Below are 144,179 nucleotides of genomic sequence, written 5' to 3'. Positions count from 1 at the left end.
GGCATTTGTTGGTTTTCTGGAAATCTTTGGCATTGAATCAGCACTTCAATTTCAGCCTTCATTGTTAAGTGGCATTTTCTCTGTCCACATATCTCTATGTCTAGATTTACCATTTTTATTAGGACACAGATTATATTACGGTTCATCCTAATGACCACATTTTAACTTGATCATTGGGAAAGACCCTATTTCCCAGTAAGGTCACATTTACAGGTGTGTTTGGGGTTACTAATACATCTTTTGGGGGGACCCAATTAAACCAGTAGTACCGTGCATACATTCTCTCTGCTTCTATCTAAGATCAAACTCTCTGCATAGAACTTGATCTTAACCCCTCTTGACTACTCAAGAGACTCACTTCAACAAATTTCTCTGTTTTATACTTTTGATTTTCTTTCTCACATGCATTCCCATAAATATGCAAACATGCTATAATGTTTGATACTTTTTAAAAATCACTCTTTAGACTTCTGGTTTTAGACTTACATGTAAAAGCTTGGAAGTTATCATTTCTATCCTGACAATAAGAAAAATGGTGGACAAAATGAAAAACAATAACAACACATAATGGAACATTTAATTGGTAATTCTGATAGATTTCTAGAGACTAAGGGTGAACAAGTATAAGAGTAAGAAATTCCTAGGGCCAGCAAACTTAAAAAGCCCTCAAACTTTCATGAGCCTCACATCAAGGAAATTCATCAGGTTCTCAAGATGAAGCTCTTAGAAATGTCCCCTCATGAATTTGGCAGAGAAAATTTAAATATAATTTATCGAAATTTGTGGGATGCATCTGCTGCAGTGCTTAATGGAAAGTTTATTAGGAAAAGAAAAGATCTACAAGCAATAATCTAAATTTCTCCTGAGAAAGAAGAGCAATGTAAGCTCAAAACAAAAAAGAAAAATAATAATAAAAACTGGCACAAAAATAAATAAATTGAAACCCAGACCAAAAAAAAAAAAAAAAAAAGAAATAGAGAAAATTAACTAAAAGCTTGTTATTGGAAAGATCATCAAAATTAATAAACTGCTAGCCAGACTAATGAAAAGTGAAGGGGAAAAGACACAGATTACCAGTATCAGAAATATCACAATTGATCCCATGCATATGGATATCCAACAAAAGTATGAACAAATATATGCTCACAAATTCGACAAACAAGTTGTTGTAAGACACAAACTGCCACAATTCTCACAGGAGAAATAGATAGCCTGAATAGCCCTATAACTATTTTAAAAATTGAACCAATAATTAACAATCTTCCAAAAAAAGAAAACATTCATCCCATTTGGTTTCACCAAAGAAATAATACAAATTTCCAGAAAATAGAAACAAAGGGAATATTTTATAAGTCATGCTATAAGGCCAATATTACTCTCTTAACAAAACAAGATAAGAACATTACAGGAAAGAAAAACTATAGGCCAAGGTCATAAAAAATAAAAAAGTCGGAGAAACTGTCACAGTCGACAGGAGACATGATAATTAAGTAAAATGTTGTATCTTGGAGGGGAGCTTGGAACTAAAAAAAGAGCATTTGGTAAAAACTGAGGAATCTAGCATTTAGACTTTAGTTATTAATAATGTATCACTGATTGTGACAAATATACCACATTAACATACAATGTTAATAATAGGAGAGATGGGTTTAGGGTACAGGAGAACTCTGTACTAAAAACGTAGATCTGCTGCCTCCTCTCGTACACATCATTTATGTTTAATATTTCCAAATACTCTTTTTTTTTTCTCTTACATCCTCTCCAATCAAGTTTACACACTCTCTCCTTGATAAAAATATTCTTTAGGGACACTGACTATTCTTAAATTGCAAAATCCGGTGGCCAAATCTTGTACTCATGATTGGCTAATCATTAGCATTTGATACAAATTGTAACTCTGTGCTTCACTTTTTTTTCTTTGTTTGTTTCTGTTTTTTATTGAATCGTAATTGATTATACATATTTGTGGCATATAGAGCTGAATATCAATACCAGTGTACAAAGATCAGATCAGGGTAATCAACATATTCATCATTACAAAACATGATCATTTCTTTGTGTTAAGGACATTCAATTTCCACTCCTCTAGCCATTTGATAACGTGCAGTAAATTAGTGTTAATTGTAGATGCCTAACTAGACTGTACAGCAATAGAACTTATTTTTCCTAACTAGCCATTTGGTGTCAATTAATCAATTTCTCACTTTTCCCCCTCCCCCTCCCTTGTTCATGCCTCTGTTAACCATAGCCCTATTCTCTTCTTCTGAAAGATCAACTTTCTTTCTTTCCACTTTTTTCTTTCTTTCTTTCTTTCTTTCTTTCTTTCTTTCTTTCTTTCTTTCTTTCTTTCTTTCTTTCTTTCTTTCTTTCTTTCTTTCTGTCTTTCTTTCTGTCTGTCTGTCTTTCTTTCTGTCTTTCTTTCTTTCTTTCTGTCTTTCTGTCTTTCTGTCTTTCTCTCTCTCTCTCTTTCCTGCCTGCCTTCTTTTTTTTTTTTCTTTTTTTTAATTGGAACATAATTGATTATACATACATATCTGTAGGGAACAACATTGACTATCAATACCTGTATGCAATATGTGATGTTCAAATAAAGATAATTGGTATATTCAACATTATCCAGTGTAATCAATTTTCATGGCCCTTTATCAATTCTTCCCTTACCCTTTATTTCTTAGTTCCCACTTATGAGTGAACATGTGGTATTTTTCTTTTTATGACTGCCTTATTTCACTTAACATCATTTTCTCCAAGCTTCACCATGCTGCTGTGAATGGCAGAATTTCTTTTTTCTTTCTTTTTTTTTTTTTTATGGCTGAGTAGTATTCCACTGTGTGTATAAACCACATTTTTCTTATCCAGTCCTCCACTGATGAAAATTTAGGTTGGTTCCATATCTGCAATAAACATGGGAGTGCAGGTATCGCTTCAACATCAAGATTCCCATTCCTTTGGGTATATATTCAGCAGTGAGATTGCTGGATCATATGGCAGTTCTATCTGTAGTTGTTTGTAAGATTTTCTTTACCTGATTTCTGGAACATTACACTCATTCGATTTTCATCCAACCCTACTGATTGTTACTTCTTGCTGTTCTTTGCTGGTTTCTTCTTATCACTCTGACTTGTTAAATGTGGAGTGATTTAGGCCTCTGTCTTTGGACCTCATTCCTGCCTATCTTCACCCACTTGACGACCTTATCAGGTCTCATGATACATTTCAAATTCAGCATATTATCAAAAACGCTCCTGATTTCTCCTTTCCTTACTATTTCCTTTTTACACTTTATGTGTTTAATAGCAATTCTTTCTTTCTAGTTGTTCAAACCAAAATCCCTGTAGCATCTTTAATGTTTCTCAATCTTTCATCATCTATGTCCATTCATAGGGAATCCTGTTCACTCTACTTCCAAATTTATTAATTAATCGATCAGATATGACCATCTTCACAATAGCTCTCTCGTTGAAGCCACCACCATCTTTCATCTGGGTTTTGCCAAAGCCTTCCACTGGTCTCCTTTTCATTTCTGTTCCCTCAGTTCCTCATTGTTTTTGGTATAGTCACTAGAGAGACTACCTATTCCTGTTCAAACTCTAAACTGTCTCCCCATCCCTCTCAAAGGAAAAGCAAAAGTCCTATAAGGTCCCATTACTTTCTGATCATCACACTGTTCCCCACATAAAATGAGTTTGATGAATATCTGTTGAATCACTAAGGAAATTAAGAGAGTGACAGGTGACTTAAATAATCTTTGTGACTCATTCAAATCCATCCTACATTTCTGATCTTACCGCTGTCTTCTGAAAAATTCTTCAATATGTTTCCTTTGCTTTTCAACTAAAGTCCAAAATCCGTATATGACTTTCCGCTCTCTCTACAGACTTATCTCTCCTCATCTCTCCACTCATATTTTAGATCCTAACTATATTAAACTCTTTCGGTTCTTTGAATTCAACACCACTCTCATCTGTAGATCTTTCCACTTGCTTTTGCCCATAACTGGAATAATTCCCAATATCCTCCCAGTCCCATTCACCAAAGTTAAATCCAAATTAGATTTAAACATCCTGTCAATGAATTTTACAGTACCGTGTTTCAGAGAATTGCATTATGATGAATTGTTTATATTTTTATGCTCACATCATAGAAATTAGCTCATTAGTGCAAGTATTACATCCATAGTTGGACTTAGTACAGTGCCTAATACATAGTAAAAATCATTTTCAAGAAAGAAGCAAATGTATGAAATATGCATTTAAAAGTCATTAAGTTCTCTATTTAGTTACTTTTATAATGTTTTTGAATTATATTTTGTTTTATACATGCACGCTTCACCAATACTCACAATACATGCTTAATAAATATTTGTTGAACAAATCTAACATTAAACCTAGATAAAGCCTGTGTGTACACATTTTTCAAAATAGATTTTTAAACATTGAATTCCTCTGTTTTTCCTTTAATTTAAATGACATTGAATTCCACCTTGATGTTAAGTTATTTTATCAATGGATTCATGTAAGTACAATCACAGAATCCATCACTTCTCTCAGTTCTATCACTAGTTTACTAACTTCCTTTTTGGTTTGGAGAAGTACCTCTTTTACAGCTTAGTTTCCTTGCCAAAGTTTTATTTCAATGATGTTGCTCTTGACACTGCTTTAAGTGAAAATGCTACTATACTACTTCATAGATATTCAGAACCTTTCTGATTTTGGATGAAGAGGTCTGATTGAAAATCAGATACAGACACATATGGAGAATTCCAAGTTCCCAGTTGCCTTGAAGTTAAGTGGAGTGGGCACTTGATTATTATGAAGGCTACAATTGGATTGAAGAATCATACTTAAAGGTGTAATAGAGCTCAGAAAGTGCCAGACCTCAGAAGTACCTGGCCCTTGATTGTAGCAGCTGGAAGTGATTTAACAAGCACTTGAGGTGACAGAATCAAATACTTTCTATGATGAATGGGCTGTTTCAATATAGTAAATTATTTTGCTCTTTAAAAATCAGAATTAAATAGTTTATATTTTGTGGAGAATAAAATGGAGCCCTAATAAAAGGACACATGTTCACCTACATAACAAATGGGAGCTCAAATCAAAGACACATTATCATATTTTTCTTTTGCCCACTACACCCAGTTTTATGCATGAACATCCTATATGCTCCTGTATTAACTAAAAGAAATTATATCTCAGTGGTTATCTCATTGCAGCATTTGTTAAATCTCTGTCCTTCAAAGAAATAATATACAATGACTAATATTATAAAGCAAGTCGAGACTACTTAGAACTTGCTGGTATACTAAACAATTCAATTATTTTATTTGCTATATTAATGTATCAATTTCTTTCATTCTTTTCTCTGATTCAGAGAGTAAATAGGGTTATTTATTTGCATCTTTTATTCATTGATTCATATGTTTATTGAGGGTTATCCATTTTCTAGGCATTTATGACTAGGCCCTAGGAATACAATAGTAAATAAGAGAGTCTTTGCCCTTTATCATATATAGGTGTCAATAATTTTAAATGAGAATCTTATGATTATCAAAGAAATTTGTCTGTCTGGATTATGATCTACTGCCAAAACTTCTTTTTTGTTACTTGAAAACTTTACTAAACTTTGAGTAGTATTTTTCTTTCATTTTACTAACGATATGCCGTCTAAATTTCTACTCTGATAGCCTCATTTGCATGTTCTAAAATAATAAAATAAAAATTATGAAATGCCACAAACAGCTAACTTCCTCTCTGTGTGCATATATGTGGATGTGTATGAAGATATACTCATGTAAGTGATAAAATTTGGAAATGCGATTCAAATAGGTATAATTGGTTTTAATCTTTACTGAGTTAGAAAATATCTTGCCTTAATAGTATCTCTTTGCCCTTACTGTCAAAACAAACAAACAAAAAACAAATTTTGGAAAATCAGTTTTTATTAAGTATTTTAATTGAATAATAATATCAATGAAGAACTATAAAAGATATAACAGTAGTAATTACAGGAGTAACTTTCCCAAATAATTAATTTTAATCTGAGAATCTAAAATTAAAAATTGAAGTAATTATCCAAGAAAATTAGGTGATCCTAAACAAAATAAAACACAAAATTCAGCAGCAACCACATTTTTAAAAATAAAATTTAAAAAAAAAAAGTTGAGGCAGGTGAGGGGATTTTTGTTAGGTTATCCCATTATACTACTTAGTCTGATTAAATTAATTGAATCTACAAGTATATTTGCTCTGTAAAAGAGGTCATAACTTTATTCTACATTTGGAGTTCCAATGCTGCTCTACTCAAGTTTCTCTAACCTTTCATTTTGTTTTTTTTAAATTTCTTTTACTTGCATTTATTTATTTTATACCCCATACCATAGAACCTCAAACCTAGTATTATACAGTTTTTTTATTAAATAAGTGAAATCCACATCAGTTCTAAAAATAATGAAATATCGAAATAGAGAAAAATCAGAAAATAAACTTATTTGTTGATTATTCATTCCCCGCCACACATATTTTTTATTTATCACTTAATAATTTTGCATTAATCTTGACAGTTATTTGCATATATGTCTTTCTCACTCAATTTTAAGCTGCCTTAGAGAAGTTTTAAATTTCGCATATCTCTTTAACGCCATAATGTCATCCAAATTAATCGTACAAAGTAAATAGTCAAAATGTACCTCTTGAATTGATGAACAAAAATATAAAACTTTAAAAATACAACCTAGATATATATTTATTACATACTACGATATTCTAGGAGGAAAACTATTTTTTCAGAAATAATTTTATAATAAACTTTAATAAAGTTTTATGAATGACTTCTATTCATAGAATCAAAAGCTTAAAAAGACATATTCATTCTTTTCCCTGAAACTTTGCTTATCCATCATCATTTTATAATAGTAACTTCAAACTTTGGTTATAAATTTCTGAATATGAAGTTTAAAATTTTATAGTCCAGTTTAGAATTTTATTCATAATATCTTCCTAAGTTCTTAATAAAAATTTTCACAAGTAAAAAAATGTTTGCCCTCTGATATGTGATGTTTTGTTTATCACATATTAAATGATTTTATGCATTAGGCCTAAATTAATGGAAATTCATTATAATTATGGATTTAACCAATATATGTTTTTACACAGCCCGTTACGAAACAGTATTATATTCTAAGTGGCTACACCCACACTTCTCTGACTCTTGGTTTTCAGAATTATCCTAGAGGTTCTTAAATTTATACTCAACAGGTAAACTTTCAGTACTTCTGCGCATGTTGAAATTATGTTAAATATATAATTCTAGAAGCACCAACATTTTTATAAACTTTCAGTCCTCCATCATAGAAACTACAAAAGATCTCTCTCCATTTTCCAAGACTTCTCATATATCTTTAAATAAGCTTAAGTATATGCCATCATTAAGTTTCCATTCATTCCTGTTAACAGATTATATCTTATTTCACATTTTTATTGCAAACAGCTTTCCCCATTATACTTTCTCTCTGATTATTTTAGTATGTAGAAAAACTTCTGAATTTTTATATTTTGATCTAGTTATATTAATCCACATAGTATATTTTAGTTGATTCTCTTGTTTTCTAGACAATCATATTTGTGCTAATGGAAGTTTGGTTTCTCTCCTCCCAGTAATAGTAACTATTATTTCACTTTCATGTGTTTGATTGGCTAGAAGAATGGTCAAGTAACAATTTTTATCACTAAAAAAGTTGTTCTTTAATCCGTTTCTTAACCACCTTAAAAATAAAACTGCAAGATTAATTTATAGACACCAGATCTTCATGATATTTAATATCTAATGCCATAATCCAGATTATGAGGTATAGTCTTCTTCCCCTAGAGATTTCATTGTGCTGTTTATTCAAGCCCCACTGATTATTTTTTACTAAACATATTATTCATTTCAATAACTTGATATGCAGTATTAGACAACAAAATTTTTAAAGACAAATAAGATGCTGCTAATTACCTGTTTGATTTCTATCCTTTTTTGCATGCTTACTAGCAGAATCCCAGTTGGGAGTATGCATGTTTATTGACATTTGTCTCTCCAGACACTGTTACAGCTCTGAAACTCTACTGCTTTATATCCTGTTACAAAGTTAAAGATTCAGCTGGCACATATTTTACCCTTTGTACAAGTCCCCAACACCCCCATTTTTTCTATATAAAACATGTGTCTAGTGCTAGAGCTCTTGCAACAAGGGTGAGGAGGAGAGTCGTGATAAACTTAGCAGACAAGAAAGGTAGAATGAGCCTAGGTCTTCCAAGCACTGGAAACACGGTATCTGATGATTGCAGAAAATTCGTATTACCATAAAATTGGTTAATTAAGTCATTCTAGTCAAGTTCCTGTCACGTAGATTTGAATGCAATTCTGGACATGTTTAAATACCTTTTAAAAGAATGGATTCACTACAGTAAAATTAGGCGGTATTCAAAACATCCTTCAAAGGCTTGTTCTTTATGTTTGTTATGTATAGATATATAACACATATACATATATACACATACATATACTTACACACACGCATAGAAGATGGCCCTCAAATGTCATGCTCTTTGGCACGAAAGCACTCAACTGTTTACCATTTAGACCAATCATGTTTCTCAGTCTCAAAAAATTATCAGCTTCCTGATTAGAAGATTAAATGATCTTTTCTCTCCTTTATTCATAAAGGTTATTATTCTACACACAGAAATATATTGCCACATTAATTCCAGGTGTATTAAGGTGTATCCAAAACACCTTAATAACCCCAGCTACATCCTGAGCTAGTAACTTCAGTGAAAACCACCTGTGAGTGAGAGGATCAATTTCCCCTTTCACAGGATCTATTGTTTGAAAGTAGATTTTTTGATTTCTTTAAATCAAATCCCTTGGCCTTTTTACTCTCCAAGTGAAATGAAAATTTCAGAAAAATTGGTCTTTGAATGATTTGGCTTCTGTCTGCAATATGGCTTTGCAGATGTTAATAAAAGCTGAAATGTCCTATGAGCTATAAGAAATAAACTCTTTGAACTCAAAATGAAGCTTGATTTTTTTATTTAAATGAAAAAATGGGCTTAGAAAAATCTTTTAAAGTATGTAGCTCAAAAGAGTACAATTTAAATAAATGACCATTTTATAATAAACTAATATTAAAAATATAAAAGATTTAATTATCTATTAAAAGGTTTAAAATATTCTAATCAGTGTAATAAAAAGTGGAGTTAATTAATTTATATTGCTGAACATCTGTTCCTACTTATAATAAAGTTGGAGTGGTTGCAGAGTGTATGTTCACTTTTAGATCATCTAAAATCAGAGGCTTTGAAAAATTTCAAGCACATTCAACTTGATGATAGATACCACAGTTGAGAAAAAATAGCAGTTAGTATTATTTGTGCTGTTAAAAATAGATGTTCTTTAAAGATGAAATCAGTACTGAGAAAAATTGAAATAAGGTTGGAAGATGCTAAGACATATAACAGTAATAGCAATGAAATATTTTGCAATATCATATCAAATTTCATGCATGTAAGCTTTCAAACTTCTCAAGCTTTATCTCCTACCTACCAGATGTTAGTGGGGTTTCCACTTATCAACTCTGTAGAACTCTCCAAGATACAGTGAGTTATGTGAGTTTTCCTTTTTTTTAAAAATCTGTTAAGCAACATCTAAAATATCTCTATATTAAGATAAACTATTTAAATCTTTCTTTGAAGAACAAAGGTGTTTAATTATACAATATAGGTTTATTGAATGTCAACAATGTGCTGAGCATTGTTCTTGGTGCTGGGGATATGGTAGTGAACAAAGTATTTCTCATGTTACTATGCATTCTAATGTAAATAAAAGGGCCAAGCAATTAATTTGATTTTTAGTACATTATACCCAGCTGTACACATCTCTTGCTTTGGCTCATCTTGTTTCTCTACTTAGATTTATCTCTTTTTTCCTCATTTTTCTGTCTAGTGGAACATACCCCACCTTTAAATCCCAGTTCAAATTTACTTCTTTGCCGCATCTCTTACACTGCTTTCATCAGTTCACCCCTGCCTACAACCAACTACATATGGCTCTGAGTTCTTGTAATACCAATTGCACATATATACATTTGCCATATGCTTTATTATTAATCACATGTTTGAATGTGAAGTTTTTTTATTATTATGAATATTCATGAATACAATGCTGATTGTCACCCCTCTTGCCCATGATGTGAGGGCCAGATTCATACTGGCGGCATACCCATTACCAGAAATTGCATTTGTACCCTGTGTCCCCACCCAATTATCCCAAACCTCCCTCCTCCTTCTCCTGCCCCCCCCACTCTACTTTGTAGCCAAAGGAATGTTCTTTCCCTCTGCAAGAACAACGCACTTCTGTGGTCTTTCTTTCCTTCCTTCTTTCCCCCTTAGCGCCCACATATGAGTGAGCACATGTGGTATTTATCCCTCTGTGATTTGCTTATTTCACTCAACATAAGTGTCTCCAGTTTCATCCATGTTGTGGCAAATGGGAGTATTTCATTCTTTTTTATGGCAGACTAGTATTCCATGGTGTATATATACCACAGTTTCCTTATCCAATCGTCCATCAATGGACATTTAGGTTGGTTCCATGTCCTGACTGTGGTAAACAGAGCTACAATGAACATGGGAGGGCAGGTATCACTTTGACATGATGATATCCATTCCTCTGGGTATATACCCAGAAGAGGGATTGCTGGATTATATGGAAGATCTATCTTTAGTTGTTTGAGAAACCTCCACACTGTTTTCCATAGTGGTTGTACTAATTTACAGTCCCACCGACAGTGTAGGATTGTTCCCTTCTCTCCGCACCCTCGCCAGCATTTGTTATTCACTGTCGTTTTGATTATAGCCAGTCTAACTGGGGTAAGGTGCTATTTCAGTGTAGTTTTAATTTGCATTTCCCTGATGACTACTGATGTTGAGCATTTATTCATGTACCTGTTGGCCATTTGCATGTCTTCCTTTGAAAAATGTGTACTCGGAACTTTTGCCTATTTTTTAATTGGGTTATCTGGTTGTTGTTGTTGTTTTTACTGTAAATTCCTTGAGTTCCTTGTATATTATGGATATTAAAACCTCGTCAGATGCATAGTTAGCAAAAATTTTCTCCCACTCTGTAGGTTGTCATTTCACTTTGTTGATTGTTTCCTTTGCTGTGCAGAAACTTTTTAGTTTGATATAGTCCCATTTATTCATTTTTTCTTTTGCAGCTTGTGCTTTTTGGCTCATGTTCATAAAGTCTGTGCCCTAATCTAAATGCTGAAGTGCTTCACCTATATTTTCTCCTAATAATTTTACAGTTTCAGTTCTCATACTTAAGCCTTTAATCCATTTTGAGTTGATTTTAGTGTATGGTGAGAGATGCATATCTAGTTTCATTCTTCTGCATATGGATATCCAGTTTACCCAGCACCACTTGTTGAAGAGGCAGTCTTTTCCCCAATGTAGATTTTTGTTGCTTTTGTCCAATATCAGATGGCTATAAGCCTGAGAGGTGATTTCAGGGTTCTCAGTTCTACTCCACTGGTCTGAGTGTCTATTTTTATAACACTACTGTGCTGTTCTGGTTACAATAGCTTTGTAGTATAATTTGAAATCAGGTAGTGTTATGCTCCAGCTTTATGTTCTTTGCTCAGGATTGCTTTGGCTATTCAGAGTCTTTTGTTGTTCCATATAAAAGGTAAGATTGTTTTTGCCATTTCTGTGAAGAATGTCATTGGTATGTTGATGGGGATTGCATTGAATCTGTAGACCACTTTGGGGAATATAGACATTTTCTTAATTTTAATTCTTCCAGTCCAAGAGCATGGAATATCTTTCCATTTTTTTGTGTGTCTTCTTTAATTTCTTTCAGAAGTGGTTTGTAGTTCTCATTGTAGAGGTCTTTCACCTTCTTGGTTAAACTGATCCCTAGGTTTTTTAATTTTTTTCATGACAATTGTAAATGGGCTTACTTTTTTTATTTCTCTTTCTGTTAGTTCATTATTTGAGTATATAAATGCAACTGATTTGGGGGCATTTATTTTGTAGTCCGTAATATTACTGAAGTTATTAACCAGCTCTAGGGGGTTTTTGATAGAGTCCTCAGGTTTTTCTATATATGGCATCATGTCATCTGCAAATAGAGAAAGTTTGACTTCATCTTTTGTACTCTGGATTCCCTTTATTCCTTTCTCTTGCCTGATTGCTCTGGCTTGTACCTCCAGTACTATGTTAAATGAAAGTGGTGAGAGTGGGCATCCTTGTCTTGTTCCTGTTCTTAAGGGAAAGGCCCTCAGTTTTTCCACATTCAGAATGATACTGGCTGTGGGCTTGTCATAATTGGCTTTTATTCTGTTGAGATATTTTCCTTCTATACCTAATTTGTTGAGAGTCTTTATCATGAAGGGATAATGAATTTTGTCAAATGTTTTTTCATCATCTATTGAGATAATCATATGGTCTTTGTCCTTGAGTTTGTTGATGTGAAGTACCACATTTATTGACTTTCATATGTTGAACCATCCTTGCATCCATGGGATGAATCCTACTTGATCATAGTGCATACTTTTTTAATATATTGCTGTATTCTGATTGCTAACACTTTGCTGAGGATTTTTGAATCTAGGTTCGTCAAGGATATCAGTCTGTAATTTCTTTTTTTGTTGTGTCTTTATCTGTTTTTGTATCAGAGTTATGTTGGCCTCATAGAATGAGTTTGAGAGAGTAGCTTCTGTTTTAATTGTTTGGAATAGTTTCAGGAGAATTAGTATTAACGCCTCTTTAAAAGTTTGATAGAATTCAGCTATAAAGGCATCTGGACCCAGACATTTCTTTGTTGGAAGATTGCTAATTACCGCTTAAATCTCCTTGCTTATTATTGGTCTGTTCAGGTTTTCTATCCCTTCTTGGTTCAGTCTTGGTAGTTTGTATGTGTCTAGAAACTTATCCATATCTTCCAGATTTTCATATTTATTGTCATTCAGTTGTTTATAATAGACTCTAATGATTCTTTGTATTTCTGTTGTATCAGTCATAATGTTTCCTTTTTCATTTCTGATTTTTGTTATTTTGATCTTCTCTCTCTCTCTCTTTCTTTTTCTTTTTTTTTTTTTTTTTTTTTTTTTTGTTAACCTAGCTAATGGTTTGTCTATTTTATTTAACTTCTCAACAAATCAACTTTTTGCTTTGTTGATCTTTTCTATTATTTTGGGGGTGTCTATTTTATTTAGCTCTGCTCTGTTCTATATTTCTTTCTATCTACTACCTCTAGGTTTGGATAGTTGTTGTTTTTCAAGTTCTTTGAGGTGTAGTGTTAGGTAGTTTATTAGAAATTTTTCTGTTCTTTGATGTAAGTATTCATTGCAATAAATTTGCCTCTTAGTACTCCTTTTGCAGTATCCCACAGGTTTGGGTATGATGCATCTTTATTTTCATTAGTTTCTAGAAATTTTCTGATTTCCTGTTTAATTTCTTCTTGGACCCATAGGTCATTCAGGAGCCTATTGTTTGGTTGCCATGTATTTGTATAGTTTCCAGAGTTTTACTTATTATTAATTCCTTATTTTAGTCCTTTGTGATCTGTAAAGACACTTAGAATGATTTTAATTTTTTTTTTTAATTTGCAGACACTAGATTTATGGCCTAATATGCAGTCTATCCTGGAGAATGTTCCATGAGCAGATGAGAAGAAAGTATATTCTTTAGTTGTTGGGTGAAATGTTTTGTATATATATGCCATGTGCAGTTGGTCTAAGGTGCAGAATAAATCCTGTGTCTCTTTGTTGACTTGTTGCCTGGAAGATCTGTCCCATATTGAGAGAGGGATATTCAGATCACCCACTATTAATGTATTAGGGCCTATCTCTTTCTTCAGGTGTAAGAGTGTTTGCTTTATATATCTGGGTGCTCCAGTATTGGGTTCATACATGTTTATGATTGTTATGTCTTCTAGCTGGATAGATCCCTTTATTATTACATAGTGGCCTTCTTTGACTCTTTTTATGATTTTTGGTTTAAAGTCTATTTTTTCTAACATAAGATTAGCTACTCCTGCTCTTTTTTGGTTTCCCTTTGCATGGCAAATCTTTTTCCATTCCTTCACTTTTAGTCTATGTGTGTCTTTTGAAGACAGCATATACTTGCATCTAGCTTTTTAATCCAGTCAGTCTGTTTCTTTTGAATGGGGAATTTAATCTATTCACATTTAGGGTAGTCATTGACAAGTGTTGCTTAATTCCTTTCATGTAATTGCTTCCTGTTTAGATCGTTTAAAAATCTTTTAATCATTATTTCTTTTATTTTTCTTCTTCAATGTTAGTTGGAAATTTAAGGTGGCATGATTTAGCTCCTTTCTCTTTCTTGCTGGCATTTTTGTTTTAACAGTGTGTTTTTTCTCCTTCTTGTGTATTTGTGATATTGGTCACCATTATTCAGATTCCAGATAAATGACTCCCTTGAGAATTTCTTGTAGGGCTGGTCATGCAGTGGTGAACTCCCACAATTTTTGTTTGACTGGGAAATACACTATTTCTCCCTTATTTCTGAAGGAGAGCCATTCTGGGTAAAGATTTCTTGGCTGGCAATTTTTTCCTTTTAGTATTTAGAATATATCATTCCACTTTCTCCTGGCTTGTAGGGTTTCAGTTGAGAAGTCTGCTGTTATTCTGATGAGGGTACCCCTATAAGTGACCTGACACTTCTCTCTTGCTGCTTTTGGAATTCTCTCTGTCTTTGAGCCTTGCAAATTTAACTGTAATGTGTCTTGGGGAGGATCTTTTTGGATTGAATATGTTTAGGGACCTTTGAGCTTACTGGATATGAAGATCTGTATCTTGCCCTACACATGTAAAGTTTTTGTTACTATTTCCTTGAATAGGTTTTCAATACCTTTTCCTTTCTCCTCCCCTTCTAGAACACCCACAATTCGATGTTAGAGCACTTGAGATTGTCTGATATCTCTCTTAGGTTTTCCTCATTATGTTTAATTATCTTTTCCTTTTTTTTTTAATCTGCCTGAGTTATTTCAAAAAGACCATCTTCAAGCTCTGAAATTCTTTCTTCTGTTTGCTTTACCTTGCAGCTCAAGCTCTCAGTTGTGTTTTTTATTTCACTGAGTGAATCTTTCATTTCTAGAAGTTCTACTACACTCTTTTTTAACGTACTAATCTCTTTATAAATTTCCTCCTTCATATTCTGGATATTTTTTCTCATTTCATTGTGTTCTCTAATTGAGTCTTCCTTTATTTCTTCAAGTTTTCTTAAGATCATTGCTCAGAATTCTTTTAAAGACATTTCAAGGATTCCCTGTTCTATGCAGTCTTACATTGGAGCATTACTGTATTCCTTCAGTGGTGTCATTTATTCTTGTTTATTTGTAGTTCTAGTATTTTTTCATTGGCATTTGGTACAGGGTTTGCTTCTTCTATTACACTGAGGTTGGCTGTGGAGTGGCCCTGGTTGCTACTGTGGTGGTGAATTGTCTTCGTTTGACAGTAGGTGTGGTGGTGGTTATATTAAATCACCTTGGGTCCTGTTCTGGAATCTGTGGTTGTAGAATGATCCCCCAGTGCCACACAGGTCTGCTGGGCTCACCACAGTGGGTCAGGCCACGGGGGCTGGCGCTCCCCTCTGGGTCCAAGGAGGGGGGAAGGGTCGCATCTGCGATGTGGCCCTGCTTAAATGTGAGATTTTTTAATGAGACATACCTTATTTGTTTTCATGGCTTCCACTCCTGATACAATGCTGAATGCCTGAGGCCACCAAAAAAGGATCATATGAAAAATGAATGAATGAATGAAAAGAACAATTGTGAGATGTTTTCATAGATGGCATACCAAAAGAATAAGGTGTTTCTATAAAAGAACTGATATTTATTAGTTTTTATTGCTGCCATAGCAAATTTTCACAATCTTACTAGCTTAAAACAATTTCGGCTCTGTAGGTTAGAAGTCTGACATGAGTATCACTGGGCTAAAATTAAGGCATCTGCAGGACTGCATTGCTTTAGAAAGGAATGCACTAAAAGAATCTGTCCCCTTGCCTTTTCCACCTTCCTGAAGCTTCCTGCACTCCTTGGCTCATGGTACCCTTCCTCAGTCTTCAAAGCTAGTAATGTCTAGCCTCTTTAACCTTCTCTCTTTTACCACAGCTAGGAAAGATTTCTGCTTTTAAGGATTTAAATGATCAGATTGTGCATAGTGAGATAATCCAGGAGAATTTCCCCATCTCAAAATCCTTAACATTGATCATATCTGTAAAGTCCCTTTTGCCATGTAAGGTAACTTACACGTTCCAAGTATCAGTAACTGGAGAGATTTGGTAGTGGAAGGAGTGGGACATGATTCTTCCTACCAGAATAAGGTCATACCTATGTTTTTTACACACCTTTAGTGACTGCTAGTAGTATGTAAAAATGAAAACGACAAGTAGCGTACCAACTTATAACAGTCAAGTTAAGACATTACCGAATGTATCCGGTGAAGATGTGTTCCTCGTAGTTGATGAAGCAGTGAGTGAATGAATGAATGAAAAATAAATAAATAAATAAATAGATGAAATAAATAATAAGGAAAGTTACATAAATAAGTAAACAAGCAAAAATTTTGGCAGACTAAATATAAGGATAAAAGCCATTGAGGTCAACACCAAGGTTTTTTTCTAAAAAATTAGTTTCAGAATTATAACTATTTTAATTGAGGAGTAGTGAATACAAGGCGGAATTCATGTCTGTTTTCACCATCCAAATTTCAGTTCCCAAATATCTTATAAGTTTTGAATGTACTGAAAAAAAGAAATAGATCTCTTGCAATTTCCCCAAAGAGGTCAAAGCACTGTTAAAGCATTTGTCCTCATATCCAGGCTGATTCTACTGGCGATGTTTCATCCCATCACTCCTACTTTTATTACCATGAGCCACCCACAATAATACCCCACAATCTTGATAAATGCATCTTTCAAATACTACTACTTGTCAATGATACCAATTTAATTTTATTAGAGGTAAGGGAAAAAGCAAATATCCAATAGACTGTCCTCTAAATCAGATCTAAAAATATTCACATTTGTTGTTGTCACCATTTATTTCAAAGAGAGAAAGAAAAAAAATTACCCTTGTAAATGTCAGCAAGGAACAAAAGAGTGAAGAAACGTAGAGCAGTGAATGCTCAGTGAATGCTTGATTTTTTTTTTTTTTTTTTTGTGAACAATTTTGAGTTTCTAGTCTTATGTAAGCTTAAAGAGGTTCTTATAACTCAGGTTTTGAGACTACTTATTTGGATTTTAAACACATTAAGAAATTGCCATTTAGACAATATGCTTATCTCCGTAAATCAAATAATCAGTCCATTTGTGAATTGCCATATATAAGCAAAGTTATGTTATTTTCTGTGATGATTAATTTTAGGTGTCAACTTGACTAGATTAAGGAATACCTAGAAACCCGGGAAAGCATTATTTTTGGATGTTTCTGTGAGGTAGTTTCTAGAAAGATCAGCATGTGAGCCTGAATGGACTAGTGGGAAAGATCCAGCCTCCACATGGGTGTGCACGCTCTAATCTGCTGGGGCCCAAAAAGGACAAAAACAGAGAAAAAGATGAATCTCTCACTCTATCTGTTAGAGCTGGGTCACACTCTTCTCTCCTACCCATGGAAATCAGAATTCAAGACTCTTCAGCTTTTGGTTCCAGGACTTGCACCAGCCCCACCTCTGGCTCTGAGGACTTTGGCCTCCACTTGAGAACCACACCGCCAACTTCCCTGGTTCTGAGGCTTCCAGACTTGGACTGAGCCACGCTATCATCATCCAGTTTGCAGACGTCCACAGTGAGACTTCTCAGCCTTCATAATCACATGAGACAATTCCCCCAGTACATCTCCTCTCATATATTTATATACATATCCTATTGGTTCTGTCTCTCTGCAGAATCCTGACTAGTACATTTTCTTTAAGTTATTTTAAAATATAATCATAATTTTAAGGTAATATCATCTTTTAGAAGTTAGTTCAGTTCAGTATACACTATAAAGATGAGCAAACGGAAAAATTTAATGATTTATCCTAGATCACATAGCTAGTTAGTGGCAAAATAGGAAGTTACACTCAGTTTAAATGTCAATACTCTTCCTTACCACCAAGCTTACCTTCAGAATTTCTTCCTTCTCCCAACATGAACATTTGCATTCATGGTGTTCTATAATATACTGGTTGCCCCCACCTAATTAATGGGAACAGGCCAGAGTGTTACTCTCAGGTAACAAACATCATGATGATATATGCATTATTAAAAGATCACTGTGACTTTGGGGTGGGGGTAAGGATTGGAAGTGAGAAAAGAGCTACACAAAGGGTGAACTGTTAAGAACAGATTGTAGTAGACATAGGTGAGAGAAAATAATTTTTTTTTCTGGGGGTGTGTCAATGTAGACTTAGAGAAGATGGTTCCAAATTAGAAAAAATTAATAAGCATTGTGATGGATAGGTAAGGAAGAAGAGGGATAAGGAGGTGACAAAAGTGATTCCCAGATTTCTGGATCACACAATTAGACACATAATGGTATTATTCACTGAGACAGAAATTGTTAGAGGAGACCAAAGTATTAATCAGCTTTTGCTAGTTTATGATGCAATAACAAACAGTTCCCCAGTTTGAGTAACTTTAATAAGAACAAAGTGTAGTTTTTGTTTCATGGTTAAAAATATAGATTCTGGAGTCTGGCTGTCTGACTATGAATCATAGTTACTACATTTACTAAATGAATGTCCATGGGAAAATCACTTAACTACTCTTGGTCTCAGTTTTCTCACCTGTCAAATGAGGATTGTCAAAATGAATATGACAGTTGTAGGTTCTTATCACGTTGTCACTTACAATATACTCATATCTAGTACTTCAAACAGTACCTGACACATAGTAAGCTCCCGATAAATGTTAACTAATATGAGTATTACTATCTCCATTCCAATGAAGAGAAAATTGAGGCGCAAGAAGCTTAAATAAATTGCCCCGAATCACACAGATAGTTCATGGCAAAGGTAGAATTTGATGCCAATCTTACTGATTTCAGATCCTATGTTCTTAATCATTATATAAAAATTCTTTCTTTTTCATGCATCTAATCAATGCAGACACACTAAGGGGTCCTGTAATACTGGCATTCCAAAAACAGTCTTTGGTTGGAGCCGCACATAAATATCCTGCTTATGGCATTAATTTTGAAGTAACCCAGGAGTATATAGACACTTGATATATGACATAGCAACATTGGTTATCAGTGGAGAAATGATAGCTATTTCAATTAGTAGCTTGGGTAATTATATTTCATAGGAAAAATAAGTTAAATTTGGATCATTACCTCCTACAAAGTACAAAAGTCTATTTCAAATTGTGAAATGACTTTATGAACTAAGGTTAGGGAAGAACTTCAATATGGCACAAAGTCAATAATGGAGAAATAGATCTATAAATTGGACTAAGAAAAGTCAGTCTGTTAATAGACTAAATTAAGAGAATGAAAGGCAAATATAGAATTTAAAAAAAGACTTCCAACACAAATAATTGGCATAATGATGATGTGTTTTTCAAATATATTTTAGAAACTACAGATCAATCCATAAAAATACAGCCCAACAGAAATATGAATGAAATAATTTCACAGAAATTTCACAAATAAGGCTAACCAAACGACCAAACTAATATATGAAAATTTGCCTATTACCCACCTTCATTAGTGATCAGGAAAAATCAAAATTAATAAAATTGACAAAGTTTATAAAGTTTAACAATACCAAATGTTGGCAATAATGTGGAGCAATTGGAGCATTTATACACTCTGATAGTGTTAAACATAATTCTATTTTGACTTGTTAAAATATCATCAATCAATTTTAAGAAGCACACACTTTATAACCCAGTATTTTCACTAATAGAGCTATACACTAAGCAAAATTTCCCATGTATGCATCAGAGTGAAAGTACAAGAATAAGAGCATTGTTGCAAAAGGCCAAAATTGACTTGATATTGTCAATTGAATGAATTAAATAACATACCATGATATATTTTTACCATGGGCTCCATACAACGTACATATGCACAATTCTTTATACTAAATATGTTTGATTCAAAACCTTTGAATAAACTTACAACCAAATGGGCATTTGTAGTATAAACATGAAAACCTGCCACAATGTCATATACATGAACATAAAAATTTTAATATTTCTGTTCAAACTTTTAAAACCTTTGTTGCTAAAATAAATTTTAATTATATTACCATAATTTTTTTTCTTAGCTTGGTTCTGAGATTCTCATAGATTTTCTACTAACATTCAGGGATATTATTTCTAAATGTCCCTTTAACTATTCCCACGATTCTCTAACTGATCATGTGAAACACCCTGTCAAAAAAGACAGATAATGATTCTTGCTGCAGCAAAAGGGACTTATGACATCACACTTTGGAGATACGACAAATCTGTAACCTTATGTAGTGTGACATTTATAAAGGGCATTTCAAAAACTGATTGTATTTTCTTTGATTTTAAGAGGGTTAGCATATAACTACAGAAAAAATTTCTTAAAACCTCTTCCCCGAGGGAGGCACTCTAAAAGATTTTTATTCTTAATTCACGAATACTGTCATCCTTTTCTTTAAATTCAATAGAGATTATTATGAAATATGCCATTGTCTACCACTCTAAGATGAAATATCTTGTGTTACACATGTAGGTTTGTCTATTTTTCACTATATTATATAAAGTAAACATTGATCTAATTTCTTCAGTTTCAATATCTTTATTTTTTATTCTACTTTAAACATTTAAACATTCTTGATTTTCATAGTTTCTAGCAATAATACTTAATGTTAGGGTATAAAATTTCAATGAGAATTCAGGTTTACTGACATTTCTTGATTAAGTGAATTGACTCCTCTCTACGTAGAAAGTATATTTACTTCAGCCACATATTTCTTTATTTTACTTACTCTGAATCTATGTGTCATAGCTCAACTCTCAAAAACACAATTTATATAATAAAAATACTATTTTGAAATAAATAATAAAATATAATAAATAAAATAAATTTCTTACTATTGGCATTTTTGCTTTTAGTACCAGAGACACTGATCTTTTGCAAATAGAATTAAGGCTTTGATGATTACAGTGCCTCCAGTGAAAAAAGAAATATCACTTTTCAAGTTAGGGGAGTATCAGATTTGCAACTGGACTAAAATATTAAATAACCATGCTTTGAAAAAAAATCATTTGTTTTTTGGGGTTAAAAATTCATGGAATCTTAATTTTTGTTAATGTCCTCTTTTGTGAATTCCCCTTACACACGTCTTTGTTCAGTATCCTTAAATCTTAGAGATGGGGGTAATGACTTTAATCTTTCTTTTTTTTTTTGTCTTTTTCGTGACCGGCACTCAGCCAGTGAGTGCACCGGCCATTCCTATATAGGATCCGAACCCGCGACGGGAGCGTCGCGGCACTCCCAGCGCGGCACTCTCCTGAGTGTGCCACGGGCTCGGCCCAATGACTTTAATCTTTCTAACACCCAGTTTCCTAAATTATGGTGTAGACTTCATGACTGTGAGATTACTGCAGCCATGAAGCAGAACAGGATGTAGCTTTATTTGGTCAGGCCACAGAACGGTTGGAAAATAACATTGCTTAAATTGAATAAAAAATAGTAATATTCTACATGCACGCACAGTGTAACTGTTAGGTATGCTCATTGCTACTGTGGTATCAATGTTTCTAGACACTCTCAGCCAACAGAGCAAGGATTGCATGTGTATATACAATTCCTATGTGTGTATATATATACCTATTTTTTGCCATCTGCATCTAGACTACACATGAGGTGATAATGTCTTCAACCATAATTCATTACTGCATAGATCATTCTAGCCTCTTCCCCCTGGTTGTCTGTAATTTTCCACTCCAGAAGTGAGAAACCTAGTGCCTACCATCTGTCACCCATTAGCTTAATTGTTCAATTCCAGCGTACATACAGTACAGTAGTACAGAACTTTTAACCCATACCCCTGTTGGAAAGAGCTTTATTAACTAGAGTATGGTGTTTCCATACAGTTGATGTGTCCTTTAGTCATATGGATTCCACTTATTTTTAAAGTTATTTGGGTCAACATCACCTTACATGAGGTTATTTTTTTTTTTGCCCGTTTTTAATTGGGTTATTTATCATTCTTACATGAGGTTATATAATACATCTGAAATAACGTTAGATTCTTTTGTCACAGTCAACATTCTCTCCTGAGAACCACCAACCTCCTAAATGATTTTTTTTTTCTGGTAATTTTCAGACATTAATGTCACTCTTTATGCTGTAAAGTTCTACAGGTTTTGACAAATACATAGTGTCATTTGTACACATTTACAGTATCATACCAAATTGTTTCATAGTCATTAAAAAAAATCTGTTTCTCTTAATCTGCTCCTATTGTTGAATTCCTGGCAACTTTCCTATTTGCCTTTTCCTTGTTTCATAAATAGAATTATACATTATGTAGTTTTTCAGACTGACTTCCTTCAACTAGAAATATAAATTTAAACTTTAGTCTTGTTTTTAATGACTTAATAGTTCATTAAGTTCTAAGGCTGAATAATATTCCATTATATAGATTAACCAGTTTATCCATTCAACTACTGAATGATATTTTGGTTTATTGAAATTGCTAGTAATTATAAATAAAACTTCTATGTAGAGAAAATAGAATAGGAGTTACCACAGTCAGGGAAAGAGGAGGAAGGGGTGGGGGGCAAAGAAAGTCTGGTAGACCAGCATAAAGTGACAAAGTTACAGTTAGATAGGAAGGGTAAGTTCTGATGCTGTAGGGTGACAACAGCTAATAATATTGTATTATATATTTCAAGATAGAGAGAAAAGAAGATCTTGAATGTTATCACCACAAAGAAATAATGAATGTTTAGGTGATAGACATGCTAATTATTCTCAGTAGATCATTATACAATATATGCATGTATTGAAACAACAAATTGCACTGCATAAACATGTACAATGGAAAAAAAACACGTAATTTCGCTTTACAACATAAAAATAAATAAATAAAACTGCTATATATATATTTATATGCAGGCTTGTGTGAGCATAAGTTTTCAAATAGGTTGGGCAAGTACCTACAAGTGAAATTGCTGGATCATGTGATAAACATTCTTCTAAAGTGGCTGTACCATTCTGTTTCCACCAGCAGGGAAAGAGAGAGTTCCCCTTGCTCTGCATCTTCACCAGCAAATGACATTGTTTGTTTGTTTGCCATTCTAGTAGATGTAGTGGTATCTCATCTGTTGCTATAATCAAAATTTTTATAATGAAAAATGATGTTGAACATCTATTTATATGATTATTTTCTTTTTTTCTCTTCCGAATTTTATTTTACTTTGTCAATATACAATGTCGTTGATTACTGTGGCCTGTTACCAAAGGCCCCTCATCCTCCCTCTCCCCGCTCTCTCCCAACAATGTCCTTTCTGTTCACTTGTCCTAACAACTTCAAGGAATTGTAATTGTTGTGTCTTCTTCTCTCCCCCGACCGGTTTTTTTGTGTGTGTGTGTGTGTATTTATTTACTTATTTTTAGCTCCCACAAATAAGTGAGAACATGTGATATTTCTCTTTCTGTGACTGACTTGTTTCACATAATAAAATTCTCTCAAGGTCCATCCATGTTGCTGCAAATGGCAGTATTTCATTCTTTTTTATAGCAGAGTAGTATTCCATTGTGTAGGTATACCACATTTTCCATATCTACTCATCTGATGATGGACATTTGGGCTGGTTCCAACTCTTGGCTATTGTAAAGAGTGCTGCGATGAACATTGGGGAACAGGTATACCTTTCACATGATGATTTACATTCCTCTAGGTATATTCCCAGCAGTGGGATAGCTGGGTCATACGGTAGATCTGTCTGCAGTTGTTTGAGGAGCCTCCATACCATTTTCCATAGAGGCTGCACCATTTTGCGGTCCCACCAACAATGTGTGAGGGTTCCTTATTCTCTGCAACCTCGCCAGCATTTATCATTCACAGTTTTTTGGATATTAGTCATCCTAACTGGGGTGAGATGGTATCTCAGTGTGGTTTTGATTTGCATTTCCTGAATGCTGAGTGATGTTGAGCATTTTTCATGTGTCTATTGGCCATTTGTATGTTTTCCTTTGAGAAATGCCTATTTAGCTCTTTTGCCCATTTTTTCATTGGGTTCCTTGGTTTTTTGCTGTGAAGTTGTTTCAGTTCCTTGTATATTCTGGATATTAATCCTTTGTCAGATGTATACTTCGCAAATCTTTTCTCCCACTCTGTTGGTTGTCTTTTAACTCTATTAATTGTTTCTTTTCAGTGCAGAAGCTCTTTAGTTTGATAAAATCCCATTTGTTATTTTTCCTTTGGTTACCTGTGCTTTTGGGGTTGTATTCATGAAGACTGTGTCCAGTCCTACTTCCTAAAGTGTTTCTTCTATGTTTTCTTTAAGAAGTTTTATTCTTTCAGGATGTATATTTAATTCTTTAATCCATTTTGAGTTGACTTTAGTATATGGTGAGAAATATGGGTCTAGATTCACTCACCTGCATATTGATATCCAGTTATCCTGGCACCATTTGCTGAAGAGGCAGTCCCTTCCCCAGTGAATAGGCTTGGTGCCTTTGTCAAAGATCAGATAGCAGTAAGTGTGTGGGTTGATTTCTGGATTCTCCATTCTATTCCATTGATCAGTGTGTCTGTTTTTATGCCAGTACCATGCTGTTTTGGTTATTATAGCTTTGTAGTATAGTTTAAAGTCAGGTAGTGTTATGCCTCCAGCTTATTTTTTTGCTCAGCATTGCTTTGGCTATGCATGGTCTTTGGTTATTTCATATAAATGTCTGGATAGTTTTTCCATTTCTGATAAAAATGTCATTGGAATTTTGATGGGGATTGCATTGAATTTGTATATGACTTTGGGTAATATGGACATTTTCACAATGTTGATTCTTCCAATCCAAGAGCATGGGATATCTTTCCATCTTCTTGTATCCTCTCTAATTTCTCTCAGGAGTGGTTTGTAGTTCTCATTATAGAGATTTTTCACATCCTTGGTAAACTCTATTCCTAAGTATTTTGGTTTCTTGGTGGGTATTGTAAATGGGCAATCTTTCTTGATTTCTCTTTCTGCATGTTCACTATTGGAGAATAGAACTGCTACTGATTTTTGTGTGTTGATTTTGTATCCTGCTACTTTGCTGAAATCGTTTATCTACTCCAAGAGTTTTTTTGTAGAGGCTTTAGGCTGTTTGATATATAGGATCATGACATCTGCAAACAGGGACAGTTTGACTTCATCTTTTCCAATCTGGATGCCCTTTATTTACTTCTCTTCCCTGATTGCTCTGGCTAGTACTTCCAACACTATGTTGAATAGGACTGGTGAGACTGGGCATCCTTGTCTAGTTCCTGCTCTTAAAGGAAAAGCTTTCAGCTTTTCCCCATTCAGGATGATATTGGCAGTGGGTTTATCATATATGGCTTTAATTATGTTGAGATAATTTCCGTCTATACCTAACTTATAGAGGGTCTTTGTCATGAACGAATGTTGAATTTCATCAAATGCTTTTTCACCATCTGTAGAGAAGATCATATGGTCCTTCTGTTTGATTTTATTAATATGGTGTATCACACTTATTGATTTGCATATGTTGAACCAACCTTGCATCCCTGGGATGAATCCCACTTGATCATAGTGAATAATTTTACATATGTGTTGCTGTATTCTGTTAGCTAGTATTTTATTGAGGATTTTTGCATCTGTATTCATCAAGGATATCGGCCTGTAGTTTTCTTTTTTAGTTGTATCTTTACCTGGTTTTGGTATCAGGGTGATGTTTGCCTCACAAAATGAGTTTGGGAGATTTGCCTCTGTTTCAATATTTCGGAATAGTTTGTAAAGAATTGGTGTCAATTCCTCTTAGAATTTTTGGTAAAATTCTGCTATGAATCCATCTGGTCCTGGGATTTGCTTTGTTGGGAGCCTTCTGATAACAGCTTCAGTCTCCTTTATTGTTATTGGTCTGTTCAAATTTTCTACATCTTCTTGGCTCAGTTTTTGGAGCTTGTGTGTGTCCAGAAATTTATCCATTTCCTCCAGATTTTCAAATTCGTTGGCATATAGTTGTTTATAGTAGTCTTGAATGATTCCTTGTATTTCAGATGTATCAATTGTAATATCACCTTTTTCATTTCTAATTTTTGTTATTTGAGTCTTCTCTCTTCTTTTTTTAGTTAGCCATGCTAATGGTTTGTCAATTTTATTTATCTTTTCAAAAAACCGACTTTTTGATTCGTTGATCTTTTGTATTGTTTTTGGGGATTCGATTTCATTAAATTCTTCTCTGATCATAATGATTTCCTTCTGTCTGGTAACTTTGTGTTGGGATTGTTCTTGTTTTTCTAGTTCTTTAAGGTGAAGTGTTAGGTTGTTCACTTGCGATCTTTCCATTCTTCTGAAGTAAGCATTTAATGTGATAGATTTCCCCCTTAGTACTGCTTTTGCAGTATCCCACAGGTTTTGCTATGATGTATCATTGTTTTCATTAGTTTCAATAATTTTTTTGATTTCCTGTCTGATTTCTTCTTGGTATAATGCTGTTTAATTTCCATGTGTTTGTATAGTTTCCAGAATTTCATTTGTTACTGATTTCTAATTTTAATCCATTGTGGTCTGAGAAAATACATGGGATAATTCCAATTTTTTTGAATTTGTTGAGACTTGATTTGTGATCTAATATGTGATCTCTCCTGATCCATGTGCTCATGAGAAGAATTAATATTCTGAGGTTGTTGGATGGAATGTTCTGTAGATATCTGCCAATTCCAATTGGTCTAGAGTATTGTTTAGATCTTGTGTTTCTCTACTGATTCTTTGCCTAGATGATCTGTCTTATATTGACAGTGGGGTGTTCAGGTCCCCTGCTATTACGATATTAGTGTCCATTTCCTTCTTTAGGTCTAATAGAGTTTGTTTTATAAATCTGGCTGCTCCGACATTTGGTGTGTTTATATTTATGATTGTCATGTCTTCTTGATGGATCAATCTTTTTATCATTATGTAGTGGCCCTCATTATCTCTTTTTATGGTTTTTAGTTTAAAGTCTATTTTATCAGATAAAAGAATAGCTACTCCAGCTCGTTTTTCATTTCTGTTTGCATGGTAAATCTTTTTCCATCCTTTCACTCTTAGTCTATGTTATTCTTTATGGGTGTGGTGGGTCTCTTGAAGGCAACATATAGTTGGGTCCTCCTTTTAAATTCAGTCAGACAGTTGTGTCTTTGATAGGGGAATTTAAGCCGTTTACATTGAGTTGTTAATGAAAAGTGTTGATTTAATCCTAGCATTTTATTGATTATTGTTTGGATGTCTTAGGTGTCTTTTGTTCCTTTCTTTTTGATTTACTGCTTGTTTTCAGTATTTGTTGGTTCCTTGGGTTGTAGATAGACTTTTTGTTTGTTTGTTTTCTCTTCATGAATGCCAGTTTTATTATCCTAGTGGTTTTTGATTTTTCTTGGGTTTTTATGGCAGTGGTAGTTATTTTTCAGGTACCAAACCCAGTACTCCCTTGAGAATTTATTGTAAGAGTGGCTGTGTGGTAGTGAACTCACACAGTTTTTGTTTGTCTGAGAAATATACTTTTTGCCCTTCATTGGAAGGATAGCCTTGCAGGGTAGAGTATTCTTGGCTGGCAATCTCTGTCTTTTAGTATTTTGAATATATCATCCCATTCCTTTCTGGCTTTTAGGGTTTGTGATGAGAAGTCTGATGTTAGCCTGATTGGGGATCCCTTATAGGTGATTTGACGCTTCTCTCTTGCAGCTTTTAAGATTCTCTCTTTGTCTTTGAGTTTTGCCAGTTTGACTATAACATGTCTTGGAGAAGATCTTTTTGGGTTGAATAGTTTTGGGGATCTTTGAGCTTCCTGAATCTGAAGATCTGTGTTTTTTCCAATAACTGGGAAGTTTTCTGCCACTATTTTGTTGAATATGTTTTCCATTCAATCTCCTTTTTCCTCCCCTGCTGGAATACCCATGACTCAGATATTTGAGCACTTAAGGTTGTCTGATATCTCTCTCAGATTTTCTTCAATGCCTTTAATTCTTTTTTCTTTCTTTTCCTTTTCTTTTTTTTTTTTTTTTTTTTTTGTCTGTCTGAGTTATTTCAAACAGCCCATCTTCAAAGTCAGAAGTTCTCTCTTCTGCTTCTGCAAGCCTGCTGGTTAAACTCTCTGTTGTGTTTTTTATTTCAATGAATGAATTCTTCAGCTTGGCAAGTTCGGCTACATTCTTTTTCAGGGCATTGATTTCCTTGTACATTTCTTCTTTCAGGTCCTGTATACTTTTCCTCATTTCATCATGTTGTCTAGCTGAGTTTTCTTGTATCTTATTCAGTTTCCTTAGAATTATCACTCAAAATTCGTTGTCAAACATTTCAAGGGCTTCTTGTTCTATAGGATCTAGAACTTGAGAGTTATTACCCTTCGGTGGTGTACTTTCTTGATTTTTCATATTTCTGGTATCTTTCCTTTGATGTTTAGTCATTGTGGCAGGGGGCTTCACAGTTCACAGATTTGACACTATTGTCTGGCCAGGATATTGCTGGGGTTGCCAATTTGGTATGGCTACCTCAGTGTCTGCTCAGTTGGCCACTAGTGCCTTGCATGTGTGGTTGCCTCAGGTCTTGGGCCTCTCTGGGGAGCCACCTCTCTGGTCAGCATGCACTCAACTGGGTTGCTGGATCACGCAGCAGCACTGCAGGGTATGTCATCTCTGCAGAGCTTCTGCCTCCCCTGCTGGACATCTCACTGCTCCTTGTGCACTGGGCCGGGCTGGGGATGGAGACAGGTGGTGGCAGTGAGGCCTACCTGCTGGATCATGCAGTGGAACACCGCAGAGCATGTGGTCTTTGCGGATCTTCCACTTCCCCTGTTAGATGTCTCCCTGCTCTATGCACACTGGGCCAGGCTGGAGATGGAGACAGTTGGCAGCGGTGAGGCCTTATATGATTATTTTCATTATGTATATTACTAATAAGATATCTTTTCAATTTTTTTGCACATTTTTAGTTGGATTGTTCATTCTTGCATCATTGAGTTTTACGTGTTCTTTTTATTCTGGATTAAGGTCTTTTGCAGATATGTTTGTTTCCAATATTTTCTACCACTTTGTGGCTTATATGTTCAGTCACTTATTGTATTTTGCAGAGCAGAGTCCTTTGGCTTTAATAAATTATACCTATCTATTTTTTCTTCCTTGGATCATGTTTTCGGTGTTGAATCTAAAAATCCGTCACAGCATCTAAGGTAATGTAGAGTTTCTCTTATGATTGTTTCTAAAAGTTTTGTTGCTTTTAATTTTACGTTCAGGTCTATGGTTTACTTTCAGTTAATTTTTGAAGTGTATGGACTTTGTCTAGATTCAATTTTTCGGTATATGGATATCCGGTTTTTCCAGCACCATTTGTTGAAAAAAACTATTCTCTTTCCTTTGAATTGCTTTTGATTTTTGTCAGTTACAGCTTTAGAATATTTATGTGAGTCTATTTTGGGGATCTCCATTATATTTTCTTGATATGTAAATCTCTTCTTTCACCAATACTATGCTGTCTTGATTACTGTAGATTTATGGTGTTTGGAAATCAGTTAATGTCTGTCCTCCAAATTTGTTCTTCTTCATCAGTATTGTGTGCCTGTTCTAGGTCTTTTTGCCCATCTATATAAATTTTAGAGTCATTTTTTTCAATATCTAGCAAATAACTTCCTAGAATTTTGAATAGAATTCTGTTTAATAAATAGATGAACTTCGGAAGAATTGACATCTTAGCAGTATTGAACCTTCCAATCTATGAACAGGATTTATCTCTCCATTTATTTAGATCTTTTATTTATTTCATCAGTGTTTTGTAGTGTCTGCTGAAAAATCTTGCAGATATTTTGTTTTATTTAATCCTAAGTACTTTTTTATTATAAATGACATTTTGTTAAATTCCAAGTTCCATTTGTTTATTTATGTTGCAAAGAAAGGAAATTGACATGTAAAATGACTTTTTATCTTGTCAACATTATTATACTTATTTGTTTCATAAGTTTTCTGTAGATTCCTTGGGGTTTTCTATATAGACAATCACGTCATATCTGAATAAAGATTTTAATTTCCTCTTTTCAATCTGTGAACATTTTTCAAATTTTCTTTTTGCACTAGCTAGAATTTCTGGTACCATGTTAGTACACATATTTATTTTTCTCATTACTTCTCTTTTGAAATTTTTCTATTTCGTTGATTTCTGATCTTATTTTTTTATCATTTCTTTCCTCTGCTTATTAAGTGTTTAACTCACTTTTCTTCTTTTAGTCTTTTAAGGTGAAAGCTTAGATCATCAATTTTAGATTTTTTTATATAAGCATTTAATGCTGTGTATTTTCCTCTAGATACTACATTAGCTACAATTCACAAACTTTAATAGGTTGTATTTACCATTTTTGTTCAGTTCAAGATATTTTCTAAAGTCCCTGTGATTTTTTTAACACATTAATTATTTTATGGTATCTTTTTAAATTTCCACACATTTGATAGTTGTTCCCCATATTTTTTTAATTTATTTTTTTTATTTATCATTATACAATGTAATTGATTTTTGTGGCTCTTTACCAATTCTTCCTTTTCTCCCTTTCCTGTCTCCCTTTCCCACTCTAGTTTAATTTTGTTATGGTAAGAGAACACACTTTGATGAATTGAATCATTCTAAATTTATTAAGACTTGTCTTATGACCCAGAATATTGTCTATCTCAATTACATTGTCTATAATTTATTAAATGATTAAAACACACTAAAAAGAATATGTATTCAGTTAGAACAGCAAGGTGATTAATCTTGATGTTTTTGGAAATGAATGTTTGGGTTTGCACCTATGCTACTATCTACTCTGTGATCAGGGAAAATTAGTTAACCTCACTCAGTTTTTCTATTTGTGAAATGGGAACAAAATGAAGATATCTACTTCATAGTGTTATTATAAAGGTTAAATTTGTTAATACATATAAACACCTCAATAAATTTTATGCAATGAACAATCCACATCCATAAGATGCTATTATTTGTATTATGATTATCATGACACTTGCCTTTGTCACTCTTATCATCACTGCAGCAGCAGTTGCATCAAATAAACTTGAAAAACAGATTGAGAAGCAGTAGCCTGAAATGTGATGGAAAATCAGAAGAGTATAATGTCATGAAGAAAGGAAATGAGTGACTGGATTTTCCTTCTCACTCTACTCATTTACTTTCTTTATAGCCAATCTTTCCCACTTACATTCACACGGAACGTCATGAGCTATATACTCATTTTCTTATGGTTCCCAAATTCATACTTCTGAGTCAGATCTTTCTGAACTCCAGCTGTCTTAAGCCATTGCTTACCCAACAGCATTTCTTAGGTCTTTCAAAGCCTCTCCAGGCTTAACAAGTCCAGTTCTAAATTCGTTAACTTTGCCCCAAACATTATCATATTACAGTTTCACATAGTATTGAGCAACTCATCTTCTTCCACAGACTAATACCTACTATTTTAAATCTATCAGGAAGTTCTATTAGCTTTTCCTTCTAACTATTCTTAAATTTCACATTACTCTCTTTCCTTAGCATCGTTTTAGACCAAGAAATCATTTCTCATCTGGACTGCAATGGCCTTTTAACCAATCTGTCATTCTATCTCATTGCCTTCAGTCACATATCTACATTTTAGCCAAAATGGTTATTGTGAAATACAAACCTGACTATCTTACACCAACATATTCCTCTCCATTACTTAAAAATTGTTTAACTTTCAATTTTTTGAAAGGTCTTGGTCTGTTCCCCTATTCATATTTGTTACCATGCACCCCTTTTCCTTCCCATCCCACTCAGTCAGGCCTCTGGCACTTAAGCGTTTTCTCCTTCTTTCAGCCAAAGCATCTTTGCACATACTTCGTATTCCTGGGATCTACTCTTATTAAAGTTAGCAAATTCTATTCATCGCCCAAGCTTCAGTTCATACGGTACTTCCTCTAAAAGCTTACCTGAAACCTGTGGCTAGATTTGAAAAAATAATGAAAAGAAAGATAAATGAAGAATAATCTAAAAGAAAAATAAATGAAGTTCCATATTAAAGTGACACAACTTAGAAGAATCAAAGGAGAAAATTAGTAAAAATTTTAACATTGCAAAAATATTGAGTGAGGTCTTTATCATATAATTTTATTTTTGGATTGATATTTTGGGGTATAAACACAAATTACTTTTCTTTAGCTTACCAAAAAAGAAACCATTGTATTATGGTGAAAAGAGCTCTACACTAAAAAATTAGAAAAATTGGGTCTTGGCTCTTTTACCAAAGGAATCACATATATTGTTGCTCAAAACTCTTATAAACTAAAAAGAAGCTCTTCTGGAATATTGTTCCTGTCCCAGGACCAGTTTCCCATTAACTTGTAACAAATCATTTCAAATAATTAAGCAAATTTTCTTAGTCTGTGTTCCACTAGAAGCCAACTTAGAAACAATAATTTGACAGTAAGAAAATTAATTGGAGGGCTGGCCCATGGCTCACTCAGGAGAGTGTGGTGCTGTTAACACCAAGGCCACGGGTTCGGATCCTAAATAGGGATGGCCGGTTCGCTCACTGGCTGAGTGTGGTGCTGACAACACCAAGTCAAGGGTTAAGATCCCCTTACCGCTCATCTTTAAAAAAAAAAAAGGAAAAGAAAATTTATTAGGAACTAAAACCAGGGAATACCAGTGGAAAATGAGAGGGTAATATAGGGGAAATTTGGTAGTTATCACAGACTATGAACTGCAGAATTATGTCTTCCACAGATTGAGGTACCTGCTGTAATTATGCACCAATTCTTTTCAGTTATTGGCTGAAGGTTACTCCTGGACTGGATGTTAATTTCCAGCATGTTTTCCCTCTCTAGCATGTGGACAGAGTGAGGTCTAATCACAAAGAAACTCAGCCAGTTGGAAGACAGGCCATTGTGTTACCACACTGGTAAGTTCCAAAGGGATACAGGTGGGATATTAAAACTGTCTGCTACAGTCTACCCCTTGCACTGCACAGACTCATTCATGTCCTGCAAGAACATATTCTTATTACTCTCATACCACTTATTCAAAATGTTCCTCATCCTTGGCCAGCATTTCTATTCTCCTAAATTGATTGCCCAATGGAATAACTGAGACCTTAATTTTCAAAGGATCTGATCCATTGTTATCATGCTCTTTTCAACAATTGTTGCTGTAATCTCCCATTACAATTATAACTGGGAATGGAAAAGGAGAATCCATAGTGAATTCTCTGATATCTAGATATACTCTTACTTATCTCCTTTAGGTAGCAACCATCCTGTCTCTTATAATAACAAAGGTAATCTTCTCTCTCAGTATAGCATACAAGGATAGTGTTAATTTCTTTACCACCTAGTCTCCTATGAAACAGCATCTGTATCCCCTAACACATGCATACATACATATGCATATAGGGCCTCTATAAAGACCCAGTTGCATGCCATAAGTTGTTTTTTGAATGATAAATAGTTCTCTGCTACAAAGGACATGGCCTTGGACTAGCAATCTAGGGTGCTACATTCTTAGACTTTTCCTTGGTACTTGCCAGAACTGACACTCAGTGTTCTTATTTTATCACAGATACTATTTGTTCTAAAGCTTGATTCTGTATAGTTCTTCCTCCTCTGTACCCTACCCTGTGCCAGTGATTTTCTTAATCACTAAGTGTGTGATGGATATCTTCAAAATCCTGAGGCCCACCAAGAACTGTGCATCTTTCTTAGAGATAGGAGTTACAAGGAGCAATAACTTGTCCTTTACCTTGGATGGGATATACTAGGTCAACGTGCTTCTACAATATTTGCTGGTAAGGCAGGCCCCTGTATCTTTGTAAGGTTAATTTTGAACTGTATGTTACTCACTTCTCTTATTTTCCAGAGTTCTTTACACTTTGTGCTTTTCATATATGATTAAAATGATATCATTAATGCAAGAGAACAGTTTAAGGTTTGATGGAATATACAGATGATCAGATTTTCTTTGGACTATTTTGAAACAAAGAGCAAGAATATATGCAAAATAATAAAGGTGTCTTGCTGTTCATTCCAAGACAAATTCAAATGTATCTTCTCTTCTCTATAGTGTTGAAAAGAACACATTCACTAGATCAATAGCCGCACGTTAGTACCAGAGGCTTGGTTGACTTGTTCTAGTACCAAATTCATATTCATCATGTCAGCTGTAGTTGGGGCTATCGATTAGTTACATTAAATTAGAGACTTCTGTTATTTGCTGATCCAGATGACATATTAGTGAATTAAACAGTGATACGGTGAGACTGCCACACCTAATTTCTTTAAGTCTTTGAGAATAATACTAATCGCTGCCATTCAAATTGAAATATTGTATTGCTTGTGATTTTCTATTTGGGCCACAGATATGGGTGCAGTTCAAAGCCTTCCACCTGGCCTTTCCTACAGTGAAGACTTAGCTCTTACTCCATAGAAGCCAGTGTGAGAGTCTGACAGCTGTAAAGTGTATTTATCCTTATTATAAACCCATGACTAGAGAAATGGCCACTGATTGGTCCTCAGACCCATCAGACTCTCTGCGAGGCAAACTTAGGGCAGAATCCCTTTAACACCTAACCTTCTCTCTAATGGAGCACCATTTTTGTTCCTTTAGCAGCTTAAGTTCCTGGCATGTTCAATAGCCTTTGTAAGATCTATTGCAAGTCTAAAAACTAGATCATGATTCTCCACTGTGGTGATTGACATCAGCCTTATGCTCATCTCCCGTTTATCATTTCTGATGCATAATCAAATAATACCCTCACTGACTGCCCATCTCTCTTGCCTCTAATAATGAAATGGCTTATTAGCCCTCGTCGTACATTCTTTTGTGTCAGGGTCCCTGCTGGCCATTCCTGGATTGCTGCTCATTAAAGTAATCACATCCACCTCGCTGATGATGATTATGTGCAACTATCTGGCCTCTGCTGTTCTTGAATCCTATTGCCTGCATTAACTCTAAAGTTCAAATTGCTATATATCTGCCTGGAATGACCTCTTTTGAACTCCTACCCTTTTCTCTTCTAAAGCCCCTCTTAAGCACCTACCCTTCTAGGCCCATCTTAAATTCACTTATTTGTCATAAAGCTTTCTCAGATTCCCCAAGCAGAATTAATCTTTCATGTGCTTTCCTCATTTTTAGTTTGAACTAGATTATTACATCTTCTCTTGGTCTGTATTAGAAGTGGTTGGGTTTTTCATCATAACGTAGGATCACTGGGTGCAGAAACATTTTCTAGTTTATCATTGTATCTCTTGAAGCATTTTTCCTAATATGCATATCCTTTTTTTTGAATATATGACATCATATGAATAAAATTAATTTATAATCTGAGAAAACATAGTGTGTAGTACAAAGATTCTGGGTGTTTATGTACTTAAATTCTTAATATTTAGTTCATTTAAAAATACTGGAAATCAAAAATTAAGAACAACTCAGAGTCGTGATTATATCTATGTAAGGCAGGTACTAATGTACATTCTATACATGTGTATTTGTTGTACATGAGCATCTCATCCCTAAATAATGGCAGGTAAAAAGGAAGTTTATTTATTTAATGGAGCAATTGATAAGTATTACACCAAAATTTACATCTACTATATTATATCTTCTCATGACTAATTTAAATAAAGTAACATTAATGAAGTATTTGTAATTATCCATTTCCATGTATCTTAGAAATGATTAGAAAAAGGAATGTAACAATGATGATTTCTTTATGTTAGCAATTCACTGCTCGTTTACTTTATCTAAAGATCTCTAAGCCTTTAAAAACATTAGCATCTCCCTCTTATCCAGGGAGATAAGTATCATTATCCAAGTTTTACAGTGAAGTGATGGAGGCACAAAGAGATTAAGTGATTTCCTCAAGGTTACTGTCAGTTGTGACAAATAAAAGGATAGAAGTTAGATTTATGAATCTCAGTCTTATTCTTTAACTATCCTTGGGCTCAGTGTAGTTGTCACCCAAAGTATACAGATGAAAAATAGAGAACACAGTAAACAAAGACCACGTAGGTAAAAACCAAATGTTTAGATATTTGGCATCATATCATTAAATAGGTAGAAGCATTAAACACAAATCTGGAGTCCTAGTTATATTGAAAGGGAAGTGGTCAATAGTTTGTACTAAAATAAGAATGGAATAGATTGTGTTAACTTACCTGCCAATCAATTTGTATGTAAGAGGCATATGACTGTGCTTTGAGAAAATTCTAAAAATATATATCAAGGAAAACATAGCTACATCACTTGAAATTTATTAACATGACCTATGGCAATCTATAGTACTGAAAAACACATTTTATTAAAAATAAACAGAAAATCTTCATTAAGTGACATGTTTTCTTTCCTCTTTGTTTTAACAATCCATCCTGTAAGATTATAAAGGTTAAAAATCACTTTTCTAAGTGACCTCTATGTAAAACAAGACTTCTAGTGTGAAAGCAGAAATGAATTTCTTATTGTATTCTTGTAAGTCAAGCAAAATAATCATCTTTGTACAGATTGTCTAAGTCATCATAAATCTGTACCTATAATATACACTTGTTTATCTAATGACTTTTTTTAAGACATAAAATTGGCCAAGGCAACTACTATAAAGTTCTCGACATTCTTTTTGTTTCAACAGTATATTTCTGAGTCCGTCAAAGACAATTTGGTAATGGCAGAAAATGAGTCAGTCATCTGACATTTCTTCACATGAGCCAGGCTTCCACTTTTGCAGTTAGAGAATGTCCACAGGTCCTTTGACATCTGCAGTAGAAGTTCTTCCATGTTCCCGAATGTGTTGTTTTCCCACTGGTATACGTATAGAGTCATCACAGTCAAATGTGAAATGACAATGAGAAGGACAAAGATCATTTTCACCATGGCCTTTGGATTACCCAGTCTCTGGTGGGCTGCTGTTTTCCTTTAATCCCTTTGACACATATCCCTCTATATGTAACATACCATAAACCGGATATACTTAAGGTGTATATTTTGATAGATTTTAGCATATGTATACCCTTTGAAACCATAATCACTGTTACAATAATGAAATTGTCCATCATCTCCCAATTCGATACTTTGTAATCTTTTCTTCACACTCCTTCCTACCCTCCCCCTCCCATCCCCGAGCACCACCTATCTGCTTTCTCTCATTATGGTCTAGTTTTCATTCTGTAGAATTTTGTACAAATGGAATCGTTCAACATGCACTCTTTTTCTTGACTTAGTTTACTCTACATGATTATTTAGCTATTCACCCATGTTGAAATGTATATAAATAGTTTATTTTTTTATTACTTAGCAGTATTTCATTGTATGGTTATACCACTTTTTTTTTTTTTTAATTCACTCACCTGATGATGGCCATTTGGGTTGTTTTCAGTTTCTGACTATTATAAATAAAGCTATTATGAACATTTGTATACAAGTGTTTGTACATACATACACTTTCACTTCTCTTAAATAAATATCTAGGAGTGGAAATGCCACATCTTATGGTGGGTCTATGTTTGATGTTTTAAGAAACTACCAAATTGTTTGCCAAAGTGATCGTACAATTTTATAATTCACCCAACTGTGTATAAGAGTTGCACTTTCTCTACATTTTTGCTAATTCTTGGTGTGGAAGTTCTTTTTAATTTTAGACATTATAATAAGTGTGTAGTAATATATAATTGTGGTTCTAATTTGAACTTCCCTAATGATTAATAATGCTCAGCATCTGTTCATGTATTTTTTGCCATTTATATGTGTTCTTTGGTGAAATGTCTGGTAAAATATTTTTCTCCATTTTTAATTTTTTTTTCCAAATTAACATCCATGCTAAGCAAATCTGAAAGATACTGCAACTGAAATCTGCTTGAATAGAGATTGTGAATCAGATCTTTAAAACATGATATGCTTACACCATCTAATCAGTTTGCAATCATCAGGTTTGGTAATAGTATAAACAGAAGAATGCCTCTCTGCATTTTTATTGAGGCTATTGTACAAGGTAGTTAACTTAATTTTGTTTATTCTAAGCTTTGTACATTGTTAGCCCCTTCAGTGCGGAAGCCAGCAGCCCCATATATATATTCTTCTAGCAACTAAGAGAAGAGCTAGTATAATTTTTTAGATTAAAAAATAGCTTATGTAATTAGTAAGGTAATGAGCTAAACATTTTTTAGATTCACAAGATCATCTACAATTCACAAAGTATTGTTTTTGCTATGATAAAATGTAGGAATAAGAACGTATTATCTGAATGACTACCCAACTCACAAAAGCCAGGTTACCAAAATATTTTTGTATCAAAAGTATTTCTATTAAGTTTTTCTTAATGTTTATAAAATGTCATGTTTGTGCTAATTCAACTAAAAAATTTGGTGCATTACTTTTGGATAGACATTTTGTGCGTATTTTCTATTTCAGGAATTATGCCTGTCACAAATGTCAAGCGTTTTATAAATGGTGAGTGAATTCCTTTCTTTTAATGCTCTCTAAATCAAGGCTGTGTCTTTTCTAGTGCTTGATTCTTTCTATAAATTTCTACTAAATTGATAAAACTTCATTGCTCTGTACTTATTTACAGTATATAAATCGTATAATTTTAATAGAAACAGCAATAGACACAGCAGTTAAGATCTGTGTTTCAGAGTCTAGTGTTACATGATTGTACTGATGCCCCCAAAAAAATCACAACAGAGAAAAAACTAGAAACATTTTATATATCTTATACCTAATCACATTATATGTTCAATTGATATGCACGATACAATTTGAAGTTGTCTTCGACACATGACTAATTATGTGCAGACCAAACTTCCAGTTTTGACGTGCAGACCAAACTTCCAAGTTTGACAAGCCAAGTTTGGTTTTAAAATGCAAATATCAGAGCATGTATATGTTTCTCTGTGTACACTTGCTTATGATGGATGCAAACAGACATATGGGAAACATTTTCTTATTCTTTCCCTACAACTCTTCTTTTTCTTTCCTTTTTCTTAAGAGAAGAATTGTAGTACATCTGAAATGCAAAAGTTTCAACAAGCTTTTTGTGAATCAATAATTCGTCCCATTGATATTTTTGACAAGTCATTCTTTTCAACAAGTTACTCTTGTGGGAGGAGAGGGTGTTACTATTCACATAGAATTAAATCTGACTAGGGTAACCGCATTGATAACCAGGATTGATTCTGATGCTTTCACTAAGTGGAGGTCCTTTTCATCCCTTGAGTAAAGGACATAAATTGATGCCTTCTACTTTGTTCAATACCAAACACCTTCTCAACCTCAAGGTAAGGTTCAGATTCCATCTTTTTTCTTACACCTTCCCTGATTTCTTTCCAATATGCTCTCTCTTAACACATACTGCCTTATTATCTGTTTGTTCAATTAACTGCGAATTTTCTGACTTTAAACATAGTATCATTTTCCTATATATATATATATAATTATCATATATGTTATTTATAATTACTACTACTACATCATTATTCTAAGTCTGCAGAAATGAAAAATAAAAATAAAGCCTTTTCCCTTAGGTAGACGGAAACCTCAAAGTTTAGCAAAAAAGACAGAAAAAAAAATTATTAAACGGCAGGGTAATAAGCACTCTGGCAGAAATGGTACAAGACAATCTTTGAAACCACAGCCTGAAGAAATTAGGGAAAGCTTTCTAGGGGAGGGAAACCTAACCTGAGTGCTAAAGAATAATTAGGTATTCACCAGGTAAAGGATGGGGGGAGGGAGGTAATCCAAGCAGCTGGGTTAGTTTGAGAGCCTTCAAGATGTGGACTAGCAGAGGAAGATATAGAACTTGAATGCAAATTTTGAGACTGACATAAGGAAACTTGAAGATGGGGTAAAAGAAAGATACGAGACCATAGAAAGCATTTTATCCAGGGTAGTCATGTGTTTTCCTTTGACCAGGTCTGTGCCTGCTTGTGCTGGCACAACAATTAATAGCATTCTCCTTAACTCAAATGAATGTCCTAATCTGTACACTAAATTGTTAAGTCACTCTAATTTAAGACTATCTCCTCATTTTTTTTTTAAATTTTTTTTTCCTGCAAGTAGTGAGAAGCTTTTAAAAGATGTTAAGGAAGATATTGATAAGGTCAAGTAACCATTTAGAAAGACTAATCTGACAACTGGTTGGAACATGACTTTTAAAGAGGCCAAGAAAACTGGTAAGGACACCCCTGGGTCCCTCCAAATGAAAAATGATAAGGCCCTGAATGGCAGCAATGGTAACAGAGCTGCAGAGAAGATCATTTCAAGAAGTATTTAGGAAGTAAAATAACCATTGATTGAAGATGGTGGAGAAAAAGAGGGAGGAAACTATCAGACAATAACTAAACGCTAGGCAGAAGAATAAATGAGAGTAAGTGAGGCCGTAGAAAGAAATGGAGAAAACTAAAGCACATGATGTGTGTTGAAGTTACTCTAAGATTGTTCTGGCACAGTCTCTTGGGTACAGATACCAGGTGACTTTAATGTCAGCACCGTGAAGCATTTCACAGTGTGAACCAAGAGGGCAGAAGAGAAGACTCAGAGAAGCAGGAGCCCGTCTGGACAGAACACGTGGTGGGTGGTGGGTGCAGGCTGCAGGCTTTTCAGGCCAGGGATGTGCTGCCCAGTGAGTCAGGTGTCAGAGCCCATAAATCAGAGCTAGAATCTGGGAAACAACTCATCACTGAGGCTAAAGGTTGAGAACAAGATTAATGAGCTGAGGGTGCAATAGGTGATCAGGTGGAAGCGCAGGTGGGAACAAAGTCAAAGACTCCTTACTGGGGCAGGGAACCCGTGGCAAAGTTAAAGAGAAAGAATGATGATTTGTGGAAACAGCTGACAAACAGGTGGTTGAAAAACTACTTCCTGACCAGAGAAGCTGAATGAGTGGCAAAGCAAGAAGCGGCATAGGTACAATAAAAGTAACTGTTTGTTATGCTTTGCTTTTGTTGTTGAGTTTTTTGAGTTCTTTGTATAGTCTAGTTATTAATCCCTTGCCAGATGGGCAGTTTGCAAATATTTCTCCCTATTCTGCGTGTTGTCTCTTTGCTCTGTTGATTGTTTCTTTTGCTGTGCAGTAGTTTTTAGTTTGTTGTAATCCCATTTGTCTATTTCTGCATTTGTTGCTTGTGTTATTAAAGCCTTACCCCAAAATCTTTGCCCAGACCAATATCCTAGAATGCCTCCCCAATGTTTTCTTATACAGTAGTTTCACAGTTTTAGGTTTTACATTCAGGTCTTAAATCCATTTTTAGTTTACTTCAGTACATGGTGAAAGATAGGTGTCTAGTTTTATTCTTCTGCCTATGGACATCCAATTATCCCAGCACCATTTATTGAAAAGACTGACCTTTCCTCAACATATATTCTTGGCTCCTTTGTCAAAAAATGATTGGCTGTAGTTTCATAGGTTTATTTCTAAGTTCTCTATTCTGTTCCATTGGCATTAATCTGAATAGACATTTCTCAATAGAAGACAGACAAATGGCCAACAAGCATATGAAAAAAATGTTCAACATCACTAATTATCAGGGAAATGCAAGTCAAACCCATAATGAGATATCACCTCTCCCCAGTCAAAATGGCTATTAAAAAGACAATAACAAATTCTGGCAAGGGTATGGAGAACAGGGAACTCTGGTGCACTGGTGGTGGGAATGTAAATTAGTACAGCCATTCTAAAAAACAGTATGGAGATTCCTCAAAAAACTAAAAATAGAAATACCATATTATCCAGCAATTCCACTGCTGGGATTTATTCAAAGGAAAGTAAATAGTATATTGAAGAGATATCTGCAGCTCTACATTTATTGAAGCACTTTTCACATTAGCCAAGGTGTGGAATCAACGTAGGTGCCCACTGATGGATGGATGGATAAAAACATGTGGTACACGTACACAATGGAATATTATTCATCCATACAGATAATGAAATTCTGTCATTTTCAGCAACATAGTTAAACCTGGAGGTCATTCTGTTAAGTGAAATAAGCCAGGGAAAAAAAGGAAAATACCACATATTCTCATTCATATGTGGGAATTTTAAAAAATAATAAGTTGACCTTGTTGGGCTGGATCACAGACCCTTCTACTCTGTACCGTGCAGGTCTTGAGTCAGTTAGTCAAAAGAAAAAACCAAGCAGGCCCAGCAAAGTAGACATACTTTATTTTTAGAAGCGAGCTCTGCCAACCAGTGTTCAGATTGCACAAAAAATGGCAACAATCCAAGGGGTACACAGGCACTCATGCACACTAACTCCACTTCCACACAACTTGTTTACAGTGCATGTGCTGAATCACGCCCAGCTGGATATGAGGTGAGGGGGCCTGACCAAACCAACTCCACTTTCCTCACAGGGCCTTGTTGGGAAAATGGAACAATTTGGTCAGGCTCCCCTTGCCTCAGAGCCAGTTCAGGGTGGTTCCATAAACATTCTGTGTGGGTGGAGTAATTGTGCCTGTATGGCAGCACCACTTTGGCTGGTTTTTACTGCCTCCAGCGCCTGCCCTGCATGGCCATGTTTTTCCAGACCTGCAGCTTCTGGTTACCTAGCTTATAGACCTGTGTGACGGGGTCTGGTGACCCAGCCTGGCATGTGAAGGGTTTGTGACCCAGTCTGTGAATGGGCTTGAGGGGTCTGGGAGCTCCAGACCTAGCTCTAGCTCAACCATCGGCCCAGTCAGTGCAGGATTACCAGCAGGTAAAAGAGCCGTGACAACTAGCATGGTCGCCTAGCTTTACAGTTGGTGTCACGAACAGGATTAAGAGCTAGACAATTGGTGCTGTGACAGGATTCAAGAAATTAGTTTTAGCCAGACAGTAGCCTTTGTCATAGCCAGACAGACCTCATAGAAGTTGAGAGTAGCATAGTGATTACTAGAGGCTGGGAAGAGTGGGGGAAGGAGAGATGAAGAAATGTTGGTTTGCACAGAAGGAATAAGTTCTAGTGTTTGAGAGCATAGTAGGGTGACAATAGTTAATATCATTGTATATTTCAAAATAGCTAGAAACAAAGGTTTGGAATGTTCCAAATCTTTAACACAAAGAAATTATAAATGTGTAGGTAATAGATATCTCAATTACCCTTATTTGATCATTACACATTATATGCATGTTTCAAATTATCACTTACACCCCATAAATATGTACAATTATTATATAACAATAAAAAATACAAAAACAAAAACAAAACTCAGTGAGGTTAAATTTAACCCCCCAGAAGAAAGCTGTTAAAAGCTACTGCTTAATAGATCAGCTGGTAGACTCACAAGCAACTACATCTAAGATCCATCTATTCAAAGAGAAAGAGTTTTGCTAGAGCCATGATCATTTAAATTTTTATATACAATGAGCACAATTGAAATATACAATGACAAAAAAATGAAACAATAAAATAAGTGTTGGTGGATATAAGATCTATGTGCTTTTATAAGATATATGTTAGTCTCTTACTGCAATTACTTTTTATTTTACATAAGTATGTGTAAAATGTTAAACAGCACTACTTATTGTAGCAATGACTAATAGTTTAGTGAAATAAGTACATTGTAGTAAAATTTCTCTTCAAAATTGTTGTATCTCGTAGATATCCTTATTAATTTTTCCCACCAACAACCCTCATGTTTCTCAGTAAATTAGTAATTTTCTCCTCCCTAAAAAATCCTCTCTTTAAAGTAGTATGTTCTGTTAAGTTACAGGCATAGTTAATAATCAACAGGAAGCAAATTGGGTGCTAAAAGCTATAATAACACAAAGATTTGAGAAATTAATAAGTAAGCAGTTTGAAATCTAAAGTTAAGAACAATTTCCTAGTAATATCTCTCAGAGTGAAGCTAATATATCTAATCTTAGAAATCTCCTTAAAACTAGTGAGTTCCATCACTTTTTTTTTTTTTACTTATTCATGTGCTTAAAATGTTTTCGTATATTTGATGTCATACCCAAATGAATGCTAATGCAGTGGAACCTATCCTCTTACTAAAATATACTGTTAAAACAAACAAAACAAAATGCAACATCCCCTCTGTACCACATTTGGTGTAATCTGGAGATCAATTGTTTCAGAAATAACTATTGGAACATTTACGGTGAGGGAAGATTACACGTAATAAATTGATATGTGAATAAGACATAAAGACAATAACTATGAATATAATCCGTAAAGAGTCAATATAATTAGTATTCACAAAAAAGCAAATAAAATTACTACATAATCCTGAGCTTCTATAAGTAAGATAATTAATATGTCATTAAAGCCCATTGTTAGTTTGAATGGGAAATTATCTTGACATTCTATCCATCCAGCCTGGATACAATTCATTTTATTGTCTCTCATAACTCACTTCTTGTGGTTTTATGAAAGCGTATGTAGTAGTTTCACCTCTGGCTTTACCCTGTGTTAAATACACCGCAAACCCATTTAAATAGTGATATTAATGATTTTAGAAATCACTACAAATGGATGGCAGGATCGTTGTCATTAATGTTTCAAGGGAGCTATACGAGGGAGTTTTATCAGCTTGAGGCTGAGGTATTTGATGAAGTAATAACAAACTAGCTCTGAATTGTCTTTCATTACCCTTTATCTCTCCTAGGGAGAATATAATCTTATTCAAATTATAATGGTCTCTGTTATCAATGAGCTTTACTATTTATTTACCTACATCCAGACATGCAAATGTACATGCGTTCTGCTTTTTCCACCTACCTGTAATGAAATTTCTTCACTATCAGAATCCTGCACAATCACAAATTACAAACTAGTTACTAGTATAATTTTCTTAGCATAAAAAAACCTTATTCATTTATTGAATGTACTATCTTGATTAAAGGAGTAAAATCCAATCATTAGGGTTGAAATACAGTATACGCCAAGCAACTTTTAAAATAAGATCACTATTTCAATTAGAAAGTATTTGTGGGTTTTTTTGTTGTTGTGTTTTGTTTTTCTCTTAAGCAAACTAAAGTTAAATTGTGCTGAGGGTAACTCAGGTTAAACACAGAATTGTTAAAGACTATGATACTTCTGCTCAAAGCAGAGCACTTCATATCTAGGTATCTACTTTGAGTTTTAGCTTACTTATCTTTTACTTATAACAATATTTTTTATATTTGTATAAGCTGGGTGATTTTAAAGAGCTTCCATATCCCTTGCCAATTATATTCTTTTAACCAATCTATTAAGTAGAGTAAGGAACTATAATTATGTATACTTTAGAAAGAGGGGAACTACAGTTTGGAGAAGTACTTTGATGTTGTGCAAAGAGAATCAAGACTATTGTTTTTATCTCCCAGACCAGTCCTCCTCCCTGTCTGCCAAGTCTGCTTTTGATCTTTAGTGTAAGTCTGTCTTCTTCGTTTCTTTTAACATATCGTAACTAAAAATGCAAAAAAAAAAAAAAAATTCTTATAATGCAGTTAATAGTGATTAGTAACTTAAATGTTTTTCTACTGATTCATTCATATGACAAATATTTATTGACTAGCTGCTTTGTGCCAGGTAGTGCTATTTTAGATACAGTGGAAAAGGCAGTGAATGTATAGACAAGAATCCTTACCTTCATTCAATTAGATAGGAAGTTATACATGTGTAAATGATAAGGAAAATATATATATATACATATAAACATATAACATGGGTGAAGACTGCTAGGCGTGGTTTTTAACATGAAAAAGTATGATGGGGTAAGCCTAAATGAGATAGTAATAGAAGGAGACTGGTGTTCAACAAGTCTCATAGGATTCCCTTCACCATCAGCCTATATGTGAGAGGCCGACAGTCAGAAAAATCCCTGACCCATGTGGGCCTGAGTGCTCTCTGATAGAGGATCACCAATCACACCCGACAGACAGAACTTTTATTTCTGAAGATAACAAACAGGAGTCAGAGGGTAAAGTCCCAACTGCCTCCCTGATCGACTAAGGGCTAGGGCTTATATAGGTAGATGTACTGGGGAGACAGGATGTGGAGTCTTCAAGAACCATGGACAGGTGCTTCCTGACATTATCTACAGCATCGAGATTTCTTCTGGTCTCCAATCCATGATGCTATCTTTGAGAGATGTATTGGGCTAGACAGGATGTAGGGTCTTCAAGCGTGATGGGCAGCTACTTTCATAAAATCTTAATTAATCATTAAGGGATATCTACAAAGGGAAATCAAAGTTAGTTCAAAGCGTGTACATGAGTGTGGGGGTTTTTCTACATTTACAAGATGAAGCAGTAAACCACCTTATAGAAAAAAATCAGGTATCTGTAATTATAATTTCCAATGGCTGTCCATTTTCTATTTTGAAAAATGTTCTCTGTGTATCACTGGATTTGACCCTCCTAATAACCTTATGAAGTTGGCAGGACAATTGTGACTATCTCCGTCTTATGGATGAGAAAACACCTTTGACTGTTATAAGCAGCACCTGTATTAATTTTTCCCCATCAGGCCGTGATTTAATTTCCTTAATTTAATATTCTGCAAGCCAATGCACTAGCTTCATTTCAGATTCTTTCAAATTAATGAGCCTTCCTAAAATTAAGACATTTTTACACTAGTCAATGACATCTACAAAGGATTATGTCTGTTTTATTCGCTAATGATTTCATTTCATTAAGTTCACTAATGTCCAGCTATACTGGCCTTTCTGGTTCTCAAATATAACCCTTACTTCTACTCTCATCTGCTTTCTTTGACTGGTAGGTAGTTAAATATTTGTCCACCCAGTGACTCTTTTTCTCCATCTTTTCAATCTCAGATCAAACTTTTCTTTACAGTTGCTGTTTCTCAGATTCTCAGATGATAGACATCATATTATTTGGGTCTCAATTATGTTATCACATTTGGGTTATTTAATGTCAATCTTTTTCTAACACTAGCATGGATTTCCTGAGAACAGAGACTTTGGCATCATAATCACAGTGGTGTTTTCAACTGCTAAAACTTTCCAGAGCACATTTTAAGCACTTTGTAGATGTTGTGCTCATGAGTGAATAACAGCTATCGAGTCATCTCACAATTACAAAATATGTTCTAAGTACCAAGAACAGCATAAGACATTTGGAATTAATAAAAATAATACTCATTGTATCAGATTCATTTTTTAGCACTAAGATATTTAAACACCTTTACTATTCTGCTTAGAATTAGTAATTGTTTGTGTATCATTGAATTTAAAAGATTTATAAAAATTCATTATTGATTGCAGAAGGGAAGTGTATTTATTTTTATAGGTTCTATCTTCCGCTAAATGAGAAATTTAGCTTTTTATACCTAAGATAATTCTAAGAACAGATACCATTTTAACAAGTTGAAATTTTTTCTCAAATGTAAGTATCAGTACCTAGGAAGAAGTAACATCTGAAGTTCTAATCTTACAAACTCAGTCTACAAAATAGTAGAAAATATCACCGTAAAATTTGCTAGATAAATCTCTTCTTGTATCGGGGATATGCGACAAAATTCCAAAGAGATAAGTATGAAACCAGCATTTTATAGAGTTTAATAAGTCTTGGAATTTATGAGAATGATACCAAATAAATGAAAGATCAAATGACAAATAAATGAAACATCAAATAAGTGAGAAGTCAATTGAGAACACTGTTACCTCGCCCTTTCTACCTGGCCTGCAAGCAAGCCCATCAGCTTACTTAAATAAATGCTCAGAGCAAATATCTTAAGGGACTTCTTTCCTTCAAATACTGGTTATGACCTCAAAAGTAAAGATAAATGGTCATGCCTGGAAGAATATTAGAGGAGTTTAAGGTAGGAAGGGAAATATGGTGAAAGAAAGGGAAATCCACAGAGCTTGACCACGTCGTTAACGTAAATGTAGTGTCTGGTGAAATTTTTGGAGCATCTAAATAATAAGATGTGACATTCTTATTTAGGAATTTGTAAAATATGTCTTATTGAAATCTAACTCAAATTTTAGAAAGTGTATAAAATCATCAGTGTGCAGTGAAATGAATCATCATAAAGAAAAAGCCAAATAACCAACAACCAGGTAAAGATAAAAACATTACTGATGCCAGAGAAGCTTCCTTGAACCCCTGCCAAATATGACCAGCCTTCTCCATCCCAAAAGAAACATCATACGCTTGTTGGCTTCCTTTTGAAATTTGTATAAATGGAATCGCATACTCTGTACTGCGCTTTTATTCAACATTATGAGATCCATCCATGTGATGCCATCATGCGACAACTGTATTGAATTGACTTCCATAAAAGTAATTAGTTAGTTATTGCAAATCATAGACAATAATTCTATAACTTTCCAGAACTTTAAGACATATTATCATTTGAGTAAATCACTGACATTTTTTTTCTTTATTTCATATATAATCCTAATGTTTTGCAACTAAATGTAAGCCTTTGGCCTCCTGCATTAAACTGGACATAGAACAGGGATAAAATATTTATTTGCACAGTCAGGCAATTATCAAGAGCCAAAGAGTTATCCTAAATGCTTTACACAAAATTATGATACAATAAATGCAATATCACATGAACACAGAAATTTTCACAAGTACATAGAAGTATGACTATAACGTAGAAACAATGATTTGCATGAAATATCTACAGAATCCTCTTTGGTTCTTGGCCTTCTGAAGATCATGGGATTTTTTTTTTTTGCGAGTCTGGAGATCACCCACAATAGGATATCTGTCACCCACTTGAAAATTTTTCGTACTTACTTAATCTCAGAGTATCAGAGACCACCTGAAGTAATTCTCAAAACTATGACCTTAAGATGAAGAACATTAACTTTTAAATCATGTTTTTGCAGAGGTTTCTTATTAACAAAAGATACTGTCATTTTTTTGTGGAAAGGAAAATCACAGAGGCTTTCATCACCTTTAAAAACATAGGGACAAGTCAGCAGAGAGTTTGTTTTTCTGTGTAACTGAAATTAGGCCATGGAGGCTCAATTCCTGCCTGTTGGTAGACTCGGATTTACTTCATACATTCTTTAAAATTTCCCACTCTACTCTAGTTCCCAGACGCAGCATCTTGGGACTATCTCTCTGTCTGTCTTTCTACCTATCTATTATTTTTCACTGATACTCTATTCTGACAGTGTTAAAGACTTCAGAAATTCTTAGGTTTTCTCATTTTCTCATTCAATTGCTTTATAAAAATGCCAATATCAGTCAGGGTCCTTTTGAAGCTAACAGGAATTGCTCTAGCTATTACATGCAGAAACATCTTTAATAGAAGGAATGAAGTGCCTACAAAATTATTGGAAGCTCTGGAACAGGAGACTGTTGCTTGAGCCTCCTTGAATAATTTCAAATTAACATCACAGAATTGACCACTCATCTGCCTCTGACAAAATCAAGAAACTAAAACAAGACATTGCTCTCTCAAATTCTGAATTTTGATCACACAATGTTAGCTGGAATGTGGAGATCAGAGGGCCAGTTGCTGGTTTAGGGAACACACTGCCTGCTGTGGTCCAGGAATAAAGATGCCCCACCAGAGTAGCTGGCTCCAGAGCCTCATTTCACCAGCCAAGTAGAAGCTAGATTCCTGTCTCCACTTACGTTAATTCTGAATTCAAGTCCTATATGAGTACCCATGATTAGTAGAACCTAAATTACATCCAGAACTCTTGCTGAAAGGTAGTCCTAGAAATGCAGTCTTTAGCTTTTTATCTCTGCAGAACATAAGTAGAGCACAAGGAACAGATGCTGAGCAAGATAATCTACCTTATTTGCCACAGGCATCTAACAGGATTCAATCATGACTCTGTGATTATCGGGATGTGACTATCACAATAACATTTATAAACCTCCAAATTAAAAAGACAAAAAGGTTATACTATATTTAAGCATCAGGGCTATTATACAACAACAAATGGACAAAGAATACAGAACTGAAGCTATGCCTATTGACTCCTTTACAGTGAATAATAGAAATTGCTTGCAATATCTCAGTGTACTTAAATTATTTTTGTATTAAATATTGTTTAAAATAAGGGAGCCTGAAATCAGTTGGGACTTACCTTTTGTTTTTTCTTTTTCTTTCTTTTTTTTTTTTTTTTAATTTGTGTGTGTGTTCTGCTTACAGAGAAATTTTTCACTTCATTAGCATTCTTTGTAATAGAATTTGATCTGTAACATTCCAGATGTCTAGAAAGACAACAAGAGAATAGCAAAACATTCTTTTTTCTTGTATTTAACTAAACTTCTCTCACACAAGTTAAGAAGAATATTGTATCACAAATGCTACATATTTTTTCAAACCTTGCTTTTATAATACTCTATAATAGTAATGTTACATATGCATTCTCTAAAAGCAGATGTTCTGTTTTTAATATATAAAAACAAGACATCAGTATTTTTTAAATCTTTCTTTGAACTTCCAGGTGGCTGATCTGTCAGGATGCTTTTAAACTCTAAAGGAATTATACTCAAATTGGTCCTTTTAAAAAAATATGCATAATAAAAAATAATCTCAGTTATAATTAATAGCTGGAGAATTCTTTGTAATCTGGCATGGCACAATATAGGGGAAAACTAAGTAAGCTGTTGGAGCACTTATTATATTCCAAATAAAAAGTGTCAGATATATTCTTATCTCTTTCATACATGAAGACTAAAAGAAAATCTGTTTGGTATTCTAATACATAAAAATTTTAAGACAGTTCTCTGCCAAATTGGCCTTTATCCATTTAAAATCTGTTACCAGGTGTCAATAGTATTTGATATATCACCTCACTTAATTTTGAATTTCACCCAACAAAACTAGAAAAACTTGCCATTTTGGACAGCCCCAAACTACACATTTGTAGGCATCATTAAAGCAAGAGTACCGAACTATAGAAACGATCCCTGAAAGTTTAGTTGAGGGAAATAAGCAAAGCAGAGAGGGATAAATACCACGTGTGCTCACTCATATGTGGGAGCTAGGAGAGAAAGCAAGGAAGGAAAGAAAGACCACGGTGGTGGTGCGCTGGTCTTACAGAGCGAAGGAACATTCCTAGGGCTACAAAGTGGAGTTGGGGTGGGGGGGAGAAGGGGAGGGGGAGGAAGGTTGGTGGATAACTGGGTGGGGACACAGGGTTCAAAAGCAATGGGTAACTTGTATCTCATGAATATTCATAATAATTTTTTTTTAAAGCGTATAGACAATATAACAAATATAAAAAAGGTCGAGGTGTAATGGAAGGGAAATTTGTCCAGACTATCGCCTCCAATTTGTCTATGCCTTTCTCACAGCTGCTAAAATGAAAGTGTGTCTTTCACTCCGTCTCTGCTCCTCTCTACTCTGGCTTTCAGTGTTGACTCCGTTTCCACCAGGAGATCACCCAGGGTGGACCTCTGGCCCGTGGCTAGCGGGCTAGTGCTCCTGATCCTCCCTCTGGCAATTTCCTCTCTGCCCATTTCTCCTCTGCCTCACACTGAGAATCATTGGTTTTAGTGTGTGTGTGTGGTCTGTGTGTGTGTGTATGAGTGTGTGCAGTAAGGGTGGGAGTGTCAGAAAGCAGTGGGAATAATAAACACTCTTTCGTTCCAGTGTTGTCATCATTTTTCTCGATCTTTCCCTGCTTCTATCAGAAAATACCAGCTACTCCAGCTGAGGCATAGAATATAATCCTGCATTGAAATTTAAGCTCCAACACTTTCTAACTCTAACTTCTGGACCAATCGCAATATATCTGAGGATCAGAAAGGCTATTTATCCTTGAATAGGATAAATGACTCTTACCTTCAAAGCTATTGTGAGAATTACATAATTGCTAATAACATAGGTAAAGATGCCAAGCCTCCAGGCCCACTGAAAGTAGACTCTCAATAGTTAGTTCCCTTCCTTTCTTTCTCCAGCCCGCACAAACTGCATTTGCTCTCCCCCTCTTGGCAGACCTCCCACATCCCTCATTATTTGCATAAATTACCCATATCAAACACTGGCTTGACTTGCAACAATCCACCCACAAAGGTCAAAAGATAAGACAATATTGTGTCCAAATTACATACTATGGAAAACAAAGTGCAAATTTACAGTAATAAAAAGAATATGAATACTAAATGGAATATTTCCTTTAGCCAGCAAAGAATATAAAAATGAGAAAATAAACAGCATAATTACAGAGAAGGACAAACACGTGCTGCTTGCCCAGCATGGATATAATTTTTGGTTTTGATTGTCACAATTACAAGTTAAATAGCGTTATGTTGTTCATGCTTAATTTGCTTCTGAGCTGTTGAGAAGGACCAGCTCTTAGTGTTTGTGTTCTGCAGACACCTCTGTTGACACTGCCTCCATCTTGCAGTCAAACTGCAGAAGTTGGTGATGATTACAGCTTCAATTTTCTGGTTGGAAATAAAACCTTGATTTCTATGAAATGTTTCTTTACTTCAAAAATCTTTTCTGTAATTTCAAATGTTGCTAACCACTTTGTTATAGCCAGATTTATTCTTAATGTACTTTTTTTGAGCAGGTTTTAAGGGTTGGCCACAAGGTGGCTCCCTTGTTCTTACTGCATACACAGGTGACAGTGTTATCTGTCCAGTTCCCCTATGCTTTTCATTTTCACTTTTTCCCTTCTTTGACAAACACCCCCCCCCCAATTTTTAATATTCAGCTGGGTACAAATGGGTTAAATTTTTCATTTACTTGTGACTAAAATGTTGGATTCTATTAAGGAGACAAAATCTTTTACTAGAACATCTTTTTGAAAGATACTAGAGATTTTTGTAGCACATTTTATATTGATTGATATTCAAATATCTCTTGAACACTGTAAAATATTTATATTGATTAATTGAACTAATATTTATTAAATAAAGGGGTCTTGAAAAAATTATAGAGGGGTAATCAATGCAAGAGTTCCAGAACTAGCTATTTGGTAGTGACATTTTTCCCATTTCCCATTTTCTTCCTTTTAAACTTTGCTTATCTTCATTTGTTGTCTACTGCAGATAAGAAACATTCAGGTCAGCAACATCAATAGGTTTTATTACAAAAAAAAAAATAACCCAGATGTTATCATCACCTACTCTGTTAGTTTAATTAGAAATATTGAAATGTGCTATATCCCTGTTAAGACTAAGACTGTGGAAAATAACTTGTTTTCCAAGTTCTTCAAATTCTCCAAGCTACTGCTTCAAAAAATGAATCATTTTTCACATTTTAATAGGATCAGAGAAGAAGCAAAATTTTGGCAGTTTTAAAATGTCTTTCTTGGAGATTAATTCATTATGGAAATAAAACATTGCCTTGAAAAAAATAAAAATAAAAATAAAATAAAACTGGAGTGTTTTAATGAGGTCTGATCACATTTGACATTGGTTTTAATCCTACAGATCATGGTACTATATTAAAGGGATAAGCTCCATTTTTTGCCAACAAAACAGGACAATAAGCTCTCCATATGTTACAATAGCAAGTGGACTGTAAAATTACAGGTGATTAAAGACCAAACAGTTCATTCTCTTCCTTAAGTAAAACTTCAGGGCAGGTGGTCTCCTCTACACAGTCATTCAGGGACCCAGACTAATGCGTTGTCTGCATCTTCAACATGTGACTTCCAAGTTTCCCTGGACATTCTCATTAAAATCAACCAGAAAAGAAAAAAGAAGGTTAGGCCTGCAAGTGGTGCGGCACTTCCACTAGAATTGAGCCAGAACTCGGTCCCATGGCTACAGCTCTATGTAAGGGAACAGGGAACAAAGGCTAGATATATGCCCATGAAGAAAAAACAAATATGGCGAACAGCTAACAATCTCTGCCATGGCTTGACCATTACTAATCAAATATCTCCTTGCACCTTTCTTCCCGCATTTAGAATACGTTGACTCTCCTTTACGAAAAGAAAACCTAAAGTCCTCTTTTATTAGTCTGTTTCTGCTGCTTATGACAAAATACTTGGAACTGAGTAGTTTGTAAGAAAATGAAATTGATTGCTTACAGTTTCTGAGGCTGGGAAGCCCAAAGTCCAGGAAACAGAGCTGGTGACGGCCTTGGTGGGGGTGACAGTGATGGCAGGGTATCACGTTGTAGAAAATGGTGGAGCAGAGAGAGACAGACTCTTTTCTCTCTTCTTTTAAAGCCCTCAGAACCATGCCCCCGACCACCATTTTTAATCCTTTCACTACTGCATGGTACCACAATCCAATCCCCTCTTCAAGGCTCCACCCTTCAACCACCATAACAGGACTTTCCACCCTCCTAACAGTCACAGTGGGGGCCAAGTTTCTAACACAAAAAAAGTTGGGGGACACAATTCAAGCTTCAGTGAGTTTTGGGGGCACATAATTCAATCCACCTCACCTATCCAGCTCAAAGTCCATAATCAGTTGGTGATGTGTAGATTTCTCCATTATGTTCAGAAGCAAGCCCAATTACCAATACATTAAAAAGACAAATTATCTCTTTTTCCAACATACAGTAATTAGGTCTTCTTTCCTTATATTGGAGAAGGCTGTTTAATTAGACATGAATCTGGTCTCTGGTAAAAATTTCTTGAGACCCCATCTCCTCCTCCTCTGGCTCTTTCTGGTTCTTTGTTGTCTTCTTCGCCACATCTGAAAAAGATGTTTAGTTGTATACCTGCTTTTGTGATTGCTCAGATTTTGCAGCCTGATTCTAACTTATATGCAAGGGTACTTCAAAACTTTCATGGAAAAATAGAATTAAAAGATACTAAGAATATTTCCATGAACTTTTTGAATGAAGAACCCTCTTAAATTTGGAAGCCTGAGTTGATTTTAAGGCTTACACCATCTGCACCTGTTTCAGAACACAACAGTTGTTTCCTTGGCTTAACTAATGGTTTTCTTGGCTTAGCTAGTTGTTATCTCTTAACTAGTTGTTATCTCTAATAGTGATTATACTTTCGATCTATTGGTGTCCAGTCACTTTAATGTGCACAAATCACAGGAAAAAAAATCATTCCTACAGTTTCCAACTATGCTGATTTCTTGCCATCTCCTCAGTGTACCTGTTCTTCAACTAAAGTCAGCTTCCCAGCTACACTAAAGTCCTCTAAGGAACAGGCTTGAGTGGGAAGACAATGAGCACACTCTTCCGTTCATGAATTTGTGACTCTTTTTGCATATTTGAAAGATTTCTTTATTGAATCTCTGATTCTCAACTATATTTTGAATTAGCAATGTTGTTAAATAGAAAAACTCTGGGTTTTTAAAATGTTATTTAGAATGTATAGTTCAAATAGACAAATAATCATATATTTGCATGTACAGAACAACCATTTTATTTAATTTTATTTAGATGTAAGTGCAGATACACAATTTTTAGAATATCTCCATATTTCTCCTGATTAAAGTTACATCCTGTTCTCTGGGTAAGATGTATTATTTTGGGGTGGTGCATGAGGAGAAGGGGGATATCTGAGATTGGGGCTAGGAGACGGATGGCTGAACGTTGCCTGGAAACCAGACAGTACAGAATTTTAAAAAGAGAAAAAGAGAAATGTATATCCTTCCATTTAAGGGCAAAGCATATTAGTGAAAAATTATGCATTCATATTTATAGTTACCACATTCAACATTGCTAGACAGGTAAGTAGGTAAGTAGGTAGATAGATCCATTCTTAATGGTGAAGATTTTAAATTTTGCACATCTTGAGTATAGTAACATTTAAAGGCGACTCTTCCAGAAGAGCATAATGGAAGAAATAAAGGGTTAGAAAACAAAAGATTTGGCTATGTCTTGACTCTTTAACGTCACTTTAATCAAGACGCTTCATCTCTGGCACTCGGTTTGCCTCTCCATAAATGAGATTCAGTTATATGTTTTCTCAGGCTGAAAGTCTCCTCCCATCAGGGACTGGACAAGCTAGTTGGTTTGCTTTGTAGTACAGGCCAGTGAGTTGATGTCCCAAGAATTGGATTAAGACAAACACATTATGAAGAAAATTAAATGAGATCTTGAAATCAGAAGCTGGAGTGTCAAGAACGAAGTCTGAATTTGAGATAATCATAAATGGACAGGATCAAATGAAAGATAAGAGCAAGAACTGGGAAGGGAATGGGACTGAATGAAAAAAGAGAGAAGGCAATTCATGGGTGAGAAGAATTAGTAAGTTTTTGGAAAGTCAATTTGCATAAGTATTTTCCTTATATACTAGCACCTATGCGTGTGAGGCTAGATTCAAGGTGAAGGAGACCAGTTCATTCAATTTCAAATATTCTCTAATTCTCTAGTGCTTAAATTGGGAAACAAGTAATCTAGTGAAAGAGGCCATTGAAGCTACAAGAGTGATAAAGAACACATGGGTAAGTAAGGAAAATACTACCAAATTGGGTCAGAATATGTCTCACAGGCTTGGTTTCCAAGGTCTAATAAATGAGAAATTGTTTGAGATAATCAGGAATATGAAATTTATGAAATGATAAAATCCTGATATAGACACAAAAATAGAGGCTCACATACACCTGCCCACACCACCATTCATGCACAAATAGAATTATCATATACAAAATTGGCACAAACAAAACCACATAAAATCTATTTCTACCTTATAGAATGTATTTCCAAATGTGTCTCCTGACTTCTCCACAAGAAAAGGCAGCCTAACAAAATAGTTGATAATGAGAGCATCTCCATTGTTGGCACAATCTGGAAGTATTTGAAGGTACAGAAATACTTTCCTAAAAGGTAAATGTAGAGGCTAAAGTAAGACAACAGTTGACTATAAATAAAATTGCACTGATGAAACATGACAAAAGGGGACAGCAAAGAGTCAAAAATTCCCCTGAAACAAACAACATGGGGATTTGAAAATCATAAAGACTTAAGTTCTTATTGCTGCTTTACTTATTGCAGCTTAAATATTATAGTAGAGTTTAACTCTGAGCTTCAGTGTCTTAATCTATAAAATGAGAATAGTAACACTAAAACATGTTTAGCATGTATTATTTATTAATCTAATTAAAAATAAGAACAAATAATAAGGGCAACACAAAGAAAACAGTAACAAATGTTTTCCAAAGATCAGGCTAAAGATGAAAAATCACATGAACATATCAATAGATGCATAAAAAAACATTTGACAAAATCCAACAGCTGTATAAGATAAAAACTCTCAGCAAACCATAAATAGAGCAGAATTATTTCAAATTGATTAGGGCTTATTCTTTCTTTTGCTTTACATGTACAAAATCATTTAATCAGAACAACAAGCCTATGAAGTAGGTGCTCTTATTACCTGTCTTTTGCAGAAGAGGAAGATGAAATAATTTTCCAAGACCACATAACTAGGAGGTCATTCAGCTATACCACCTCTTGAGAAAGAGATAGTGAAGATGATCTCCAAAGATGCTTCATACTGAAATCATTTCTATTCCAGATTCAGTCCATGTGATTCCTAATTATAAATCATGTTTATTAAGGAAGCTTGAATGAACCTGTTCCTTACAGCCAGATGACCCTACCACAGCTCAAATGGCTGGTAGGAAGAGGGTACACTGGAACAAGTTAGAAGCTGAGTGCTCAGAACAGAAGCTTGGGATCAGAGTCAGATTATCAGCAAAGGAAAGTTGATACCGAGTATAAATATGAGAGGCTCAAGAGAAATGGAATCTGGCAAAGGCAGGTGGTCAGAATCAAATTATTTCTGTTATGACAAGGAGAAAATAGTAATAGCTTGAAATCAAGGTCAGCCTGATAGTCAAATTGAAATCTCAAAAATTCTAGCTGGAACTCTCACCAGCTAACTAGTTCCTGAAACCAGATTAAATGAATTTTGCCTTAAATTGCATGTGCAAAGTGATCATACTGCTGATGTAGGAATACTACTGCATTGGCTGTGCTATTTCTTTGCAGTGTTATTTGTTATAGGTCTGTGACCTGTCAACAGTTTCTAAATGTGAGGTCTTTGGAATTAGAATAGTTTGAATCCCAATTTGCCACTTATTAGCTGAACTATTTGGACATGTCACTGAGTAGCAGTTTCTTCATATATAAAACGGAGACAAACGTACATTCCTTGACACATGTAGAAAAGTACAAAATGGAAAATGTGTAAATTAACTACCCCAGTGTCTCACTGTTCATTCTAAGTGGTTCATTATTATATTACTATAATAACTATGATTATTATTGCATATGCAAAGTATCCAACCATACAGAAAAATTCCTAAAACATGTCACAGCAAATTATAATTTTTCCACATATAATATCTTAAATAAGCTTTCTCATGGAGAACTTTCAGAGAGAGAGATTTTTCAGGATCTCTGAATTTTAGAACTAAGGGGCTTCTCTACATCCATAGATTTAGTTTAAACATTTAAAGTTTACTGTGACTTAGATTCGTCTCTTTATTAATATCCAAAGCATAATTCTGTTGATTATACTTTTGCATCAGAATAAGCTTCCTTTTAATTACTTGTTATTCTTTTACTGTTCCTTTCATCACTTTAATATTTTAATTGTAGCTCTCAAGGGGCCACCTCTTTCTTACAAAACTGCAATTAGCTTTTAGCTCACCCCTCATTGCTGTGTCAGTACACCTACCTCCCTCTTCCATCAAAACTATAGCTGCTCAGCCAGTCTGTGTCTTATGATTGGGGAATTTAATCCTTTTACATTAAGAGTTGTTATTTACTCCTAGCACTTTATTGATTTTTGTTTGGATGTCTTATGTGTCTTTTGTTCCTTTCTTTCTGATTTACTGTTTATCTTCTATATTTGTTGATCTCTTGGGGTGAAGATAAACTTCTATTTTTCTCTTCATTGCTGCCATTTTTATTTTACTAGTGGGTTTTGATTTTTCTTGAGTTCTTATGGCAGTGGTAGTTATTTTTCAGGTACCAAACCCAGTACTCCCTTGAGAATTTATTGTAAGGGTGGTCGTGTGGTGGTGAACTCCCGCAGTTTTTGTTTGTCTGAGAAATATACTATTTGCCGTTCATTTTGGAAGGATAGCCTTGCGGGGTTGAGTATTCTTGGCTGGCAATCTCTGTCTTTTAGTATTTTTAATATATCATCCCATTCCTTTCTGGCTTTTCGGGTTTGTGATGAAAAGTCTGATGTTAGTCTGCTTGGGGCTCCCATATAGGTGACTGACGTGTCTCTCTTGCAGCTTTTAAGATTCTCTCTTTTCTTTGAATTTTGCCAATTTGACTATAACATGTCTTGGAGAAGACCTTTTTGGTTGAGTCTTTGAGCTTCCTGAATCTGAAGACCTGTGTTTTTTTCCTATACCTGGGAATTTTCTGCAATCTCCTTTTTCCTTCCGGTTTGGAATACCCATGATTCAAATATTTGAGCACTTAAGGTTGTCTGATAGCTCTCTTAGATTTTCTTCAATGTTTTTAATTCTGTGTGTGTGTGTGTGTGTGTGTGTGTGTGTGTGTGTGTGTGTGTGTGTGTGTGCGCCTGTATTATTTCAAACAGCCCATCTTCTGCTTCTGCAAGCCTGTTGGCTAAACTCTCTGTTGTGTTTTTTTATTTCATTGAATGAATTCTTCAGCTTGGCAAGCTCTGCTACATTCTTTTTCAGGGCATTGATTTCCTCGTACATTTCTTCTTTCAGGTCCTGTATAGTTTTCCTCATTTCATCATGTTGTCTAGCTGAGTTTTCTTGTATCTCATTTAGTTTCCTTAGAATTATCACTCAAAATTCCTTGTCAGACATTTCAAGGGCTTTTTGTTCTATAGGATCTAGAGCTTGAGAGTTATTACCCTTCGGTGGTGTACTTTCTTGATTTTTCATATTTCTGGTATTTTTCCTTTGGTGTTTAGTCATTGTGGCAAGGGATTTCATGGGCCACTGGTTTGACACTATTATCTGGCTAGGATCCTACTGGGGCTGCCAATTTGGCATGGCTGCCTCAGTGTCTGCTCGATTGCCCACTGGTGCCTCGGGCGCATGGTCACTGCGGCAAGTAACCCAATTAAAATATGAGCAAAAGAGCTAAATAGGCATTTCTCAAAGGAAGATATACAAATGGCCAACAGACGCATGAAAAAATGCTCAACATCACTCAGCATTCAGGAAATGCAAATCAAAACCACACTGAGATGCCATCTCATCCCAATTAGGATAGCTAATATTCAAAAGACTGTGAATGATAAATGCTGGCGAGGTTGTGGAGAACAAGGAACTCTCATACATTCTTCGTGGGACTGCAGAATGGTGCAGCCTCTATGGAAAAGGGTATGGAGGTTCCTCAAACAATTGCAGATAGATCTACCATACGACCCAGCTATCCCACTGCTGGGAATATACCCAGAGGAATGGAAATCTTCAAGTCAAAGGTATACCTGTTCTCCAATGTTCATTGCAGCACTATTTACAATAGCTAAGAGTGGGAACCAGCCCAAATGTCCATCACCAGATGAGTGGATATGGAAAATGTGGTACATCTACACGATGGAATACTACTCAGCTATTAAAAAGAAAGAAATACTGCCATTTGCAATGACATGGATGGGCCTAGAGAGAATTATATTAAGTGAAAAAAGTCAGGCACAGAAAGAGAAATATCGCATGTTCTCACTTATTTGTGGGAGCTAAAAATAAATAAATAAATACACAAATAAACTGGGTGGGGGAGGAAAGAAGACACAACAATTACAATTCCTTGAAGTTGATATGACAAGCAAACAGATATGAGGTTGTTGGGAGGGAGGGGGGAGAGGGACGAAGGAGAGACTTTTTGGTAATGGGTCACAATAATCAACCACATTGTATATTGACAAAATAAAATTAAATTAAAAAAAACAAAAAACTATAGCTCCTTCCCCTCTGATGTTTTACCTTGCCACAAGCTAAATATCCTTTTACCTCCTTTTTTAGTCGTGGGAAATCTGCTCTTATGTCATTGCATGTTCTTCCTCTTTTCTCTACTTGGTGACTTATATCATAAACTCTGGGCTCTCAATTTTCTATGCTTTGGTTCTTGACAACCAAAGGCAAGATTTTGGAATCCCCAAAGAATTTTTCTGGCTTTCAAAGAAATGTAAAAATATATGAAACATGGTTTTCAAAACTCTTGCCTCTGCCTTAAAGTTTTAAAAGTCTGTGTGTGGGTGTGTGTGTGAGAGATATGTTGTATGTATTATGTGCACGTATGAATGTGCTGTAAGTGGTACTTATCTGATATTAATATAGTAATCTTAATCTCTTTTAATCAACGTAAGTGTCCTATGTCTTTTTCTATCTGTTCACTTTTAACCTATGTGTGTCTTTTTTTATTATTATTATTATTATTGTGTTTTAGATGGCATATAGCTGGGTCTTGCTTTTTTATTTATTTTGACAATCTTAACCTTTTGAATGTTTACATAATTTAAATTTAATGTAATTATTTGTATGATTAATTTTATATCACCTTGTTATATATTTTCTATTTGTCTCATCTTTTCTTTGTTCCCCTTTTACTCTTTTTCTGTCTTTAGATTAATTAGTATTTTTATGATTTCATTTTGTCTCCTTTGTTTTATTACTGGTTGGTTTCAGGTTTATAGGGTACACTATTATCTTACCACAGTCTACCTTCATGTAATATAGCATTCAAAAATGAATGTCACATAAATGTACTTCCCTTTTCTTCTCCTGGCTTTTATGATACCATTGTCATATATTTTAGTTTTGGATATGTTATAAACCAAACAATGCATTGCTATTATTTTTATGTAAGCAATCAATTACATTTTAAAGAGTTTTAAATCATTAGTTATTTATTTAGTCATGTAGGTATTTCCAGTGCTCTTCACTCTTTGTGTAGGTCCAGATTTCTACCTGGAAAATCTGGAAAACATATTTAATGTTTATACACTCTCTTCTAGTATCTACTGTTTCCAATAGGAAATCCTCTTTCACACTTTGTTATCTGTATGTAACATGATTTTTCTTGGCAACTTTTAAGGTTTGGTCTTTATCATTTATTTTGATCAATTTGATTATGTACCTTGGTGTAGTATCTTTAATGTTTTCTGTGTTTAGAGTTTATCGAGCTTTTTGGAACATGTGAATTCATGTACTTTACCAAATTTGGGACTTTCCTGCCTTTATTTCTCAAAATTCTTTCTGTCTTTCCTGTTCTCTCTCTTCTTCAGAGTTCCTCATAGTACTGATTCAGGCAGCCTAAAGTTGCCCACTGTTCATTTATGCTTTTGTGATTTTTTTGATTGTTTTTCTATGACTGTTTAACTTTGAAAATTTTGTTGCTGTCTTCAAGCTCGCTAATTTTTTCTTCTTAATGTCAAATCTGCTGTTAATCTCCCTCAGGTTATCAGTCATCTCAGAAGTTCTATTTGTATCTTTTTGTTATCTGTTCTATATCTCTACTTACAAATTTTAATATAACTATTTTTATGTTACTAAACCTAACATCTGTGTCAGTTTTCAGTCAGTTTTGATTGATTTTTTTTCCTCTGTATGGGTGATATTGATTCTTCACATGTCTGATCATCTTTAATCAGATGCCAGACATTGTGGATTTTCACCTTATTAAGTCCTGTGTACTTTTTTTGTTATATAAATATTCTTGAACTTTATGCTGGAATGCATTTAAGTTACTTTAAAAACCGTTTGATAATTTCATGCCTTGCTTTTTAAGGTTTGTTTGATAGAGCCAGAGCAGTGTTTAGCTTAGGGTGAATTATTCACCACTACTAAGGCAAGACCCATATTAGTACGCTACCTAAATTTAAGCGCTGTGAATTATGAGATTTTCCAGTCTGGCTGGTGGGAACATGCACTATCCTCGGTGCTGTATTCTTTCTCGAACACTTTTATGTTTCTGTCCCTCACATGCACGCATTGATCAGTACGCTACTGAATTCCACTGAAGATCTCTAAAGTCTTCTCTTGCACAGTGTCCCCCTCTCCTGTACTGCTCTGCCTTGTGAACTCTACCTGCTTAGTGTCCAGGGACCCTAAACCCCAGCTCCTCAACTCGGGCAGTCCACTGGGCTCAGCCTCAATTCACTCTCCATGCCCGGTGGCCTACAGTCTTTCTTAAGGAATAAAATCTGGGCAATTGTGGGGCTTACTTCACTTATGTGAAGGATCATTGTCTTTATTGCTTTTTTGTGTTTCAGACAGGAGAGCAAATATGGTCTTAGACATTCTGTTTTGGGTAGAAGTGGAAATCTTGTATATCACTTTTTTTTCCAGCTTTAATTTTTAGATATAGATTCACAGGTCGTTGCAAAGAAATATATGGGGTGTCCAGTGTACCTTCAATGTTACAAATGTTACGAATACATTCATTTGTGTGTGTTTCTGTATGTCTGTGTGTGTAGCTCTATGCAGTTTTAGCACATGTGCAGCTTAACATCACCCCCACCATAATCAAGATTGTGGTGTGTACTGTCACCCCAAGACTCCATCGTGCCACATTTTTACAGTCATAACCACCCTTTCTCTCATCCTTAGCCCCTGAAACCCTTGTTCTATTATCTACCTATCCTATTATGTTATTTCACAAAGATTATATAATAATGAGTATACATATCTTTTGAGACTGGTTTTTCATACAGTGTAATTTTTATGAGGCTTCTCCACGTCGTTGTATCAGTAGTTTCTTCCTTTTTTTTTCTAACAGAGTCGTACTCCCATGGTATGGGTGTACTGTAGTTTGCTTAACCCTTCACCCAACAAAGGATGTTTTGAAGTTACCAGGCTTAAGCTATTATAATAAAACTGTTATGAGCATTCAGGTACAAGTTTCTGCATGAACATAAGCCTTCGTATCTCTAGGGTAAATGCCCAAGTGTGCAAATGTTGGGTGACTTGGTAAATCCATTTTTAGTTTAAAAAGGAACTGCCGAATTATTTTTCGGAATGGCTCTACCTTTTTATGTTCCCATCAGCAATGTAGAAGTTATCCAGTTTCTTTGCATTCTTATCAGCATTTGATGTTTTTACTAGTTTTTTATTTGAGCCTTTATTTTCAAATAATTATTCTCCATTTATATTTTCTCTTCTTTGAAATATCTGTGTATGTCTTTTGCCCGTTTTCTAATTAGAATATTTGGGCTTTTTAATATTGGCTTTTGAGAATTCTTTATATATTGGAGATAAAAGTTGCTTGTTAGATATGTCATTTGCAAATATTTTCTTCCAGTTTATAATTTGTCTTTTTCATCCTTTTAACTGGATCTTTTGCAGAGCAAAAGTTTTTAATTTTGATGAGGTTCAACTTATCAATATTTACTTTTATCATTGTGCTTTTGGAATCAAAACTGAGAGCACGCTGCCTGGTCATAGGTTCCAAAAAAATGCCTCCTTTTTTTTAATAAAGTGTATGGATTTTATTTTATATTTAAGCCCATGGTTCATTTTGGGTTAATTTTTATATGAGGTGTGAGGCTTATTGAATTTTGCTTTTGTTTTTTCACTATGGATGCCCACTTGTTCCAGCATTCTTTGTTGAAAAGTCTCTTTCCCCACTGAATTGCTTGCACCTTTGTCAAAAATCAGTGGACCGTATTTTTGCGGGTCTCATCTGTGTTCTCTATTAGATTCCACTCATCTTTGTGTCTCTCCCTCTGCCAATACATTGTATTGATCACTGTAGCTGTATAGTAAGACTTAACTTTAGGGAGAGTGATTCTTCTCACCTTATTTTTCATTTTCAAAGTCATTTTGGCTATTGTAGATCTTTTCTTTCAATATGAATTGATAATAAACTTGTCTATTTCTACCAACAAACTTGCTAAGATTTTGATAGAAACTGTGTTAAGCCTATTGATCAGACTGAGAAAACCAACATCTTTACTATGTTCAGTCTTCCAATCTATAAATATATCATTTATCACTTTTAATACTTTTTTCCACAGGCTAAGATTTAATATAATCAATAAAAATAAAATAAATTTTAGAGTTCTAATTAGCACTCATAAAAGTATTTCTATTTGCTTTTATGAAAGAGATCAAAATCCTAAAAAATGTATGAAGCCATGTCTATACAAATACATACATTTAATTTCAATTCAATGACATTATCATTTTTAATGCACATTATCCTTTTATGCACAAATAGTTTTGAATACTAGAATTTTTTGAAGGTGATTTGCAGTTTATTTTTTTTTAATAACCATTATGAGCGAGGTACTGTGAAAATTATACAGGATTTTTCTCCATAATATGTAACCATATTATTCTACCTGGCCCTATCCTAAATGCTCTACTAAAATTTAGATATCATTTACCTTCAATATAATTTAGTCACACATTTAACATAAACAGAAGTGCTAATATTCATTTACCGTAGAAGATGTGGCAAAGTTTTGCATTTTTTAAACTCATTTTTTTAAAAGTTATATAAAACATAAGAAAAGAACTTTAGAAATAAAATTTGGCATACTTCTGAATGTAACTTTTAATTTGCTTAAATGAAAATATGTTAATAGGTATTGTATGCTTTCTCAAAATACATAAAGAAATTTAACAGGAGTGTGAAAAAGGAAAGAAATTCAGTAAGACTGCTAAAATAGATATATCATATGGTTAGTTCTCAATATTCTCAAGGAAGAGCATTAGATAATTATTTCATTGCCACTAAAATTTTTTTTGATTAAAGAATAGAACATTATTCATTATTACTTTTTGGAAAATACTGGACTTTCAAAAAGTATGATGAATAATTTTCCAAATTATTCCAAAAAATAAAAGCACATGAAACTTTCCCTTTTGAACTACATTTGTTTGTTATTGTTGATTTCAAAGAAAAAATATTTATAATTAAAATACAAATGCAAAAACATACTTTTTGCTACTAAACATACAGACACATGTGGGTGTGTGTGTCTGTGGTCTGTGTGTGTTTAAATTTATTTTCTTGTATGTTCTATGTTAGGACATTCCACTGAGAAGGAATAAGGAACATGTTTTAATTCTCTAATTTAATTTTGCATACGCCCTGTTGTGAGCACTGGCAGAAGAAAATGCTGCCTAGTGTTTCAGGCCAAACTCTTGAAAGCTACAAGGAAGCTAATATGAAATAGTTTAAAAATCACAAACAGCATCAGCCATCATACAGAAGTACATAGGTTTCAAATCTAAACTTGAGTTATAATTGGATTACAATAATTGGGTACCCCTTTTTATCTTAAGATTTTTTTTTTTTTTCACAGAAATGAGAAAATAATCTATGGGGCCTGAAAACACATATACATACACACACATACAAACATATATTCACATATATACTTAGAATTGAAAGAAGTTTTTACTTATGTGGAATAATTGCACAAAATAAGTGTGTTGATCATCTCTCCTATTGTGTTTTTACAACATAAAATGAGCTTATAAATCTAATGTATTTGATATTTAAACCTCTCTTTCTATTCCCCCAGCGTATACCCTGGAATCATATGTTATGGTACTTGGGGTAGATTTTATTTAAATAAGTATTCATATCAAAAGTGTATGTATGAGTATGCATCTTCAATAATTTCCGGTAGTGAAATCACAATATAACCAGCACCCAGGTAAAAAACCAGATATCATCTATACCCCAGAAACTCCTCCTGCTGCCTTCCAGCTCGCAATCCAAGTGTAAGCACTCTCCTCACTTAAAACTACATATATTGTGTTTGATATGTGTGTCCTCTATTGCGTTAGGCTTCATTCTCTCATCATTGCATTTGCAGGATTTTTTCATGTCGTTGTGAATAAATGTAGTTTGTTCATTATTACTACGGCATACTATTTCATTGAGTGAGTAGATCACAATTTTATTTATACATTGTAGTATATTTAAGCATTGAAATAGTTTCTCCAGCTTTTGGGCTATTGAGAATAGTGCTGCTAGGATTATTCTGCAAGATTTTTTTTGTGTAGAAATTGTCCAAATCAATATTGAATAGTGGTAAGAAAAGGTACCCTTCCTTTCAATAAATCATCAAGTATACATGTACATTTTCTGTTTTATATAGGTTATTCATAGAAATTCTTTTACAGGTTAAGGAAGTATCCTTTTATTCCTAATTTGTTAAAGGTTTGTTTTGGTTTGGTTTGTTTGTTTTTATGAGACAGTGCATTTTAGAAAGTGTATCAAATTTTGTCAACTATTTTTTCTGCATCTATCAAGCTGATTGAATGAATTGCGGTGAATCACACGGACTGCTTTTCTAAATATTAATTAAGCCAACCTTGCAATCCTGAAATGAACCTTAGTTTTTCAGTTTGTCAGGATGTATATGGTTAAAAACCTGGAGATATTTCACAAATTCAGACAAACAAAACCAAGACAAATTGCCACCATCTAACCTGTAATAAAAGAAACACAAATGGAGTTGCTCAAATGGAAAAAATCCCCAGTGTAAAGCAGATTTGCAAGAAGAAAAGAGAACCTCCAAAATGGGTAAGTGTAAGGGTAATAGTAATAAATATTGATTGAATATTGATTTGGAAAGCAGCATAATATTCTATTAATTTTAAAATATCCATAGAATATGGCAGAAAAGGATAAATGAGATTGAAGTTTTTCAAGGTGTAGTATTATCAGGGACATAAAAATGCAATAAACTAATATTGTGTACTAGCCTATAAGGTGTTAAAAGATAAAATATTTTAAAACTCTAAGATAACCACTAAACAGTGAATAAAAGATAAATAAATTGGAAAACTAGAAAGGTAAGCTTGAGTAATAAAAATACCTGACTTACACATAGAAGGCAAGAGAGCAGATATAAAATCATAGAACAAATGAATAACATAGTACAAAAATTTTTGATATATTAAAAAACCCAAATATATTAATATTTACATTATATATAATTTAAATCAAAGGAAAAAATTGTCAGACTTTATAAACAAAAACAACTATATTCTGCTTACAAAAGATATTTGTTGACTATAAGAACACAGAGTGTTTGAAATAATAGTATGAAAAATTATACATCATAAACACTAATCAGAAGAAAGGAAAACACCAGGCAAAATAGACTGGAAGCAAAAATGATTAGTAGAGATAATGAGGGACTTTGCATAACAATAAACAGGAAGTCTATGAGAAAGATTAACTGTCTAAATTGACATACACTTTTAACACAGTTTCAAATTTATAATTTCTCTTTATGAGTAAAAATTTACATAAATAACAAGAAGAAACAGATAAATGGACAATCAAAATGGAAGACTATAACAAGTGAACACAATTTTTTTTAAAAATGTGTAAGACCTAAACAACAAAATTAAGAAAGTTAACCTGATAAGTATATTTAGAACAGTACCATATGCAAATAGTTTATATTTTCTTCTAAGGAGCATATATATGGTACTAACCAAATTGACTATTTCTGCATCATAAATATTCAAATTATTTAAATCATTCAGGGCATAATATTTGACTATAATGAAACCAATCAAAGAAAAAATGTGAAAATTCTTTTTTTGTTTTTATGACATTTATCATATTTTGTCTTAATGTTTTTTAATGAAGCATAGTTCATCATACATATCTGTGGAGTACAAAATTGAATATCAATCTTGTGTGCAATATATGATGCTCGAATCATGGTAATTAGTATATGCAATACTATATACAACATAATAAATGTTCATGGCTCTTTACCAAATCCTACTTTAACCCCTTTCCCTGCCACCACTTTCCCACCTCTGGTAACCTCAGTTCTGTTTTCTCCTTTTGAGAGCTACATGTATTATTGTGATTGTTGTATCTTTCTTTTTTTACTTATTTGTTTATTTTTTTAGCTCCCACTTATGATTGAGGACATGTGGTATTTCTCTTTCTGTGCCTGGCTTATTTCACTTAAGATGATTTTCTCTAATGGCAATATTTCTTTACTTTTTATGTAAATATACCCATTTTCCTTATCCAGCCATCCAATGATGGGCATCTGAGTTGGTTACAGCTCTTGTGTATTGTAAATAGAGCTGCAATAAACACAAGAGTGCAGGTATCCCTTTGACATGATGATTTCCATTCCTTTGGGTATATAACCAGCAGTGGAATTGCTGGATCATATGGCAGTTCTATCTATATTTGATAAATTCTTTAACTGCTCAGAAATGAAGCAATATGTCAGTAAATAACCTAAGGGACAAATAAGAAAACAATCGAATAAAGTTAAAACAAATAAAATGATAGTATGATTTTTTACTAAGTCTAATTTCACACACACACACACACATAGAATAAGAAAATAAGGAATACTTCTCAAGACTACATATATTCAATTGTCTTTTGGTTTCTATCATGCCTATGGAAAAGTCAGCTGTCAGTTTCATTGTTTCAGCTTTTAAGGAACTGTGACTTTTTTTCTGTTTTTGTTATGACTTTAACAGGATGTACCTAGGTATATTTTTCATTGTATTCACATTGATTCAGTTTTTTAATGCTCCTTGAATGTGTTTTAATTCGTTTTTTAATGTATCTCAATGTTAGTAGTTACAATGCTAATTTTGCCCCACTTTCTATGTCCTCTTCTTTTCACTTCATCAATGTTAAGGTCTGGTCTCCTTTCTGAGTCTAACATTCACACTAACACTTTTTTTTAAAAGTCTATAATCCCTTTCCCTATGCATATGTTCGCATATTTATCATTATCCTATCATTTAGTTCAGTAAGTTTATCTTCTACTGTATCTAATCTAATGTCAAACTCTTCTAGTAAGTTACATTACACATACACATATATGATATATATATATATATATTTTTAGCCTAAAACTTGTTTCTTTTTGTAGGTTTTAATTATTTGGTGCAGTTATCTTTTCATTAATTTTCTTCACCTTCTTCATTTCATCCTTGAACATATTTACCATAGTTATTTTAATATCATTTTACCTAACACCAATATCTGCATTATCTAAGAGATGTATTTATATTTTCCATCTTCCTCTTGTTTATTGTCCTTATAAACCTGTCTTTTGCCATGCTTTTTAACTTCTTACTGAATTCCAGATCCTGTGTCTCTGAAATATTGTGGAAGTTTGTATAATATTTTTACATTTTATTCTCTGTATCTGGAGAAAACTCACTATTTCACTCTACAGAGTGGTGGCTGCTCATTTTAATCCAACCAGAGATTATGATAAAGCAAAGTTGGGTTATAATACTATTAAGGTTCAATCTACCTGTAATTTACACTGCTTTCCAGGTTTTTGTTTTGTTTTTGACTAAAAATATGATATATTTTGTGGGGTTTTTCCTAGCCTCTGTCTCATGAGAATGGTAAAAATACTCCCCTATGTTCTTCAGATTTTTCTGCTAAGCTTTTAGCCTAAGTATTTGGTAAACATACCAAAAGAAAATTGGCTATGTGCTTGAGCATCTAAACCCAAAGTGTTTCTATTTTTTCCATCTTTTCTTAGTACCGTCTCCTGGACTTTGTGATAGCTTTTCCACCTTCTTTGTATGCCTGGGTTTAGCAAATGCCCCTAGTCATGAATGATGCAGAAGCCATCTTTTATCTCTGAATTTTTTCTCCTTCCTGAATTTTCTCTGGTTATTTCCACCTCTTTCAAACAGGGTTGGTTTTTTAAAATATTTTATCTATCTTTTATGTATTTTATTGTATGTATTTTGTTTGTGCTTTATACTAGGTGGCAATGCTGATTTACTGCTACCTGCTACAACTTAACAAACTATAATGTTACTCTTTTTTTAGTATTCTCCTTTAAAAGTCATGCCCTTTTCTTGCATCTTAGCTGTCTTGAATTCTTATCTCTTCAATGAAAACAGTATAGTTTTCAGTTTTACAGTTTTGTTTTACAGTTACTATTTGTCTAGATTCAATTATATTCACAAATATTATTACATATTGGGCTTTCCTTATGGGATCATTATTTTTCATATATGTGTATATAATACTCAGGTATATATACATATATACCTGAGTCTAACATTCAAAGTATATATGTATATATATATATATATACACTTTGGATAATAAACATTAATCATAGTCATGTAAATCTCCTGTTGTGTAACTGCATGAATTTCCAGGTGCTCTTCTGTTTCCACTTTGAAATTTAAATGAAAACTAAACAATTGTAAAAAATATTAATGAATGTAAGTTCTCAAAGATAGTCTTAGAACAAAAAAACCAATATTCAGAATTATGTAAAGTATTATTTTGTCTGAGAGCCTTGGTATTAGTTTGCAGCACTGAAACTCCACGAATTTAAAAGTCCAGTTTCTTCTCATCTTTTTGTAAAACAAAGCTTAATGATGCTGCTCCTTAAAGTGCTGCCTAATCTATGTTAATAGAGTGCAGATTATTATGGAAGCTATAATAATCACAGAGAAATTGATAATGACTTGAATCAGTGTCTGGCTTGTTAATTGTAAAGCTTTTACTATAAAAATAAATTATTTAACTACTGCAATTTACCAGCTATGAAGAAGTTTTATTAAGAACAGAATTTAATGGTTCCTATGGTATCTAGTGCAGGATATAAAACATCATTCTGCTAATGGTAAAACTGATATTCAGATGTTAATAACCTGTAATCAGGTAAAAGTTAGATCTCATAATGTTTAATTTTTCTTCCATGTCATGTATTTGAACATCTTCTTAACAAATAAGAATATAATGAAAGAAACTTTGTGGTTACTAGAAATAAGTATTCAAACATTATCATATTCAACAGATAAGACTTACTTAAAAAATGATATCATGATTATATTGGCTCAAACATTTTAGAATCCCCTTTATTATAGAATAAGTTTGATAATATGAAGTTTCAATTTTGAATGTTAAGACAAGCAATTCACTGATAAAACTTTTCCATTTAGTGTAATTTTTCATTAGATTCTTTCAAGAAACTGTGTTCCATTAAATAAAAGTAAGTGAAGAAGTAAGAAACATTTATTGACTAGTTTTTGTTTGCTAGACAGTACACTAAGTGCTTTATATAGGCTATCTGATTCAATGCATTCAATTCTATGAAATATACGTTATTCTTTTCATTTTCAAGATGCAAAACTGCTGCAATAGAAAGGTTAGCAACTGGCTGCAAATCTCATGCCTTGTAGTTGCTGAAGCTTTAATTTGAAAAGCAGGTGTGCTCAAGTTTTTCCACCCAGTAGGCATCAAAAATAAAAGTAACAAGGACAAATAGAAAGTGACAAGTTTGAACAACAAGAGACCGAGTGTCTACAAACAGCTTTACTATTTTCACAGAGTTCTGGGAGGCAGCCTTATAGATCCCAGAAATCCAGTTATAATTTGTTTACTTTTTGTCACATCTTTCGTTTATTTTTCACATCTTTACTTTCTGTTTTATGCACGCTCCATTTTACTGCTGAGAATCCTCCTTTAGAAATGAACTAAGGGAGAAGAAGAGAGTGTGAAACACTATTTTGGGTACAGTTGACGGAGTTCATATGATTACAATATGTACCATCACCCCAGTTAACAGCAAGAGTTAACTTCATTTCTTCTAGATGATTGGGCTTACAGTGACTAGCAGAGGCTCAGTAGGTTGACCCAGGCCAGATAATAGAGCATTTTAGGCCACAGAAAGGATTATTGACTTTAAGTGCAGAGAAACTGCTGGGAGAATGGCCAATTTACATTCCACTTGTGTGGAAATTTTCCTGACCTACCAAGGAAAAAAAATAGAATAGAGGACAGAACAAAGAAAAGAGAAAATGAAAATGAAAGAAATGAAAAAAGAAAGAAAAGAATTTTTAAAAAGGAAATAAAAGAAGAAAAAAAGAAAGGATTTTTTAAAAAGAGAAGATTGTAAAAGAAAAGTATTCCTCTACAATCCTAAGGCTGTATATTTTTATTTTTACTTATTTTTATTTTTTATATGGTAGCCAACTTTTATTTTATTGCTAGAAGACTTATCAAGCATAAATGCAGCAAACACATATGTCTGAAAAAAATATTTTTGAAAGATAAAGACAGATCTATAATTTATAAAGCTTAAATATTTGCATACTTAATCAATTTGGTGCCTTATGTATTCGTAAATATAGGCTGTATATTTTTATAGCACTAATGTGACATGGGCAAATACTAAGCAACCTTTTTCCTTCCCTCTGCTATTTTATAAGGAAGTTTCTAACAAAGTGCTGAGCAATTAAATTGATCTACAAAATTATACAAGAAAGAAAGGAGATATTATCAGCAAGTTGGAATTGGTGTTTTGAGAGAAGAAAATAAGACTTATGTTTCAAATGGAATCAGATAGAAGATTAGTAGGATGAGGACTTTGTAACATTTAGGACTTTGGGGAATCTGGCAAAGGTAAGCTGATTTTAGGGTATTTGGCTCTGTGACACGTGATATCATTTCTTTTGCCACTTAGAAGAGAAATTTTAGTAAAGCTATAAATTGCTTTACAGTGTTCTGTACACTTTAAACTGAGGACTCTCGAATATAACTTGATGCTAACATGGGCCTTGAGACAGGTGGTATGTTAGAATTAGTTGTGTGTGTTTCCACTGATAGTGAATTCCTTGAGAGTAGACTTCAGATGTTGCAGTGCCTATTTTCTCAATCCTTCCTCTCCTGTACTACAGGTGACCCAATTACCTCCTGCAGAGTCACGTATATCCGTATGTGTAAGCCACAACTATGACCTTATTCAATAGGAATTTAAAAGACTGCCAAGGATTTCTTATTACTGTGTGAGAGAACTGCATACAAGCATGTAATCTGTTCTTTATCTAGAATTTGCAGTTGCTTATGTAACTCATTACATTTTCCTCCTTGCGCAGCTAATGACCTTTAAGTCAAGGTATTCTTCTAAGGAAGTAGTGAAACTGTTAGGTCCCAATATGTATGAAACCATAAACTAGAAAACATACATACAATAGCTCCCACAAAAGTACTTTTTGCAAGTAGTATATAAGATTTTAATTAAAACTCAGTGAATGTACACAGTAAATGAGCTCTGAGCCATCTGTTCTATCCTTTAATTTCAAGCTCTCAATTCTTGAGAAATATGTATTCCATTAATAATAAAGCCACTCTTATTTCAAGAAAGCAGTTAAATTATTAGTCAATATAGTTTATTATGCGGTGACCACACTAGCTGTTCGTCTCTTTTATGGTAGTGTTCTATGGGTAGTTTTATAAAAGTATTCCACTTGACCTAAGAGTCCTGTAACTTTAATTTTAGTGTATGAGTGTCAGGTACCTCTCTCAGTTTGAAAGGGTGAAAGGACACTTTTTGGTGCCTAGAAAGGGAAAAGAGAGTCACTTTAAATACCTAGAGTATTATTCTTCACAAGCTGACATTGCCATCCATGTGTCCATAGCTGTCATCTTCACTTGTCATAGTGCTGATTACCTTCTCCCAGATGTTTCCTAATCTTCACTCAATGTACATATCTGTATTAGTCCATTTCTATTGCCTGTAACAGAAATACCTGAAACCAGGTAATTTATAAAGAAACAATATTTATTGCTTACAGTTTTGGAGGCTGGGAATTCTAAAGTCCAGAGAACACATTTGGTGAGGGACTTGTTAGTAGTGACTCTACAGCAATGCAGAGTGTCACATGGCAGATGGCTTGGCAAAAGACAGACACTAAACTCCTCACTGGCTCTTCTTTTAAAGCCACCAGAACCACACCCATAACCACCATTAAACCATCAATGGATTAATCCATTCACTAGGGCATGGTCCTCATAATCTAATCACCTCTTCGAGGCCCCACCTTTCAATTACCATAATAGGATTCCTTACCCTTTTATCACTGTCACAGTGGAGGTTAAGTTTCTAATAAATGGAACTTTGAGGAACACAATTCAATGCCTAGCAATGTATCTCAGAGGGATGATTCTAGTAGCAGCAGCTAACAACTTCAGCATGCTTTCTTATAACCCAACAGTAACAAAGAGGAAATCTGGAATAGTTCTTTCTGCTTCATGTGTGGACAAATCTAAAGCAAAACTATCTTTTTAAGGAGCTGCCCTGAAAACACTGTCATCTCTGTCTATCCACAATGTGTCCCTCTGTTTCACCACAATAGCAATTATACTACTGCAGGAAGATAAAAAGTGTTTTATCAGTGTTTAGAAATGTGCTCTTAAACAGCTGAGTCTGGTGCATCAACAGAAGGTCAATAACACAACAATCAAAATACCAAAATGTCTTACTCTTGTGTAGCTTGTTATGCCATTCAAAATGTACTTTCACCACTCATTTCCTTAAGGCCCAGAACTCCCATAATGTGTGGGGAAAATCTTATAAAAGCAAATGGCTTGTCCAAGATGAAAACGATCTACAGAACTGCTGCTCAACATCATGCTCATGTTTAACAATATATACAATCAACTTAAAAATTTGTCAGTAGGGTAGATTATATGTCATATGGTGATATTTTTAACCACAATATAAAAAAGTGAGAAGCTTGTCCAAAATCACATAATTAAAGGCAGTGATTAAATTAGAATCTAGTACTAGCTCCCTGAAAATACCTCTTTCTTTCCCTTCTTTCTTTTCTCCTATTTTCTTTTTACTTCTTTTCTTTATTCTTTCTTTCTTCCTTTCTTTCCTCTATCTCAACAATGAAAATGAAATTATATAACATTGTATTTATTTCAATAATAATCCATATTTATCAGACATTTTTCATGTGCCAATCACTTTTTAAATGTTTTTTTTTTTTTCTTTTCTTAACTAACAATTCTATGGAACTAAAAACTATTATTCTTCACCTTTTACAGATAAGGAAGCTTAAGCACTGAGATTTTGAGTAACTAGCCTAAGGTCACAAAACTATACAATTAGGGTCAGCCTAACTCCAGAGTCTGAGCTTATAACTGTTACTTTATGGATTACATCTATTATTGTCATCCCTATAATATAGTACATGCACTCCATGAGAAAAAAAAACAAAAAGGAATATAGAGTACTGATCTTTATTCCCATTCCAAATTTCCATTTCATTTCTAAAGGTAACCACTATGAGCTATCTTGCATGCTTCTAAAATGTTGGGAAGTATACACACACACTCACATAAATACACAAACATGTAAGATTTTATAAAAATTTGTGTTTGGGTATAGCTATGTCCTTTTTTTAATACACGTAGAAGAATGCTATGCATACTTTTATACTTTCTATTTTAAATTCAATATATTTGGGGAATCTCTATATTAGCATCCTTTTTAAATGCAACAGAGTATTCTTTATCTCTTAATGGAAATTTACATTGTTTAAGAAGTTTTGCAATAACTTTACAAATGTATCTTAGTGTGCATTTGCAAACTCATTGCAGAATAATTATGGAAGTTAAATTACTGAATGAAAGAGTACGTGTGTAATATCTCTGTCCTCTGGCCAACACTGTGTTATTAAAATTATTCACACAAAACACCTAAAAATGCTTAAAATACATCAAATAGCTTTTAAATGTAGAGCTGCAAAAGTAATAAGGTGGCACGTGGAAAATTACCTTGGCACAAGGGTAGCCTCCAAGTAAACTACCAGGCGAGCTATGCCAGAAATCAGGGAACAGAAAGGTTAACCAAACAAATTGCACAACCTTAATCAATCTAAAGCACACAGCACAAAGCAAAGTGAAAGAGATGGGATGAGTTAACAAACTTAGGATATGAAGCAATTTAATTGAAAGGACAACACTGCCTGATTTGGGGGATATGCAATGATCGTGTCCTCTCTGCTGTATCAGCCTTCCCCACTGATGGAATGGATAAAATGACAAAAGCTGACATTGAATGTTTCTTGGGTAAAGGAATCATAGAGCCATAATGGGTGTCACCTAATGCTGGTTGAATTAAGATTACATGAATATTGAGGGACTCATGTATATTTAGTGTGCCATGCATATTTAATGCCTCAGGCACCTGGTGTGTATTTAGAGCCTTGTGAATATTTGGCACATATCTACATTCTTCCATCCCTTTCTAAATGCACACATATGTGATCTACTTAATCTTTCTAACAAGCATCACGGTTTATTCATTTACCTCTCCTTAACATGTAAGTTACCCCATTTATTTTTCTTTCTTCTAAAGCAGAATTGGATAGTCTCAAATATGCAGAAGAGGTTGAAAAACCAAGGAAACAATGGATAAGGAAAGGTACTCTCATTTACAGCTAGAGATGATATAAATTTGAGGAATTTCCTAGAAAGTAATTTGGCAATATGTATCAAAAGTCTTCAAGCAATAAATATCATTTGACATAAAAATTCTTACCCTGTAATTTATCTTATACAATGATTCTTTGAAAAAATACATGCAAAATAACACAGATAACGGCATTATTTGAAAGATTAATATTAAAAAGGCATAATTTCCTTATGAATTATTTCTGTCTTACCTTCCAACCTCATTAGAAATAGAAAACTCAAATTGCGCGTCTAAGCTTTTTAAATAATCTAATGAAATAACAAAAGAGTACACTAAGGGGAGGAAGAGTTCCTACCAAAAGTCAACTTGGACTAGGCATTGAAGGAAATGTGAACTTTATATTTTTAAAAATCAGAAACAGAACTACTAAAACTCTGCTGATAATTCTGACCTAGGTTAATATGCTGTCAAAAAAAAAAAGCAACCAACTTTCCTCATGATCTTAAACAAATCTTCATTTAAAAACAATTCATTTAAACTTGAAAAGAAATTTATTTGCATATATTTTATAATCAACTGGAACATAACTATGTACACTATTACAAGAAAACCAGAATTTATTTCTTCTTTCACACAAAACATAACTGAAATTATTTAAATATTGATAAAAATTGTAGAAGTTTAAACTAACCTACATTTTGGTATAGTTTTAACTGCTGTAAACTTGAAAATTTATTGAAAATTATAAGATGTATAAAATTTGTGGAACTGACCAAAAATGTAAAAAAAAAAAAAAAAAAAAAAAACTGCCAAAAAACTAAAAACAAAATTCATAAATAAATAACTATTTTTGGAGTACTTACTGTGTCATTACATCATGCATATTGATGTTCTCCACCATGATAGACTTCACAATATTATTATGGACAAAAGGACATGTATCAAAGATTAACTTTTGTACATATGTATACTTTTAAAAACCTGACTACATCCACAAGAGAATACAGAACAATATTATGAACTGAGAAATATTTCGTGTTAAGGGGCAGCTACAAAATAGGCTAAGGGTTTTGTAGGAAAGAACTACTAACACTACAGGGAATGAGAAAGAAAAAAGGAACCTGTTTGACTGGAGTACACTAGCAATTTTTATGAAAGAATGGGAAATTGCATGCAATTATTAGGCACTTGAGGTTACTCTTCTAATGAAAGGCATCATTGGTCCTGAGAATACTAAGTCACCTATAATTTTAATAAAATCATATCAGCAGGTTCATCACAGGCTGACAAACTAAAATAAAACAACCCAAAATTTGAAATCAGGGCACTAAAAAATACCACTGTCTGAAATAAATGTTCACAAAAATAAGTAACAATAGATTAGATTAATCATCTGTACAAATCTTCCCAGAGATGTATACTTACGAGATAATAATTCAGTAGCAGATGACAGGGTGCCCAATCTTCATCATAATTCCTTACTGCTGCTGTTAAAATGAAGACATTATCATGTAAATCTTCATAACAAACAAAGAATGTTGAAAAAAATGAGACAAAATTTCTGCTGAAATGACCATTTAAATCCATTTAGAAGCTATACCTCTACACGGAATATGAATTTGGTATGCACAAGACACTTGAGAAGAACAAAAGCTGAATTATGACAATACCTTTTAAGCGACTTCTAGCTGGTTCTATTCATTGTGGAGATCGGAATCATGACTAAGGTCATGGACTTCAAAAAAAAGCAAATAGGTACTATGTGTGTGTGTACACACACGTTATTACAATGACATTATAGACTCTTCTGGGTTCGATGTTAATACTTTCAACTGGATTTCCTCCTGGGCTTTTAGTCTCATACCTTAGTCTCCTCCCAGAGAGCAGTAACCTTATGCCCTGGCTGGCCTGGGTCAGAACCCATTTATGCCCATCACCCTGCTGTAATTATGTGTAGTGTTTCCTTTCTTTCTCAGAGTTACCCCATTTTGTTTTGTTTTGGTTTTGGTTTTGGTTTTCAAATACATGGTAACAATCTCTCATAGTTATTTTCACCCTATGCCTGTTAGTGTTCTTCAGGTTTCTTTACTGGGATCTTTTTTTACTACTCAATATGCTTAATTCTCAGGACATTAGTATCTATTCCCAATCCTTTTTTTTTTTAATTGTAAACTGACAAATTATAATTGTATATATTTAAGGAGTACAAGATGATGTCATGACATATGTATACAGAATGGAATGATTAAGCTCATTAACTTATCTATCACATGAAATACTTATTTTATATGGTGAGAACATTTGAAATTTACCCTCATCAATTTTGAAATACACATTACAACAGATCACAGAAAATTTATTCCTCCTGTCTAATTGAAACTCTATACTTTTCGACTAATATTTCCCCATCACCCGACCCAACAACCTCTGATAACCACTATTCTACTCTCTGCTTCTATGAGTTTTGGTTGTTTTAGATTCCACATACAAATGAGAATATACAGTGTTTGTTGTTCTGTGCCTGGCTTATTTCCCTTACCATAATGTCCTTCAGGCTCATCTAGGTTGTCAAAAATGATATAATTTCCTTCTTTTTTAGGGCTGAGCAATATTAAATTGTGTATACAAGGGTACTTCAAAAAGATTTGAAATATCTTTTAATTCTATTTTTCCATGAACTGTTTGAAGTACCCTCATATATACCACATTTTCTTTATCCATTCATCTGTTGATGCACTCTTATGTTTATTCCATAACTTGATTGTTGTAAATAGTTTTACAATGAACTTGAGAGTACAGATATCTCTTTGGCATACTGATTTCAGATCCTTCAGATATATACCCAGAAGTGAGATTGCTTCATCTTATGGTTATTATTTAGGAACCTCTATATTGTTTTCCATAATGGCTATACTAATTTACACTCCCACCAGCAGTGTACCGGATTCTGTTTTATCCACATCCTCACCAACATTTATCTTTCCTCTTTTTTATAATAACCATCCTAACAGATGTGATCTGATACCTCACTTTACTTTAAATTTGCATTTATCTAATGATGAGTGATGTCAAGAAATTTTTCATGTATCCATTGGCCATTTATGGCCTTCTTTTGAGAAATGTTATCCAGGTTCTTTGCCCACTTTTAAATTGGGTTCTTTGTTGTCTTCCTATTGAGTTGTTTGAATTTATTATATATTCTGGATTTTAATCCCTTGAGAGATTAATACTTTGCAAATTTTTTTTGTCCCATTTTGCCAGTTGACTCTTGCTCCATTGATTGCTTCCTTCACTGTGTAGAAAACTTTCAGTTTGATATAATCTCATTCATTCATTTTTGCTTTTGTTGCCTGCCTGAGTTTTTGAGATCAAACTCAAAAAATCATTGAGTAAGCCAATGTCATATAGATTTTCCCCTATATTTTCTTCTAGTAGCTTTATAGTTTCAGGTCTTATGTTTAAGTCTTTAATCCATTTTGAATTGATTTTTGTATATTGTATAAGGTCCAGTTTTCTTCTTCCACATTTGGGTATTCAGTTTTCCAAACACCCTTTATTGAAGAAACTGTCCTTTTCCCATTGTGTGTCCTTAGTACCTTTGTTAAAAACTAATTCATGGATTTATTTCCAAGCTCTTCTATTTCATTCATGAATGTGTCTATTTTTATGCCAGTACCATGATGTTTTAATTACTATAGCTTTGTAATGTTGTTTGAAATAACATAGTGTGATGTCATCGGCTTTGTCTTTTTTCTCAACATTCCCTTGAGTATTCGGGGGGTTTTTGTTTGTTTGTTTGTTTGTTTGTGGTTCTACATGAATTTTAGGATTGCTTTTTCCATTATTGTAAAACATGTCATTGGAGTATTGAAAAATGTCAACCTGCATTGAACCTATAGGTTTCTTTGGGTAGTATCAACATTTTAATGATATTCTTTCAGTTCATGAACATGTGGTATCTTTTTACCTGTGATTTCCACATTTTTGTCAGCATTTTATAGTTTTTATTATAGAGATCCTTCACTTCCTTGGTTAAATTTAATCCTGAGTGGGTTTTTTTTTTTTTTTTTTTTTTTTTGCTTTTAAATTTAAATAGGTTTTTTTATTTCTTTTTACTTAGTTTGTTGTCAGTGTATAGAAACACAACTGATTTTCGTATGTTGATTTTGTAGCCTGCAACTTTATTGAATTTATTAGTTCCAACAGTGATTTAGTTAGGTCTCTTGATGGTATCTAATAATCCCCATACCCTTTCTTTATTCTTTTTTTCCTTTTGCTTCTCTGTCTAGATAATTTTAAATGTTCTGTGTTAGAGCTCACTGATGCTTTTTTCTGCTTGATTAAACCTGATGTTGAAAACTTCTATTAAATTTTTCAGTTCAGTCATTATATTGTTCATCCTTAGGATTTCTACTTTTCATTTTGTTTTTGTTTATCTGTCAAACTTCTCATTTTGTTCTTGCATTTTTTTCAAATTTTATTTAAATTTATATTCATATATTCTTGTTTTAAAAAGTTCACTGAACTTCTTTAAAAGGATTATTCTGAATTCTTTTTCAGTCATTTCAGTCATTTCATTCATTTCACAGATCTCCATTTTTTTAGAGTCCATTATTGGAGTTTTATTCATTTTTTGTTTGTTTTTTTTTTCTTTTTTTATGGAGGTATCATGATTCTTTGATTTTTCTTTTGTTGAAAATATTCTAACATTTACTTATACATATTTGTGGGGTACAGCGTATTGTTTCAATACATGCTTATACTACACAATGACTCACCTAGGGTAGATAGCATAGTTTTGTACCCATTAGTCCACTGCTTTTCCTTCTCCCCCTCTGATTTTTTAATTTTTTTTTTTTTCAATTTTTTTTTTGGCCTGGTGTTGGTGTCTGTGCATTTGAGGAGACATCCACCTCTTTCAGCCTTACTGGGTGTTATACAGTGAAGACCTTCGCTAATCTAGCCTATGATTCAGGATTTGATATATGGAAACAACCCCAGGTGGGCAGAGCCTGCTTTGGAATTCTGTAGTTGGCTGGGCCACTATCTTTGCTGAGGTCAGGTGGAGCTCCTGAGCGGGGCTGCTGTCTGGGCAGCAGTGGGGCTGCTGTTCAGCTAAGCCACTGGCTGTTCTCTACAATCAGGCAAAGCTGCTGGAAGGGCATGTGATTGCCTCTCATCAGGCCAATCACAGAATGTATTCCCTGGCAAGGTGGCACCAGTATTTGGTTTCTGAAGTTGGGTAGGGCTGCAGGCTGACCCTTCAATTAGGTGGAGTCACTGCTCAGGAAAAATAGGTCCGGAGGCTGTGCTCTGTAGAAATGCCTGGGCCGAACCTTGGAGTGAGCTCTGAGGCTGGGCCAAGCCACTGTTTGAACTTCTGAGTTGAGCAGGTCTAGCTGCTGTGCTTTGCTGAAATGCACTATGGCAGGTTTCTCCCTCCCTGAGCAGGGTATTGGGATGGGGTTTTAAGCTGGGAGTTGAGTCTGGCCATCTATGGATGAAAGCCAGGTTGAACTTCCCACTACACTTCTGGGAGTTACCAGCTTGGCTTTGAAAGCAGCTATGATGATGTATGGTACCTTTAATCAGACACCACTCGCAGGAACACAGAACTACCACCATGATCTGTGCCCTGGTTGCTGTGAGCTCCACCTCTTTCACTTGTTCCTACCTGGTCCTGGGAGGTCTAGCCATGCCACTATGCCCAGTATTTCCTGTATGTGAGACTAGAATGGGCCTCCTGGGAAGTATCTCTGAATGCTAGGGAAGTTGGATGTCTGCCTCTAGTTTTCTTTTCCCACTCTAGAAACCGTGGGCCCGCAGGAATGCTCTCTCTGTGGTCCTGTGCCTGGGGAGGAGTGACATGATCAAAGGGGAGACTGTTCCTCTTACCTTTCTAATGTGGATTTTATTTGGTTCTGTGGTCTACACAGGTGTCTCGGCCTCACTCCCAAATTTTAGGGTTTTCACAAAAGTATTCTTGTCTGTGGATACCTGGTAGCTGAACTTTCTGTGGAGGAGGGAGTGAAGCCTACCACTTCCTGTTTCACCTTCTTGCTGGTGTCAACCCCATTCCCAAGACTTTGGCTTTCTTCTATGTGCATCTGAACTGTAATTTCACTCAGACTTATATCCTGAACTCCATAATGCCATATTCATCTGCCTAGTGGATGTGCCTTCATGGATGTGCCACAGAGGCTTTTTAAAGTCAGTATCCAAAACTGAATATATTTTTCCTCCTTCCTAATCCACTCTTCCTATTATGTTCTCTTATGTCAGTGAAAAGCATCATAATCCCCCTTCAGGCATCACCTCAATCATTCCTATCTCTTTGGTTATACAATCAATCTTCATTCCTATCAATTCTACAGCTCCCTGATCTGCTGCTTCATTTTTTAGTCCAAGTAACATAGCAGGTAACAATATAGGCAACTGAGTCACAGAGATGTGGGTCCGAATCCCTGTTTTACCACTTACTAATTATATAAAGTACTTAATCACCCTGAGGTTGAGGTTTTCTGTTTTGTCTATATAGAATAATAGTTTCTACCTACCTCATAGATAGTCACAAAGTCTGAGTGAAAAAAATGCTTCTAAAGCACTTTCCTTGGAACACAATTGTTCAGCAAATGTTAGCTAATACTTTTAATATTGTTAATTATTATTACTGCAAGTCATTACCATCTCATGACTAGATTATTGCACCACCTCCTAGCTGTGGCTTCCCCGATTCCATTCTTCCTTCACATAGCCATTCTGTACACCTGCAGGTAGAATAATATTTGAAAGACACAAATGTGAGCATATCATGTCTCTGCCAAATGGGCGCCCATTACTTTCAGCATAAATCCCAAATCTCTTATCATGATGCCTAAACTCCCCTTGAAATGTCTCTTATTTTCATGCCAGCTTTTTGTCTTGACTCCACTTTTAACAAAAAGGTTGAGTGTGTGCCTAAGAATTACTAAAAATATGTTAAAACTACTCTTAGAATGTATCCACAAACGTTAATTTAGTAAATCCAAAGTGGGTTCAGTACTCTACACTTTAAGTTAACTTTGCCCCCTCCACACCCACCTCACAGGAAATTCTGAAATAAAGAATACATCATTAGAAACCTTGTTTTTTGTTCTATTAAACTCCAAAGGCTTTTCTCAGCATTTTTTGTTGGGGGAGGGGTCCTGGCTGCCTCTTATTTTTTACAGACCTTAGAAGTCGCTGTTTTAAGGAAGCAGTTAGATGTCAAATTTCTTTTATTATACTTCTATTTTTAAAAAAAACAAACTTCTGATATTAATTCTGTCTCTTATATAGGTTTTCCTATTGAGTAGATAATTTATTAAGTAGTTAAAAGTTATTTATATTCTTCAGTTTATATTAATACGTTGCCATCCCAGTGTACCGGTTTCTCATTAGTTTGGTTAGCATTGATAAAACTTCCCTGAAATTTGAATACTACCAGGTATAGCAATAAAACTGGGATAATTAATACGTACAAATAAAGAGTAGATCCTAAAATAGAATATATCTCATGAAGTATAATCTAAAAACAAAACAAAGTAAAAAGGACACACACCATTCTAAAGTTGGCTATTTTCAACAACATCTGAGATGAAATATGTCCATTTCCTCTCCATATCCACTTGCTTTGTAACTTTTACAATAAAAATGACATTTCTGTTTTTTAAAATACTCAGCCACTTAAGACATAAAATTTAAGAGAATTAATTTTTCATATTATTTTTACCACATCTACAATAAAAGTAATCCCTCATTCTTGATTTTATTTAATTATTATTTTTTGATCAGTGTATTCACTGATTAATTATTATTTATGATAAATTGTGATGATTAATTGTGATAAATCATAATATTATGAGGATTAATTAATAATTATGATTAATTATTATTTTTTGATCAGTGTGTTCACTTTCCCTCAGGTCATAAATAACTTGATAGCCAGGGGTGTGTGTGTGTGTGTGTGTGTGTGTGTGTGTGTGTGTGTGTGTGTGTATGAGAGACAGAGAGAAAGAATATGTATTTGTGTGATTTTTAAAAAATTGTTTTCAGTAAAATCAGTAAGATTTTGCTTCTTTCCTCTACATTTGACAGGTATAAACATGAAGATAAGAATCATGATAGACTGCTGAGTAGTTTATCTGTTTGTATTTAGCTTCAAATATATGACTCTAAAATTCAGAATAGATACATCACTTGGTGTAGTTCAGATAATTGATTCATAAGTCAGCTACATCAGGCAGGTTTTGATGGTATCTTTATAAATAGGCTGGAGCTTTCAAATGCCTGATGGTATCTCTCATGCTGACATGAAAGGCATTTAGAGGTTGGAATATGCTACCAGTACAACTTGTATTCTAGATACAGTTCATGAGGCCTATTAACTTCCTATAGTACAAGTAACAAAATATCACTGATATGTAAACAATTGGATGATAATACAAGAAATATCTTTACAGTTGTGTTTTAAAAGAGCAATGTGGAATAATGACTTTTATATTACATATTTAGAAATAAAAATACAAGCAGTTTTACAATGCTTAACACAAAAACAAAATAATTATAAGTAAGAGGATTAGAAAGTCCAGTGACATATACACTGGTGAATACTGCTAAAGATTTAATGCAGATCCCACACTGCTAAAGATGGTTTTAGACTGAGCCTGTCTTTGCAAACACATTCATTTAATCTGTCTTTATGATTTCAGATACACACCTTTTATTGTTAAAATTAGGCAAAGAAATAAATATTTACATAGTGAGATATTTATCAAACAGCTGTAAACATACAACATTCTGGGATAGGAGTAGTATATTAAACAAATTTCTTTGGTAATTCTAACCAGGTCCCCTGAACCCTTTGACTATAAATTTCTATTTATTTTTCACAAGTACTTAGGCACAAGAAATCTCTAATACACACTATGCCACCATCTTCCCCCTGTTTTGATGTTATATACAGAGAGACCGTTTTTGCTAGGCTTAAAATATTTCCTTTTAGGTGCTTTTTTCCCACTCTACTTTATATCACAAAAACATGCACCCAATCTCTATAATCTTAGAAGATATTTACATTCATTTATTCATTAACATTTTCAGAAAATATTTATTGAGCATGTATTATATGCCAAGAATTGAGCTGAGTCTTGATGGTACAATGGTGAGTGAGACAAATAATCGCATCTCACGTCTTTCTAATTTCTAGTGATAACTTAGTGATGCACTGCCACAGTCAAGAAGTATGATCCTAAAGTGGTGTCAACAAGATAACAAATAGAAGGTCTCAGACCTTGCCCTCCCCAAGAAAGACCAATTAAACAACCTTATACAAACCAGAACACCTTTGTGAGAACCCTAGAATCCAATTAAAAGTTACAGCAGTCCACGAGAGCATAGAACAGAGAACACTGCATTGAGATTGGTAGGAGGAGAAGGGTGACCTTGCATGTGATTTCTCCTCCCCCAAGTCAGCACAGTTCAGCACCAAGAGAGATCCCCTTAGCTCTTCAATTTCTCTCCTGGGGAAAGGAGGGAACAAAGGGCACATCCAATCTCACCAGGCTTTTGGGATACTGCCAGAGAAAACTGGCCCTTTCTCACTTACCTCAGAATGTCAAGGGATTCAGCATAGTTACAATGCCTAGGGGCAGCTTAGAATGGAGAGGAGAGACAGTTGATTCTCAATACCCTGCTGGCTTCTGGAAGTGCACAAGGCCTCCAGCAGCTTCCCAGCAGTTGGCAGGGCCCCCGTCAGCCACTCAGATCCCCCAGCATTCCCTTTGGTCCCAGCATCCACATGGCTCCCAAGGGCTGGCACAGATCGCAGCTGCTGATGATGATGGCAGCTTCTGGGCATGAATCATAGCTCTTGGACACAGAGTGCAGCTGTCGGGTGCAAATTGCAGCTTCCTACACAGATGACAGCAGCCGCATGGCCCTCAGCAGAATGTGCAGCACCCAGCATGCATCACAGCTGTCTGTATGTCACAGCAGCCACACAGCCCCTGAAGTCACAGTGGCACCCAGCACCTTTGCTGATCATAGCAGATGGCACAGTTCTCAGCAGAATGTGCAGATCTTGGCAGATGGCACAAATCTTAGCACACCATGCAGTTCCGAACAGCCAGTTCAGTCTTGTGGGATTAGGAGGAGGTGAATTATCTTAATACTTTTCCTTCAGGGATAGGGTTTCAGAAATGTAAACCTTGCACCTAATATTCCAGAATCCCAGTTGCTATGGATCAAATGTGTCTCCAAAAGTACATGTGTTGGAAACCTAATCTCCATTGCAACAGTGTTAAGATGGTGGGAAATCCTGTTATGGTAATTGAAAGGTGGGGCCTTTAAGAGGTGATTAGATTGTAAAAACTGCATCATTGCAGGTGGATTTATCCATTCATGGAGTAATAGACATAATTTCTTTTGTCTTTAAAAGGAGAGCAAGTGAGGTAGTTAGCCCCCTTACTCAGCCTGTTCTCACCATGTGACACCCTGCATTGAAGAAGTCTCTCTCCAGATGTGTTCCCTAGACTTTGGATTCCCCAGCCTCTGAAACCGTAAGAAGTAAATTTCATTTCTTCTTAAATTATCCAGTTTCAGGTATTCTTTAGTAAGCAACAGAAAGTGGACTATATAATGTAGAAAATTGGCACCAGGAGTGGGAAGTTGCTTACTATGACCTGAAAAATGAGGAAGTGGCTTTAGAACCAGGTGACTGGCAAAGGCAGGAAGAATTTTAGAGAGCCTAGATTCCAGTGAGGTTCTTAGCAGACAAGATGTCTAAGGAAAGTTTGGAAGGTCTTAGAGACTCATTAAATGGTGGTGACAAGAATGCTGATAGAAATATGAACAATAAATGCTATTCAGAGAATGGCTTAGATGTAAATGAGAAGAGAATGGAAAAAAGATCATAAAGGCATTTCAGAGATCTCTGAGGCTGCTCATCCCATCACAGGCCCAGAGGTCTAGGGAGACAGCATGGTTTTAGGGAATAAGCCCAAGACACCCTCCATTGGCTTGCTGCCCAGGATGCTGTTCCAAACACCCTGGATCCTCTGACAGGAGCCATGGATAAATTGGCCCAAGGTCCTGCTAGACCTGCTGCTTTGGAGCATAGAAACTGGACACCTTGGTGGCGTTCATGTGGTATTAAGTTTTCAGGTTCACAGAACACAAGATCTTGTGGAGACATCACACTCAGATTTCAAAGGATGTATGGAAAAGCCTGGGAGCCCAGAAACAGATTTGTCACAGAGTTGGATTCAGTGTAGAGGGCCTTCACTAGAGCAATGCTGAGTGGAAATGTGGGGTTGGAGATACAACATAGAATCCACACCAAGGCCATGCCTAGTAGAGCCATGGGAGTGGGACTACAATGGAAATCACAGAATTGTAGAGCTACCAGTGTGCAACACCAGTCTAGGAGAGCTGAAGCATGAGCTAGCCCAGGGAAGCCAGAAGAGCAGAGCTGCCTGAGGATGTGGGAGCCCAACTCCTGCACCAGTGTGCAGAGAGGATGCCAGGCCTGGAGTCAAGTGAGATTATTTACCAGCTTTGAGATTTAATGGCTGTCCTCCAGGTTTTCAGACATACTTAGGGCCTGATACCCCTTTCTTTTGGCCTATTTCTCCCTTTTTGAATGGGAATGTTTATCCTATGCTTTTTCCATCATTATATCTTGGCAGTAGCAAACTTGTTTGATTTCACAGATAAGAGTTTGAACTTTTGAGCTGAAAACAAGACTTTGTAGGTGGAATGAATGTATTTACATGTGAGAAGGACATGAACTTTGGGGTCTAGGGGCAGAATGCTATGGGTCAAATGTGTCCCCCAAAAGTTCATGTGTTGAAAACCTAATCTGCATTATAACAGTTTTAAGAGGATGGGAAATCCTATTATGGTAATTGAAAGGTGGGGCTTTCAATTTTCTCCCATTCTGTAGATTGTCTTTTCGCTCTGTTGATTGTTTCCTTTGCTGTGCAGTAACTTTTTACCTTGATATAGTCTCATTTGTTTGTTGTTGTTCAAGATTGCCTTGGCTATTTGAGATCTTTTGTTGTTCTATATGACTGTTAGGATTGTTTTTTCTATTGAATGTCATTGGTATTTTGATGGATGTTGCATTAAAACTGTCGATACCTTTGGGTAGTGTGGACATTTTCACAATGTTACTTCTTCCAATCCAAGAGCATGGAATGTCTTTCCCTCTTTTTGTGTCCTCTTTAATTTCTTTCAGCAGTGATTTGTAGTTCTCATTGTAGAGATCTTTCATCTCCTTGAAGGAAATAATATCCAAAATATACAAGGAACTCAAACAACTTAATAGTAAAAGAAATAAGAAACCCAATTAAAAAATGGGCAAAGGAGCTGAACAGGCAGTTCTCAAAGGAAGAGATACAAATGGTCAACAGACATATACAAAAAATGCTCAGCATCACTAAGCATCAGGGAAATGTAAATTAAAACCACATTGAGATCATCTCATTCCAGTTAGACTGGCTATTAACAAAAAGACAGAGAATAACGAATGCTGATAATTATGCAGAGAAAGAGGAACCCTCCTACACTGTTGGTGGGACTGTAAATTCATGCAGCCATTATGGAAAACAGTATGGAGGTTCCTCAAACAACTACAGATAGAACTACCATATGATCCAGCAATCCCACTACTGGACATATATCCAAAGGAATGGAAATCATTATGTCAAAGGGATACCTGCACTCTCATGTTTATTGAAACTGCATTTACAATAGCCAAGAGTTGGAACCAACCTAAATGTCCATCGTCAGATGATTGGATAAGTAAAATGTGGTATACATACTCAGAGTAATACTACTCTGCCATAAAAAAGAATGAAATACTGCCATTTACAGCAACATAGATGAACTTAGAGAAAATTATGTTAAGTGAAATTAGCCAAGGCATAGAAAAATACTACTTGTCTTCACTCAAAATTTGGAGCTAAAATAAATAAATAAATAAAGGTTTCTTTTCTAGTATTAAAAAATAAATGGTGTTAAGACAACTGGATATCCACATACAGAAGAATAAAATGGGACTCATCTCACACCATATACAAAAACCAACTAAAAGCAGATTAAAAACTTAAATGTGTGACCTAAAACTATAAAACTACTAGAAGAAAACTTAGGAGAAAAGCTCCATGACATTAATCTGAGCAATGATTTTTTGGATATGACTCCAAAAACCACAGTCAGCAAAAGCAAAAATAGACAAATGGGATTGCATCAAACTAAAAAGTTTCTGCACAGTAAGGGAAACAAGCAACAGAGTAAAGAGATAACCTACAAAATGGGAGGAAATATCTGCAAACTGTACATTAGATAAGGGTTTAATATCCAAAATATACAAGGAACTCAGACCATTCAATATTAAGAAAACAACCTGATTGAAAATGGACAAAGGACCTGAATAGACATTTCTCAAAAGACATACAAATGGCAAAAAAATTCAAACTTTCACTTATACAGGAGGAATAAATTCAAGAAGTCTATTGTACAATAGACTTAATAACAATATATTGAACATTTGTAAATTGATGAGTAGATTTTTTGTCCACACCAAAAAAATAAATAAATAATAATAATAATAATAATAATAATAATAATAATAATAATAATAGTAATAACAATCATGTGAGGTAACACATATGTTAAATAGCTTGATTTAGCCATTCCACAATGTATACATATGTCAAAACATCATGTTGTATACCATAAATATATGCAATATTTATTTGCCAATTAAATAAATCTATAAATAAAAGAACAATGCCATCAAAAAAATAAAAGCAAGAAACAAAAGAATCAAATTGATTTCAAATAACATAAGTTACATGTTCTCTGGATTATTTTCCCCCAAATATTGAATCCTTCACTCCTGACGTCCTTCACACCTTTGCTCACAAGTTAGCATCTCAACAAGGCCACACCTAACTTCTATTTAAAATAGCCACCAGTCTCTCTCCCATTCCTGCCATCCTATCCTTCTTGGCTGATTTATTTTTCTCTGCAGTACTTAGACATAATTTACGTATTTTGTTTGTTCTTATCTCTTTCCACTAAAATATAAACTTTGTGAGAGTACATAGTTTTACATGTTTTGTTTGCTGATCTATCCCCACATCTTAAAATGAATTCAGGCCCGTAACAGACTGTCAGTAAACATTAATTGTTTGATTTGATTTTGAGGTAAGTATTGTTTGTTGATAAGAGAAAAGATAAGAATGAAAAGAACACACTAAAATAATAATACTGTATACCTTGGGAGAGATTATTTAAGGGTTGCATTAGAAAACTATCAAAATTTTTGTTCTTTGTACATTTATACTATTTTCAAATGCTTTCATCTTAACAGCATATATTTCTATGATGAAATGACATTATAATAAAACTATTAGCAAATAATGGTACAGGGCCTCCTGTATAATATACAGTCAAATATTTTATTCAATGAGTATATTATAGGCTCAATCTCTGTGCCAGACACTATGCTGAGGCTGGGGGGAAGTGGGGGTGGCAATGAACAAAAATCACAAATACACCACTTTGTTGGATCTTGAAGTAATGTAATATGGATGGACTCACCGAATAATAATTGCTTGTTCTTTTTTTTTTCTGTTTTTATTTTATTTCACTATTTTTTTTATTATACATACATGTGGGGTACAACATTGATTTTCAGTAATTGTGTAGAATGTGTGGTGGTTAGATCAGGATAGTTGGCTTATTCATCATCACAATATGCAATCGTTCTTTGTGTCCATTGACCAATTCCTCATTAGCCTCCTTCCTCTCTCCTTCCCCTCCCCTTTTCCACCTCTGGTTTTCTAAAAATTCAGTATATTACTGTGATTGTTGTTTCTTTCTTTCTCTCTATCTTTCTTTATTGTTTACCTGTTTATTTATGGATTCAGCTCCCAGTTATGGGTGAGAACGTGTGGTATTTCTCTTTCTGTATCTGAGTTGTTTCACTTAGAGTAATTTTCTCCAGGCTCATCCATATTGCTGCAAATATAAGAATTTTATTCTTTTTTTACGGCTGAGTAGTATTCCATTGTGTTTATATACCACAATTTCCTTATCCAGCCATCCATCAGTGGACATTTAGGTTGGTTCCATTGCCTAGCTACTGTAAATAGAGCTGCAATAAACATGAGAGTGCAGGTATCCCTTTGACTTAATGTTTTCCAGTCCTCTAGATATATCTGCAGCAGTGGAATTGCTGGATCATATGGAAGTTCTATCTGTAGTTGTTTAAGGAACCTCCATACTGTTCTCCATAATGGCTGCACTAATTTACAGTCCCACCAACAGTGCAGGAGGGTTCCTCTTTCTCCACATCCTCACCAGTATTTGTTATTCTCTGTCTTTTTTATAATAGCCAGTCTGATTCGGGTGAGGTGATATCTCAAAGTAGCTTTGATTTGCATTTCTCTGATGATTAGTGATGTTGAGCATTTTTTTTTTATATAACTGTTGGCCATTTATATGCCTTCCTTTGAGAAATGCCTACTCAGATCCTTTGCCCATTTTTCAATTGGATTATTTGGGGTTTTTTTGCTGTAAAGTTGTCTGAGCTCTTTGTATATTCTGGATTAATCCCTTGTCAGATGCATATTTTGCAAATATTTTCTTCCATTCTGTACGATGTCTTTTCACTCTATCACTTGTTTCCTTTGCTGTGCAGAAGCTTTTTAGTTTGATTTAATCCCATTTGTTTATTCTTTCTTTTGTTCCTTGTGCTTTTGGGGTGTTATTCATAAAATCACTGCCTGGTCCTAAATCCTGAAGTGTTTCACCTATGTTATCTTCCAGGAGTTTTAAAGTTTCAGGCCTTATATTTAGGTCTCTAATCCATTTTGAGTTGATTTTGGTATATGGTGAGAGGTATGGATCAAGTTTCATTCTTCTACAAATGTATATCCAGTTTTCCCAGCACCATTTATTGAAGAGGCAGTCTTTTCTCCAATGTACATTCTTGGTGCCTTTGTCAAGATCAGTTGGCTGTAAATACAGGGGTTGATTTCTGAGTTCTCTATTCTGTTCCATTGATCTATTTCTCTGTTTTTATGCCAGTACCATGCTGTTTTCGTTACTACAGATTTGTAATATAATTTGAAGTCAGGAAGTGTAATGCCTCCAGCTTTACTTTTTTTGCTCAGGATTGCTTTGGCTGTTCAAGGTCTTTTGCTGTTCCTATTTAACATAATATTTGGAAGTAGTTGCCACAGCATGTTCTTTCTATTGCTTCTCCCCTTTATTTTTAAAGTCACATTTATATTTATGAAAAAATGCCAAACCGAATACCAGGTTGCCTAAAAATTGGCACAGGAAGGTTTCTGAGATGTTGGAAATTTCTGTACCATGATTTGACAGCAGTTATATAGATGTATACATTTGTTAAAAGTCATTAGACTGTACATACAAAATATATGCATTTTATTGTGTATAAATGATCTTAATAAAAAAATGCAAATATATATCATTTTTAAATTATAAACATTACATGCTCTTGTAAAAAACTGAAAAGAGAAAATCCATCTTTAAAATAGAAAATTAATACATGCTTTATTTTGATGAGATTTAGGATTTGATTAAGATTGATACATAAAGATCTTATTATAAAGATAACATTTGCAAAGATTTTTATAATTTATATAAAAGTTTTGACTATGGAAATCATCACAATAAACTTTTTTTAACATCCATATATATGAAATAATCCTTAATTGTCCTTTGATTCCAAAAGTATTTCATGTTCATTTACATTAAATTTTGAAATCATAGAAAGAAAATCATCCAAGGGCTAATAATCCTTCAACACATTCCTTTTCAACCATTTTTCTAAGCACATTTATGCATAATGAAATCATCTTGGCCTATACTCTTGCATCATACTTTTATATTTTTTATTAAAACATAGGCATGCCCTCATAAAATTAAGTAACATTTGTACAAATGATTTTAAATGTGTGTATATTTTTCAGCAGTATTGAGGTAGTGTTATGTGGTGGAGAGAGCAGTTTAGAGCCAGCTATATTTAACTGTGACTCAGCTCAGGCAACAACTGGCTTTTGACCTAGATAAATCCTTTTATCTATGCTGAGATGTGTAAATGATATAACTATCTAAGCTATGTAAAATAAGATAGCAATATTTTTTTTTATTTTTGTATAAAATATACTTAAACCATCAGGGACTGTGCCAAGTACCTAATATGTATTCAATAAATAATTATATAGTCCACACACCATTATTATTTTAACCACTTTTATACTGCAAGACAATATTGTTTACATTATCTCAGCTATAACAAAGTCTATTGGAAATAGTCTGTTTTTCTGATTAGCAATAGCCTAGATTTCTAGAAGTGTCAGGTTAGGGTCACTGACAATAAATAATATCACCCGTATCATTCTATTATATAATTAAGCTTATCGTAATTTATTTTATAATATAGCCTTCTAGTTTCTAAATGCTTAATTTTTATTATTGTCTCTATTTGGGGATTGAATCTTTCAAAATTTTTTAATAAGAGTAATTGAGCATATTTTTCAGAGCACTTGCATATCTACAAATGCCTTTATTTTTATATTTTAACCAGAATTAATCTGCTTTCATAACTGGAGTTTTGCAAATGTTTCCCTCAAAATTCTTTAGGCTTTTATTAAATGACTTCTTTTCAAAAAGTTTCCAAAGAAATTTAAGCCATCCTGAATTTTTTTCCACTGTTTTTTCAACTGCTTTTTCTGTCTCGAGGACCATAATTTTCTTCTGAAATACACTAAATCGTATTTGAGATATAGACTTCTACCTCTCTGCACTCCCAGGATAATGATTGTTGTTTATCATGTGGATTTCTGAGTTTAAATTCCAGGTATATATATTATTGTAGACTAAATACTAATCTTTATATTTCTAATATTTATTTACATCTATGGTATGTTTTTTTTTAATATGTTTTCATTTCTTCGTCCTTTGTGTCCTTAGAAATCTCATGTTTTACAACTGTCATTTCACTGACTTTCTGTAGTGCCAATTCAACTCTTCACTGCCTAAAATGTAGATTTTAAAGTCTTCTTTAGACTTTCTATTTTATTTTAAAAAATATTTCTGATATGTACTTTCCCCTTTGATATTAATATTTCTATGCTCTTTTTTTGATATGTATTTTTTAAACCCACTATTATTTATACTTGTGTATGTAGGAGATTTGTTTATTTTCTTTTTTGTTTATTGATCCCTATAAAAGGAAAAATGTTCTATGATCTGATCAGGTTTGTCAATATATGATGCATCTACTTTATCCTTATCTTCATCATCTTTTCAATTGTTTTTTTAGAAGTGGATAGTGTAGCTCTCTCAAATTTCATACCAGAAATCTGCGTTCTGTGGCCTTATCTCAGCATAATTTCTATGCATAATCAGAATTGATCTAGTTTGGCTGTAGTTTTTCAAAGATATTTAATGGACACATACCAATTGAACACATTTGTGTGATATTTTAATACACATACACAATGTGCAGTGATCAAATCAGGTCAATTAACATATCCATCATCTGAAACATTTGTCATTTCTCTGTGTTGGGAACATTCAAAATCCTCTCTCCTAGTTAACTGAAAGTTTACAATAAATGGTTATTAATTATGGTCACCCTACAGTGTGATAGAACACTAGATCTCGTTCTTTCTATCTAGCTGTAATTTTGTATCCATTAGCCAACCTTTCACTAACTCCCCTCCTCCACTTTTCTCATCCTCTGGTAACCAAAATTCTGCTCTGGACTTCTGTAGGCTTGACTTTCTTATCTGCCACATAAGAGTGAGAACACGCAGTACTTCTTTTTATATTCCTAGATTATTCCACTTAACATAATGTCCTCCAAGCCTATCCATGCCTCCATGAAAGACAGGATTTGATTATTTTTGATGGCTGAATACTATTACACTCTGTATATGTGCCACATTTTCTTTATCCATTTATCTGTCAATGAAAACTTAGGTTGATTCCATATCTTGACTGATTCCATATCTTAGGTTTATTCTTTATCATATTGTGAATAATGCTGCAATAAAACACGGGAGTGCAGCTATCTCTTAGTCATACTGATCTCCTTTCCTTTCCAAATACACCTATTAGTGGGGTTGCTGGATCATCTGGTAGATCTATTTTTAGTTTTTTCAGGAATCTCCATACTGTTTTCCATAATGGCTGTACTAATTTACATTCAGCATTTATTATTTTTCTGGTTTTTTGATAATAGCCATTCTAACTGAAATGAGATGATATCTTATTGTGGTTTTGATTTGCATTTTCCTGATGATTAGTGATGTTGAGCATGTTTTATATATATTCTGGCACTTTGTATGTCTTCTTTTGAGAATTGTCTATTCACCTCATTTGTGTCTTTCTTTTTCTCTTTTTTTATTTTGGCTGGCCAGTACAGAGTTAGAACCCTGGACCATGGTGTTATCAGCACCACTCTCTAACCAGCTAAGTTAACTGGCTGGCATCATTTGCCCAATTTTTAATAGGATTATTTATTTTTGTATTTATGTATGTATTATTTATTTTTGCAGTTGAGTTGTTTGAGTTGCTGTTATTGTGGCTATTAATTCCGTTTTGGGTGCATAGTTTGCAAATGTCTTCTGCCATCCTGCAGGTTGCCTCTTCACTCTGTTGATTGTTTCCTTTCCTGTCCGGGCTGTGTTTAATTGAGGTGGGAGGTAGTTCCAAAATTGGCTAGCCTCTTGTTAGGGAGAAGAAAAGACGTGATGAAGAACAAGACACATACATGAATAATTCTAAAGAAAGATAAGAGATGGAGGCAGTGGGTCCTGAGTGATAGAAGATAAGGTATGTGGCTATTACAGAAAGCCATTCTCACGCAGGGAAGGGACAGACAGTTTTCTGGTTATGTAAAGCTTATGTGCAAGATAGGACTTAAGAATGGGGTAAAATATCATAGCTATCTATCACGAGATGAACTGTGCATTTTCAGACCAGAAGGTAACACAAACATAAGCTACGATTTTTATTTCTTATTTCAATTCTCTATACAGTTAGTGAACACTGAATTTCTGCTATGTGGCATCTGTGACCTTAATTTCATTGCTATTATACATTCTCATTTTTTAATTTAAAAAACAGAATTCTAATAGAAAATTGTAAAATGGTGAATTTAGTCCTCCTGACTAGTCAGTGTCTCAATTAAGCCCCTGTAATTAAAGCATATATGCTAGTATGTGTCTAATATTAATTTTTTAATAGATATCACTTACTGGTGTGTCTGCAAAAGTGAAATAAATTTATCAAAGCCATGTTGCTTTATGTTTTTGTTGCAAAAGGAATTCAATTTGCTTGAAGATATTAAATAAAAGAACACCATTGATCAAAGTTCTGTTTTTCATCTTTTTTTGATCATTTTTCATCAACAATGTTTTGTGAGAGTCCTCAACTAAATGATTGACACATTACTCAAAAAAGCTCATGGTTATACTTTTTATTGTCAAGTAATTTCACCTCTTACTCTTCTTCAATTTTTTTCTTTTTTTTTTTCTAATTAAGTCTTTATGCCTTAGTTGTTCCGAGATTACTAAAATGTTGGTCAAATTCCACATTGTCATTGATACGTAATAGTCTGCAGTTTCCCTCCTTACAGTAACTTATAGTCCATTGTTAAAAATAAGCTTGTGTTATATCTACATCCAAGAGGAAGAAAAATAATCTGTTTAGTATTTTATCCATTTAAAAATTATGATGAACTTCTTCCTTTCCTATGAAATAATATCTTGTCACTATAGAATATATTTCAAATTTATAGTGTGCCTTTTTTCTTTGAGAATTTAAAATACTTTAAATAATTTGGGCTTTGCCTGATTCCCCCAGAATTGTAGAGTATGACTGATAACTGCCTTTAGAATCCCTAATAGCTAAATTACAATTATCATGCAAAGCCCTACAATAGACAGTTATATGGATTGTTAAATGACTTTGCCTTTTTTGCAAACTATAATCATTTTCCTTTATTAGCTGAAGGATTTTATAATTTAAGGAAGATGAGAAACCTATAAGTCACGCTTTCAAATAAGGAACATGGATATTGCAAACATTAAATTCCCCCATAAAAATGTTAAGGCATCATTAAACTAGGTTCAGATTAATACAATTCAGTCAACTCTAGATAGATATCTCCCATAATAAGCTGAAACAATACCTAGTGATCTAAGATGTAAAATATTTTACTACAGCCAATTTATAAACCTATAAAACATACAGGTATCATTCAACCTCTATATTAATAGTGCATGCCTTGTATTAAATCAAAATCATTTTAAAGACCCCTCCCCTTTGGCATTCCCTTCCTCAGCTGTTGCCCCTCATTATGTGTTATCTCACTGAAGCTCATCCAAAGCGAATGACAGCATCTTTTTCTCTAGAAGCCATCTAGGCAATTCCTGGCTTAGCTATCTCCGAGATTTATCGACACACTTGATACTATCAACCTATAACATTGTATGGCCTAATGTTGATGTATTTGTTTCTCTGTAGGTATATGTGTTTTTTCTCACTTTGGAAAAATGCAATTTATTATTTCAAGACTTTGCAAGTTGATTTAAAAGTGAATTATATTCACAAGAAAACTGATATTGGGACAACTTCATGTTCTAGACAATTTTGAATCTGGTTGGACAATTCTTTTCTTCACCCTGTTTTTCCCCAGTAAGAAAGCCAAACGTTTTATATTAGCCAAGTTGCTGAAGGTTTTAATGAATTATCTCTTCTGGTTATCCATTGGCACATAACAATCCCAAGACAGCAACAATGTTTATTATGCTCACAAATCTGTAATTGGGGCAGGATTCTGTGGGGATTATTCATACCTGCTCCTTGTTGGCATCAGCTGGAGTGGCACAAACGTTGGAGACCAGAATCACTTGAAGATTTGCTCATATATCTGCTGGTCGGGTGGTCACTACCTACATGTGCTATCTCCAGCTGGTGCCTTCAGGGCAGCCAGATTCATACATGTTGACTCATGTCTCCCAAAGTAGAGTCCCAAGGGAGAGAGAAATAGATGGGAGCTCTATTTCCTTTTCTAACCTGGCTTTACAAGTCATGCACATGACTCCCACCTATTACCTTTATTAAAAGAGAGTCAATAAGACTGATCCATAACCAAAGGGAGGGAAATTGGAACAAACTCTTGATGAGAAAAATATATAAAAGCAAAGAGTGTACATGTTTTAGAACTATTACATCATCAAAGGGGGATTAACCCAATATTTCTAAATATCACTCTTAAAAAGAAATCAACTATTCATTTCTAAAGTTACTTCACAAAAAACACTATTAAAATATAAAAGCTTGTTTTTATTCCTATGTTCCATAGACTCCTGTAACAAGGTGTGTCACCCAAGGTCATCCTGCTAAAATTCAGAGTATAATATATAAACATTTTAAATATATGGAAATATAAGTAGTATTTTTAACAGAGAAATTGTGAATGCTGACTCATCACAGATATTATGCATGGATTAATCTATTAAAGAATTTGGATACCATTTTAACATTCGAATTTTTATATAAAACATGGCTAAATATGTTATTTTTAATGCAGAATTGTCCCCAGTCTTTCTCTACAGAAAAAAAAAAAGATCTTAAAGAATGAAGACAAAATCTCTAAAGATGAGACCATGCAGAAGAATAATAAGAAAACAAAAAACACATATTAAGGTATAACTACTTATAGTAATATATATGTATTCAATATTGTGATTATAAAAGATTAATAAAACCCCTATAAAGTGTGGATCCTAAAAAAGTACATCATTGAATTCGCCAGGATAACTTTACACAATGGAAGTTTATTTCTCATTCACATAATATGAATGATCCTAGTTAATAGGAAACGTTCTTCACTTAAACATTATGTATTCATGCCAGTCAAAAGAGGGCTGTGCTTCATTAAAGTCCAACACAGAGGTAATCATGAAGTTCATTAGCAGAAGGAACTTGTCCTAGTTGGCAGAACTTCAAGAAACACATTTTGTTGTCTATCTTGTATGGTAGAAAAGGTGGCTTGTAGTCCACTGATTTCTAGGCAGTGATTAATAGTTTTTGCCAGTTGGTCATAGGTCTATGAAAAGTAAGACTGGAAGATCAGGGACAAGAAGGTATAAAGAAAAGGTATGTGACTGTGTCTCTCAGAGAGGTCATAAAATACACAGATCTTTGTGTATTAGTTTAATGTCCACCAGAGACCATCCACCAAAAGGAGAAGCAACTTTATAAACAGATGGACAGGATGAACTGGCCAGCTGATATTAACATGGCTCTTTTCATGGCCACCTCTGTGCTTATGTAATAAAACCACAGTAACAGTGACCATGGGGCAGAGATGGAAGCAATGCATGTGGGACCACGATATGGACTTTCCCTTAAAAAAGTGGATCGAACACATATGTCTATGTATCCAACCAGCCAGTATGAGAATGGAGCCTCCACCGTGTATATGACACCATTTTGTTTAATTTAAATTAAAGCTGTTGCAAGAGTCTTCCATCTGCATTGATATTGAGGAGCACAGTTCAATGGTAGTATCCACTGATGCAGAACAGGATTGATCTACTGTCAATTCTGACCCATAGAGCACAGCCACTATTAAGCTTCTCAAAGTTGTCTGTGACCCTCACCAGTGCATTCCTTACTTCCTGAGCAAAGGAAGTTCCCCTGAATTCTCCCAGGGAACATAGTCAGATGAGGAGTTCTTGGGTCCTGTCTGCTATATCATTTCTAAACACCCCTATCCATATAAAAATTCTGAACCTATTTTGTATATTACCACGTGGTTCTGTGTAGAGCTAGAGCTAGGGTCTGGAGCTCACAGACCCCTGGAGCCCATTCACAAACCCTTCACACACAGGTCTATGAGCTAGGTAACCAGCAAAAATGTCCTTGGAGCCTTGGTTGAAGAAGGAATAGTCTTTATTCAGCACACACAATACTAGGTAGGAAGTACAAAGGAGAAACTCAGAAACTCAACTGCTACCAGCAAAGTCCAAAGAAAAACTGAAACTGAGCAGCTGCCAGCAGAGTAAATATGCTCTACTTTTAGACATGAGCTCTGCCAGCCTGTCCATGCTTCACAAACTGCAGAGCACACAATAGCAATTAACTAGAAAGATACATGGGCACATATTTGCACTAACTCCACGCACACACAACTTGTTTACAAGAAATGTCAGGGAGCCTGACTAAATTATTCTTTTTTCCCCACATTCTGTTTTACACCTACTTTTAACTTAGTATATCATCAAGATCAGACTTCTAAGGAATGAAAAATCTATGTAGACCAGCCATAGGTGTCCCTCCTAAAACACTGAATTTTGACTCATGGTGAGTGACTCCATGTCAATAATTCTTTCCTATCCAGTCTAATATTCTGTGATGTGACATCCATCCTCCACTCCAGTCTATCACCCTCTACTCAAGATCATCTTCAGTCTTGGCCTCCAGGTTTTTGCTGACACATATTAACCAAGTATCTGTGTAGCATTGCTTGTAGTTTAAGTTTAACTGGTCTGAGACATAGTTTTTATCATCAACAACTTGGCTAAAGTCAGGCCTAGGGTCTCTACTTGAAAGACATCAGATGGCAAAACTCGACAAGAGCAGCAGCAGCAGTAGTGTGGTCTAGAAGGTAAAACAGTTGTCATTGGAAGGCAATGGTGATCAAAGTAATCTGAAAAGGCCCAAAAATGTTTGTATCTAACACAAAAATATTTCTTTCAGAGCAACAAAGCCTTCAAGGTTGTGTATTTATCAACCCATTTTTACTTTTTTTCTTTTCTTATGATATGTGGGTTTGTAAATAAAATAAAATAGATTAATCTTTTGATTTAAAAAAGATCTAAGTTAATTTCTCTGTGATAATTTCTCTTGTTTGTAGCACACATCAAGGAAAGGCAGATATTTTCATCATGAAAGCAACCATAAATTATGTGCTTATGGGCAAAGAATTTAACTTCTTAAGGCCCAAGTTATATAAGTAAAATATGTGTAAGAGTATATAACTCACTGGATTATTGTAAGGATACTTTTAAAATGAAGCCATGCATTACTATAAAATGGATCAAGAACTTTCACAAATTGGTTAGTTAAGCTCTGTAATATATTATGGGCATAATATAATATATTATGAATATAAATATATATTTCAATCAAAAGAACTATATAAAATAGAGGTAAGCCACAAACTATGGTATGATACTTTAGTAAAATTACATAAGCAGATTTTATTTGGTAAGGCAAACTGGATAGCAATCCACCAATAGATTACAGTGAGTGCTAGTCTGTGTAATAAATGAAAGATCATGTGGAAAGCAGAGCAAACAGGATACGAACAACCCAAAAGGCAAACTATATATTTGAAAATGCAGCTGTAGTTCATGTTTAATCTTTTCATATCTTCAGGAGAATTATTTTCTAAAAAATTGCATACAAAAGGTGAGTTTAATTATCATGTGGATATTTGAAACTCTCTGATACAGTAAATCCCCTAGGATCACATATCTACTAAACAGATTTCCTTCTCTTTCCAAATACATTATTGATCAATTTGGCCATTGATTTAGATCCACTGGGTCTTCTCTTTTCTTTGAGTTTGAAGTTTGTCAGGATGTCCTTGATAATTCTGATAAATATCATTTCTACTTCCAGAGGCTGTTCTGCTGCAGAAAGTTCACAGAATTGGCAGCGGTTTTCTAATGCCAGTTTTTGCCCTTCTTCCCAGCCAACCTCTCGCACATGACAGAGATCTTGCTTGTTGCCAACCAAAAGCACTGCTGACTCCACAGCTCTGAAATACAGATACACAAACTTGGAAAGACTGTTTTAACAGCTCTTTTTTTTTTTAACAGGTAGGTTTATATCCAAATGATTATGAATCAAAAAAATATTGAAAACATGTACTATATTATTTATGATCACATATATGTATACTGACGTGGATCGCTACTTACTTACAAAAATCATTTTAGATAGACTGTAGTAAGTGACACAGAAGCAACAAGGCTCTTAAAGCATAGGGTCTGAAGTGACACAGACCTATTGTTGAATTCTGGCATGAGTGTTACCTTTCCCATTTTCAGTTTTCTTTTATATAAAAAATGGTAAAATAATCCTCATCAGAGAATTTTTATAGGGATTAAATAAAATGATGTATATAAAAATACCTAGCACAGTCCCAGTCAAAAAAAGATGCTTACCAAGTATTATTTTTCATATTCCTAATCAATTGAAAGGGAGAATTAGCAAATTTCTTTTTACTTACACAGTTACTGTAATTGAAGAGTCAATTTAGACATAATTTTCCTAAGGAAAAATATTATTCAATACTCATTGCTTTTTTTTTTTTTTGTAAATATTTATCATAACATGCTCTAGAGGAAAGTTTACAGCTGCATGACCTTGTACAACTTTTCTGTTTAAGAAAAATGTGTCTTTGTTAAGATAAAATGTCTTCTGCAAGTGCAGATATATTCTCTTTGGTTATAGTGAAACAATATAAAAAATAGAGTTTGATTTGAAGAAAACATATAGTAAAACCACCAGCCTGTAAATGGTATGGAAATCTGCCAAGATATGTACTATAGGGAAGAAATGGGTAAACTCAGACAATCTTATACTCTTGTTGGCCCCAGATTCCCCTAAAAGTTGGTCTCATTCACATGACAGTGTAAGTAATCAGTGAGGGACAAGCACTGTATGTGATGGGCTTTTGGAGGTATTAATAATATCTTTTTCAGTCTAGTTCATGAAATCATTGTAAAGAATGAATGAGAGGTACGTGAAACTGTTTTAAAGGGTGAACCATAAATATCAGATGTAATTTTATGAAATACCATATTTTGCTCTTTTAGTCTTTCTACAGATTGAGAACTGGAAATATTCTAGAAATTATTTAGTCTATAAATTAAGAATATTCCTGACTATATATTCAATATATTTTTAAGTATTCCTGAGTGATTATTTTGATTTGGAGGAATATCAAAAGTATTTTATTCCTGTACTTTACCTACATCATGGTGTGTAAATTTAATGCTTGAAGGAATGGAGTTCTAAAAAATTATTAATATTATAGGAAGTCAGAGCTATGAGGTACTTTAGTATAACTACATCCTTTTCTGCTAACATGCTGCCATCAGTTATAAAATTTTTTAAAATGTGCTCTAGAGATTAAAGTAGTTTACCTAAAGTAAATCAAATGTAAACAAGAATGTACATCGACTGAGTCAAGGGAAATACCCTTTATCAATAATTATCCCATAGTTTCTTGATAGTGGACATTTAAAATAGATATAAAAAGCACATATACCAATTTCAAGTAATAACATGGTGTTTTTTATTTACCAGATTAGAATGTTATTTTAGATTCTAAGGATAAAACTGGTTAAGAACACAAAGAATCCCTCACATCAGCACGTTAAAGAAAAATAAATACTTTAAATGGGAAAGGCTAAAACAATAAAAATAAAATGAGGAAAACTAAAATGGGAAACAAAGATGTTTAAACTTTTATCTACTAATGGAACGATGGCTTAAAGCACAGTTATGTCTTCCTTCATAGTTCTTTGTTTGAAGACCATAAACCATGGGGAATTGTTGATTACCTCTTTAAGAGGGAAGATGGAGAAACATGTATTCTCATACTTAGAATTTATAAACAGTTTGATTATTCAGCCTATTTTGCCTTGACAGACTGAACAACCCAGTAACTAGGTATTGGATTTCGCATGATGCCAAATGTAATAAATCTGGATTTATTTAATATCATTAACACTTTTGTGTGAATAAAAAGGGAAAGTTGAAAAATAAACTATCTTGTGTACAGAGGACCATTTTTTTGTAAGTGAGTGTCATGTTAACAATAGAAGCTGTCTTGTAAAATAGCCATTTACTCAGGGCAAGTAACTGTTTATGTCAGCCAGGATATAAAGCATTCTCATCTCACTCCTTTTACTACATGTGTAACTCCTGTGGAATGGGAAGGTGAATTGTTCAGGGCTGTTAAATTTCGTAATTGGAAGGCTGTATTAAATTCTTCCTAATGATGCTTACAGCTATATGATGATTTACTAAAAAGAAAGGAGAGAAGAATGAAAAATACCCTACCTTTTACAATGACTAGTCTGTGGCTCCCGAATTCTGTAGATCAGTGCTTTTGCATAAGCAAATGAAGACCTGTCACTGATGTCATACACAATAACAAACCCATCTGCCCAATGAAGCTCACTCGTGAGGGAGAATTTTGCTTTCTGTGGCTGAAAAAGAAACCAAGTACATTGAAAGTGGTGGGTTCTGACACCTGAACTTCATACTTTAAACAGTTGATAGAGCACCATTTCACCTGCAAGAGATTTCAATAAGCCAAATACTGATATTTTCTAAAATGTAAGGGTTTTTTTCTTGATTTCTTTCTTATCACCCTCTTTCTTTAATTAAAAGTGATCACATTTTAAAGTATAAAGAGGAATTATAATAAAGTTAGATCTAACTCATTTTACAACTTTTTAATAAGAAAATATCTCCACTTTTTCTGAAAATTTGATAAGCCATGATAATTGCCCTTTGAATTAATATCAACATACTTGTTTTGCAAAGAGAAAATATTTTCTGTATTACAAATGGAATTATATATCGATTTCGGTACTAGATTTAATTCAGTAAAAAGTAAAAATATTGACAAGATTTAGCTAAGACTTAAGGGGTATTTTACCAAAAAGAATCTGCCCCATGGAGTTGTTTTAAAATCTTGAACAAATGGCCATTCTTTCTCTTACTTATACAATCCTGTTTTAACTATTTTTATACTTTGAATGAACAAAGAAGTTTGTACTCAAAATCTTTCTTACTTATGCTCTACTGAAAAGACTTAGTGAAAATATAAACTGAATTGATAAACTACTAAACTGTTAATTTCTGACAGTTATACTGTGACCTGACAGAAATATAAGTGCAGCCTAATGTTGCCTTTTTAAAGATATTTGTGTGTGACATTTTTGACATAAATTTACAGAAAAACCAGAAAATGAAATTTACAACACTAAAAGTGATCTCTTGAAATTTTTAATAATTAAAATTGAGATGAAATTTTGTTTTAACACTGGCTGCATTTCACTTATCCTTATCAAATCTTCTTCAAATCACAACTGAAAAATCAAAATAAAATTGTGCTCAGTTTTACTTACTTGAGAACAAGGGTCGTATATTTCTAGATTCAGTTGCTTCCCTTCCAAACACAAATGCTTATTATAGATAGATTCTGCAAAAACATGTATATTCATTGTCAGAATAAAGAACTTCAGAATAAAAAATGGACTTACATCTGGACCACAGTTTAGTAAAATCAACCAGTCATAGTTTAGTGCAATACTACAGTAGCTTTTCTTCATGGCCAGTATCCAAACATATGTATTTGTTCTATTTACTCAGATATTTTTCTTGCAAAAGAACTTTACCTGTGTATCTATTTATCTACATGGCTTTTTGCTCATGTACTTATCCTATCACTATGGATGAAATGAAATATCTGGGTTCCTATCTAAGGCCAATCCATTCTCCCTCAACTAGTTGTGACTTCCCCTCACCTACTGTAAGAAATTACTTCAGCAATTCTACCTCTCTCTTCTGCATCATGATTTTTTTCTTCTTTGCTTTATTATTACCAGCATCTTACAAACATGTTGAATTTCTCCTAACTTAAAAATGTTGAGTCTCAGTGGTCAGTTCTGTGTCTTAATCCCATTTGCTCTATCAGTGGCATTAATGTAGCTAATCACTCCTGCCTCCTTAAAATATTTCCTTCAAAGCCACACACTCTCCTGTTTGTCTGTTTTAATCTTATTCCCTTTTGCTCCATCTTAGTATTTCTTATGTGTCCCACCGTAACTTCCCTCACTCCAAACATAGATCCAGTTCACAGATGTCGTCTTTACCTCTACTCCTTTGCTGATCTCTTCGAAGCCTTTCTATGCAATTATTACTGATGAACCCAATTTAAAACTGAACCCCTGATTTCCCTGCAAAAACTTCATCTTCCACAGTTTTTTATTTTGTTAAATAGCCTACACATAACTCCAGTTTTTCAGGTAAAAATGCTTTAAGATCATCTTTGATTCTTTCTTTCTCTTACACCCCATTTTTATTGTATTAAAAATTCCTTTTTACTCTACCTTCAAGGTATATTTTTGTTTGCTTGTTTTTGTTTTTTTATTGGAAAAAATCGATTATACATATTTGTGGGGTACAGAGTTGACTATCAATATTTGTGTATGATATGTGATGATCAAATCAATAATTAGCATATTCATCATTACAGAATGTAGTCATCCTTTGTGTCCATTAACTGGTTTCTCGCTAACCCCCATTCCCTCCCTCTTTCCCACCTCTAGTAACCATAGTTCTGTTCACTTCTTCTGAAAGTTCAATGTATTATTGTGATTGTTCTTTCTTTCTTTTTTCTTTTTTTTAGCTTCCACTTATGAGTGAGGATGTGAGGTATTTCTCTTTCTGTACCTGGCTTATTTCACTTAACATGATTTTCTCCAAGCTCATCCATGTTGCTAGAAATGGCAGAATTTCATTCTTTTCTCTGGCTGAGTATATAAGCTTTTGCAAAGTATATTTTGAATTTGTCTGCATCTCACCACCTCCATTGCACTATTATCTCTTGCTTAGATTATTGTAAAACTTCCACTCATCTCTCTGCTTTCATCCCTCCCCTAACTCCCTTCCTGTCCCTAGTTTGTTCTCAACACAGGAGTAGAACTGCACCTTGTAGCCAGATCCGATACTTGTGAAATCAAATCGCTCCAATGGCTCCCCATCTCACCTGGATTAAACCAAAGCCTTTAAAATGTCCAAGAATATCCTTTAGTATCTAGTCCCTCACTACTTCTGTGACCTCAGTGGATCTTTCTGGCTATTATCTCTCACGTTCTCCCCACTCCAACTATACTAGCCTTTGTACCATTCTTCAGATTTTTCAGAAATTTCCTGTTTCAGAACTCTGGTGATTGTTCTTTCCTCTGCCTGGCACTTCATCCCCTTAATGTCTTCATGTCTTGATCTTCACCGTGTCTCTGTTCAAATGTCACCTTCTCAGTAAGGTCTACCCTGACTATCCCATTTTAATTTGCCACATGCCATATCAGTGTCACTCCCTCATCTAGATTTATCTTTTCTTCATAGAATTTACCAACATACGTTATAAATTATATTTATTTTTCCCAAATTGACTCAACCTTCCCTCCTGATTGCAAACCCCATGAAGGATTGGACATTTGTGTTTTTGTTCACTCCTGTACCCTCTCCACCTAGAAGAGTATATGGGACACAGTAGTTGCCCGATAAATATTTGTTGAATAAATGAATGAATTCAGTCCTATATATTTTCCTCTAGTGTTTTGATAAAAGATCTACTTCTCTACAAAAGAGAATACTGACACAAAATCGTGACCCATTCTGGCAAATACTCCGTAACCTGTAGTTGAAAACTAGAGCAGAAGTTTGGGGAGCTACTGTCTCCCCAGAAGGTTAAGGTTGACTCTTTAAATCCTTCCCTTCCCCAGAGTATTAGGATTGACATATTAAATCCTTCCAAGTTACATTTAATAAAATGTATAGTTTTATCAAAACTGAAATTATGTTCTCAGACAGTTTCTTCTAAACTTCATAGATTTGCTATTGACTCTGGACCATAAAATTTCCTTTTAGATATTTTAACATATCTACTCTCAAATCTTAAACACTGCCACAAGGGTCATCAACTCTCAAAATTTTTAGAATTTTATTATTTTCCATGCTAGCCTTTACTTACCAGATGGACTCATTTTTGCTTGTTTGCCCTCACAGACTTGATGATCTTTTGATCATTTGGTTGGCTTTTCAAAATATCTCTAGGTCTTAGATTATTAATTGAGAAATACCAGCCGGAAATGTGTCAACATTTCACTTGTTTCTATAACAGTATTGTATAAACGATTTAGGTGAGTTTTTTTTGTTGTTGTTGTTGTTATTGTTGTATGAATGCTGTATTGTTTTATTTATGCTTTGTTTTACTTTTTAATTCTGAAGCATTGTTTCATGCCTGATTACACAGCTTGTTTGTTATGTTGACAATTTTTTTCCTTCTTGATCAGTTTTTATTTTTATTTGTACTTTTTTAAATTATACATACATGTGGTGCACAATGTTGATTTTCTTTTCTTTTTTTTTTCTTTTTTTTTTTTTTTTTTTGTCTTTTTCGTGACCGGCACTCAGCCAGTGAGCGCACTGGCCATTCCTATATATAGGATCCGAACCCGCGGCGGGAGCGTCGCCACGCTCCCAGCACCGCACTCTCCCGAGTGCACCACGGGCTCGGCCCCACAATGTTGATTTTCAATAATTGTGTAGAACGTGTGGTGGTTAGATCAGTATAGTTGGCTTATTCATCATTACAATATGCAATCATTCTTCACATCTATTAACCAATTCCTCATTAGCCCCCCTTCTTCTCCCCCTCCCTTCCCCTTTTCCACCTCTAGTTTTCTAAAAGTTCAACATATTACTGTGATTGTTGTTTCCTTCTTTCTTTCTCTCTGTCTCTCTTTATTGTTCATTTGTTTGCTTATGGCTTCAGCTTCCAGTTACTAGTGAGAATGGGATAGGATTATATAAACTAAAAACCTTCTGCAGAACAAAGGAAGCAATCAATAAAGTGAAAAGACATCCTACAGAATGGGAGAAAACATACACAAACTATACATCCAGCAAGGGATTAATATCCAGAATATACAAAGAGCTCAGACAATTTTACAGCAAAACAACAAATAATCCAATTTAAAAATGGGCAAAGGAGCTGATTAGACATTTCTCAAAGGAAGACATACAAATGGCCAACAGGTATATGAAAAATGCTCAACATCACTAATCATCAGGGAAATGCAAATCAAAACCACTTTGAGTTATCACCTCACCCTGATGAGACTGGCTATTATAAAAAGGACAGAGACTAACAAATGCTGGTGAGGATGTGGAGAAAGAAGAACCGTCCTGCACTGTTGGTGGGACTGTAAATTAGTACAGCCTTTATGGAGAAGAGTACAGAGGTTCCTTAAACAGCTACAGATAGAACTTCCATATGATCCAGCAATTCCGCTACAGGGGATATATTCAGAGTTTATGTTGACCTTTTTGTCTGAGGTTGTTGCACTCAGAAATGAAACAATAGGAATTTTTAAAATATATATTCCTTCTTTCTATAAAATTTTTCATGCTCCTGTTCTAAACTGTTCACTATGTTGGGCTGGCAGGTTAGCTCAGTTGTTTAGAGCACAGCATAATAGCCCTAAGGTTAGGGATTCAGTTACCCCTACCGGCCAGCCATCAATCAATCAATCAATCAATCAATTGTTCACAATGTCATATGGACTGAAGTTCTCTCTTGGATACAGATAGGGACTACACAATACCATACTTTAAGGTTATTTTCTGAAATACTCTAATAATGTTACCGCATAAATGAATGCTGAAGATTTATTTTTTGTTTGTTTCTCACAGAAAAACACACTTGCAATCATAAATTCCTCTTACTCTAATATTAAACAAAAAAAAATTCCTCTTTCTCCCAATTCTCATGCTTTCTATAATTCTGTCACTCTTATTTAAAACAAACAAATTTGTATTCCCTTATCTCTATGCTTTCAATCAGGTAAAATAGTAGTATCATTATATTGATTAATGGCTGAGCCAAAAATATACTTAAAGTTTTGGCAAAATTCCTCACTTCTTATGCTGTGAAATTTCCCATGTGTCACAATAATTCTGATAAAAATAACAGAAATTTATAGCAGAGTTAGTGAAATGACCCTAAGATTATACCAAGGTGCCCGGGCATCTGTTTTAGAATTTCTCTGAAATTTATATAAACAACGTAAATAATAATAATATGATATTTAATCAAGGCATACTTTTATCATTATTTTCACATTTTTTGCAATAAACTTTACTTTGTAGATACTTGTGCTTTTAGCATTGACTTGTCTTAATCTTCTAACAAGTGTTGATTTAATTTCAAAATTGCTTCATAGCTTATAAGAAATATTCATACTCACATATTCTATGATATTTTGGAGAGAGGATCCCAGTTTTAATGTTTTTCTGGTTTGAGACTTTGAAACCATCTAGCTTTCTAATTCATCTTAATTAACATCAAATTGGGTGAATTTTTCATAAAAGATCATTCAATTCAAGTACCTATTCTGACTTTTCTAACCAGAATCTGTGAATAAATAAATTGCTTAATAAGTGTAAAAATGGCAGATTCTATCAAAATGTTTCCTTCACTTTAATTGGGGTTTCATTATGATGTTGACATTTTAAGGTAGAAAAAAGTCTAAAGTAGTGACTTACCAAAATTAGAAGCGTATTCTCCAATGAATCGCTTGGTAAGAAACCGTACAGTAAGGGCTGCAAAACAAACAAGCTGGATTTAGGGTCTGTTGCATTTTAGTATACACATAATTTAGATATTTACATAAGGCTTTATCTTTCAGCTCAAAAATGACCATGACTTAATGAAGACCCTAAAATTCTACTAAATTCTGGCCTGAATAATAATAGTCAACAATATTTCCATGGTACAACTATAATGATTAGAAAGCCAGAAAGAAAGAGGTCTTCAAGTGCAAGTACTGCATTTTCAAATCAGTATCTAGTTAATTGATGAATGCAAAAATATAAGGCAATTTACCTTTTGTAACAGAAACAGATTTCTCATTATATTTGAGATGCAAGAACTATGAAATCTTTTTTTTCCTCTACCAAACAAAATCTGGCTCCAGGGTACTGCATATAAGAGTGATGAAGACAATATGTGAGTACTTGCACTTGCTTAAGGATATAAGGACTTAAAAATCCAGGAAGTAGGGAAACAACCTATAGTGTCAGTTTACTTTATCGCAGCTCCTAAGTCTGGCCAGTTATTATGTCATGCCTCACTAGGCTCAAATGGCTCTATGGCATTATGGTAATGTCCTCATTACCAAAATAATGTAGACAAAACCAAAGCAAAATAAAACAAAGCTGAAACATAGCTTCCAAACTTAGGGCACACGTTGCTCAATTCCAGCGCATCCACAGAGCCACACCCCTACAAACATTTTTCACTTCAGTAATGCTGCATTTAAGAAATGATTTACAGGTCTTCATGCCTCTTTCTCTAGCTTAGTCTCAGAGCAGAAGAGTCCTTTAAAGGCCATTGCTTGGGGGGCTGGTGTTTTGCAGTGAGAAGTAGTTGCAATAGTGATGGAGAGATTTCCTGTTATTCCTATAAAGTTTAAATATCAGTAGAATAAGATACAAATTAATACTTCAGATAATCTTGCTACAGTTGCCTATACATTCTACAAACATACAGTTAAAACAAAAACTCCTAATGAAAAATAATCTGCATAAATCTCAGTAAGAGAATTAGACAAGAAGGATAGATAGATGACAGGTAAATAGATAAACATGTCCATGTGCGTCTCCCTCCTTCTGCACTCTACACTAAACCACAGGAAACGTCAACACTCACCAGATTTGCCTGTGCCTTCCCCACCCAAGACAGCAAGCTTCACCTCATTCATCTTGCTTTTCTGCTCCTACTTGGTCAGTCCTGTCTTTTAGAACTATGCTGACTTGTGCCAAGCATATGTTTTTTTTTACTTCCTTTTTATTGCTTCTCTCATTTCTCCAAGACCAACTCCACCCCATAATCCTACCATCCAATAGGAACTTTAAAAATGTTTTTCTAGAGTAGTTTTCAACATATTCCATTTCTAAAAAATTGGAGTTACTATTTAAACACTAAGGCTCACGACAAGCAAACAGAAGGGACATTGTTGGGGGGGAGGGGGGAGGAAGAAGGGAGGGAGGTTTTGGTGATGGGGAGCAATAATCAGCCACAATGTATATCGACAAAATAAAACTTTAAAAAAAAATAAAAATAAAAATAAAAAATAAACATTAAGGCTCATTAAGCCAATAGTTATGTATTTGGAACAGAAGCTTAGATCCCAATCTTTTATTTTTGTGAATTTGGAATCCACCTTTTCCTAGGACTTAGAAAAATGATCTCTTTTCATTTATAAAGTTTTTAGAAGATGGGTAAGCATCTTTGTAAATTTACTTTGACGGGATCGGTTTTGTTATTTCAACTAATACCTGAGCCTATATCTTCTAGGGTTTCTTCTGTGAAAGACAAGTGGAAATAAGATAATTCAGTCATGAAAAGAAATAAGAGAAAAAAGAGGATAGCTATCTAGGATTTCTGGGTTTAGTTTTGATAGCAATGCAAACAAATATTCAGACCATGTTTGTGAATTTATGAGATTCTCAAGGGGAAAAAAATGTGCTCTGCAGAGTTTCAACCTTTCAATGTCTTCCTTAGTAAGTAATTTCTCATTTTGAAAAAATGTTACACCAGTAGTAGTAATATTTGTGGGGAAAAGTGAAGCAATCAACCTCATGTTGTTTGAAAAGAAGTAAACAGGAGCCTGTCATATTTCCTTCTGTAGCCAAAAAGGGAATTGGAATTAGAAAAGAGACATGAAAAAAGGGGAAAAATTGGAAGGGGTATTCTTATATAATTTATTCCTGCTGTGCTGTGTAATAAAGATGTACATTTAGCATGCTTAATCAGGAGTCTTTCATACTTCTTTTTATCAGTTTTCCCTACTACTCCACATAGCCCATTACTTCTTTCCTCTTCTCTCTCCCTATTTATATATTTATAAACTTTACAACAAGTAGAAGAATTCAGCCTCTGTGTGTACAATTTTGAGGCTTAAGTGAAAGAATTGTATTTTCAGGCTGAGCTGATCATAGAAGTAACAATATGCTTTATAAAAATAAAATTAACAAACACTTCTTAATTACCATTGTATTTTAAAGTTATGTTATGTTTATGAGGCCAATGGTTAAATAGTGACTTTCTTCCCTAATGCAGTCTAAAGCCTACTAAAAGAAAAATGGAAACAATTATAAGTACAATAAATATGATTGTTGCTCAAATAGGACTTTAAGGACTGGGGAAAGCAAAGCAGTGGATAGAAAGGTCTTTAAAAAGTGGGGAAAGCTTGAAACATGAGCAGCACCCAGAGAGGGAAGAAAAAAAGATTGGGGATTAGGGAGATGTGTCTATTCCAATAGAAGAAACAAACTCTGTAAAGGAAAAAGGGCAAGAGCAAGAATGGCAATTTGTGAGATCAGCAAGGTAACAGTTGGTGCAACTTAGATTCTTCTTTTTATTGCAAATTCTAAAAAAAAATGCTGTGTTCTTTAATTTGAGCAACTACATTACAATGATTTTTTTTTAATTAAGGAAGTTTACCAGCTGATTTATTATGCTATGGAATTGAATTTTTTTTCTCTATCTTATTAAGTAATTTCTGGTTGATGTATATAGGAAGTTGAGGGCATCTATATGATATTGAAAACAGCATATAAGTTACTGTTGTCCAGATACACGCTTCTTTCATCATAGCCTCTTCCTCCCTACTTTCACTTGAATTCCAAAAGCTCAAATAAGAAAGAAGCCTGGTGTTGGAATAAAGTTATAAACCTTAACAGAGAGAATAAAATCATGCACATGCTTTTCTAAGAACCAGAGTGGCAATAATTGGGGGGCCTCATATAAAGGGTGACAAAAATAATTAATCAATATTCAACCATCTCAAGAATGGGACCTGGAGAGGACTTTCAGTCAAGATGGCAGAATAGATATTCTCCAGCATCACCCTTTCCCATAATCAACCAATTTACAACTATTAAAAAGCAATGACTCCCAAGCTGGGGCCACTAGAGCTCAGGAGAAGAGGAGGAGAGACCTACAGAGTGCATGAAGGCAGGAGAAGCCATGAGGAGAGAAAGAAAGGGCTACCCCAACCGTTTCAAGTCCCAACCACTTCAAGGCTCGCCCAGGTGAGCAGACAGAGCAAGAACTGGCAAAAGCTGCAGCTGTGCCCTTCAGATGAAGTTGCATGGAAGCTAAAGGGGAGAATAGGGCTTTAGTGGACCCCAGGCCAGCGAGACCACTCACAGTATTCCTGTGGACCCACATAGAAGTGAGGATTCACAGGCAACTAAAAAAAGGAGCCACTCAGAGGCCAGTGAGTCATCGCAGGGGACTGGCACACGGGAAGTGTTTGGAGTGTGGGCAGTGGGGGAGACAGGCCCACCAGGAAAACAGCAAGGACAGCTGATCTGCCCTCCAATCAGCACAGGCCCAGTCGGTGTAGACTTGTCAGGAATATAGAATTCCAGAAGGTGTAGTTTGCTGAAAAGCCTCAGGCCCGGACCAGAATTTCCACACAACCCAGGTGTACTAGACCTCAAAATACCCAGAAGTGCCTACAAGCGCAACAATTAAAACCCGATCTGCACAAAAAGCCTTCCCCAAGGAGTCAGCAGCAAAGCAGCAATTTAGCTCAACCACAGAGCTCAACTGCTGGTTCCCTTAGGATGTTTCCACATTTTAGAAGTAAGCAAAGGACAACAAATTAGTACCAGTGCAGAGTTTGGGTGGTGAGAATAGTGAATAATCCAACACAGAACTGAAAGAAAAAAACAAAAACTCACAGATAGAGACAAAGTTCTGATATTAACCTGATGTTAAGGTTAAGTTCTGATGTCAAAGGTCTAACACCATCAAAGAACACCTATAAAACCTAGAAGGACCAGAAGCCACCCAGGCTCCCAAGCCAGGATAGACAGACGGCCGAGGGCCTCAGCCATGCTCTCTGCCCCTGATGACTGTATTCAGCCCAGCACTGACCACCAGAAGCAGCCTGGGCTTCCATGCTGGGATAGTGGGTGCTGAGAGCCTCAGCCACCCACCCCCAATGTCCACATAAAGCCCAGCAATGACTACTGAGCCACTGCTGGAAGTGCCCTGGGCTCTTGAGGGCCTCAGTCACACAATCCCCAACATCCACACCCAGCTCAGCAACAACCACCAAGCCACTGATGGAAGTACCCTGGGCTCCTGAGCTAAGGCAGTGGGGAGCCAAGGGCTTGAGCCGTGCCCCCCACCCCCCCGACATCAGTACCCAGCCCAGCGATGACCACTGAGCCACCACTGGAAATGCCCTGGGCTTCTGAGCTGGGGTACTGGGGGGCAGAGGGCCTCATCCACAGCCCCTGACATCTGCTCCCAGCCCAGCAATGACCACTAAACTGGAGCCAGAAGTGTCCTGGGCTTCCAAGCCAGGGTTGTAGGGGGCCGAGGTCCTCAGCCATGCCCCTTCAACCTCCACTTGCAGCCCAGCGATGACCAAGACCCCAGCGGAAGCCCTCTGGGCTCACCTGCCAGAATGAGGGGGGTGCCACAGGCCTCAATTACACTCCCCTTCCTCCTCCTCACACTCTCTCCCCCTCTGCCTTTCCCTCTCTCTCTCCCCTCAACTGCTCTGCAACAGCATCTTAGAATGTGAAAATAATAACAATAATAAATAAATAAATGTTTTTAAAAAATAATCAAAATTCTTATAACCCTGTTTTTACACATCCTAAAATTTTCTCACATTTCCTTATAGAAACATCAATTCACAACCAAAACAAAATCATTGTATTTCTTTTTATTATTATTATTATTATTGTTATTTTACTTATTGAATCAAAATTGATTATACATATTTTTGGGGTTCAATATTTAGATATGTTGATCCAATCAATATTACTAGCATATATATTGTTACAAATTGTAATTATTCTTTATGCTCCTTGTCCAATCTCTCCCCATCTCCTTCCCCTACCCCCCTCTAATTATCATAGGTTTCTTCTCTTCTTCTGAAAGAATAATGGTTATTCTGTTGATTTGTTGCCTAGATGATCTGTCCAATGCCAAGAGGTGTGATCAGATCCCTTAATATTATCGTAGAGCAGATGCTTCTTCTGTCACTCTGGATTGGGCTTCGTAGAGAGAGACATCCTTGTGTGAGTCTCCTTGTGTGAATGCACTCCAGTGGTTGGCAGACTTTCTGTGTGGTGGTTGTGGCATCTGGCTGCTTTCATGATAGCCACGGTTACTGTGGTGGCTGTGGTGGGCCACCCACATGGAGGTGATGTTTTTGGCATGCTCCTTGGTCTGGCAGTGTACCTGGTTGTGGGGTGTGTCTGGTCCTCTTCTCCATGCCTCGGGTCCCCAGACAAGCCCTGAGGCACTGGCACGGTGTGCCTAGTTATGGGAGGGGGGGTCCAGTCCCCTTCTTCATACCCCAGGTCCCCGGGTGGGCCCTGAGGTGCTGGCATGGTGTGCCTGGTTGTGGGAGGAAGGTCCGGCCCCTGGCTCCATGCCTCAGGTTACTGGGCAGGGCCCAAGCCACTGGCACAGTGTACCTGGTTGTTGAAGGGGGATCTGGTCCGCAGATCCATGCCTCAGGTCCCTGGGCAGGCCCTGAGGTGCCAGCATGGTGTGCCTGATTGTGGGAGGAAGGTCTGGTCTCTGGCTACATACCTCAGGTCCCTGGGTGGGCCCCGAGGTGCTAGCCCAGTGTGCCTGGTTGTGGGTGGGGGACCCAGTCCCCAGGTGCAATCCTCTGGTTCCCAGGCAGGCCCCAAGGTGCTGGTGGTGTGCCTAGGCCAGAACTAATTTTTTGTCCTATGCTTACTTCTAAAATGGGGGAACTTCCTGTGGGAACCAGTACTTGAGCTGTGTGGTTGAGCTAAATTGCTGCTTTATTTCTGTTTCCCTAGGGAAAGCATTTTTGTGCAGCTCAGGGTTTAATCTCATGGTTGATCTTATAGGTACTTCTGGCTCTCCAGAGACCCGGTGCACCTGTGTTGTGCAGAAACACTGATCTGGGCCTGAGTTTTTTCATCAAACTTCACCCCATGCAATTCTGCATTCCTGACCAGTCTCCTCTGAGTGGTCCTGCACTGACTGGGGGGGCAGATCAGCTGTCCTTGCTGTGTCCCAGTGTTCCCCTGGTGGGACCTGTCTCCCCCACCACCTGTGATGCAAACACTTCCCATGGGACAGGCCCTGCACTGGCCCTTGCAATGACTGACCAGCCTCTAAATGGCTCCCTTTTTTCAGTTGTTCTGGCTCCTCAATCCTGCATGGGTCCATGGGAACCCTGTTAGTGGTCTTGCTGTCCTGGGGGCCTCCAAGGCTGTCTTCTCCCCTACTGCCTCCAAGTAACTCCATCTGAAAGGCACAGCTGTGGCTTCTGCCTGCTCCTGCTCCATGCATTCATCACTTCCAGCCTTAAAGCATCCGTGGCATGAAATGCTCTGAGCAGCTTTTTCTTTCTCTCATCGTGGTCTCTCCCACCTTCATGAACTCCATAGGTCTCTCCTCCTCTTCCCCTGAACTCCAGCAGTCCCAGCTTGGCTGATGTTACATTTTTATAATTGCAAGTTGGTTGATTTGTGGGAGAGAGTGACACTGGGGACCATCTATTCTGCCATCTTGACTGGAACTCATTTCTTTATTCATTTATTGAATGAAGAAAAATGTATTGTCTGTCCTACTATAATCTTGGCACTGTTCTGGGTACTATAAACACATTAGTGAACAGACAGAAAAAGTACTTATAAAGCTTACATTTTTTCATGGAAGACGGGTATTAAACATTAAAAAAATAAGCAACTAGTTACATATCAGGGGTTTGTGAATGCTATAATTTTATCTGTTTAGTTTTCTTTCTCTGAGGTTAGGTTAGCCAGTCTTTCCCAGCTAATCTTATTTCCCTATACTTTCAGTTAGAAGTAGCAGAATAATTTTTCCACCCAAAGCTTTAGATCCAGAAGGGTAGAGTAATTCAACTAAATATTCAGGGAAAAAATAATATTTGTTCCAACGTTTCAGAATTTTGAAAGGATGAAATATAAGGGTATGTCAAAAAGTTCATAGAGATTTGTATTATCTTTTAATTCTATTTTTCCATGAACTTTTTGAAGTACTCTCATACTTCTCAACTCATTCGTTGTGTTTATTATAGCCAAAGCCAAACATGAATGATATACACAGACACACTGAGAACAAAGAAATATATAGATCACTGCCATTTAGAAATATAGATCTCCAGATCCTAAATATATTAACAAATTAAATTCAGGAACATATTGAGAGAACTAAATATTATGAGCTAGTAGGACTTACTCTAAGAATTTCAAGTTAGTTTAACAACAAACTTGGTAGAGTATTTCAATTACATTACCAAGATCAAGGACAAAAACTATATGAATATGTTCCCAAAAGCATTTTATAAAATTTAAGTTACTTTAAAAAAATTACTTTGTAATCTAACTTGATTAAGGCTACAGTTTTTAAAAATCTGCAGCAAATATCTATGGAATCAATACTACTCTTCCCCCAGAAAGAAGATGTTTGCTGTTACTTGATGGCATAGAACTGGTAGTCCTGTCCAACACAATGAGGGGAAGAAATAGCACGGATGAGTAAGAGAAGACAAAATTCTCCCTACAGATGATAGTTTTTCCTTAGCTATATTATTTATCATTTGTATACATTAGATCATTCAGTAAGGTGGCCGGATAAAAGATAAATATAACAAAAGCAATAACTCCAAGCAACAACAATAATAATAGTAAATAATGCATGTTTAATACACATTTAATAATAAGAAAATTTTTAAATGTTTTTCAGGTATATCACATTAATCCTCTGAGAAACTTCATGAAGTAGGTACCTTTATTAAGACAACTAACATAACAGAATACAATCCTTTACAGAAAGAAAGGAAGGAAGGAAGGAAGGAAGAGAGAGAGAAAGAACAAGAGAGAAGGAGAGAGAGGGAAGAATGGAAGGAATGCAAATAATAATAAAACTGAAAAAAAAGTATGAAGAATTCTCTAGTCCTTACTGGAGGTTATAAAATAAGGTTTGAAGTGATGGAGAAACATGAATAAAAAGACCCAGTGTTAGAATTAGTTTCAAATTAATATTAAAGTAATATGTAATGACAATTTAAATCCCAACAAAAATGGTTTCATTGAATGCAGAAAGCCTGTTTTAGAAGAGAAAATATACAAGTATAAGTGAGAAATTTTTAGGAAAAAAGTGACAGAATAAAATAGTAAGTTTTGGTTCTCCTCTTGAGAACCAAAACATACAAAAAAAAATAGCAATAATGAGTATTATTTTGTTAGAACTGGATTGATATGCTCTTTAATAGAATAGATTTTTTAGTACAGAAATTATGTAGAAATTTATTTTATTATGAATATGAAGTTTTAAGTATGTGGTACCTTTAAATTGTGTTGATACCATTCAAAAAAGTATATAGAAAAAATGAGTTACATCTATAATTCACACCATGCAGAAAAAGATATTACAAATATTAAAAATTTAACAGGAAAATTAAACTAGAAAAGGTCCAAGTTGACACATATATGAGAATCTTTCAAACAATCTTGGAAAGGGGAAGGTCTTCCTAAGCAAGAAACATATTCAAAGGCATAAGGAAAAATATTGATGGAAAAGAATAATTCAATGACACTTCATGATTAAACTTTACCTGTTGGTTGTGTTAGGCCCATGGGAGGATTTATTAAGGTGTTTGTATGCTTGTAGATTTATTCACAGCAAAAAAAAAAAAACCTACACACAAATAGATTATGTTAAATCAGAATTGAGGTATTTCTTTTACTTCTCGTTATGATCTAAGATGCTAAAAGAATTAAACCTCTAACAGAAAAAAAAATATTTTTGAGGTGGAATTACTTCTGAATACATTTACATGATGATATAAAAATTTATCATTGAAGAGTAAGAACAGATTTAAGCCCCTCATGTATTTAAACTCCTTTAAGAGTGTTTGGGCGTTTGCACACTCTGTTGGGATTAGGTAAGGGATCTAGAGGGAAAATTTTAGAGAAGAAAATAACATTTAATTGTTAAACTCTATTTCTTATGCTCTCAAAGACCTTCATGCAATGTGTCGTGGCATAAATAGCAGAGAAAATATTCTAAACCAGAGATTACAAGGAATGTCTCCCCAACCATAAATCTTTCAAAGAAATTGAAAATCTCTTTCAAAGAAGTTATTCAAACCAAGACATTTATCAAAAATGATGATGACGATATTACAATAATGACTACCAAATTCAAAAAGTTTCTATTAGCTTGCAACTCAATTTTTTTTTTTTTTTTTGCTATGGTATATATATCAAAAGACTAATAATTGCTTAGGTCATCTATTTAAATTCTAACCGTTCACTCATTACATACAACATCAAGTGTCACATATAAATTTCTTTTTTGTATGTGTATTTTTGATGGATCACTTTTTCATCTGATCAAGTATGTGAAACAGATTGCTATACAACAAAAGTACGTCTCACATTATTTGATACAGGAAGACTATTTTTAGGGTCTATACCTATTGTTGATAATAGATTTTGGCTTACAGTTTCTTGGAAGTCTTTGCTTAAAATTCAGGAAATCATATCTAAATAATGAACACTAACATACTTTACAAACTGTTCATTTCTTTCTTTCTTTCTCTGTATTTCTTTTTCTTTCTTTCCTTCCTTCCTTCCTTCCTTTCTTTGTAGAGGGTTAAAAATCTTGATTCTTCTTTGATTATTAGACAGGGCTCTTTAGCTAAAGAACTTACCGGACAAAAGTGCTTAGCTAGAAGGCAACAGCCTACAGATAGGGGGCAAAAGCCCATCGAATCAACTCTAATCACTGTTTAGGTAAGGGATTGTATGCACAGATTGTAAACTGGTTGTTATGTTGATTTCATTAAAAGATCTGAAAAAAAATGCTGTAGGAAAAAGTGAGAAATGTTTGCTGAAGGGAAAACTTTCTGTTAATGGAAACTTAAGATACAATCGCAGATAGGTAGAATCATAGGAATGTAATGATTTTTTTAGCTGTTATCAAAATAGTTATATCTTAAGTTAAAGATAATGATCACAATGTAACTAGCTTATCATTTCACTAATTATATTTTGGATTGTCAGGCTGTTAGTTTTAAGGATGTTATTATGTTCCGTTGTTTAAGCTATACTTAGCTGTGGACAACTTTTGTCATGTTGCCCATGTCTTTGTGACCTTTTGAAATGATTAAATCAACTGACTTTTCTTGTAAAACTTCCTTTACTTTACAGTAAAAACAGAAGCTAATTTTGAATCTGGGGCTGTACCCAGTGTCTCCTAACAGAGGAGTTGCTGAGGTGCAGTCCCTTCCAGGCTTCTCATTGCATTCACATTTACTTTGAGTAATCTTTTTTGTTTATCCGTTACACAGGGAGAAGTGTAACATTTCTCTTTCTTTCTCTTTCTTCCTTTCTTTCCTTCTTTCTTTCCCTCTTTCTCTCTCTCTCTCTCTCTCTCTCTCCCCCCTCCCTCTCCCCCTCTCCCCCTCCCTCTCCCCATCTCTCTCTCTCTCTCCCTCTCCCCATCTCTCTCTCTCTATCTCTCTCTCTCCCTCAACCTCCTGCCCCCCTTTCTTCCTTTCTTCCTTCCTTCCTTCCTTCTTTCTTTCTTTCTGGGTGACTTTAGCAGCTTTTCTTTATTAGTGGTATTCTAAAATTTCACAATGTTTCTACATGGTGTGCATCATTTTTTTCATTCATCGTGCTGGTGCTCACTTGACTCCTAAATCTGGACATTTCTGTTTTTAGTTCTAGGAAATATTATTGTATTATCCCTTTAACAATTTATTCACATGTCTTCTGTGTTCTGCTTGTCAGAAACTCACATTAGATTTTGAACCTACAGGACTGATTCCCAATGACTCTGACTTTTTTCCTCCTATTCACCTATTCTATATTTTTATACCTTTTTCAACCTTTTTTCTCCTGTTCACCAACTCTATATCTTTAACGCACACATACATATATATGCACATACACACACATATGTGATTTATATACATATAAATATAATATATAAATATTAAGAGTACTTGTTTGTTGCTATTATATTGAAATGCTGCATATATTAATTACAGTTTAGAAGAAAAAGATAAAGCTTGATATCTTCTGCAGTAGAATTTGCAACTGTACATAATCCTAACCATAATTAACTTCTCCTTTACAAACCAGTATTATTCTATGTTACAATGTAGTATAGCACATATGATTTTTGCTATATGATATATGTGTATGTAAATTGAAATTGAATAAGGTAGAGACGTTTGTATCATTTCCAAGCAACTTAGAAACTCAGTTGACATCATTATTAGAATTGACCTATGACAATCATGCCTTCATAATTCTAAATACTTTTGAACATGCTTTGAATGATAATCTTTCCTATCATAATCTAAAGAAAGGTTTTATTCAATATGTAATGTTAGTAATTAGCTAAATTGCGTGGGCCTATTTTTTTTCAAAAGAAAAATGAATACCTCGCCAATTTTCAAAGGTTTTCAAAATACATATGATACTAAATAATTGAATGGTTTTGCTAATTTTTCTCATCCTGTATACTTATAATTGCAGTTATCTTTTCAAGGTAATGATCCAGTATTTATTCTACTCTTTTAAATTATTCTTGAGATGAGGTGTTTATTGTTTCATAAGGTTTTAGTCTCCCACTGCCTTTACAAAAGCTGAAACATGATAGCTAATGGTAATTATGAAGACTGAGCTATTCACCCTTTTTGCCTTTTCTAAAAATTTATGTCAGACTTTCTGCAGACACGAAGTGGTTTTCTCTGAGGATAGTTTAGTTCTTCTCAAAAATGGCTGAACTTTTTGTTAGCTCCTTTCTAATCACTTGTAGTTGGTCAGTAGTACAGAAGTGACTACAGTTTTTAAAAGCAGTCTTCCTTCTGTAATGAAGCTGCTCTAACAGGAAGCTTCAGTGAGCAGCACATGGGGACTTGACCTCAGTGAGTGAGTTCTGCAGAAGGCTGAGCAATGTAATGTGATAAAGATATGTTACTCATATTTTTTCAACTCCTTTAATTATCTTTTAGAAATAAATACTTCAAAATTAAATTTCTACTATTAAAGTTTAAGCCTACAATTGCAATGGATTGTATGAATAAAAAGGTATGATTCCTTTGGAAGCCTGTTACGAACAGACCCTAATATGTGTAATGGGGTTTAAGCAGAAGAGAAGTGTATTTTTTGCTCACATAAGGTTCCAAGTGGATGTTCCTGATAAGTGGACAGCTCTTCAATATCTTCTGTTCCTGTCTTCAAAACATCCTACATCAGAGTGGCAGACAGGGAAAGAGCAGGACAAATCATGTGGGGGGTGGAGGGTTGGAGGGCAGATTGGAAAAGGTGAACTCCACTTCTGTTCACAGGCTGTTGGTTAGAACTTCACCACATGACAACATTAAATGGTGGAGGAAGATGAAAAGTGAGAAGTGTAAAGTAACTATCTGCCCAGGAAAAACAAAAACTGGTTTTGCGGTGATGTTGCATTCATTCTTGTTGCAAGAGATAAATGCTCAGCCTTTAAAGAACAGTTCATTGCAGCACTCTTTACAATAGCCAAGAGTTGGAACCAGCCCAAATGTCCATCATCAGATGAGTGGATACAGAAAATGTGGTGCATCTACACAACGGAATACTACTCAGCTATAAAAACGAATGAAATGCTGCCATTTGCAACAACATGGATGGACCTCGAGAGAATTATATTCAGTGAAACAAGTCAGGCACAGAAAGAAAAATACCACATGTTCTCACTTATTGGTGGGAGCTAAAAATTAATATATAAATTCACACACTCACACACACACACACACACACACACACACACACACACAAAACCAGGGATGGGGGGAAGAAGATATAACAACCACGATTACTTGAAGTTGATACGACAAGCAAACAGAAAGGACATTGTTGGGGGGGGAGGGAGAAGGGAGGGAGGTTTTGTGATGGGGAGCAATAATCAGCCACAATGTATATCGACAAAATAAAATTTAAAAAAAATAAAGAAAGAAAGAACAGGTAGGTTAAAGGTTGCTCTCTCAAAAAGTATCTATTTCTGTGATGATTAAAATCTATGTGTCAACTTGACCGCACTATGGAACACCCAGATGTTTGGTCAAACATTATTTATTCTAGGTTTGTCTGTGAGAGTGTTTTTGGATGAGATTAACATTGTAATTGGTAGGCCTAGTAAAATGGGTTGTCCTCCGCCACGTGATGGGTCTCATCAATCAGTGGAAGAACTGACTGGAACAAAAGCCTGATCCTCCAGCAAGTGAGAGGGAATTTCCTTCTGCCTGACTGCATTGAGCAAGGACATTGATCTTTTCATACCTTCGGACTTGAATTGAAACATCATCTTTTCTTAAGAATCAAGGCTGCCCTCCCTCAGACTGGAACTACCTGTTTGTTCTCCTACTTCTCAGGTGCTCACACCTGGACTGGAACTACACCACCAGATTTCTCTAGTTTACCAGCCACTGACCTTGGGAATTCTCAGCCGCCATACCTGCATGAGCCAATTCCTTATGACAAATAACAGAGATAATTTATATGTAATATATATTCTCTGTCTCTGTCTCTGTCTCTCTCTCTCTCTATATATATATATGTATATATATGTATGTATGTATATATGTATGTATATATAAAGAGACTGATATCTCCAGGGTTTTCTGAAAACCCTGACAAATGCAATTTTCAAGAAGAAATTTCATTTTTTTCTAATAGAATGTTTAAAAATGTAATTTGTTCCAGATTGCACATGAGTAAATATTGAAGGCAGGTTGGCACAAAGCCCACAGTCTTTACAATAAAGCACACTGCCATCCACCACAGATTTCTCCTTTCCTGCTTGTTGTTTTTACATGAAACATAGATTTTTTTTCATCTTTAGTAGTTTTTTTGCATAATTTTGATCACCTGTGCTTTAGTGCCAAAGATATTCTAACTGGTTTATGATGTGTGTTTATATCTGGCTGTCTTTTCTTGCCCCATCTTCTTGGCTACTTTTTTCAAAAGTTGAGCCCATTAAAGGGCTCCCTCTTCATATTCATAAACATAAAGCCATGATCAAATTTTCAGATCTCACTCTATTTTCCATCTCATCAGGAGTAAATGTTATTGCCCTTCTGGTTTTGCCTTATACCAAGTATCTTCTTCTATAGTGTTTACTACTCTGAGGTTATGCAATGATTTTCTTACATTTCTGCCAACGCTTTATCACAGTGTTGCTGCTGCTTTGTAACACATTACCAAAAACTTAGTGACTTTAAACAACACATATTTATTTCCTCTTAGCTTCTATGGTTCAGAAGTTCAGACAGCACAGCCTAACAGGGTTTTCTGATTCAGAGTCTTACCAGGCTGCAACGCAGGAGCCAGGTGAGACTGTGGTCTCCTCTGAGGCCCAACTGATGAAAAAGCCATTTCCACTCTCTTTGTGGCTGTAGAATTCTGCTCCCTGTTTTCTTGCTGGCTGTTGGCCAAGGGCCTCTCTCAGCTCCTAGATGCTGCCTACAGTTCCTTGGCACTTGACCTTGTCCATATGCCTTTGCACAATGTGGTAGCTTACTTCCTCAAAGCGAGCAATGGACAGCAGTCTCTCTAGTGCATGGTAGCTACACCAAGATGGATAGATAGATATCATACATATATTACGTGTATATACACATAATACATTTTATGTGCTTATAATAAAATACATCATATATATATGTAATATACCATAGATATGTATTAAATATACACTATATATTATACATATATCCATATATGAGTATATTTATATCACAACAGTTACATTCCATCGCTTTTGCCCCTCATTTCTGTCATAGTCTAGTGGTTGGAAACAAGTCACAGGTCCTGCCAGCCCTCAGGGGAGGACAGAGTACAAGGGTGTGACTTACTTGGTGCTAATGGTTTGAATGTTTGTCCTCTCCACAACTCACATTAAAATTTAATTGCCAATGGAACAGTATTAGTAGGTGGGGTATTTAAGAAGTGATTAGGCCATGAGGGCTCCACCGTCATGAATGAGTTAATTCCATCCTAAAAAGGGCTTTTGAAAGTGAGCTCTTTCTCAGCCCTTCTGCCTTCCACCATATGAGAATCCAGCACTTCTTCCTCAGGAGGATGCAGCATGCAAAGTGCCATCGTGGAAGAAGAGTACGGCCTCGCCAGACACCGTACCCGCTGGGGCCTTGACCTTAGGCTTTCCAGCCTCCAGAACTGTGAGCCAATAAATTCTGTTCTTTATAAATTACCTAGTCTCAGGTATTCTGTTACAGCAGCGTGAAATGGACTAAGACACTTAGGGTCACCTTAGGTGTGTCATAAAATGCTTTTTCTAAACAAAAGTTATCTTTATTTTGTTTTATTCATAAATGTAAGTATTAATGATGGTGATATCCCATTGTACATAAACAGATAAGAATTTGTAGCTAGAACTATTATTTGATGTGGTGTTCTGAGTCAGAATGTTCCATATAATCCTTTGGCCAGTTATGTCTTGAAATGTTTTATTCCAACAAATGAATTGATAAACTAGCATTTGAAAAATGAAGTATTTTTATATGCATCATTTCATTAAATAGGGTCGGGAAGCAAGCCACATTGTCTATGAAGTGCTCCAGATAGTAAGATAAGCATGTTCTTTCCCACTGGGTGAGTCATTTATTATGAAACACAAAATATCAGAACTGACATCATTTCAAATCAATACATATTGAGTGCCTACTACATGCCAGACACCATGCTAGTGCACTGAGAGTGAAAAAAGAAAATGAATAAAACTATATCCTCTGCCCATATAGAGTTCTCATGCTAGTAAGAAAGATTTTTTATTTTTATACTAAGTATAAATTCAGAGGTAAGCATAGGGTGCCATGGGCACATAGATAAACAAAACCTAGCTAAATTATAAAGGGAAGGTGTGGTAGGCCCCCAATTTCTAGAATTGCTGAAAGAGTCAAGGAGCAAATTTTTCCCTAGTGCCTTTTCTGTTGCCTTGATTTGAATCCAGTGAAACTGAGTTTGGACTTCTGATCTCCAGAGTTCTGTTAGAATTAATGTGTGTGGTTTTAAGTCACAATGTTTGTGGCAACTTTCCATAAGACATAGGAAACTAATATGGAAGGTATCATAGACAGAAAGAACACCTTGAGGAAAGTCATAAAGATAGAAAGCAGAATGGTAGACACTGGGCACTGAAATACCTCTGCATTGCCTGAGATCAACACTCAGTTGGAAATGGTGGAAATTGGGGCTCATTTACAAGATGAAGAGAAATCAGGGTTGACTTTACGCAGCATACTAAGGATATTATCCTGTAGGACATAAAGAGTTATCAAGAATTTTTTAGTAGGAGAGTAATGGTGTATAGGTAGATATCCCACTGTGGTAAATAATATGAAACATAGTTTGGAAGTACAGAAAAAGAGGAGGTAAAAGAGGACGAAAAAGTAGAAGCAGGAACACCTACTAGAGTGCTGTCTTATTTAATACCCTCAAGAAAGGCTTTTAAATGAAGGTGGCAAGGAGGTAAAGTAAAAACTGTTTTGAGAAATATTTAGCTAATAAATATTATAAAATCAGAAATATTTGGTGATTGTTTGGGAGTACCAAGTTTTGACTTAGACAAGTTGGTAGTGGTGCCATGAACTGTGTTTCTGTTGTTGCTTGTTTTCACTGTGAGAAGCAGTTAAAAGGGACAGATGTTTCCAGTTTTAGACAAGTTAAGTTTAAGTACCGTTGGGGCTGATGAGTTAATCTGTCCAGTAGTGAGCTGGCTGTCCAAGACTAAAGCTAGGAGAGAAGAAGCAGAGGTGATGGAGCATGAAGTTTGTCATGTCAATAAACCTTCACTGCAGAATTAAGTTTGCTTTTATAATACAGATTATAAGTTGATATGTGAAATATTTTCTAAAAAACACCCACTTTGATCTCTGAGGAAGTGATAAAGCTGTGTACATAGACTTTTTCAAATTTGTTTTTTAGATGGCTTCTTAAGCCAAAATGCCTTAGATATTTTTGAAAATAAATATATATATATATATTAAACAAAATATTTCTGCTTATTTGAACAACCCCAAAGATAGGCATTATAGATTATATTATCCCAAGTTTGTTGGCATGTATACTGAGGCTCAGAAGGGATTTTAAGTATGTGGCCCAGAGAAATAGTAAGTGGAGGCTAGAATTTCACCTACAATTTCTGTGGCAAATAATCTCCATGTTCTTTCTACTCCACCATGCTGTCTCTTGGCTTTAAGATATCACTCCTCAAGGTTAAATATTTCTTATTCTTAGCATTTTTTCAAGCTCATATTTTTATCATCTTGTAGTGCTCTATAGCAATACTGAAAATACTATAAAAATAAAATTTAAAAACAAATAACATTTCTACAGTACACAGCAGAGCATTTAATATGTAGTAAGCTTTCCTATTGTCACTTATTAATTGTTGGCTGATTAAATTTGAGGACACACAATCAATCCAAGATTAATTGCTGGGTTTTCAAGTTATTATTATAACTTTTACTACAGAGAAATTCCTTGTCTGTCTCTGATAGAATTTGATTTATTTATCTAGGCAAAGACTTGTTCTCTGTCATTCTAGTAATTAAATTCTCCCCAAAGGAACTCCTGCTAAGAACAGAAACCTTCCCATGAGAATCTGAAGCAGAGTTTCCATTTGCAAGTCTGTGTAATCTCATGGTCTTTATTCTTAGACTTGTTTTCCTTATTCAATGTCAGAATTTAGCTATTTTGCACATGGAACCATATTTTGTTATAGAAATCTTTGAAAATATGTTCATGAAAAGTCTATTTGATCAAAGAGCAATGCTGGCAATTCTCTCTTCCCCAAATGAATGTTTTTTTCCACATTACCAATGCCTTGATTGATTTTCTTCCGTACATGGAAACAGTTTTCAGAACAACTTCTACCACTAGCCTGGTTCCTCAGATTGAAAATTGCAATAGTGACCATTTGGGGAATTATATTTGAGCAGCAGTTCTCTAGTTGACTTTATACTTGGATAGTCCAGCTGTTCCTCGGGGACCCATCTCTGTAGCTCTATCCCACATACCCACCTTCATTCCAACCAGGCATATACTGCAGACTGTGATACTCTGTTCCTTAGCCAACATTGATATCAAGTGACTTTAACTCTGCAATCAGATCTTGCTGAGTCAAAAACAAATTAATGTACAGAAGCAACTGATGTTCAAAGAAGTTCAGGGAAATCATGAATGGTAATAACTCTGCAGATGATGAGTTCAAAAAAATAATGAACAAACGAATTGGAGAAACATTTGTGAAAATTTGTTTGCAGAAACCAAATGGTTTAAGGATGCATATAAGTATCAGACAGGTAATAAAAATGTGTGAAATGGCAAGAAGTGGCCAGAGGTAAAAATAAGGTTCTGTACATGATGGTTTACTGAAGAGTGAATGTCCAACCTACTTAAAGGGGTTTAAATAAAAAGTTAGAACAACAACAACAAAAAAAACAGCTAAAATTCCCTGACTGTATTGTGCCACAAATCAAGACTTTTTAAAGCCCTCTTAAAAGTGATTTGGTTTTTTGGTGAATTTTGCAATTTCAACATGGTAGGGCATAATTTATAATGACTTTATATAATTTTGAATGCACCCAAACCTAAGAAATCAAGATTTATATCATGGAACTACATGTTGGTTCAAATCCAGGACTGAAATATCTTACAGAGAAAACCAAAAAAGAAAATGAATACATTACCAAAAATAGAGTTGAAAGTAAATTACAAGACAAACTAAAAATAAAACAAATGGGAACAAAACAAATATGCTTATCCTGAAAGGAACCTAATTGTGGAGCTATAGCCCTTTATAACACTTTTTTAAGTAAAAATATAATATAAACTTTTGCAAACTCTACATCATTTAAACCTCACAATAATGTTGTCAGTAACAGTTGCTTTTTCCCTAATTGTTGAAAGTAGGTTATTATCATCATTATCAAATTTCACAGCCCAAGTGACTTGTTTTAGATTTGCTCTCATAATACAAATATTCACCATTGCCTCTTGCATTTCAGATCTTCCATACAGAATAATTTTATTCTTCTGAAATTACATTCTTTGTAAGTTTTTTAAGTGACAACTCGTTGGAAGTAAACTATGCTTATTTTGTCTAAAGTTGTCCTTATTACTCTGTTGTTCTTAAGAGAGAATTTCTTTGGATATATCTTGGTTGGCACATATTTAGTCCTGACTCACTGAAATCATTTTCCTATTTTATTCTGCCTTCCATTGTTGCCATTCAGAAGTCCACCGTCAGTCTTTGTAGGTAATCTACATTATCTCTCTGGCTTTTTTTCTTTCAGGATATTTTCCTAGGACATTTATCACTGTATCATTCAGCTTCACAATATTGTGTCCATTCAAATTTTGTTTTACTTATTTAGTTTGGTATTTCTGTGTTTTTTTCAATTACGTAGAGTCCTCAGCTAAGATGACCTATTTACTGTAGCCTCTCAACATTATACTTGGAATTTGAATAAATATATGTTAACATTCTCTCAACATATACCATGACATTTAATCTCTGTTTCATATAGTTTCTCTCTTTGTCTTTGCAGAACATGCAGCACTCTGTGTAGTTTCTTCAGATCTACATTCCAGTTCACTAATTTTCTCAACAGGGACTATTTAACCTGTTCATTGAAACAAATCCAATATTAAAATTGGATTACTTATGAGATGTTAGTAAAGATACTACGTACAGAGTTTAGAGAAAATGACAAGGAATGGTGCAGTACCTTGGGGGAAACAACTGCTGGGAGCTGTTACTATACCTAAACCTGAAGATATAACAGGAGAGAACAGAAAGAAGAAGCTGGAGAGGAAGCTGTTTGGAGAACACCACCTAACAAAATTTCCACCCTTTTATAGAGAGACATAGCCAACCCAAAGTGACCCAGCAGAAAGGTATACTGGAGAACAATACTTCAGCCTCATTCTCCTGCCACTCTCCAACTTTCTGCGATGGGTCCTACTGAAGTAACCCAGCCAAAGTGCAAGGAAGCACGTTGATACACTTCATCATAGTTAAGAAACATCCCAGGGCCCAGAACAAAGTAAGAGAAACTGAAGAGGCAAAGAAGAAACCTCTAGCACAATGGGATATGTTTTGATCTACTAAGTCTATAGAATATTTTGATTAAAGTTCTCTATATAATCACTTTTTCAATTGTTCCTCTCAAATAAATAACAATAACAAACAACAAGAAGAAGCAAGTCCTACTATTTATCATGTGTCGGGGTGAAGCTGGTCAGAAATATTGTTAGTCATTCAGCACAGAGATCTGATATATTCGTGTGTTTTTACTCACCGCTGATGTCAAGAGGTTTATTAAAGAACTTGGAATAAGGTGAAAATTATATTATTCATTAAGGCGTTCAATTTTAGAGGGAAGGTGGCAAAATTTTCTTTTGCAGGAAAGATAAAAGTCTGATAGCCACCTGTTTCCTCTTTAGTTTTATTTGTCCTTCATCAAAAAACACTATTCTCAAAACCTCTGTTAAATTTAAAGTTAAGCAAAGCATTTCAATGTTTTATCATGTAGAATAATATAGAATAATGATAAAAATGTAGCGTAATTAATTTTATTCCCTTGCTTAAATTCTACTTTTTGGCTGCACATCAGTTTAGAAATGTAATTCTTAAATAGTCTCAGTGCAGCTTCATAAAGCCTAAAGTCTGGACTCATGAAATTAATCGCTCTTTCCCCATTCCCGTGCTCAATTTAACTATGATCCAAATAAACAATTTAATGCAATCTGTGAATGGGATAATTACGCCAATTAGATTCAATTGATTGTATTCTTAAAAAACTGGAGCCCAGAAAATTAGTCTTTATATGTGGCAATTCAAATCTTTGTAATTCACAGCTATGGTAAATTTTCACTTAAAGTGACTTCAGAACAATTCTATTTAATATGAAAGATCTTTGTGACTATTAAAAGAAATCATGGGTACAGTTTTAGATGTATGTCCTATATGCGTTTTATAATTTTTAGAGTTTAATTTCTATTAAGTTTTCTTGAGTATTTTAACCTTATCTTTGTAGAAACAGTAGACTAAAAGTCTACAGTTTTTAATAGGCACAGTTTGGCAGGAGAGCCAAAAATCATGAGTAAATTCCAGAATGTACTGTTTCAAATACTCATTGTAAACCCACCTATTCTTATCCACGCCTTACCCTTCCTCTGTCTATTTCAGACCGGGCCTTCCACCCTCTTCTTGCAGCATCCTGCTCACTAGTTTCTTTTAAACACTCTGCTTCTGGACTTAGCTCTGGTATATATAACTTCTGACCCAACTTTCATCCTGGCTCATAGATTGTCTTCATTTAAAGTTTGTTCACATTTGGACTAAATTCCCAGGTAATTCACTTGTCAGGTTTGGCCTTTGGTAGATAGCCTGAGTATTCCCCAGTGTGACTTTTGTGAATGTGTACCACCATGTTTAAAACTAAAACATCTCTCAGCTTTAATTCTAACAGATTCAAATTTTTAACATTATTTTTAAGACTTCTATTTCATAGATCAATAAGGCTTGGAAAACAAATCGAAGATGTTATTGTCATTTCAAGTCAGCAACTTGCCTCTTCTAGAAAAAGTATCTGCTCTGTGGGTGGAAAATTTCCTGTTAAAGGAATTTACACATAAAATACTGATAAAGTTGACTTTCTTACAGTAGAGCAATCTCCATAGTGCCCTGCATTTGATAAAATGGCCCCCGAAGTAATAGAAGTTCCAACAATAAATTGTAGTAGTTAACAAATTGACCTCCGAATTCTCAGCCTCCACCATCTGTAACTATATAAATTTGGAAAATTTGTTTATTTTGTGTTTTAGTTTTTTCATCTACAAAGTGTGTATAATAATAGTGATTCTGTCAAGGAGCTTATGGAAGAATAAATAAGTTATTGTAAAAAGTAAGCACTTAAGTGTCATCTCATTATTATTTCATAGTTTCTCATGAAATTAGAAACTTTATGATTCCCTAGGCCTCCAGTTTCCTAGGACTGAGACAGTATCCTATTTTCCTATTCTTCTAGCAAATGGGAAAAAAAAGTCACAAAATACACAATTGCAATCAAACAAATATTCACTTTGGATTCTGGAATCTATGAATATTTCTGTAAAATCTACTGTTGTCTATTAAAAGTCCCAAATTACACAGAATATAACGATTTCAACTTTTGCTTACCCTGCTGGAGTGAAGGTCCTGTCAATTTCTATGCAATAAAGTTATAATCTTGAGCCTGGAAGGATGGTTTCCTATTAGTTAGGGTTTCTAACACTTTAGTGCATCTAAATCCCTGGAGAACTTGTTAAAATGCAGTTTCCAAGACACTCAAAGCTACTAAATAAAATTATCTGTGGTGGTCTGCCTCAAGAAAATGCACTTCCACAAGTACCCTAGGTAATCTTGAAGTAGATAGTGGATGGCCAGAGCATAATTGGAAAACAAGCCTCAAGGTGTTAAAATTAAAGGTCCAAATGCATGAGATGACTAGGAAGGTGCAATGAGACTGTTCACCTAATCAATCTAGCCTGATGGAAGGTTGATTTACCTTTCATACATGCTGCCAGTTTCCAAATGAATGCCTGCCCACATATATTGTAGGGTCATCACCCCAGAAGATGATGCATCTCATTGGTGCAGTGGGGTGTTCCTCAATTACACTTTATGTGGTAAGCGTGTCGGAGATGGAAGTATAAACCGTGTACAGTCATGTGCCACATCATGACATTTTGGTCAACCACAAACTGCATATACGACAATGGTCCCATAAGATTACAATGGCTATACCATGTAGCCTGAGTGTATAGTAGGCTATACCATCTAGGTTTGTGTAAGTACATTCTATGATGTTGGCACAATGACAGAATCGCCTAATGACTTATTTCTCAGAATGTATCCTCATCAATCTTCAAAGACAGGCTGACTCTCTTACTAGGGGCTAATGCAGCTGGCGACTTTAAGTTGCAGCCAATGCTCATTGACCATTCTGAAAATCCCAGATCCCTTAAGAAGAATGCTAAATCTACTCTCCATGTGTACTATAAATGAAACAACAAAGCCTGGATGACAGTACATCTGTTCATAGCATGGTTTATTAAATATTTTAAGCCCACTGTTGAGACATATTGCTCAGAAAAAAATTATTTCTTTCAAAATATTATTGCTCAATGACAATGCACCTGGTCACCCAAGAGCTTTGATGGAGATGTACAAGGAGATTAATGTTGTTTTCATGCCTGCTAATATAACATCCATTCTGCAGCCCATGGATCAAAGAGTCATTTTAACTTTCAAGTCTCATTATTTAAGAAATATCTTTTGTAAGGCTATTGTTGTCACAGATAGTGAGTCCACTGATAGATCTGGGAAAAGTAAATTTAAAACCTTCTGGAAAGGACTCATCATCCTAAATGCCACTAAGAACCCTTGTGATTCATGAGAGGAGCTCAAAATATCAACATTAACAGTAGTTTGTAAGGAGTTGATTCCAACTTTCATGGATGACTTTGAGGAGTTCAAGACTTAAATGGAAGAAGTTACTGCAAATGTAGTAAAGATAACAAGAACTGGAATTAGAAATGGAGCCTGAAGATGTGACTACATTGCTGAAATCTCATGATAAAACTTTCATGGATGAGGAGTTGTTTCTTATGGATGAACAGAGAAAGTGGTATCTTGAGATGGAATCTACTCCTGATGAAGATGTTGTGAACCTCGTTGAAATGACAGCACAGGATTTAGGATATTACATAAACTTAATTGATAAAGGAGCAGCAGGGTTTGAGATAATTTACTACCATTTTGAAAGAAGTTCTACTCTGGGTAAATTGCTATCAAACAGCGCCACATGCTACAGAGGAAACAAAAAGAAGAGTGAATTGATACAGTGAATTGCACTGTTGTCTTATTTTAAGAAATTGCTACAGCCACCCCAGTCTTCAGCCACCACCACCGTGATCAGTCAGCAGCCATCGACAGTGAGGAAAGACCCACCACCAGCAAAAAGATTATGACTCACTGAAGTCTCAAATGATAGTTAGCAATTTTTAGCAATAAAAAATTAATTAAGGTGTAGACATTGTTTTCTTAGACATAATGCTATTGCACACTTGATAGACTACAGTATAGTGTAAACATAACTTTTATATGCTCTGGGAAGCCAAAAAAATTGTGTGAATCACTCTATGGTGGGATTCACTTTATTACAATGGTCTAGAGCTGAATCTACAATCTCTCCAAGGTATGCCTGTATTGGACATATTTGAGGAACTGAAAAATTTATACTGCTTAATGTATAAATGAAGGAGGAGAACTTATACTAGATAATGTTGTAAAAATAGACAAGAGGCAGATTATGGGATAACTTGTAAATTAAGTTAATGATTTTAAATTTTGAGAGGTGGGGGAAGCCTTTATAGACAACCCCATTGCCACTATGCAGAGGGTGCATTATGGTGGGCAAGAGTGAAAACAGGGAGAAAATGTAGAAGATTGACACAGCAGTGTAGGCAGGAGAAAATAATGAGCTGAATAAAGTGAAAAAATAAACATGAAGAAAAGATTTTGCATTCAAGATGCATGGAGACAGAGTAAGAAAAATTGGTAATATCCTGAAAGTAGTAAAAATGATATAGGAAAAAAAATCAAGAATTCTCAAGAATTTTCAATTAGGAGAATTAAGACAGATGGCACAATTTACTGAGATTAAAAAAAATAAAATAAAAGATAGTGGGTGCAGGGAAAAACATGGAAGAGGTGGTGAATCAACAACTTCATTTTGAACCTCTTAAAATTTGAGATGTTGGATGTATTAGCTTCTTACAGGAAAAGTCTGTGCAGAGATACACGCATTTTGGAATCATCACATAAAAGCAGAAGATCAATACGAAAAGAAACATTTCTACCAACCCATAAGTATGTGAACTGCCTGAAAAACAATTCTTGCCTTTTATCTAATTTATGTATTATGGTTTCTTGTAAGATTTCATTTGAAAAGAGAGGTTTTGTTGTCTAAGAATGCTGTACCCTTGAATCAGCAGCGTCAACATTACCTGGGAGTGTGCTGGAAATATGGAATTCCAGGCCCCATTCCCGACTTAGCAAATCAGCAACTATATTTTAACCAAATTCCTAGGTAATTCATATGTACATTAAAGTGCAAAATAGTACAACTTTATTTTATGGGATAGTGGGGAAGAGGGAAAAGAGTTCAAGAAAGACAATGGTATCTTCATACACAGGAAACTAGAGCCACTGACCTGACCTCCAGTGTTTTAGAGCCATTCTTCTCAAACTTTAATATGCATCGGTGTGCTGCTACTACTAGTTTTATTCAAAAAGATTCATCACCCTGTTCAATAAAAGAGGCGTATTGTTTTCACTTGGGCCAAGAATAATGTTTTTTTCACCTATGAATTCTCAGTGCCTATCCAGATTTACATGTGAATATCTGTATCACAAAGGGGGACCTCAGAGTTTGTTTAATTCAGCCCTTTTTTCTAACAGGTATTTTAAAGGATGCCTCTTTACAGAGTTTTCTCAGTTTATTGTTTTGATCTTATGAGTTTATATCCCTTTAATCTATACTATTATTTTTTCTTAATTACTATTTTGAAATTTCATGTTCTATGAAGTAAATGTGTTTTATGGCTATTGAGTCATTCTCTCTGAATAATTTGCTTATTGTTCTTTAATATTAGAACTAAATTTATACTTTAAAAAATTTTTGTCATTTTAATTTAAAACTGTTCTTTTTAGCTAAAAACTGGTCTTTATGTTAAGACTAAATAGCCATTGGTGTGTGCACATATATATATATGGGTAGTTAATATAAATACATCAAAATGAGTTACAGACTAATTAAATTAAGAGTATTTGTAGATTTAATAAAGGCTTTTATTCATAAAGAAGTGTTGTAGTTGCCCCCACAGGCACGAGATATACCCCCCACCCAAACTTGGATTCATATGTTAGACTGATAGCACACACCAAGAATGTCTGGGAAGGTTTGTTACTCACATAATGAGGCTTTCTGGTAAGAGCAGTGCAGGCTCTAAGAAGGTCCAAAATGGCTTAGGAAAACAGAGATTGGAGACTATGTTAGTTTTTTGTAATTAGGGGTGGGGCTCAGGTGTGGGGCTCGGGTGTGGGGCCCAGTGCACGTGGGCCACAGCTTGTGGGATTTGAACTTCATGCAGGCACCAAATGAGGAAGCTCTCAGGCTTTCTCAACAGCTTGTCCAGTTGTGAGGTAGAAGGAACGAGAAAATGGTGCAGCTTGAAAGCTATCAGCCAAAACATCAAAAATGGAGTCAGAATCATATTACAATAAGAACTATGTATTTTTATCTTAAATAATTAAGTGCAGTGAAACTTAAGGAAACAATAATTTGGAGAAATCTTAAAAATATACATTATGTATGCCTCATAATCAAACTAACTTCAATCAGTGAATATCAAGGGATTTCAAGAAATTTTCAAGATAGAAGCACGTATACTAATTTTTGTGTTAGTACAAATTATCTGTCATTTTTTTAATGTTGCACACAATTCAGTATGTTTCTCATAGTCGAAGTTTCATAATATGAAACATACTAAAAGACATGTAAATATTTTAAACTGGTTTAAACAGTTTAATCTATATTTGATTATTTTAAATTTCCACCCTTTAAGAAGCTCTATACTTTTGACTAAACTTCTTACTTATAAATTTTATATTTTGAGTAAAGTGAAATGATCACAAATCCACAAGACAGTGTCTTCTAAAATTTTTGAGATCTTAATATAATTAATAAATATATTTTGTGACTTGATTCTCTGATATTGACTTTTATCTTCCAACCTGGAGAACCTCTAGCTGTATTAGCAGAAATTTATCCTAAAACCTTAGCATTTTCACCATAATGAAAGAAAAGAGGCTGAAAAGTTCTGAACCTCATGACTTTACTGTTTCCACTTTTAGAGCAGAACTGACCTTTCTCAGGCACAGGTTTTAAAGGGAACATCCACGTGACTTTTGGGGACTTTAAAAAATTAGGAACTTTCACCCTCAAGTTTGTATGATTGATGGCCATACATTTCTTATTTTATAGCCATGGCATGATGAAAATCAATGTTATTTTGGCCATGTTGTGGTTAAAACTCTAAAGAATGTTTTTTTTTTTCTTAAAATAGCACAAAAGGTCAATTATGGGAATATGAGAGTGGTTAATCAAATCCTGGTTAACAAGAAATTATTGTTTCTGTTATATAGTCTGTGTGTGTGTGTGTGTGTGTGTGTGTGTGTGCGTCCTCTCCTGTAGGATTGCTGAAATTTAAAACTATAAATGAAAGAACAGTGATTTATATATGAAAACTTGCATATGTTAAAAGAATATTGTGAAGCTGAAGTATGCATTTCTTCTTTAGAAAATAAGCAAGAATAGTTCTGCTGTTGTAATTTTAGAACTCATCAAGCCCAGTTCAAAATTGACTCTGTCCTTCAAACTTACCCTGGCATTCAGATATATTTAGTCTCTCCTTTATTTAATGATTTCAGTGTTTAATCTTCCATTATAGCATTTAGTTACATTATGCCTTGGTTACTGTTTTGAATTTATGTAACTCTACTGAAGTTTGTAGTGCAAAAATTCAGTCTTAGATTCATATGCTCTTCAAAGAAATACGAATAGATATTAAAATGAAATTACAATTTTTACAAAATTAAAAGATATGTGATTAAGTGTTCTCAGAGAGAAAAATATGGATATATCTGTGGAGATGAGCACAGCATTTGATAATACTTGTGATCAGAAAGCAACTCGGAAGAGGAGACTCTTAATAATTAAGTGAGAAAGATAACCCATTCTGTGAGTTTCTTTCAGAAACCATTCTATGTGCTTACAGAGTCCATGGCAGTAGGAAGAAAAGCTATGCATGGTCTCATGAAGGCTGAGCTTCCAACTACCATTAAGGGTGCAAATGCAGCAGCAAAAACAAATTATGAGCTCCGGATCTGGCACAATTTCCTGGCAGTACCGTTTGTGGTGGCAAGTTGTTTCCACTGTCCCCTTGCATCATGGAAGGAGTAATGATTTATCCACAGAGGATTAATTCATAGACCAGTTACACATTTGCTGATTCAGGATTTTCTTTGCATATTCCATTGGTCATCAGAATTGAGGACTAGAAAAGTATGAGAATTTGGTATCTTTACACACTGAAGTCAGTTTCTCAACCAGAATTCTAAACTTTGATATTTTCAACAAGACAGTCACATCATCAGAGATGGGAAGAAAAATATTATAAAAATAAAGACAAGAAATGACCAATCTAATTAGCACAACAATATATTGAAAAAGCAAAATGGCCAAACATAAGAAAAACTAAAACCTGGAAAATTTTTGCCATTCTTCTTTTTAGTGCCTTAAAGGCAGAATCAAGATACACTGTTTGTATCAGTAAGTTTCACATTCCATTTTACTCCTACAACTAAAATCGTTTTACAATTACTATAGGAAGCATATAGAATATGCTTTTAGATATTTTTTACATTTTATTTCACTTATTTGTTTCATGAGCACATCATCATAGAATAAAAATATAAAGTAAAAAACAAAAAGAATGGATGCTCATGCAGCTGTGTGTTTTTGAAGACAAATTATATTTTAAGAATAAACACTGTTATCCTCGTACACACTTGTTTTCTTATATTTCCTTCCTTTTTTAATATATCATATTTTTATTTTATATTTCTTTCCTTTAACAGGTTTTTTCTGGATCAGTTATATAAAACTTTGGCTCCTTTTAGGAAGTTCCATAATGGTAACAACACTATTCTAATAAGAATGACATTTCAGCTACTGACAAGGCTAAGTTAATATAAATTTGGATATGAGGAAAACATTAATTTTTGCCGTCTGCTCTGTTAATCACCCTTAGCTTCCTTGGCGCTGGGTTAATAATTATTAATATTAATATCATCTCACATTTGCATATGTTTTGAAGGATTTTGGAAACAACACGTATGCTATATAAATAATTCAAAGGGTCATATCACAGCATTAAAATGTCGTGTCTTAAATGTTGCCATTAAAATTCAATTTAAATGTTAAAAGAGTTGATATAGTTAATAAAATGATTTAATGAACATAAATGGTTAGCAGATGGTTTGTCACATAGTAAATCCTCAATAAATGGTAGCAATGATAAATAATTTAGAGTAGAATATATTTTCCCCAGGTAAGTGATTGCTTATAATCAGATGCAGTTTGCAGTTGCATTGTATTCTAACAAAGTTGGAGCTATTAAAAATGTAAAGTCTCTTAGTAGTCTTGGTAGATGTTGAAATCAAATGAAAAGGTTAACAGGTAAAATGCATAATATTCTTCTTAATATTTGAGAAAATTTTGTAGTATTATTGATTATTCCTTTTCCCATCATCGGCTTTAGATTCATCTCTGCTCAGGTAAGATTATCCATCCATCCCTTCGTTCATCCAAGATTTATTCAGTGACTCCAATATAATGATCTGAATGATTAGAGCTGCTCTGCCTGGACTTGCTTTTTTATAGCCAGGAGTGTCCAACAAAATAACCCAATTCTTTCTTACTTTTCTCCTATGCCTGCCTCTTCATTCCTTCATTATTGCTTTCTTACCTACTTTGCTCCAAAAATGTGTCTCTAATTTGGAAATGTTTTTCACTGTGCATTTCATTTCCCTGAATTATTTAGTTTCTTACCACTTATATCTATACCATAATTTTATTTGTGAATACAGATGTTTTAAATGTTCATACCACATTTTATGCCTTAATTTTAGTGGTTTCTCTTTATTTTCAATTCCAGTGTGCTAATCAAAATCTGTAATCAAAGAAGCATAACTGAGCTATACTTTTTTGTATGGTTTGCATGGTTATTTTATTATTATTGATACAAGGGTACTTCAAAAATTTATGGTAGGATTTGTATTATAATTTAATTTTATCTTTCCACAAACACTTTGAAGTACCCTTGTATATGACATCATTTAAAGTCCATGAAACTACATTTATGAAAATTTGCTAGTTGGTTTTAATTTCACATTCCTGCAGCATTTTCAAGAGATCAAATGTTGTCATGTTGTTTTAGATTGTTTATTTGCACTTTTAAATTTTAAATTTTTAAGTTTAATGTATTTTTTATTAAATGTCTTCATAGTTTTATACATAAGTGAAAATTTTTCAGCTTAATTTTATGAGGTATTTTGGGGTTAAAAAAACACATAGACAATAAGTAGCAATAAACAAGTAAGGGCTCTAATAAAAGTTTAACATTTCTTTCATCTTTTATTTTAGAAATTGAGGTTTTGATGAAAAATAATCAAGTTTACTACATCAATTAATTTGTATTATCTTTGTCTAATGAAATATCAAGCAGAAGCATAGGTTGGATGGGAACTAGTGGGAGAGAGACGGTTTTACAAATTAAATGAAATGAGACTATTTAAAAAGCACTATTCCTAATTTTTGTAAATCGAGAACCTGACAATTTTGGAGGAAAAAAAGTTATAGAAATTTAGAAACCTTTCTATATATAATGTACATCTTTCACCAAAAATTGAATGTACATTATTTCATCCTATCAATGAAAGCATATGACATGTTTGCCTGTAGTTTATAAAAAAGGTGGTAACTATTTTTAGGAGCCGCATATTTTTGGATTTTCAGGGTAAAATCACTTAATACAAGTTTTAAAAGTTTTTAGATGTGTAAAAAGGCCTGAATTATGTGTAACAATAGAAGAAATTAGGTACTAAATAGAATTACAAGCAATCAGATAGTGTAGAGGACTAAATTGGAACTATAATGACAAAGATGGATCAAGAATACTGATGAGAAAGCAGCACAATTAGAAATTAGATTTTTTTTAAAAAAGCAAATTTCCATAAGATTAATCAAATAAGAGTATCATATAAAAGTTCATTTGAGTATAATCATCATGAAAGAACATAGGATATATGTTACATTACCCACTCTGAATTTAAAGCTATTGGGCAAACTTTAGAAACATTGAATAAATATACAAAATGTAATCATTACTGAAAGAATTTAATCAACCCACATTCTAAAACATTTGCTCTCTTTTAAGAACTGCTTGTGAAAGACACATGAAAAGCAAAAATATAGAAAACATACATGAGAATAACAATTTAGAAAAGAATTCATATAAATAGATGTCAAGATTAAATCACATGCTGAAAATAACTCTTTCTGTGTCAAATACAAAGTTAGATTACTAAAGTAGTTCAAATCTGCTAGAATGGCATAAATCTCCCAATGTATATCTAATAATAATTTATGAAAATAAAAACTGTGGGCTAACCAAAGTAAAGATATATTTAGTATGATTATAAAGCAAATAAAGTATAAATCCTTGTAGATAATCTCACCTCTTCTGAAATCCCCATTATGAACAATAAAGGAACTGATGAATATTATCATATATGCAACATTATATAGGTAACATTCCTTTATAGGTTATACTCATGCTGGGTGAATATTGTGCAAAATATTTTTAATCAGGTAGCTAGCCAAATGTTTAATTGCCCTCTAGAGCAGTCCAGCATTGATCTTGTGACAAATTTTTGGTGATTGTGATATGCTATATTTTTTCTCAATTTTCTATTTACTAAAAAAAAAAAAAATTGGTGTTTAACATGCAGTGATAAAAGTGGTTTATGTCATTGTTGGTATAAGTAAGAAAGTTAAAAAGTTAAGACCAATTATTGAATTATTGTTAAGCAATATTCCTCTAGTTCTGATTATTAAAGACAAATAATATTTTGGTTTATATGTAATGCAACTGTAAATAAATCCAACAAGCACTAAATGGCGCCTCCCTGTAAGCAGAATTCCATAATATGTAGTAGACTATAAGTAAAAGAAACATCCTAAAATTTTAAGGTATAAAAAATGTAGTTGTAGAAAGAACGCA

At 34.5% G+C, this 144,179-nt stretch overlaps 1 protein-coding gene and 1 long non-coding RNA gene across 5 annotated transcripts; both read right to left on the bottom strand.

Moving 5' to 3' along the window:
- Positions 1–48,590: 48,590 nt before the first annotated feature.
- Positions 48,591–86,922, bottom strand: LOC134360970 (uncharacterized). 4 transcript variants are annotated; one of them, XR_010021371.1, is made up of 5 exons: positions 86,770–86,922; positions 83,829–83,911; positions 78,570–78,631; positions 54,467–54,720; positions 48,591–50,322 (listed from the first exon to the last, which is right to left on the bottom strand). It is a non-coding gene; the product is annotated as an uncharacterized LOC134360970 (long non-coding RNA). The 4 variants fall into 4 exon arrangements; XR_010021369.1 differs by lacking the exon at positions 48,591–50,322 and adding an exon at positions 74,310–74,469 and having other exon boundaries at positions 53,436–54,720; XR_010021370.1 differs by lacking the exon at positions 48,591–50,322 and adding an exon at positions 74,310–74,454 and having other exon boundaries at positions 53,436–54,720.
- A 15,845-nt stretch (positions 86,923–102,767) lies between these two features.
- On the bottom strand, positions 102,768–112,864 carry RERGL (RERG like). The gene is made up of 5 exons (XM_063115534.1): positions 112,813–112,864; positions 111,648–111,704; positions 106,442–106,515; positions 105,366–105,514; positions 102,768–103,050 (listed from the first exon to the last, which is right to left on the bottom strand). Exons 1-5 carry the CDS (start codon positions 112,862–112,864, stop codon positions 102,768–102,770), a joined length of 615 nt encoding a protein of 204 aa, XP_062971604.1.
- Between the last annotated feature and the right edge of the window lie 31,315 nt (positions 112,865–144,179).

Source organism: Cynocephalus volans, chromosome 12, assembly GCF_027409185.1.
Source record: "Cynocephalus volans isolate mCynVol1 chromosome 12, mCynVol1.pri, whole genome shotgun sequence".
Lineage (NCBI taxonomy): Eukaryota > Metazoa > Chordata > Mammalia > Dermoptera > Cynocephalidae > Cynocephalus > Cynocephalus volans.
This window is presented reverse-complemented; position numbering and strand designations above follow the sequence as displayed.

What these genes read in the sequence shown, in the direction of transcription:
- RERGL (XM_063115534.1), bottom strand. Translation starts at nt 112,864, where the DNA reads ATGAATGAGGTGAAGCTTGCTGTCTTGGGTGGGGAAGGCACAGGCAAA. An exon ending in GGAAGGCACAGGCAAATCTG is followed by an intron (nt 111,705 to 112,812) that starts GTGAGTGTTGAC and finishes TTTGTTTTGCAG; the next exon opens with CCCTTACTGTACGGTTTCTT. An exon ending in TATACGACCCTTGTTCTCAA is followed by an intron (nt 105,515 to 106,441) that starts GTAAGTAAAACT and finishes TTTCTTTTTCAG; the next exon opens with CCACAGAAAGCAAAATTCTC.